The sequence below is a fragment of the Eucalyptus grandis genome, chromosome 8, assembly GCF_016545825.1.
Source record: "Eucalyptus grandis isolate ANBG69807.140 chromosome 8, ASM1654582v1, whole genome shotgun sequence".
Lineage (NCBI taxonomy): Eukaryota > Viridiplantae > Streptophyta > Magnoliopsida > Myrtales > Myrtaceae > Eucalyptus > Eucalyptus grandis.
In genome coordinates, this window is record NC_052619.1 from 41628426 (window position 1) to 41771781 (window position 143356).

Consider the following 143356-nt stretch of genomic DNA (forward strand, 5'->3'; position numbering starts at 1 on the left):
TGTATTTATTCGTTACTGATTTCGTGAGTCGGCTTAGAATTCTTAATTTTCCAAATCTTGCATGTGATTTTCACATCTTAAGATAGACAAAACATATGATGATGTAGTTGACTAGATGACTGAACCACGTTAATTCCTTACTAGGGTAAGCGCGGAAGACCGAGGTCCGATTTGCCTTTTTACTTAATTACTTCTAGAATTTTGGAAGCATGTTGAGTCCTTCCCGGCAAATGATTTTTTTTTTTTTTTTTTTTTTTTTTTTTTTTTTTTGCGTTCACCTTTGGACTTTCCGGTCGCGTGGAACATAATCCGCGTGTGGATAGAATTCAGAATATTCTTGGTCTGCAAACGAAAAGAAAAATAAGTTTAAACTTGTACAATACGAATCCCTCATTTATTAATGGTTGTCGACTAGAGTCGATAAGAAGTACTCATAAAACTGTTGGCATATTAAATCAATCATATTTCATTGACGTGTCTTGACTATAAACTTAAAGTCACTTTTTTTCGACAAAAAAAATAACAAAATACATTTTCAACTTATCATAATTGTGTTCATAAATTAAATTAATAATTTTTTATCAATGTGTCTCAATAATAAATGTTATGTACTTTTTTTCTGACATGACTAGTTACAAAATAAATTTTACGCTATTTTCACTCTATCATGCACATGATTCCTTTAAACATTTGGAATGGATTTTCACTGCTAATCGATATTAGGCAATAGTCAAGCTTTTCTTGAGCTACCCCGAATTCAACTGCTAGATAATCAAACTTGGTTTGGTTCGATTAATCTTTTTAATTCAAGTAGTTCGATTACTTAGCCGGTCAAACTTATTAACTAACGAATTCTATGGTATTTTAAAAACTCAAATTCGAGCGCGGGCGGATCTCGAACTTGACAAATCAAGCTCAATCGTGTATTCAGCTGGGTGGAATTGAGTGGATTCGAGCTCAAGTATTAGAAAAACTCTGTCAACTCAATTCAGATTATATCCTCTACTTTTTTTAAAAGAACTTACAAGGCTGAATTTTCTGCGCAGCTTTGCATGACTTTCCCATGTGAATCTGATAGGTACTAGTTGGGATACATTACAAGGCCACGGCTATAGGTTTTCACGTGGACACACTTCGATGGCAATGTGGAGCACACGCACCGTGAGATGGACGGCGAATGTGACAACGAAGGTCTGGCAATGGCCGAGATGGGTGTCTGCAAAGTGCACGCCAAGGATGACCGTGATCCAAATGATTCCGACCCAGTTGGTGACAACATTGGCTGCCTTGACCATGCCTTAATGAAGCTTGTAAGGGAAACAAATTCTTAAAAATCGATCCGATACTCAGACGATCGAATACCAAAAACGAACGCGAAAACATGCCCAGAAACATGTAATACTGATCGAAGGCATATTACGGAGTTAGACATATCTTGATTGTCACAGATTAAATACCATCACAGTTATGAGCAATTCTTTGAAACCCCGAAGTCTGTTTGTTGAGAGAGCGTGTACTGTTTCAAGGGGCAGAAAAACGTATATCTCTTTCTAAAAACACCACTGTTCTCATATCTCCTTTTTACATTTTATTTATTTATTTTATATATTACAATAACTATACTTTTTTATGGGCCCTTCACTTACAAGCTGGATTTTGACCTAGCATGAGCAGACGAGCTTAAGTTGGCCCATCAAATATAAAAACACATCAAAGCTTCTTGGTCATATAGAGGACAAGGTTGGATGATTCCATGATACGTGATCCTCTCAAAGGGTTGCATTTAGAAGAGCATTTGGAGAAAATGTAGGGTTTGTTTGTTTGATGAGAAAACTGTTTTCAGAAATTATTTTCCAACTTTCTAATATTTGGATGGCAGAAACAAACACATCCTAACCTAAAGGGTCTATTTTTATTTTTAACTTCAAATAGTGCTTAATAAAATGTAATTGAAATGTGCACGTGAAAGCAACTTGGATTTAAATGCTATTTAAAAAAAGAAAGAAAAAAATTATACTTGTAAAAGACTTCATATGTGTGTGTGTGTGTGTGTGTGAGAGAGAGAGAGAGAGAGAGAGAGAGAGATTCTGAAAGAAGATCAGCAATTGGTGGCACTTAGGTGAGGGGTTTAGGAGGCGAATGGACGTGGGCAAGCCAAATCTAGAACCCAACAAAGAGTAAGAATAACATTGGATCGATATTCACTCAATATGATTGGCTTTGTTAAACCGAATGAGATATAGCTTTATTTATTTTATTGGTCAAATGCATTTGAACATACTTCCTTCCAAATCTAATGGTAATTGGGGTTTGAGGCTGACAAATCACTTAGCTAATGTTGATCGATCAAAGCAAAAGTGCGAACATTCTATAAGTTCTTACTTGTATTCAGCCCAACGAAGGAACGAATCCCAGACTTCAAATATGTATAATCGAAAGGAGGAAGATGTTCTTGTGAGCAGTCATTTGTTCCAAAAATTTATGCTATTCGGGAATGATGTTGTGTTGCCGGGCAAAGATCGCACTTGCCGTGAAATTGGACTTCAGACAATGGGAAAGCAAGTGAAAGCTTCCTCTCTGGTTTTAATTCGACCACATAGATCAAAAAAATTCACGGAAAACTGAGATGAAGAATGCACGAAAGAAAATGACAAGGAAAGTAAATGTTCCCGAACATTAAAGGGAAACTAAACTGCAGGACTGAGATTAAAACAGAATACTGGAATTGGATTTGGAAGCAAATGAATATTACAACGTACCTGAAATTCTAGCTACGCTTGAAGGTACAACACTGAAAACACGGGTTTGATATCCACGACACCTTAAATGAGGAACAGCTTTGGTTCTGAGAACTAAAAGACATTTGATACAGGTTTCGTGCTGGTCTTTACTTAGAATTCAATAGGGTTTGCCAAAAATGGTCATTTCTTCTTCGCCCTTTGTTTTAACTTTAACATGCTATTCTTTTTTGATTCTTTAACATGCTATTCTTTATTAAACGTCTTGTTGACCATCTAGAAACTGTGTCACTGTCAGACTTTATTTTCAAAACCAACGTTGCTGTCGTGAATCGTAGAGGATTTATGTCATTCTAGTTCATATTTCAGAGATATTATTGCCAAATCATTATCCAAGTGATGAACAGGTTCACGATGTGTCTGACTTGGGCAAGACCCCAAAAGGAGTGTTCAAAGTATCTACCCAATGATCCAGCGCATTTTACATTAGCCAAAACAATCAAATCAGTATATATGGAGAATTTTAATGGTAGATCGTACTAATGAATAACGATGTGCATTACCATCCTACTTGGGATTGATATGATATGTTATGTTCTAGATTACCTCAAAGAAGCATCCAAGGGACAACTTGATAGATTTTACTCAAGGAAAGCTACCAATTAAGTTGGAAATTCGAGACATAAGACATTGATCTAACGATGATCTATTATGCTTAATGTTCACCACTATATTTATTTGCTCATGACAATTTCGATCCGCCAAAGTAGTTGACCATGATAGCAACCATTATATTATAGAGTGTTAAGACGCACCTATGAGTTGTGCTAGAAAAGCCTCACATCTAAGAATTGATGTGGTGTGAAATAATTAATATATTATAGCTGTCTCATATCTCATTGTATTAAGTTTTTTTGGCAAAGATGGATTCAACTAAATATATCAACAACTTGAATTGGGTTCCTTCCTAATGATCTCCCCAAACGAAGGTATCACCATCTTGGATAGCATCCCTTAGGAAACAAAAGAAAAACAAAAACAAAAAACAAACTCGAAGCTAGGGCAAGGAGAGAAAGAAGACAAAAGCAAAGTCACTATGTCGATGGCATGGAAATTATAATCTTCTAGATGCCTCCGTGCGTCTATAAAAAGTCTTTTGGGTTTGAACTTCCATTGTTCAACACTCCTACAAACTCTCAGTTACATATCATATAAACAAAATGTCACTGGTGGAAGGAGGAGTTGATGATTACACCCAAGATGGAACCGTCGATCTCCAAGGAAACCCTGTCTCTCGATCCAAGCGCGGCGGATGGACCGCCTGCACCTTCATCCTTGGTACTGTCTCTCTCTCTCTCTCTCTCTCTCTCTCTCTCTCTGTTTTGAAGAGAAATTTGGTAAATTGCGGGAAGATATCAAACGGACCGGCGACATACAAAATTACATATACAACACAGAATGTATCATCCAACCTTTTTTTTTTCCTTTTTTACCTTTCTTGATGATTTAGTTTTGAAATCTCAATGTCTGAACGACTCATGTTGGGTTTTGAGGGTAACTGGGAAAATTAACCTTCCATCATTTTATCATAGACATGTTTGGCGGTTGTGCCTGACTTGGGCGCTCTCGTGGCACGGCGTTTAATACTTCAGTCGGGTTATGAATATCACAAATTTGAACTTAATTTCCTTGAGAGGGATGGATGTCTAGGCAGAAGGCATAATTAGATACTGGTGGCCATTATTTTCGCACAAAAAGCAAAAAAAAAAATGCCCCATAAATAGTTGGTTGGCTAGCAAATTCTGATATTCTATCTCGTAAATTTAATATTTCAACAAACTGAAAGTACTTTTGCATCTATAAGTCTTCTTAAATCCCATTAGAATCAGAAGTAATCTGATGTGCGGTTGATGATGATAATCAGAATGTCACCAACACGGGCTGGCCAGTATTTTATCCGCTGCATTAAAAGTCAATAAAAATGAGATTTTTTTTTTTTTTTGCTTTGAATTATATTTGTTTAAAGAAAGCACAAGACTCGCACCTAAAAATGACTCTGTCATGATAAAATTCTACATTAGATAGATTTTTAATTAGTCGAGATCTTTATAAATAGTTGATAAAAAGAGAGCTAATAGTAATAGTATCTTCTCCCGACATAATTATCAACCATATGTTGCGATTTGTTACGTTATTTATGTCCCTCATTAAGGCTTAAGTATGATCCAGAGCTTGGGAGAGCTTGCTCCTTAACATGAACTCCAAAAATAAAGGCCAAATTAGAAGCATATATTTGACCCATTTATTCCATTCCTCTAATGATGCATTTTCAATTGAAAAGGAAAAGTTGGTCACGCAAACCGGTGTGTACGTACAACTTTCGTCCCGTGGTCTTTTTCCATGATCTTATGGGTCAATATTCAATTTGCTTTACTTCACTTCAATTTCAGGCATGATGTATTAAGAAATCATAAATCTCTATGCACTTAATATTGGGAAAAAGTTACAAAAACCTCAAACTTTACCCTATCACCTTAAATTCTTTTTTGTAATACCAAAAGCTCCAAACTTATTAATGTATAATATACAAGTTTAGAGTCAATGTGTTACTATGCACATAATTTACGATTTTTTTATGACTTTTGCCCCTTAATATATTGAATAAGTCCGCTTTGTGCATTTTTTTCCCATTAGCACCATTTTTTTTTAAATAAAGAAACTTAACTGAGATCTCATTTTTATTTTTGAAAAAGAGAGAGAGAAGAGTGGAAGCATGCCAGTTAACGAAAATCATTCTCGCGTTGACCTGTTGACTAATGGTTGCGCAGTATTCGAGGTCTTCAGGACCATGGCATACAGCGGTTTTCTGTCCAACCTAGTCCTCTATCTCACCGAGAATCTCCACGAAGGCACGGTGACGTCGGCTAACGATGTCACCAATTGGGTCGGCACGGCTTACATCACCGCCGTCCTTGGCTTGTACGTGGCAGACGCCCATCTCGGCCGTTACTGGACCTCCGTCGTCGCATTGGCCGTCTATCTCACGGTACGTGTCGTCCACATCACCACGCCATCGCCGTACTTCTCCGCTTTCCTCCCAAAAGACATCCTAAAGTCGAACCAAAAAGTCAATATGGAAAAGCTGTTGAGATCCAATATTTCCGCCTTTCGAGAAAAGCTATTGGTTTCGCCTCGTACAAAAGATGCAATTGTTCCGTCATGGGCAAGACAATTAAAGCATACATGTCTTCGCGCAGGGCATGTCGATCTGGACCCTGGCCGTCTCGCTCCCCGGCCTCCAACCGCCTCGCTGCCCGGAGGCCGACGGCGGCAACTACGAGAAGGCCTCGATGCTGCAGCTCGCCGTCTTCTACGGCGCGCTGTACACGCTGGCGGTGGGGAGCGGCGGGGCCGAGGCCAACGTCTCAACGATCGACGCGGACCAGTTCGACGACTTCGACCCGAGGGAGAAGGCCCACAAGCTCGCCTTCTCCAACTGGCGGACGGTCGGCATCTTCTTTGGGAGCCTCTTTGCCAACTTCGTGCTTGCGTATATTCAGGACAATGTAGGCTCGGCCCTCGGGTACGGGTTCCCGACCCTAGGGCTCGCGATCTCTGTGGTGATCTTCCTCGCCGGGACCCCTTTCTACCGCCACCGGGTGCCTGCAGGCAGCCCGCTCACGAGTACGGCCCGGGTCATCGTGGCTGCCGTGAGGAAGTGGAGGGTGCCGGTCCCGAGTGATCGAAGGAGCTTTATGAGCTTGACCCGCAAGAGGATGTCAAGAAGGCGAAATTCAGGATCGACTCAACACCAACTTTGAGGTACTAATTTGCATCAACTTCCACCTCTTCTGTGTTCCGATCTGAAATATTGATACATCAGCTGTGGAGTCGACCCTTTGATAAACTGTGTGGCTCCCTCTCTATGCAGATTCTTGAACAAAGCATGTGTCCGAACCGGCCCGACCTCTCTGTGGAGGCTATGCTCAGTCACCCAAGTCGAGGAGACGAAACAAATGCTGCTTATGATCCCGATCCTGATCGCGACTTTCGTCCCGAGCTGCATGGTGGCTCAAGTCAATACCCTCTTCATCAAGCAAGGAACTACCTTAGATAGCAGCATCGGCAGCTTCAAGATCCCCCAGCGAGTCTAGCCCGATTCGTGACCATATCGGAGCTCGTGTGTTCTGTGATGTATGATCGCTTCTTCGTCAAGCTTATGCGAAGATGTACCAAGAATCCGAGAGGCATCAGTATTCTTTGCAGGATGGGGATCGGCCTCGTTCTCCACATCGTGATCATGACTGTGGCTTCCTTCACCGAGAGATGGAGGCTCCGAGTGGTAAGGGAACACTATTTGGTCGAAGCGAAAGGACAAATCCCACTGACAATCTTCATTCTGCTTCCTCAATTCGTGCTAATGGGAACAGCCAACGCGTTCCTGGAAGGAGCAAAAATCGACTTCTTCTACAACCAAGCGCCGGAGAGCATGAAGAGCCTGGGGACGTCTTATTTAATGATCACGCTGGGGGTCGGGAACTTCCTCAGCAGCTTCCTCCTATCCACGGTCTCGCACATCACCAAGAGGCAAGGCCACCGCGGGTGGATCCTAGACAACCTGAATGCTTCGCACCTCGACTATTACTACGCCTTCTTTGCAGTTTTCAACATCCTGAATTTTGCGTTCTTCCTGTTCGCGGCAAAACTTTATGCTTATCGTGCCGAGGTATCGGGATTAGATGGTGGTGCTCGAGGAAGAGATGAAAGGGCCAGTGCCACAGGAGGAGGAGGAAGTGCTGGTGACATAGCCCTGGTATAGGTAAGATGCCACGGATCGCATTTGTGTGGAAAAGATGATTGTGAAGCGATCTTATGTCCTAAACACTACTTGTTGAATAATATTCAGCGCTTGTACAGCTCTTGGCGTCACTGCTACATGCGTGCCTTTTGCATTTATGTACAGATGATTGTTATTGCGAAAAATAAGTGAGAACAACGTCGGATAGGTATTCACTTAATATGGCTGGCTTTGTTAAACTGAGTAAGATATATACAAATAAATCCTTGCATGACTAATTTACTCTATGTTTAGAAACAAGTTAGCTTTACATCATCATCCATCACCCAGAACAGAAAATCTGCCTTCGAAGAGATCTTCTTTCCAACCTAGCTTGACTTTCAAATGCACCTGATTAATTTCACGACTTGTGAACTTTGTCCCAAGAAAAGTCAATCTTCTTAGTCAAATTTCATATGCAAAGCCTAGATGGCTTTAATTTTTTTTTTTTTATCTTGTGTTAACATATATACTAGGGGAATTGGAAATTTTGTGAATCTTTTATGCTTCGTTTATTTCACAAAAAAATGTAACATTTATGGCAAAATGTTTTCCAAAAAATGCAGCATTTTTCAGTATTTGACTGAAACCTAAAAAAAACCTAGAAATTTTTTTCCGTTGATTAGTGTGAAGAATCTATTTTCTTGGAGAAAATTGCCAAAAATTCGATCTTTAAATTTGTTTATTTTTATTTTTCTTTCTTTTCTTTTTCGTTTTTTTTTTTTTTCTTCTCCCTCTCTCCGATGCAACCACCCCTCGACATGTTGAAGAAGAGGACAAGAGGAGGAGAGCATGCACAAGAAAGGTGGGAACATAAATCATTTTCCACAACTTTAGAAAGGGATTTTCCAACGACCAGAACACGTTTTCTTTGACCACTTTTTCCACACCCCAAGCACCGGAAAGTAAGAAAAAAATTTCTCGAAAGATATTTTCCACGAGCAAACGGAACATGGGTACAAAAATGACACCTGAATTTCTAGATGGCCATCAAAAGAGCACATACATCGTCGTCCCTTAGTTTAATCAAGAATATCATGTTAAACCAAAACAAAGAAGGAAGAAGAGACGACCAATTTTGTCAAACCCTACTAAAAGTTTACGTAACGACCAACACCAAACCCTATTAAATATTCGTCTGAAGTTTATTATTTTAAATATCATTCAGTCTAAAATTTAAAAACCAAAGCTTTTCCTTATCAAAGTTTATCATTTCAAGTATGTCGTAATTTTCATTTGCTTGCCTCCAGGATTCTGTTTTAATCTCAGTAATGCAGTTTAATTTTCCCTTTAATGTTTCGGAACATTTAGTTTCCTTGTCATTTTCTTTCATTCGTCCATTCTTCATTGCAGTTTTCCCTGAATCTTTTACTATGGAGAGAAACCAAGTGCGATCTTCGCCCGGCAATATCACGTCATTCCTGAATAGCATAGACTTTTTAAACAAATGACTGCCGTGAAATTTGACTTCAGACGATGGGAAAGCAAATGGAAGCTCTGCCGTGAAATTTGACTTCAGACGATGGGAAAGCAAATGAAAGCTTCCTCTATGGTTTTAATTCGACCACATAGTGACCCCCATATGGTCATGAATCGGGCAAAAAAATCTTTCAATTTCACAAAAAAATTTCATAATGCTTTTAACGTAAGGCTTATTAACTTCAAAACAGTGCAATTTTGTTAAGGATATAATTGATAAGCACGCCACACAATTTATTGTAGTGGCCAAAAGCTACTGCACTCTTAACTAGGCAAAAACCAATACACACCTCTTGCATATTCAATATTTGGATCCAAAATAGGAGATGCCAATTAGTTGACCTAGACTTAAAAGCTTACTGAAATTCGGAATTCAACTCGAATTTAGAAAGTATTTGAACAATTCCTTGCTCGGTTAAACCAACTAGTCATATTGAGTGAATATTTATCTAATGTGGTTTTGACTCTTTGACGGGTTGTTGGATAGGTGGGATATTTCCTTGTGTGAAACCTAAATTAAGTAATTACATTTTCAGTTCCATCAACTCAAATCCAGTACTTGCATTAATATTGTTTTGGGAGAAAGGAACGTAACATTATCGTTATGTTTTGGGAGAATTGATTGATGCTTTATGTTGCGACCACCATTGACATCTATAAAGTGACTCAATCTGATTTACAAAGTGTGAAATATGGCTAGGGTATTTCTATGTCTCGTGTGATTCGAGTTTTACTGAGATGTTTTACTCTTTTTGGTTCGATTAGGGTTATCTCGGCGTGTTGTGTTTTTGCATTAACATTCTGTGCCACGATAATTATGTGAACTATTAAAAGTCTACATGTGAACCGAATTTGTGGCAATTGGTTTTAAAAAATTGATCTAAAAGTTACCAACTTGACTAGGTTTTATCAAATGAGTCCCAGAAACAATCGTTGTTAGGCTGGATTGTGCTTATTATGCAAAAGCAGAGGGTAAATCACGCTGTTATTATATATTTTCTTAGAAACTTCTATATTGTCATTTATATGGCAACTTGCTATTGGCTTATAATTGAATATAATTGAGTTTCAACATCAACTATTCTTACAACTCTCTGAATAACCATGTATGAACACGAGAAATTGTCACACTTACTCCACGTTGCTGTCATGAAGTCGTAGAAGAATTTTGGTGCTTTAATTCAGATTTCAGAGAGATTATTGCAACAGATTATAAATTAAAATAAAAATAAAAAGAGGAAAAAAACCTATACTGTTTCTTTTCAGGAAATAATATGACTCAACTCATTTATTCTTGAGATGGAAGTCCACAACAGATGTTGCTAAAGTGATGTGCTGCAAGCTTGGGACTATGATTATTGGAAAAGAAAATAACGAAAAATGTAAATTTACATTTGAATTATTTTGTTTACTCACAGAACAAAAGATAAAGATCAAATATATGGGAAAAAAAATTGTATTAATATCCCGAAAAACCCCAAACCGGTATATTTGCGACAAATTTACCCCAAACTATTTTTTGACCACCAAAAACCCCAAATTGGTATACCTTTGACAAATTTACCCCAAACCGGTATACTTGTGACAAATTTACCCTCTGTTAGTTTTCGTTAAATTTTATTCTCAAACTATTAAGTTAAATGACACGCGACAGTTGACTGGTGTACTAATTTAGGATTTTACGTTCCGTTTGTCACAGTTTACAATTTTTGTGATTTTTTTGGCATTAATCCAATTTAGCATATGGTATATTTATCACAAATTTACTAATTTGGGGTTTTTTGCAGTCAAATAAATTAGTTTGGGGTAAATTTGTCATAAATATACCAGTTTAAGGGTTTTTTATAGTCCATCGGGATAAATTTATTCTGAGATATACCCGGTTGAGATTTTTCATGGTTAAAAAAATAGTTTGGGATAAATTTATCACGAGTGTCAATTTGGGGTTTTTCAGGGTATTAACTCAAAAAAATTCATTAAAGTGCTTTTTTTTTTTGGGTCAAAGCATACAGCTGAAAACTATTAGAGAACACGGAAGAAGTGGAAGTTGATGCAAAATTCTATCTCAAGGTTGGTGTTGAGTCGATCTTGAATTTCCCCTTCTTGGCATCCTCTTGCGGGCCGAGCTCATGAATCTCCTTCGGATCACTCGGGGCCGGCACCCTCCACTTCCTCGCAGGGGCCCCGATGACCCGCGCCATCCTCGCGAGCAGGCTGCCCGCAGGCACCCGGTGGCAGTAGAAAGGGGTCCCTGCGAGGAAGACCGCTATCAAGATCGCGAGCCCGAGGGTCAGGAGCCCGCACCAGAGGGCCCAGCACAGTGTCCTGAATTTACAGGGCGGTGTTGGCAAGAAGGGTTCCCATGAAGATGCTGAACATCAACCACTTGAAGGAGTGCTCGTGGGCCTTCTCCCTCGGGCCGAAGTTGTCGAACTGGTCCGTGCCAATCATTGGGATGTTGGGCTTGGTCCCGCTGGTCCCGATCGCCAGCACGTACAGCGCACCGCAGAAGACGGCGAGTTGCAATGTGGAGGGCTTCTTACAAGTGTCGATGTCGGCTTCTAAGCAGTGAGGTTGTTTGAGGCCGGGAAGCGAGATGGCAGGGGTCAACAGAGACATGCCCTATGTGAAGAAAGCTATACATGCTAGTCAGATCGCTTTTCAATTGTCTCGTCCAAACGAAAAAAAAGTATGTTTTGGACGAGGAGCCAGTCAATCGCTTTTCAATAAAGTAATATATAATACAATAAAGAAAGCAACATGCCTATCTTGATTGGTAGTGGGGGGTATACATATCGTATAAGACAAATTTCTCCACATTCTTGTGTCTAGAGCGTGTTTCTTTGTAATTTATCATAGACTAATTAGAAAGATGATAATTAAAAACATTGATTTCATGGCAGTTCGGACAAAAATTCACTAAGAATTAGATTCAATCTAGGATCAATTTCTCCTCCAAAAAGAAATTCATCAAAATTGACTTATCCCTAACAATAATCAATCAATACAACCTCGCAATAAGGAAATATAACGCCAAAATGATGAGGAGACAAATGCCTTAAATTTTAGCCAATTTCGTTTATACTTGGTCTTTGAATCATGATCGCAAAGAATATTTTTTTTTTCTCTTCTCTGTACTCTCAGGTGGGCAATCTATTTTTCTCGTCTCTCCACTGTCTCGCACGAAACAGCCCCACTTCTTTCTTTCTTTTCCGCTTTAACTTTTTGGCCACCTTTTTCTATTCCTTTTCTTTTGTTTTCCTCATGTGTTAGCTTACGCCACACAGCCACCTTTCTCTATTGATTTGATTGTTGGAATTTTGGAAGGATGTTGAGTCCTTCACGGCAAATGATTTTTTATTTAGTTATTTCACCTTTGGACTTTTCGGTCGCGTGGATGATAAGTAGTTGATGGATGGAATTCAGAATATTCTACATCGGCAAACAAAAGCGAAAAAAAGAATTACTAACTTGTACAAAACGAATCCCTCATGTATTAGAAGTTGTCGACTAGTACGGAATCAATAAGTACTCATAAATCTGTTGGTAAATTAAATTAATCATATGCCACTAACGTGTCATGACAATAAATTTAATGTCTCCTCATTCGACATAGACAAATGAGAAAATACATTGTAGATTTTTTTATAAACGTGTTCATAAACTAAATTAGTTATATTAAAGCATCTTGACAATAAATGTGATGTGCTTTTTTTTCCAACAAAGACTAGTTGCAAATTACATTTATGCCCTTTTTGCACTCAATCATGCATGTGCTTCCTGTAAACTTTTTTGGAATGGATTTTCGCCACTAATCAATCTTGAGAAATAGTCAAGCTTTTCTTGAGCTATACCCCTAAATTAACTACTAGATTAGTCAAACATGGTTGGCTTCGGTTAATTTTTTGAATTCAAGTAGTTCGGTTACTTAGCCGGATCAAAATTATATCTTTTTTAACTACCAAATTCTATTGTATTTTTAAAAAAGTCAAATTCAAGCTCGGACCGATCTCGAACTTGATAAAATTATGCTCCGATCGTGTATCAAGCTGGGCGGAATTGAGTGGATTCGAGCTCAAGTATTAGAAAAACTCTGTCAACTCAGTTCAGATTATATCCTCTACTTATTTTAAGAACTTATCAGGCTGAATTTTCTGCCCAGGTTAGCATATTTTTCACATGTCAATCTGATTTATTTGGGATACACCAAAGCTCATGGCTATAAGTTTCCACGTTGACACACTTCGATGGCAATGTGCAGGACACGCACCGTGAGATAGATGGTGGATGCAACGACGATGGTCTGATAACGGCCGAGCTGGGCGTCTCCGAGGTGCACGCCAAGGATTGGCATGATCCAAACGATGCCGACCCAGTTGGTGACGTTGTTGGCCGCCTTGTCTGTGCCGCCTTGGTGAAGCTTCTTGGTCATACAGAGGGCAAGGTTGGACGAGATTCCATGATACATCATCCTTTCGAATGTTTGCGTTTTAAAGAGCATTTGGGGAAAATGTAGGGTTTGTTGATGAGAAAACTGTTTTTTAGAAATTATTTTTCAACTTTCTAATATTTGGATGGTGGAAAAACTAATTAATATACATAAAACGTTTTTAAAACAACAATCTTAGATTGTGAGAAAACAATATCTTCTTCTAGTAAGAAGGAATCACTTTCTTTAAACCACCAAACAAATGAAAACTCCTTAGAAAATATTTTCCTTGTGAAACGGGCCATAAAAGTGTATTTGTATGAAAATAAATAATTTTTTTTTAAAAAAGTCATGATAAAAGAAATTTTTTTTCGAGAAATCATTTGTAATGAAAATATTTTCCATGTTTCTTGTTAAGAAAGTCATTTTCCTAATTTTAAGTATACATAATTTCTTTGATTGTAAATGGTATTCCATTGACTGATCAATTTCAACAAACCAAACACATTCTTTCACAGAAACAAACACACCCTAAGCTAAAGGGTTTATAATTCTGAAAGAAGCTCAACAACTAGCAGCACTTAGGTGAAGGTTTTAGGCGGTGAGCCAAATTTACCACCCGACAAAGAGTAAGAATAACATTGGATAGATATTCACTCAAAACGACTGGCTTTATTTATTTTATTGGTCAGATGCATTTTAACATACTTCCTTCCAAATTTAACAGGGAAGGGTTTGAGGCTGACAAATCACTAAACTAATGTTGATCGGTCAAAGTAAAAGAGCGAACATTCTATCAGTTCTTGTTTTTATTAGGTATAATCAAAAGGAGGAGGATGTTCTTGTGAGCAGTTTTTTGTTCCAAAAATTAATGCTATTCGAGAATGACATGGCATTGCTAGGCGAAGATCGCACTTGCGTTGAAATTTGACTTCAGATGACATGAAAATAAATGAAAGCTTCCTCTCTGGTTTAAGGGAAAACATCTTGACTAAGAGTATCGACTTTTCTTGGGACAAAGTTTACAAGTTGTGGAATTAATCAGGTGCATTTGAAAGAGTTAAGCTAGGTTGGAAAAAATCCGTGTTGCGTAGGAGAAGCACACGACTGAAGATGATGTAATGGGGGGAAAGGAAAGAAGATCTCTTCGAAGGCAAATTTTTTGTTTTGGGTAATGGATGATGTTAAGCTAACTCGTTTCTAAACACAGAGTAAATTAATTATGTAATGATGATCTTACTCGGTTTACCAAAGCCAACCGTATTGAGTGAATATCTATCCGACATTATTCTTACTCTTTGTCGGGTGGGCAGATAAGTGGGGTAATTTCTTACGTAAAATCAAAATCAATTAATTACGTGTTAAATTCCCTTGACCTAGATCTGTTACTTTTATCATTACAGTCCATGCCCAAGTTGTGAGTAATTTTTGTGAAGAGTTGTCTTGCATGGAATTGTGATGACTAAACACTACATAAATTATGGATGTAATTTGGACATTCGGAAAAACATCAAAAATATTTGAATAACTCCAGTGAAATTGTGATACTCTTTATATCACTTGCTATAATGGAATCCTATGATACTCCACCTATAAAGTAAATTACTTATATTGCATTTTGACCAAATCATATAAATGTAATGTCCGATTACTTTATTTTTCACAACAACAATCATCTGTACATAAATGTAAAGGCATGCATGTAGCAGTAACGGCAAGAGCTGTACAAGTGCCGAAAATTATTCACCAAGTAGAGTTTAGGATATAAGATAGTTTCACAATCATCTTTTCCACACAAATCCGATCCATGGCATTTTACCTATACCAGAGCTATGTCACCAGCACTTCCTCCTCCTTCTGCGGCACCGACTCTTTCTTCTCCTCCTCGAGCACCACCATCCAATCCTGATACCTTGGTGCGAGACGCATAGAGTTTTGCCACGGACAGGAAGAAAGCAAAATTCAGGATGTTGAGCACTGCGAGGAAGAAATAGTAATAGTCGAGGTGCGAAGCATTTAGGTTGTCTAGGATCCACCCGTGGTGGGCGTGCCTCTTGGTGATGTGCGAGACCGTGGATAGTAGGAAGCTGCTGAGGAAGTTGCCGACCGCCATGGTGATCATTAAATAAGACGTGCCCAGGGTCTTCATGCTCTCCGGCGCTTGGTCATAGAAGAACTCGGCTTTCGCTACTTCCAGGAAAGCGTTGGCTGTTCCCATGAGCACGTATTGAGGAAGCAGAATGAAGATCGTCAGTGGGATTTGTCCTTCCGATTCAACCAAATTGTGTTCCCTAGCCACTCGGAGCCTCCATCTCTCGGCGAAGGACGCCACAGTCATGATCACGATGTGGAGGACAAGGCCGATCCCCATCCTATGGAGAAGACCGATGCCTTTCGGGTTCTTGGTCCATCTTTGCATGATCTTGACGAAGATGCGGTCATACGCCACAACACACACAAGCTTCGATATGGTCACGAATTTGGCTAGACTCGCGGGGGGGATCTTGAAGCTGCCAATGCTTCTATCTAAGGTAGTTCCTTGCATGACAAAGAGGGTATTGGTTTGGGCCACCACGCAGCTCGGAATGAAAGTCACGATCAGGATTGGAATCATCCACAGCATTTGTTTTGACTCCTCGACTTGGGTCACCGAGCATAGCTTCCACGGAGAAGTAGAGCTGGTTTGGACGCATGCTTTGTTCAAGAATCTGCATTTGAGAGTGAGTGTCAAATCATGTGCTATTATAACCCTTATCATGAACAGGTTTAACTCCCGAAACAATGTTCAAATGCTGCACATCCTCGTTCCATCAAGTGTCCATGGATAACTTCTTTTTGCTAGCAATACTTCGTGAATTTTGTTTCATGTATGCACAATTATGAAACTAAGGCATCTACTTATGATTTAATCAATGATTTCTATTTGAAAATACATAACATGTGATAGTGATTTGCAATTGCTTTTGGAAAACTCATATTTCAGACGAAAATGAATAGAATAGAGTAAAAATGCGTGAATCAATACATAATGAAAGACATAAATTTTATATATAGCACACGATCGCCCATTTTGCTGAACTATTCCGATGGACGGTTGATGTATAAATATTTCACATTGGAACACAGATTAATTAGAAGTTGATGCAAATTACTACCTCAACGTTGGTGTTGAGTCGATCTTGAATTTCCCCTTGTTGGCATACTCTGGCGGGTCAAACTCATAAAGCTCCTTCGGATCACTCGGGACCCGCACCCTCCACTTCCTCCCGGCAGCCACGATGACCTGCGCCATCCTTGTCAACGGGCTACCTGCAGGCACCCGGTGCCGGTAGAAAGGGGTGCCTGCCAGGAAGATCGCAACTGAGATAGCGAGCGCGAGGGTCGGGAGCAAAAAACCAAGAGCCCAGCTCACATTTTCTTGAATGTAGACGAGGACGGTTCTGGCAAAGAGTGTCCCAACGAAGATGCTGAACATCCTCAACTTGAAGAAGGAGAGCTTGTGGGCCTTCTCCTTCGAGTCAAAGTCGTCGAACTGGTCCGCGCCGATGGTTGAGATGTTGGGCTTGGTCCCGCTGGTCCCAACCGCCAGCATGTACAGTGCGCCGTAGAAGACGGTGAGCAGCAATGTGGAGGCCTTCTTGCAATTGTCTACGTTGGCTTCCGAGCAGTGAGAAGGGTTGAGGCCCGGAAGCGAGACGGCCAGGGTCAACCCCAACATGCCCTATGTGAAGCAAGATAGATATGCTTAATCGTCTCATCTAAACGGAAAAAAGTATATTTTTTGCGTGTGAGCCACGTCAATCGCTTTTCAATTAAGTGATTATATAATATGTTGATAAAATAATATACCTGTCGTGATCGGTAATAGGTGGTATACTGATTATATAAGACTTTCTCCACATTACATGTGTCTAATTAGAAACATTGATTTCATGGTAGTGCCTATTGATTTGGCAGTTTAGTAATCTTTCACAATGTCGCAAAGTAGTATCGACGACTCTTTGATTGAACTCCGCTTACATAGTACGAGCAATTTATTAAGTGTTTGATGACGATACATGGCTTCTTTCCTGTTATTGAGAAGTGGTTCTTATATTCAAGTGCCCTTTTAGACTTTTCATAAAGGTGTATTGACAAATTAATTAATCATACAACCTTAATGAGTCTGGACTATAAATTTAATGTACTTTTTCGACAGACAAACTGATACATTTTAGACTTTTGTGCACCATATAATTTAAGTGCTTCCTCTTAACTTTTGGGATGGATTTTCGCCGCTAGTGAGAAATAGTCAAGCTTCTCTTGAGCTACCCCGAATTCAACTACTAGATTAGTCCATCTAGGTTCCGTTCGACGGTCAAACTCATATATTTTTAACTACACATGCATGCACATATGTATACTATAAATAGCTAAAATATATAGTTCAACAAATTGTATTTTAAGAACTTGAATTCGAGCACAGTCCAATCTCAAACTTGAGATATAAAGCTCTAATCATGTATCCTAGGCACTCGAGCTTGAGTATTGATCAAATTGTGTCAATTGGATTCACATCCTTTACTTTTGTGGGATAATTATACAATGATCCATAAACTTTAACCCAATATATAATGTTGTATTAAACTTTTAATTTATTCAATATAGCTCGGGAACATTTGACACATATTCTATTTAGTCATTGGACTATATAAAATTTTCAATATTATCTTTAAATTTGAATTAATGGAAGAATAACATTAGATAATTTTAAATTTTCTAAAAACCATTTGAACAAATTAAAAATTTAAAGACAATATTGTAAATTGAGTCAAAACTCATGAATTCTTTATATTATTTTCCCTTCAAAGAATATATTAGGTTGAACTTTTAGGCCAACTTAACTTGATTTTAACATGTTACTCTTGGATGCCAACAGGCATGCGCCCTGCTGAAGAGTACTAGGTCTGAGGTTCGATTCCTATGAACAGCACACACACATGTACATAATAGAAAGGAGAGAGACAAAAAACAAAACACATCAGAGTCTCCGAATTGACACACTTGGATGGCGATGCGGGCGACCCTTACCATGAGATAGATGGCGGATGCGATGAGGAAGGTCCAGTAACAGCCGAGATGGGAGTCTGCCAAGTATGCGCCGAGGACGGCAGTGGCTCGAACGGTGCCGACCCAGTTGGTCACATTGTTGGCTGACTGAACCGTACCTTCTTGAAGCTTCCTGGTCAAATAGAGGACGAGATTGGACGAAATTCCATAGTACGCTACCCTCTCGAGAACTTGAAACGCTGCACCAATTTAGTCAAAGAGTCAATATGTAAATGATTATCGGGAATTTGACATTACTAGATAGTCTTCTACCGTTGTTTTTTCCTTTTTACAAAGACTAGATTTCGCTCATGTTTATCTAGTAAAAGAAAATCCTGCCACTAAATGAAATGTATAACTAGCAAATGTCGTAAAAATTTATCTAAAATCATGCGAAGCCAACTTATTTTATATGGCAAGAGTGTACTAGCAGATTTATGATTTCTCAATATGCCGTGCCTTTCGAACAAAAAAAAAATGCTGTGTTGAAAATCTAAGTAATATATATATATGAGAGAGAGAGAGAGAGATACTGACATCATGGAAAATGAAGGAGGGAAAGTGAAGAGTACCCAAGTTCGCGTGATGTATGGACAAAATGACAATAAACAAAATCTTCTTATTTTTTCTTGACTTTTAAGACGGTATATAAAATAGGCGTGGCCATTGGCACCTGTGAACTTACTAGCAATTTGCTTTCAACGTACCATAAACTAAATACACGTCATGATTCTAATGGGATTTAAGGAAGACTTATTAATGTCAAAGCACCTTCAATGGGTTTAAATGTTAAATTGGAAATGAATATCAAGATTTGCTAGCCAAACCTCCAATATAACAAGTTGAAGAAAGAAACTTCAGCTGTTTATCATCTCATGTCGTTTTTCAAATTTCTACGATGAGAATGGAGGTTGTCAGTTAGGTTAACAATCAAACATTGTGAGTTCTAAACAGCATCATCAAGATATCAAAAAAAGAAAAGGAAGAACCAAGAGGCTGCTCCAAAGTATGTAGGAGAGCATGCATCCATTCAAGTCCTAGTCCAACCACTTAACACCACCAGCAAAATGTTCTGCGACCCACGAACGCAGACTTCCCATCATTCACGTGTAATATGCGCACAGAGAGAGAGAGAGAGAGAGAGAGAGAGAGAGAGAGAGTACCAACGACGAAGGAGCAAGCGGTCCATCCGCCGCGCTTCGATCGACGGACAGGATTTCCTCGGAGATCAACGGTCCCATCTTGGGTGTAATCATCAGCTCCTTCTTCCACCAGTGACATTTTCTATGTGTATAAAGATATGAGTTTGTGTTTCTCTGGGTGTTGCACGATACAAGCTCTTCTGCACTAAAAGCTATCCTCTGCCAAGAGCTTCGCAACGCTAAAGCGACCCTTTTATAGTATAGATCCGTCTCCAGAATGGCCCGCAAATGGTGTCCCGATTGGAAATGACATGAACGCCCTTCCCACGCCTTCTACTTTTGTCGTCTTCTTGCAATTTGCTTTTCCTCTGTTCTTTAAGAGATGCCACCTCATACGTGAGTCTTGAATATGTGATAATGGCCATTTTTATTATGGACGAGTTTAGCGGATCTGACTGTCACACGGGTGGCCGAGGATAAACCCATAAACTAGTCATTGTCAAGGAAAGATCATCTTATGCCTAAAATTTCCAACATAGATGGTAAGCATGCGGTCAATAAGGAAAATATATCGATCTGGCAATGTAATGTTATTCATAAGTAAGATTCGTCATGCAAGTCCTCATGAATACTCATGTTGATTGTTTCGGCTTATGTAAAATGCACACGAGCATTTTAAAATTGTACATATACTTTGAACACTACCTTCTAGACTTTGCCCAAATCGAACATATTGCTGGCCTATTCATCACTTGGATAATGATTTTATAGGGGTTTGTTGTAAAGCTATTCGAACTTAGCATGTCAAGGCAAGATTACATGACCTAACTTCTTGGCAAGCTAAGAGGATATTTTATCATCGGTCACATGACTGATATGGCATTACTAACCAATTACATTAAAAAAGTGATATTTGTCACAAATTATTTTTATGTTTGAATTTTGAAGGGACCATCTTTTATTGGTCGATTTCTCCACGTGGCCTGTCATATATGAAATGCATTCTCCCTCCACGCTTAATAGTTTTCAAATGTGTGCTTTGACAAAATTTCACTGAAACACAATGACAGTAAATAACCTACCACTACTGTTCGTCTTACCATTTCTCTCTGTCTCTCTCTCTCTCTCTCTCTCTCTAGTTTTTCTCTATCTAATTTATTAACTTTTCTCTCCCTAGCTTATCTCTCTCTAGTTTTTCTCTCTCTAGGATTTCTCTCCCTATTATTGACTTTTTTCTCTTTAGCTTATCTCTCTCTTTTTCTCTCTCTAACTTATTCACTTTTCTCTCTCTCTTTCCAGTTAAGTTGATTTCCCCATCTCTCACCTCACACGTATTGTGATAATCAAAGGCACCCCGATCCTTTTCTCATCTCTCACGTCGCACGGATTGGAATAATCAAAGGCACCAACTCTTTTTCTCTCTCTTTCCAATTGAGTTGATTTCCCCATCTCTCACTTCGCACGTATTGGAATAATCAAAGGCACCCCGATCCTTTTCTCTCTCTTTCCAGTTGAGTTGATTTCCCCATCTCTCACCTCGCGCGGATTGTAATAATCGAAGGCACCCCGATCCTTTTCTCTCTCTCTTTCCAGTTGAGTTGATTTCCCCATCTCTCACCTTGAACGTATTGTAATAATCAAAGGCACCCGATCGGGAAATGACACAAAATCCTCCCCATGTCGACTCTCTACTTTTGTCTTCTTCTTGCGATTTGCTTTCTTTTTAGCATTTCCTCTGTTCTTTAAGAGGTCTCACCTCGTACGCAAGTCTTAACACATGATTATGGCCATTTTTATCATGGACGAGATTCAGCGGATCTAACTGTCACGTGATTGGCCGAAAATACACCAATAAACTACTCACTAGCAAATACATGTAGGCAGGGGTGAGCTATAGAATCACCTGAATTGGGAAGTACCCAAATTGGATTGAACCGACTAATTCAAGCCAATACCCAAGAGCGCCGGTCCAGTTCCTGGTACCTTAAATTTGGGATTGGGAATTTCCTATCTAGTTCAATTTCAAGGTTGGACTAGACCACCCGAACTAGATCGATTTATTTATTTTTATTTTTATTTTTAAAGAAATGCAGTGAAGTGTAAACCCTAATTTTCATGCCTCCTCTTTCCCTCTGGGCTTCACGCCTCTTTCCCTCTCGCCTCTCATGTCTCGCTCTCTCCTTCTCTCGGCATCCCTCTTGCTCGACTCTCAGACGACGACACGACACCACCTTCTCTCACCTGAGTTGTGTCCCTTTTGCTCGAGCTTGACACCTGCCTCTCGCAATCTCATCAAGACAATATCCAATGCTCTGTTTTCTAGCTGTGTGTCGTGTGTCCTTTCATTGTCGTCTGCCGTTGTGCTAATTTCCTAAACCTCTGCGCTTTTGCTCAGTAAAGTCTTTTCGTGAGGTGTTTGTCGAATTTGGGTTGCGAGCATCACATACTAATTCTTGACAATATCCAATGCTCTATTTTCTAGTTGTGTGTTGTGCGTGCTTTCATTGTCGTCTGCCGTTGTGGTAATTTTATAAACCTCTGCGCTTTTGCTCGGTAGTAGCCATTTCGTGAGGTGTTCCTCGAATTTGGGTTGCGAGCTTCACGTGCATCTCAATTAATTGTTATTGGCTTCAATATGCATTTTGCTTGATTCAAGTGATCTATCATATGTGAATGGAAGTGGACAAATCCAATATGTGATGACTCCGATAATGGGCTCACTAGAACTAGAACATGATGGTGAAGAAGACCTCAAAGAGGCATTAAACAAAAGCAAGGTATCTCCAAATTGTCCTTCCAATAAACAAAAATCAGCAATTTAGCTTCATTTTCGTATAGGCACAATTGAGAAGGAGTGAGACCAACATTTCAAATTGCAATTGAAAAATTGAGAGCAGTTTTGTCTTTCTAATGTAAATGGGAGTGGATATAGTTATCTAGGGATGGAAAAAGCGTCGCCCGAAATTTAATATTAATTTTCCAAATTAATCAGTCTCACACCATAAATTTCCACTTTAATGGGTCGAAAGACGATGCGTGCCTCGCTGTATTCAACTCTCCGTTCACTCTCTCCTCAATGTGCTCATCCAAAATTGTTTATTATTACATCCGCTTTCCATAACATCACGTCGCTTTTCTTGCAAGCATTATCGTGCAATTCTTCATGTTGGGGATGGTCCGGTCTTATGTGTACTTTCCTGGAAACTTTGCCGTATGTTCATATGCTCTCGTATGAATATTATAATGTCCCTCGACCAGCGGCAGAAATCAACATTCTTGCATGAGTCACAATGTTGCAACGTGCAGGCATCTCAGTCCAGGTGATTTGATAACTTCCTGAAACCTAGAATTAAACCAATATTTATTGAATCCAAATTTTAAGAACTCGGAACTGGATCAGTTCCAGCGGGAAGCATCCAAAACCGATCGATTTGGTATGATTCAAGTACTCACCCCTAAGGTATCCATATTTGGAGGAGTAGGTGAATGTACCTGTGAAGGAAATGATCTTTCTATGAAAATAAAAAAATCTAAAGTAATTAATGAATAAAATATTGTAGAATCTAAAATGGCTCTAGTCTACGGTCAGATGAATGAACCCCTATCTAATATGACCATCATACACAAAATGCTTACTCTCTCCGCGCTCGCCCATTATCTTTTCCTCTAATAGTTTTCAGCTGCACGCTTTTACCAAAAAATCACTAAAAAAAGAAAGTTCTTTTCTATATTTTCCATTTTTCCTTCTTAATCTGTAAGCAAAACAAAATAATTAGATGATTTCTTTTCCTACTCATTATCTTCCTATCATACAATTGAATATTTTCCTTTAAAATCTTTTTCTACCTCTTCCACTCGCATTTCTTTCCATGAGTTTTTAGTATTATTTCCTTTACATTTTGGTCGATTATTGTTGTTTTATAAAATTTATAATCAGTAAAGGAAAAAAAAAAAGTAAACAATGGCATAGCCGCATAACTCTTTAGTCTATCATCTTGAGTCTATTCGCATATGTACAATTGATGACATGACATTTTCTATTTGAATGCTTGCATTCTCAATTGAAGGTTTTACTTCTATGAAGCCTCCAGTGCATCACCTTAGCAACGTCTCTTGTTGACTACCTGGTTTACGATTATTAAATCGGGTCATGCAATTTCATGGAAATCGAAATTATGGGAGTTTTTTTCCTCCTTTCTTTTCGATGCTTTCGCAATAATGTTTCCGAAATCTGAATTAAAACAACACGGACCTCTCCGGCTTCATGAAAGCAACGTTTAGTGAGTGGGACGGACAATCTCTCATGTTCACACATGGTTTTTATTTTTATTTTTTGGTCGGCACGCATGGTTGAAATTTTATATTCAAATAGTAACGAGTTTGGTGTTGACCGTTTATCTTATCCGTAGTTTGGTTTGAGAGAAATGGGGATTGAAACTTTATATTCTAATAGCAAGTTAATATAGATTTGTCAAAGAATATATTTCATAAACGCGTGATTGACCTTCTGCTTTTGCTTAATTCGCAAACTCCAGCTAAACAAGGGCCGTTTCTAGAACTCTTTAAACAAAAACTAATCAAGTTGATTATTTCAAGCGAAACTTTGGACTAATTGTCCCAAAGGCAGTCCACAATAAACTTCTAATACTTCACATAATTGTTGTTGTCCACAACGGAAATGCAAGAACCCGGCAAGACAAGATAACCCTAGTCGAACAAAAGAGAGTACGTTATCGGAGGAAAACTCAAATTGCGCGAGATATAGATATTCATTAGAGAGTTTTGTGCACTTTGTAGATAGGATCGAGTCATCTTACCAATTTTGTCCATGGGGGTTGCAACATAGAGCATCTAAGACTGCGTTCCTTTCTCTCAAGACAACTTTAGTAACAGATCTAAGTCACTGAGAACTAAACATGTGATTACTTAATTTTGATTTCACATAAGGAAAAACTCCACCTGTCTACCCATTGGACAAAGAGTAAAAATTACATCGGATGGATATTCGGTGAATATGATTGGCTCGTTAAACTGAGTAAGCAATTTACATACATATACACACATTAGTAATTTACTTTCTATGGTTTAGTAACGAGTAGCTTTACGTCATGTTGTATAAATATAATGGCTGTCGAAAAAATCTGTCTACCTTTCCCCCCACATATAGTTTTCAGTCGTGTGCTTCTTCTAGGCGTAGACGGATTTTCTTCCAACCTTGCTTGACTCTTTCAAATACACTTGATTAATTCCACAACTGGTGAAATTGGAGCCAAGAAAACTCAAGGTTACACAGTCAATTCTTATATTTGTACATGCAACGCCTAGATGGCTTTAGCTGATGACTATTATAACCAACATCAGAATAGCAAGATTCGAGTCCCTTTAATTTCAAATAGGTTAAAAATCAATCTCACTTTCTAGATGATTGTCAGAAGACCCCACAAGTATCATCATCCCTTGACGATATGTGATGTGAGGATATAATTATTTTCTTCGGTAACACAATACACAGAATATATTCCGGTGCACCGAGACTGCTGTTGATGCTAAATTTGGTGAATGGTTCTCTCAATACAAGACAATGCAGTGGTCAAATTTGATGTCATCTATGCCTTGATTAAACTTTTCCTCCAATCTTGGTAAATGGGGCACTTCACCCACTCTTCTTGTTTTATATATATATACATTGAATGTAGATATGATAATTTTAATTATGATAAGGTGCAGTCTTCCTTAAAGCACGAGGAAGGAATGGAGCTGAATTCAGGCTTGCTCATGTCAAGCACCAGTTTGTCATCCTCCTTCCAAATGAAATTTCGAAAAAAAAAAATTCCAATTGAGATTTTAGGGTTTATTATACGGCAATTTTTTGAGAAGATAAGATATTTCGTATATAGAATTTTTTTAAAAAAAAACTATGTTTGAGTAGAGAGATTTCAAGACAAAAAAATTGAGGAGGAGAAAATGATAGATAATTTATTGTCTTTTTCCTTTTTATGAAGCATGAGGTGAATTGAGGGACTTTTCACCCCTTATATCACTTTCTAAATGGTTTTGCTTTATGGTTGGGGAGGGACTTGTTTGGCATTGGTACCAAGGGCCATGAAGTTGAATTTTTGCCGCCCATCACCCGTTCGGGGGATGTCCTCTCTTTAAGAGCATAATCAGTTTTTTTTTTTTTTATTCCATCCCCACAATAGCACCTGAATTGATTAAACAAAGTGGGATCCCCATCACTATTTCGTGATTCCTACTCTAATACCAAGGACCATTTTTCCCTCTGAGCCAAGCCCTAACTTTTGCCCTTTGTGCCCTAATTTGACCATCATAACCCTAAACTTTTCCACCCAATTGAGCAAGGGTAGAAGATGACAAACTTGAGTGAGTGAGAGGAAGATGGCCGGCAAACAATGGTGAAACTACAATAGTGAGCAAGCGATGGCAGGTGAGGGAAGGTGGTCGAGCAAGCAAGCAAGCCTGCTTTGTATACAAAATAGAAGATCAACAACCCCAATTTTCATCCATCTTCTGCAACGTAGTTTTGGCCAGGGAGGCTATGCAACGTCATTTTTTTTTTTAGTGCAATCCACGTGGATGGAAAAATGATGTAACACATTTACATTAAACTATTTTTTGTGATATCAAAAATCACAAACTTATACTTGTGTGACATATTTATTTCAATTTTTTTCCATGACACCAAAAACCCCAAAATTTATTCTATGACACCAAAATTTTGGGATAATGTGTCATACAAATATAAATTAGGGGTTTTTGTAGCAAATTTGTCACATTGTAGAAGCTTTGAATAAATATATCACATATATATAAGTTTGAGATTTTTCATTTCACAAAGAAAAGTTTAGAGTAAAAATGTCACAATGCATATGATTTAGGATTTTGGTGATTATTTTAGGGCAAACGCTAGTCGTGCATTTTTCTTTTTTCCAGTGGCACCATTTTCTTTAAATAAAGAAATTTAACTGAGATCTAATTTAGAGAGAAAGATGAGTGGAAGACCATCAATACGCTAGACCCGAAACTTCTACGTTTTCCTTCCAAAAAGTCAATATCGAAAAGCTGTTGAGATGCAATTTTTCCGCCTTTCGAGAAAAACGATTGACTTCGCCTCGTACAAAAAGATGCAATTTTTCCGGCATGGGCGAGACAATTAAAACATACATGTCTTCGCGCAGGGCATGTCGATCTGGACCCTGGCCGTCTCGCTCCCCGGCCTCCAACCGCCTCGCTGCCTGGAGGCCGACGGCGGCAACTGCGAGAAGGCCTCCAAGCTGCAGCTGGCTACGGCACGCTGTACGAGCTGGCTACGGCGCGCTGTACGCGCTGGCTGTCGGGAGCGGCGGGGCCGAGGCCAACGTCTGGACAATTGGCGCGGACCAGTTCGATGACTTCGACCTGAAGGAGAAGGCCCACGAGCTCGCCTTCTCCAACTGGCGGACGGTCGGCATCTTCTTTGGGAGCCTCTTTGCCAACTTCGTGCTTGCGTATATTCAGGACAACGTAGTCTCGGCCCTCGGGTACGGGTTCCCCACCCTCGGGCTTGCGATCTCTGTGGCGATCTTCCTCGCGGGGGCCCCTTTCTACCGCCACCGGGTGCCTGCAGGCAGCCCGCTCACGAGCACGGCCCGGGTCATCGTCGCTGCCGTGAGGAAGTGGAGGGTGCCGGTCCCGAGAGATCCGAAGGAGCTTTATGAGCTTGACCCGCAAGAGGATGCCAAGAAGGCGAAATTCAGGATCGACTCAACACCAACTTTAAGGTAATAATCTGCATCAACTTCCACCTCTTCTGTGTTCCAATCTGAAATATTGATACATCAGATATGGAGTCAACCCTTTGATAAACTGTGTGGCTCCCTCTCTATGCAGATTCTTGAACAAAGCATGTGTCCAAACCGGCCCGACCTCTCTGTGGAAGCTATGCTCAGTCACCCAAGTCGAGGAGACGAAACAAATGCTGCCTATGATCCCAATCCTGATCGCGACTTTCGTCCCGAGCTGCATGGTGGCTCAAGTCAATACCCTCTTTGTCAAGCAAGGAACTACCTTCGATAGCAGCATCGGCAGCTTCAAGATCGCCCCAGCGAGTCTAGCCCGATTCGTGACCATATCGGAGCTTGTGTGTTCTGTGATGTATGACCGCTTCTTCGTCAAGCTTATGCGAGATGTACCAAGAATCCGAGAGGCATCAGTCTTCTTTGCAGGATGGGGATCGGCCTCGTTCTCCACATCGTGATCATGACTGTGGCGTCCTTCACCGAGAGATGGAGGCTCCTAGTGGTGAGGGAACACTATTTGGTCGAATCGGAAGGACAAATCCCACTGACAATCTTCATTCTGCTTCCTCAATTCGTGCTTATGGGAACAGCCAACGCGTTCCTGGAAGAAGCAAAAATCGAGTTCTTCTACAGCCAAGCGCCGGAGAGCATGAAGAGCCTGGGCACGTCTTATTTAATGATCACCACGGCGGTCGGGAACTTCCTCAGCAGCCTCCTCCTATCCACGGTCTCGCACATCACCAAGAGGCATGGCCACCATGGGTGGATCCTAGACAACCTGAATGCTTCGCACCTCAACTATTACTATGCCTTCTTCGCAGTGCTCAACATCCTGAATTTTGCGTTCTTTCTGTTCGTGGCGAAACTCTATGCTTATCGTGCCGAGGTCTCGGGATTAGATGGTGATGCTCAAGGAAGAGATGAAAGGGTCGGTGCCGCAGGAGGAGGAAGTGCTGGTGACATAGCTCTGGTATAGGTAAGATGCCACGGATCGCATTTGTCTGGAAAAGATGATTGTGAAGCTATCTTATGTCCTAAACTCTACTTGTTGAATAATATTCAGCACATGTACAGCTCTTGGCGTCACTGCTATATGCGTGCCTTTTGCATTTATGTACAGATGATTGTTGTTGCGAAAAATAAGTGAGAACGACGTCGGATAGGTATTCACTTAATATGGCTGGCTTTGTTAAACCGAGTAAGATATATACAAATAAATCCTTACATGACTAATTTACTCTATGTTTAGAAACGAGTTAGCTTTACATCATCATCCATCACCCAAAACAAAAAATTTGCCTTGGAAGAGATCTTCTTTCCAACCTAGCTTGACTCTTTCAAATGCACCTAATTAATTTCACAACTTGTGAACTTTGTCCCAAGAAAAGTCAATCTTCTTAGTCAAATTTCATATGCAAAGCCTAGATGGCTTTAATTTGTTAATCTTCCGTTAACATGGAAATTTTGTGAATTTTTTATAATTCGTTTATTTCACAAAAAATGTAACATTTATGGCAAAATGTTTTCCAAAAAAATTATTTTCCAAAAGACGACAACATTTTTCAGTATTTGACTGAAACCTGAAAAAAAAAAAAAAAAAAAAAAAAAAAGCCTAGAAAATTTTTTCCTTTGATTAGTGTGAAGAATCTATTTTCTCGGAGAAAATTGCCAAAAAAATTCAATCTTTATATTTTTTTAAAATTAATTTTATTTTCTTTGAGAATCTATTTTCTTTCTTTTCTTTTTCTTTTTTTCTTTTTTCTTCTCCTTCTCTATGATGCAACCACCCTTCGACATGTCGAAGAAGAGGACAAGAGGAGGAGAGCATGTGCAAGAAAGGTGGGAACGGAAATCATTTTCCACAACTTTAGAAGGGGATTCCGGCGACCAGAACACGTTTTCTTTGACCACTTTTTTCCACAAGCACCGGAAATTAAGGAAAATTTTTCTCGAAAGATACTTTCCACGAGCAAACGGAACATAGGTATAAAAATGACACCGCAGTTTCTAGATGGCCATCAAAAGAGCACATACACATCATCGTCCCTTAGTTTAATCAAGAATATCATGTTAGAGCCAAAATAAAAGAGGAAGAAGAAAACCCACCCCATTGGTCACGTGGTTTGCGGGAGCGAGTTCAAATCCCCGCATTCATTTGTGCGACTAAATTGCAGTCTGTGGGAGGTGGGTTCCGCGGGTCGCTCCGTTTGCGTCGGCTGGTTGCCAACTGGCAGTATAGCGGTTCTCGGGTCAAAAAAAAAAAAAAGGAAGAAGAGACGACCAATTTTGTCAAACCCTACTAAAAGTTTACGTAACGACCAACACCAAACCCTATATATTCGTCTGAAGTTTATTATTTTCAATATCATTCAGTCTAAAATCTAAAAACCAAAGCTTTTCCTCATCAAAGTTTATCATTTCAAGTACATTGTAATTTTCATTTGCTTGCCGTTCAACTCCAGGATTCTGTTTTAATCTCAGTCATGCAGTTTAATTTTCCCTTTTATGTTTCGGAACATTTAGTTTCCTTGTCATTTTCTTTCATTCGTGCATTCTTCATTTCAGTTTTCCGTTTCGGAACATTTAGTTTCCTTGTCATTTTCTTTCATTCGTGCATTCTTCATTTCAGTTTTCCGTGAATCTTTTACGATGGAAGGAAACCAAGTGCGATCTTCGCCCGGCAATACCACGTCGTTCCTGAAAAGCACAGATTTCTAAACAAATGACTGCCGTGAAATTTGACTTCAGACGATGAAAAGCAAATGAAAGCTTCCTCTCTGGTTTTAATTCCACCACATAGTGACCCCATATGGTCACGAATCAGGCGAAAAAAATCTTTCAATTTCACAAAAAAAAATTTACAGTGTTTCTAACATAAGGTTTATTAACTTCAAAACGCGTGCAAGTGACCCCATATGGTCACGAATCGGGCGAAAAAATCTTTCAATTTCGCAAAAAAAATTCACAGTGTTTTTAACATAAGGTTTATTAACTTCAAAACACGTGCAATTTTTTTAAGGATGTAATTGACAAGCACGCCATAATTTATTGTTGTGGCCAAAAGCTACTCCACTCTTAACTAGGCAAAAGCCAATACACACCTCTTGCATATTCAATATTTGGATCCAAAATAGGAGATGCCAATTAGTTGACCTAGACTAAGAAACTCACTCAAATTCGGAATTCAACTCGAATTTAGAAAGTATTTCAATAATTCCTTGCTTGGTTTAACCAACTAGTCATATTGAGTGAATATTTATCTGATGTGATTTTGACTCTTTGACGGGTTGTTGGATAGGTGGAATATTTCCATGTGTGAAACCTAAATTAAGTAATTACATTTTCAGTTCCATCAACTCAAATCCAGTACTTGCATTAATATTGCTTTGGGAGAAAGGAACGTAACATTATCAATATGTTTTGGGAGAAGTGATTGATGCTTTATGTTGCAACCACCATTGACAACATCTATAAAGTGACTCAATCTGATTTACAATTCGACCAAAAAAAAAAAAATCTGATTTACAAAGCGTGAAATATGGCTAGGGTATTTCTATGTCTCGTGTGATTCGAGTTTTACTCAGATAGTTTACTCTTTTTGGTTCGATTATGGTTATCTCGGCATGTTGTGTTTTTGCATTAACATTCCGTGCCACGATAATTATGTGAACTATTAAAAGTCTATATGTGAACCGAATTTGTGACAATTGGTTTTAAAATTGATCTAAAAGTTACCAACTTGACTAGGTTTTATCAAATGAGTCCCAGAAACAGTCGTTGTTAGGCTGGATTTTGCTTATTATGCAAAAGCAGCGGGTAAATCACGCTGTTATTATATACTTTCTTAGAAACTTCCATATTGTCATTTATATGGCAACTTGCTATTAGCATATAATTGAATATAATTGAGTTTCAACATCAACTATTCTTACAACTCTCTGAACAACCATGTATGAACACGAGAAATTGTCACACTTACTCCACGTTGCTGTCATGAAGTCGTAGAAGATATTTGGTGCTTTAATTCAGATTTCGGAGAGATTATCGCAAAAGCATATAGAGAGAGAGAGAGAGAGAGAGAGAGGAAAATAACCTATACTGTTTCTTTTCAGGAAATAATATGACTCAACTCATTTATTCTTGAGTGATATGCTGCAGGCTTGGGACGATGATTATTAGGAAAAGAAAATAAGGAAAAATGTATGTTTACATTTTAAATATTTTGTTTACTCACAGAACAAAAGATAAAGATCAGATATATAGGAAAAAAAATTCATTAAAGTGCTTTTTTTTTCGTCAAAGCATACTGCTGAAAACTATTGGAGAAAGAAAAAATGGGCCGAGGGTGGAGAGAGAAACGCGAGCTTTTCAAAATTCACGTCCTTGCGCGATCTCGAGGAGACCCTAAAGATCGTAATGCAGATGATGGACGAAACATGCGCCGAACGACCCATCTTCGACAGCCACGGGAAGCTTCAGATAATGCCTCTCCGCTGCCCCTATTTCAACAATCACCTTGAACTAGAACATCAATGACTCAATTTCTGATTTTTTAACAAAAAAAAAAAGAAAAAGAATAGAGACCAGTATGAACTTCAGTGTCTTAGGTTTTTTTAGCGTCTATAAAGATTCCTGCAAAATCATCCTCACTTGGAGGAAGATTTTATCACCCAATCACACTTGCCCTCATCTTCCCTCCTTGCATCATCTTGCTCGCCCGCTCAAGTCTCGCGACGCCTCTTCTTCAATGATTGGGGCTCTCACTCACTCTCTTGTAATTAATCATTTGCAATTTTACTAGTAATTTTAATGGATAATAATGCCACATCGAATTTCCAACATTCCAAATGAAAATTGGTACTCATGTAATTATTATTATTTTTTTATCAAAATGGCACTGAAGTATGTTTCATCCAAAAATTATGATGTCTGTAATGTCTTTTAAACTTAAAACTTGTATATGAGTTGTGGTCTCTTAAAGAATAGGAAAACAGAAAACTAAAAGCAAGTTGAACAAGGAAAAAGAAAACGAAGAAGACAAAAGTAGAAAGTCCATAAGGCGACGGTGTTTGTGTCATTATGCAATTGCAAGCTGTGTGAGGTGAGAATGTAAAAGTCAACTCAACTGCAGCGATAGAGAGACTCGAATCTGTGCAGCACTATAAAAGAGTGGTTTTTGGGTCGCGAAGTTCTTCGCTCAAGTTAGCTTTTAGAGCCAAAGAACTTGTGGGGTTCAACATAAGGAGTTGGTGATTATACACAAGATGGAACGATCGATCTCCGAGGAAACCCTGTCCGTCGATCCAAGCGCGCCCGATGGACTGCCTGCTACGCTCTCTCTCTCTCTCTCTCTCTCTCTCTCTGCTTTACATATGAATGGGAAGTTTGCGTTAATGGGTTGAAGAGAGCTTCTGTTTTGTTGTGCTTATTGATGTGCCTTTTGCTGGTGATATTAAGTGGCTGGACTTGAATGGGATGCATGCTTTTCCACATACTTTGGAGTAGCCTCTGTCTTCCTTCTTTCTTTCTTTTTTTTTTAGCTTTCTTGATGATTTTGTCATGAACTCCCCTTGTGTGAATGACTCGTGTTGGGTGTTGAGTGTAGTTGCGAAGTTATCCTAACTGACAACATCCCATTAACATCGTAGAGACGTGAAATCAAACATGAAATGGTAAATAGCTGAAGTAATAATTTCTTTCTTTGACCTGTTGCTTTAGAGGTTGTGCCTTGAGCTTGTTTATTTATCTCTGTGTCCATCCTTACTGGGTGCTCTTGTGCCATGGGGTTGAATATTTCATTTGGGTTGGTAACATTTCGATATAAACTGAATTTCATGGAGGAGAACTATGGACAGAGACGAATCTAGGCAGGAATAGTAAGAAAAAGAAAAGAAAAAGACTGATGTGGAAAGTATGATGATTGCTAACATGATACAAATTCAATCGCAGTCGCAAAATATGTGTTGTGTTTGGACCATGCGCACTCTTTACTTGCCACAATGTGCACCCAACAGAATTATGATTGACATAATGTGCTCATTCCAAAGTCTGTGTAAGGATTGACTGAAAGCAATTATATATCCAAAGTCTCTTCTACATACTATGGCCATTAGTATTCGCATGGAAAGAAAACAAAAGATGCCCCAAAAATAGTTACTTGGCTAGCATATCTTGACATTCAATTGCCAATTACATATTTCAACCTACTGCCAAAAAAAAAGAAAGTAATTTGCCATTTATAAGTCTTAAATCCCATTAAAATTAAGGATGAGCATAATTGCAAAATAGAATCTAGAATTGAAGAACCCAACAGGTGAGAATTTGTCCAGTTTCATATTCCAAGGTATATAGGATAAGTTCCAAGCTTCAGATATTGAGAAATTTATTTCGATGGGTAAATTTCAAATTCTAAATAGGTGGAACTTGGAACAAGTTTTTATGTTATTCTTGTTTGTACTTTAATGATGAGTATAATTTGAAACTAATAATTTAAGTTTTCATTTTTTACTAAAACCTTTACTTTGTTAATTTTTTTATTGTATATAAATTTAAGTTATGGTCAGTAAATTATAGTAACAAGTGGTGATAATTAAAGATAATGATTCACTATAATCATTCAATTATTAATATAGGTGAAACCTAGATAAATCCTGGAACTTGTGACAAAATAGGTTTCTGATTCCAAAGTATGCATGATAGGTTTTAAATTCCAAAAGATAAGGAACTTATTCCAATAGGTAAATTTCATGTGGAACCGGTATGGAACCCGAAACCGTTCACCCTTAATTAGAATCATTAGAATCATGATGTGCATTTAACATATAGTACTTTCCACAATTAATGATAAAAATGATCAGAATGATCCCACCGCAAATTGGCTAGGGTTTTTACCCACTGTCTTAAAAGTCAAGGGAAATGAGAAGCTTTCCCTTGCTTTAAACCGTAATTCTAAAAAAAGTACAAAACTCGCACCTAAACCTTGACTTCCTCGTGGGGAAATTCGATCAGAATGATCCCACCGCAAATTGGCTAGGGTTTTACCCACTGTCTTAAAAGTCAAGGGAAATGAGAAGCTTTCCCTTGCTTTAAACCGTAATTCTAAAGAAAGTACAAAACTCACACCTAAACTTTGACTTCCTCGTGGGGAAATTCGATCTTACCTGGTCGAGATATACTCTGGAAATACGAAAGAGGACCAATAATATCTTCTCCAAATAGAATAGTCAATTCTACGCTGTCATTTCTCACATCATTCATGTCCCTAATTTCGGCTTTAGTCTAATCCTAAAGATTGAAAAGATTCGAAATTTGACTTATTTCTCCAAGCTTCCTCTCTTAATTCATCTTTAATTGGAAAAAAACTAAACAGAGGACTTTTGAATCACGCCAACCCGCGTGTACCTTTCATTTTCCCTGATCTTATAGTCATATATATTTTACTTCACTTTAGTATTAAACTCATATATTAAGAAACCAGATTTCCAACTACTCTCTTAAGATGTTAAATGAGTTGTTTTTGCATGATTTGACAAAAAATATTACAACTTTTGTTAGTCATACATTTTTTTATCAGCTTTAATTAACATAAGTCGTTTTCATATTGCATCGTTTGAATCTGTATTAATAATTTTTTTCATGAAAAATACAAAATCATATGGATATCATCCATAAGAATTTGAATGGTCGTGCTAGAATTAATCTAGATCAGATAGAACCTAGCCGCTACTATTCATGTGGCTTGTCACGTTATTTGTTTCTTGTGCTGTTTTTCATTGCTCTGACTTGTTGACACTTGACGCAATGCATGCATTTGGTCTGGTTTTGAAAATGGACTTTTGGCAAATTCTAAAATGATTTGTAGCTCTTTTTGCGAGCATTTCCAAAGTCCTCTAAAGACAACAAAGTTCCGTAAGTGTGACAATTCCTCTTGTTCTCACATGGTTGTTCAGAGGGGATGCAATATTAATGAATTTGATGTTGATCCCTTATCTAATCCCAATTTTGGTTAGAAAGAAATGGGCGTGAAATTTTGTAGGATCACTCCGATGTTTAAAAAGTCTAAGTTATTGTATGAAGCCGTAATTTAATATTTTAATATTCTACCACCCCCTCACACTTAGTCTATTCTTTTTGCCTAATGCTAAAATTTGAACTCATGACCTTCTACTTTGATATCACGTGAGATTTTGTGCGATTACTGTCATCTCGTCTAACAATTTAAGCTATTAGATAAAAGCATGTTTAGTATTTTAATATTCAATCAATAGAGATTGAAACTTTATACTTGAATAGCAAGTTGATAGGGAATTGTCTAAGAATATATCTAATAAACACGTGATTGTACCTCTGCTTTTGCATAATACGCAAACTCCATCTAAACAGGGGCTGTTTCTAGAACTCATTAAACAAAAACTGATCAAGTTGATAATTTCAGATAAAACTTTAGACCAATTGTCCCAAAGTCGGTCCTCATATAAACTTCTAATAGTTCACAATTGCCGCACAGAATGGAAATGCAAGAACCCGACAAGACAAGATAACCCTGGTCAAACAAAACAGAGTAAGCTATGGGAGGAAAACTCGAATTGCACGAGATACAGAAATGCACTAGCCAAATTTGCGCGTTTTGTAAATAGGATCGAGTCATCTTACCAATTTCGTCCATGGGGGTTGCGACATAAAGCATCGAGTACTTGTGGAGCAATTAGTGCAAACCGTAACAATAACAAGGCCTTCCTCTCTCAAAACAACATCAATAAGAGTAACAGATCTAAGTTAATGAAATTTAACGTGTAATTACTTAATTTTGATTTCACATGAGGAAATACTACACCGGTCCACCTACCAGACAAAAATTAAAAATTACATCGGATAGATATTCACTCCATATGCTTCTTCCAGGGTAGACGGATTTTCTTGCAGCCTTGCTTGATTCTTTCAAATACATTTGATTAATTCCACAACTAGTGAAGTTGGAAATAAAAAAAAAAACCCAAAATTACAGAGTCGATTTTTATCTTTGTATATGCAAACCCTAGATGGCTTTAGCCTTTGACTATTATAACCAGCATATATGCAATCGGAATAGCAAGATTCGTGTCGCTTTAACTTTTAAAATAGATCAAAAATCGACCTCGCACTTTCTAGATAGTCGTCGGAAGACCCATGTTTCTACATCCATTAGTTTGAAAAAGAAAAATCATGTTACTGCCAAGAGTCTTTCGTTAGGGGGGCCAGTCCATACTTGTTGCTTCACGGGTAGGACTTGCTGGATATCGAAACCAAGGGCCTCAAAGTTGAATTTTTGCGGCCCATCGCCCAATCGGGGTTGTCCTCTCATCAAGCGCATAATCTGGTTTCCTTATTTCTTTCTTATCCATATGCATTCAATTCACATGCTTAAGCGCATAATCTCTCGCACCACATACAAGTTGGATCTTCGAAGAGGTTATAGAACTGGCCAATTTTAGTATGTCGGCGGCGAGGTTGAAGAGCACAGCTTCTGCCATTTTTGATAGAGCCCACCTTCTTTCTCGCTTGTGTGGTTAACGTTAATGGTTTCCGATGAGGAAAGCAAATTCTTTCTTGCAAGTGGGAATGGAATTGACCGACAAGAAGATAAGCATGGCCACATGTTAGGTATTGCCCAAGACTTTGGGTCCAGAAAAAAAGGGACTCAAGAAAGGAAGAGGAAAAGACCCCGAAGGCCTCGGGATCGAAAAAGGATGTGGCAAAAGCAAAGCTGGTTGCTCTGTTCGTTTAAAGAAAATTTGCCATTTTTTAAACTTCATTTTCCATCTGAACATGAAAAATGTACTTGAAAAAGCGCTTGGCAACACGTTGAGTACAGCTTCCAAACGAAAACAATTTCCAAGATTGTTGAAGCAATTGAAGAATTAATTAATGAGTAGAAAGATTGTCGATGAAATGCTCTCTAGTGTTAGTATGGTCAAGAGGTTTTTCACAAATTTAAAGACGTGCTAAAGTGACGTACATTAGGTGGTGGGTTAATACACCCATGTTTACACAAATAGAAATACGGATTTTTACTAGTCACATCACCGCACTTATATCCCTTTTACACAAACAGACCTGCTTTTACCTCTCCAGCTGTTGGACCCTGATTTTGATCTCTATCTCAAATTACTAGTCTCTGTGTTACATCCTATGCTGAACTGTTATCTCACAACTTCCTCTCTCACTCCTTAGATAATAGGGAGGATTTCATCTCTTCCAAGGTAACCTCAATACGCTTCTATAACAGCAACTTAGTAAAGTGCTCTCACGACTTTAGTAGAGATACTAAAAACATCATGCTATGTTCTTCATTGTCTAGAATTTTATCAGTGATCTTTAAATCTATCAAGAGTTTGTTAAACTTATCTGGGTGGGATTTGATAGATGCTCAGTTTATCAAAGATGTATAATGGCTGACTTACATAGTGATAGAAGACATTTAATGGAAGTTTATTTCATGTTTTTCTCACGCACTAAATACAACAGCAACAATCCAAAATTTCCCAATTAATATTGGGTCGTGTATTTTTTAACAGCCCAAATTCGAGACATAATTTTACAGTGGTTCTGCCATTTTCATGGGTTAAATGGCTAGCTTTAGCATTTCCACCAGTACTCAGACAAGACGTTTGATATTGATCTTGATAAAGGGGGATTGGATGCTTTAATGAAGCCAAAGCATGGGTATAAGCTTGGAGATCAATATTTATCAATGGTGTTGATACAGTTTCAATGACTGTTTTGATATAAATATTCCCGGATGCTTTTAAGGAATTTAGCTTAGAATGTCCAATAAAGTATACAGCTCAGTAGATGAATTTTTTCGCTTATCACCAGGTGAAGAGTTCTAACATCAGGGGGAAAATTTATATGTCTCGCCATGGCAGAATGACATGTTCGACTAATGTCTCTTTTCTTTCAATTATGTTGTTGACTAGAGTGGCTACTCTGCATAGTTGATTTTTCTGAAAAGCAAATCTTAAGTAGTTTCTTGATGTAGGAATCAGATGCAAGATGAGCATGAAATCTCTCACTTATTTATCATGTTGTGATGTTTCAATTCAATACCTTCTTTTCCATTTTCCTATTTCCAGAGTTGCTTTTCTCTAAGTTGAGATTTGGATGGATAACGAGTATCCATGCCTTCAGACCTTTATGGTGATTGCTGTCAAAGAGAGTCCTGCCGTGTTGCAGCTGATAACATCATCCTTTAATTGCTCGTCACTTGACTGTAACAGTAACCAGGTGAGGGAACTGATTGAAGCGTTTTTGAGGCACACACTTGTTTTATGTCGACATAAGTAGTTGTTCTGTGGTAGCACAAGAATACTCAACAAGTTGCTTTTCCTACTTGGTTGACATCGCAGTTCTCTTTTCTCCTGCTAGTTGGCAGTAATTATGTTTTACTAGATTTTAAGACAGTATGCTGCTTCTGCAGAAGCTTGAAACTGCTTGTTGAATTTTCAGATTTCCAGGATGTATAAAGAACTTGAGAATGAGAACAGGATTCGTGAAGGGTACCTCACTGGTTCTGATGTGTTGCACTCTCTCAAGGATCTTCGACTGGGAGCTAAAGGTGCCCAGAATAAACTCAATCCTGGACGTCGTGTCCAGCTTATTCTAAGCGATCAAAACTCACGATATGGTTATAAAGCCGTACTTCTTGATGCACAAGAGCAATCCGTAACCTTTTTGCGCCATTGTGGTGTCATAATTGTGCCTAAGTTCTTCAATTTGCTTACCGAATGTATGACTACATAAAGACTTTCCCATTCCCATCCGCATGTGGTCCTGGCTGTATGAAATCCAAGTACACACCTTTTTGAAACCTAAACATTAACCACAGCATCGGTTAAGGCATAACTCCTACTCAACCAGTATTTGTTCTGTGTCGGCATAGTTATGTATGGGGATATGTCATACATGGATATGGGAATCTCATCAATGAGGGATTGTAATACTGCAATCAAGAGGGAATATATATATGGGGATTTGTCGACTACAACTACACGATACAAATGGGGCCAAAAGATTCCGGCAAAACCATCAAAATCAGAGAGCATGAGCAAAGACATAGTAAGGAGCGGATTCAGATCCGTCGGTCCAACTGTAATTCACTCCTTCATGCAAGCTGCTGGTCTCACCAATGACCACTTGATCACTCGCCATCGCCCCCTTCAGTGCCTGGCATTAGCAGACCAGACCACCGGTCGATCCGTCCTCCCATGGGAACCGCAAGAAAGTGGAACCCATTTGTTACCTACTTGTGATTTCCTTGTCTACCTTTTCAGGTGACTGAATTTGATTGAGATTGGTAGTGTGGATAGAGTAGCTATAGTTAGAGAGAGAGAGAGGAGAAGATGAGCTGTTTTGGATATATCGATAGTGATGTAACTAATAGGTAAGCGATTACGTACAGAGATGGGAGATGGATAAGATCTGGACAGGTGGAAAGAATAAGCGCATATGTGCAATTATAGCTGCAATTTGGGAGGAGTGACCATCACGCCTGCATTATTTGGGTGTGTAAGGGCATGGAAATGCATATATGGAAGAGTAGGGCCACAAGCCTCGCCAGTCGCCGCTCTCTTCATCTATCTCTTTGAACATTTTTGCATTTGGCTATTGTGGAGTGAGTTCGAGTAGGGGCGGACAAAAGCCAAAAAAGATTGAAATGGAAAATGATATAAATGGTCTCTGAACTTTAGTCCAATAGGCAATGCAATCAAATTCATTTAATGTGATTTTTTAATTTGTTTAATATATTCCTAGAACATTTTATACATGTTCAATTTAGATCATGAATTATATGAAATTATTCAACATTGTTTCTGAACTTAAATTAATTAAAAAGAAACATTGAACATTTTTTAATAGTCCAAGAAATAGTTCGAACATGTACCACAAATTCGGGATCACATTAAACCAATTAAAAAATTCATTGACAACATTGAACATTGGGTTAAAGATTATGGACCACATTGAAAAAATTGAAAGTTGAAGGATCATGTTGTACGTTAAATCAGAGTTCAATAACTATTTATGTCATTATTCCAATCAAAAACCTCACCCGCTATGACCTGAACTGGATTACGGGTTGCATTTGGTTCAAAGCAAACGCACATGACCCTACTGGTTCGGTTCAACCACACCCTATCATTAAGGCTTTGGATTTTATGCCTCGGATACCATGTGCAAGTCGGATATTCGAAGTGGGAATAGAACTGGCCAATATAAGTATTTCGGTGGCGAAGATGAAGAGCATTTCTTCTGCTATTTTTAACTTCTCTTTTGTTTACTTTAGATTTAACGGTCTCCGATCTCTTTCGTCATTATGTTTATTGAGGATATCAGGCTCTGGCAAGTGGGAATGGAATTGACCAACAAGAAAAATTTTATACAACGGAAGATATATATAGACAGTTATGATATTAGAATCTCTCTTCTATTGATTAAATAAATTATTCTACCAAAATTAAAATATGTACATGTATCAAAGTCTTAGCCAGCCCTGCTTGTATAATAATTTTTACACAAAAAAAAAAAAGAACATTTAAGAGGCTTTTACTTTGTCTTTTCTTTTTGCCTGGAAAGCAGACTCAGTCATCAACAGGATTACATTAACATGGTTGTGGTAGACTGTATTACTTTGGTCCGCTACTCAGAAACTGAATGAAATTTGATGATCATGTCCAACTCGCTTACACTATAAGCATTGCAACTACTCATGATAATTTTTTTTATCAAAATAATTATAAACCTATTGTGATTATGCCAATTCAATCGTAAACTCTTCTTTTTATTTATTTATTAATTAATTAATTGAGTCATAAATATTTTATATTTGTGCAAATTTAGTCATCCGACCAATTTTGATCGATTACCAATGACATGAATATCACACTCTTATGTGACACAACCAATACTAACATAAAATTTTTAATGATATTTTTTGAAATTTTTATTTTTTCCCTTTTTTAATATTACATTTCTTTCTTCTTCTTCTTTTTCCCTTCCTCTTCATACTCTGGCCAATCATTGAAACTCAACAATCTGCCAAAGGCCCACTGAGGTCAAGCTCACTATTAAACTCGCCAAATCTAGCTAGCCTCACCCTCGCCCAACCACTAGCGTTAGCCTCACCAAATTTGGCAAGGTCGAGCCTTGCCATGCCGAGGCGAGGCTCAAACTCGTCAGCCACTAGCGAGGTTGAGGCTCGCCCTCACTAGCCCTTGCCTCTAGCCGGTTGTTGCCGAGGTCTAATGACCAACTAGGGGATGAAAAAAAATTTTAAAAAAAGTAAATAAATAATTTGAAAAAAAAAATTAAAATATTATTAAAAATTATTTATATAAGCGTCAGTCTCATCACGTAAAAATTGGCAAATGGACTAAATTGACACAAATGTTTTGTTAATTAGCACAATTGATAAAAAGAAAAATATTTAAAACTGAATTAGTACAATTACAATAAGTTTAAGATTACTTTGTTAATTCTTCCAAAATAAATCAAATTTTTAAGTGACCACAAAATGGGAACTAGATTGTAAACAAAGTGATGAACTTACTTATGTGTTAAAAATTAACTTAATAAAAAAATCGAGATAAGATAAATAAAGTGATGAAAAACTAGAAAGAAAATACTCAAACTTAGATGCATCATACCAAAAATATTATCTGAAGAATTTTTTTTTTAAAAATCGGGATTAAGTCCATAAATAATAGAAAAAGCAAAGCCCCCTCGGAATAGTTCTACACTCCCACGGCTCTCCCTCCCAATCCCATACATCCAAGAAAATCTTCCTTTTCGCGACCGACAGCTTCTGGGTTGTTTTCATCTTAGCAAGAGCCTTTACATAAGCATCTGGCTTTCCAGTCGTAGCCGCCCTGCGCAGTTATCTGAGGGAGGGAGATGGAGGCGAGCAGTAGCAAAGCGACCGTGATGGGCCGGCTGCAGGCGGCGAAGCACAAATCCGGCAAGTCCTTCAATCAGATAGCGCAGGAGACCGGCCTCACCAACGTCTACGTGGCTCAGCTGCTGAGACGACAGGCCCAGCTGAAGCCCGACACCGCCCCGAAGATCCGGACCGCCCTGCCTGACCTGCCCGAGGACCTCGTCCAGGAGATGCTGAAGCCCCCCATGAGGTCCTACGACCCCAAATTGATCCAAGAACCTACTATTTACAGGTACCCTTTTCATCATAAATAGTTCCTGTGCTTGAAAATCTTTTTTTTTTTTCCTCTGTGAGTAATGTTTTTCTTTTTTGAGTTATGTTAGTTAATAATCTATGTGGCCTTGTGCTTTGAGGGATATGGGTATTCGATTCATTAAATTTCAGATGATGGGTCATTCGGTAGTATCGTTTTGTTCCTAGCATATGGTAGAATTTTTGTGAGGACATGTCCATGCCTTAAGATCTGCATGGATTGTTGTTTATCTGATGTGAAGTGTAGATGAATCGGTTTGTAGTGTAAGGCTTATCGCGGTGTTGATCGATTTGGAGTGGAGGACAAAAGTGCAATAGCTATCAACTGAAGTGGTAGTCCCATTTATATGGTGTTGAGAGTTGATTTAATTCATGACTTGCTCTTTCTTGGGAGACTGCTCTGTTTAAGCTTTCTCTGTGTCTGGTGGCTGAGTTGAGCTCGACAAAACAATCTTGATTCTCGAACTACAAGCAAACTTCGTGTTTTTCTCTTATTAAAGATGTTCTTCAATGATCCTTCGTGATGAAAGGCTGCCTGTGTAGGCTGTAAAATTTCATAGAACACCATATGAGGTTCTTTCAACTTTTCTCTTGTCTGAAGCTGCGGTTTCAAGAGATATGACCTGAAAACACGACAATCCAAAGCTTTTGTTTTTCGCCTTTAGGTCAATTCTAGTTCTAGCTTGTAGGATTTTCTGTTATTTTTGTACTGATCGATTATGGTACAAATAGTCTGTGATGCTGATCAGAATCTTGGAAATGGCTAGTGCTTTAATTTCAACTTCCTTGGCTATTGATTTCCCAGGTTGAATGAAGCAGTGATGCATTTTGGAGAAAGCATCAAGGAAATTATAAATGAAGAGTTTGGTGATGGCATGTGAGTCTACATTCCTAACTGCATCATTCTCTTTTTGGAAACCTCCATCTTTGTCCATGCACAAATCATTTGTTCAAGTACGATGAAATTTGACCGTGGTGTCTGCATAGTATGATATTGGCATGACTTTAGCCCCTCTATTAGGTCTCGTGATGAAAGAGCCTGCAAGTAGCTCATTTTGGGTGTATACAATTCATTTGTGGTTATAAAAAAAAAGAGGAAGTGGGTCGGTTGAAACGATGCACGTTCCAAGCAATGATAATGGTCATTGGCTTGGAATAGGACTGTTCTATTATTGACCTGCCATTGTCTTATGATGGGTGCCCACTTCAGTGAAAATTATGTAAATTAGATTCGTGAAATTGATATGTGATTCTGTGTAGAACATTCAAATGATACAAAATACCTTCCCATGATTTGCTTGGTTGAGTTGACCAGTAAGATGGTCTAGGAAGCGGCCTAGCTGCTGGTCTCATGCGATGATTATTCCTCATCGATGGGCTGAAGAATAGCATATTAGGAACTGGGATGTCTGTCTATTTCAGCTTTGTTCAATTGATACTCATTAAATTTATTTCCATTAACATTCTTTTGCAGAATGTCAGCCATTGATTTCTACTGCTCAGTTGACAAAGTCAAAGGTGTGGATGGGAAGGACCGTGCTGTTGTGACATTTGACGGGAAGTATCTGCCTTACACTGAACAGGTTAGTTGGCGTCAATTCCGTGGCCTAATGATGAGATGATGGAAGTAGTATCTGGGCTTTCATAGCAATTGATGTGATATGATGCTTTCTGCAAGCAATGGAACAGTACAGTACCTTCATTTCACTACTTTATGACAATGCCTATGGAAATATTCTGTCTTCTGTGGAATCCAAATTCCGCATGTAAGTACTTATTTAGTCTGGCACAAACTGTTGACATACAGCAAAAGGAAATTCAAAAGGTCCTTTTTTTCCTTCACCTTTTGACTAACAAGGATAGAACTAGTGACTGCCCGGCCACCTAACTCCCATTAGTTAGTTACCTTTGCCATGAGCTAGGCTGGTTGGTAAATATTGTTATCCTTCAAAGAGTTTTACTGATTGGAATGTTTTCTTAGATGTGTCCCACTTTTGAATTGGATAGGGTTTGCTGCAATATGCACCTTCTCTTATCCTAAAGGTATCATCTCTCTTAAAGAAGCAGACATGCTGACGAGTTTGATTCAGACAAAGAACCAGACATGGTTCTCCAACATAAACATGCACATGCTCTTTCAGAGCAGGTTCAATAACCAAATTATAGGCATTCAAAAGAAAAACTGAGGTGGTCCCTGTCTCATTGTAACATGATTCATGAGGTGTCTGCTGATAGGTTTCTAGATATCTGATGAAGGTAGTGAATGATTCACTACTGGCTTTTAACATCAGCACTTGAGGCACAATAAGTTAAGCAATGGCCATGTTGTGCTGATTGGCATTATCTAAACATGTTTGCTGTTGCATTTATACTATGATCAGGTCACATGTTGACAATTGTCTTTCTCGCAGAAAGTGGAGCATATGGTTTCCAAACTAAACTTGCATGAAGAAAAATGAATATGTGAGCACCGAATCTGGCTGATGTGAAGCTCTTTAAGGAAAAATGAAGGTTTTCATGTCTACATGGTTGGGAATTGCCCTTTGGCTTTGTTGTTTATGTAATCATATGCTCTATCAATGTTGTGCTGTGCATTTAAGCTGCAATAAAAGTAAAACATTTTGATTGGATGACACCCTTTAGCTGATACATATGGAATCAGTGGATTGATCCTTGAGGCGATTTTTTCGTGGCATTGCTCGGTATCTATTCTTGTTCAGCTAGTCTTTTTATTCTGTTAGTAATTGCAGGTCAAGTTATCGCAACAGTCTGTTGAACTTACCATGAAAAGAATTGCGGAGGTTTCATGCCTCCAGGAAATGTTACAGTGATAATGCTAAAACAGCAGTGAACGAATTTACACTTCTTGTGTTGGTAAAATGAAGCTCTCTTAATTGGAGTTTTGACAATCTATAATCCGGTTTGCGTTTTTCTTGTTCTTCACCTAGAAGTTACAGTTTTTAATTTTCCACATTGAAAAGGTAGGGTATCGAATTGTTATTCACAGGGAAATGAAATTCATTCTTGCCATTCGATATGCGAGGTGCGTGCAATGTCTATACAAAAATACTTATGCATCTGTGATGCCCAGAATGCCATTGCCATAGAAGCTTATGATCTTTGAGCCTTTTTCTTTTAACCAAAAAAGAACTTGTCTCGTATATTCTCTCATTTCACAGTATCTGTCAGCCAATACATTTTACCTAACTTATTGTACAAACCCAATCGAGGGAGGACTGGAAAATTAAGAGCAGAAAGCCTAAGAACACCACCTCATTGAATAAGCTGGAGAGCCAAAGAGTCAACTTATTGCCTTACCCGAGAAGGAGATTTGAAGAGGAAATGAATGAATTGAATTTGGATATACTCTGCGAAAAGGAAAAGGGATAACTATATAAATGATACCTGAATTTTGACTTATTGTGCAATTTGACTTTTGAACTTTTAATTTCTTCAGTGTTGTTCCTAAATTTGGCCTAATGTGCAATCTCGTTCTTGAATTTTTAATTTGTTCAATGTAAATCTTTGGACTTATGATGTGTATTCTATTTTGTCCTTAGACTATACAAAATAACACTATTGAACATTTTCTTATAGACCAAAGAGTAAATTAAACATCTACTAAAAGTCCAAATACTATATTGAATAAATAAAAATTTCATGACAATATTGCACATTAAGCTAAAGTTCAAGAATTATATTGAATAAATTAAAAACTCTGAGATCACGTTACACATTGGACCAAAATTGAAAGACTATTCATGCCATTTCCTTAAAGGAAGAAAAATGCCCTTCAATCTTCATATTAGAGGAATGCAAATTGATCCTTTTTTTGGCTTATTTAGATAAGCTACGACCAATTGTCCATAAATATGCTCTTCACTTGCTACTTTGTTAATACTATAAATCAGAAAGTTTCCGAGAACAAGATCCTTTAAAAAGATTGAAAGATAGGGTTACGTGCGGGATAACATACGTGCCTCATATGTCCATTACTTCCTACCATAACCCATTCATGCTCTCTTCTTATTCTCGAATGTAGGACACTCTCGAGGTAATATCTAATCGCACACGATTTCAAAGAGAGCGGTGACCGGAGCAAGATCTCACGGCGAGGAAAGGGACGCAACGTCGGAGTTTTAAAGCTAAAATATATGAGATCATCCGTCCATGTTTTGGTAGTAAATACTAAATTTGTTACATGTGTTTTGTCGATGTTTCTGAACGGTAACAATTTTACTTTTGGTTCTTCTTTTGTTCCGCTTTGTTATCACCAAACAAGTCAGCACATCATTCGTTACAGCTATTAGAATTACATCCGGCAATTATCAAAATACATCACTCAGATTTCGAATTTTTTATGATGATTTTAAAGAAAGAAAAAGGAATTAAAAATAAAGCCTTCTTTTGGTTTTGGTAAAGGCCTCCTTTTGGTTTTTGTCCGTCACATAAATAAGATTTTCTAAGCCTTGCAAAAAAAAAAAAAAATTGACATCAATAATTTATTAACTTTAACTTAACATGCAATGCGGTCATTGAATTTTTTAATTCATAAAATTTAATATAATATACAATATCATCTTTTGAACTTTTAATTTATTTATTACAGTCCTTGAATTTAAGTATATATTCAATTTAATCCATGAAATATATATAAATGTCAAATATTATTTTTGAACGTAAATAATGGAAAATGACATTGAATTTTTTATATTTATGTATTATATTAAATATTTTCTAAAAGTTCAGAAGTCACATCACACATTGAGTGATTGAGTTAAGGTTTAAGGATAACATTACATATTAAGCTAAATTTTAGAAACCGTTTGATAATTATGCCAAAAATATATAATGAAATATTTATCTTCTTTTCTTTTTTCTAAAAAAAAGGATAATGTTTTCTCCATTTTTTTTTATCCATCGCCGTTTCGGTCCCACCATGGCACAAACCCAGGCGCGTGGCCCATCTCCTCCGTCGCCACGCGCCACGCGCCACCGCCACCCACCCTCTCCATCCAACTCGGCCTCTTCTCCACCGAAACCTCCTCTCTCCATCGCCTCCACCGCCCGCCCTCTCCTCTTCCGCCGCTTCTCTCCGTCGCGCCTCTCTCCATCGCGCCCGCGCCTACCTCCGCCGGCCTCAAAAGGAACGTGGGTCGCTTCGGTCCGGCGCTGCGCGTGCCCGTCCCGTACCTCCACTCGCTCGCCGGCGAACTCCGGCTCGACCTCCCGCGAGCGATTTCCTCCGGCGACGGCGCCACTGTTCCCGGCCGCGATCACCGGGATTGGCTCGTCGTCATGATTAAGCCTGGTGGCGATGGAGCTACGAAGCAGCGGATGATCGACTGTCACGTTGAAACCCTGGCCAGAGTTGCTGGCAGGCTATATGGTCCGTGTTGTTTCCTAGTTCTTATGATGCCGTATTGAATGGATCTTCAATTTTGGTTCCTGAGGTGGTTAGGCTTTGTTAAAAGCATCAGGAGGAGTTGCTGAATTCTCTGTATGGCGGATGATTGCTAATTGCTATGAATGTTTTTTTTTTTTTTTTTCCTGTGGGTACTTCTGTCTGTGCTAATCTTATGCAAATGAATATTTTGAAGCTTACGGCAGTTGTAAGCTTTTTTCCCTCGGTGGTTTTCTGTGATGATGGCAAAATGCTCGACAATTTTCCCTGTTTGGTTTTTGTTTGGAAGATTTTCTTGACTGTCCACGCTGCTTTGTTTGAAAATGGCTACAGCGAAGAGGAAGCAGATAAGAAGATCTACTATGTCTGCTTTGAGAGATGCTTTGTTTTTGGGTGTGAGATCGAGCAGGAGATGGTCCAACAAGCTCGGAGGTTGCTTCACTTGTTGTTCCCTTCCATTTCTCTCTTAATGTCTTTTCTAACTTGGGCTACTTATTGTTTATCTCCTGAAAGCTATGAATAATTTCTGCCAACAGGGTTGCCTTGGATGTTGTTTGTGATTCCGGAGTCATATGTCAATCCTGAATACAAGGATTGTGGAGGTAAGGGTCATAGCTTTTAGCGTTTGTTCTGCTTTTATGCATGAGTCGAAAGTTCACTCATATAGGCACCTTACAGGCTATCTTACGTCACCTTTTACTTGCAATTGCAATGCAAACTCAAAACTTTGTTCAGCTTATGATACTAGCTTGTGCATTAATAGGTTTCAGTAGTTTTGGCAGGTACCTGTTTATCTTTTATGAATGACTTGAGGTGTACAGCATAACATCCCACTTTAAGGAATGCTCTGTGGACTCTTTTTAATTATCAAGAACTTGATAGCATGTCTTATTTTTCCAAACACAAGCATGGATAATGTTATCCCTATTATTATGTTTTTGCTAAACAAATAATGTTATTGTATTTCTATTAAAATGGAGAGAGGTTTAGGCCCACAAACATCTCAGCATACGTATTAGTCCACCTTGGCTAAGCTAAAAATTTAATGGCAATATTTAGCTTTGTATTCGATTAAATGTCTCTCTCAAGTGCTCTATGCTTTATCTTTCCACTGGAGCTTTAGATTGGTGAAGGTGAAACTTATATGCTTCAACCGTTCTTAGGTCTAGGTTAATCCACTACATTTGTTGACTCTTTGGCTAATCTAGCGATTCTGTGAGAAGTCTCATTCTGAATGGGTATGAAATTTGCGATTCATACACTATGTTATCTGATGGTCATTTTTGAGATGCAATTTAGCAGTAGTTTTGGGGGCAGAAATATCTCTGGTTTTACATAATTAGTATTGAAGTTCATGTCTCATCTTAAGCAAAACTTTAGCTTAAATCCAGAGGCCTTAGATTTGCTTTTTAACCGTAAATTAGGTTGTATAAAAGCGGGTGCTTACAGATTGGCTGAGACTATGGGTGTAAATATTGGTAGTAAAGCAGCTCAGCTACATTATATATACAGAGACAGGTGTGTACACTCGCACAAACATTGCGACATGCTTCCCTTTGAATGATTTTGTCATTTGCATGCGTGCTCATCACTTGTTTATGTGAATATAAAGGAGTTGAAGTCATATACACTGAAGAAATTTGGACAATTGATGGATGGTCGCTAGTGTGCGAATTTCCGCAGCTGTGCAGTCCATCTTGGCAAAGCTAATAGTCTCAAATGGGCCATGTCTAGCTTTGAACGCTAATGGACTCACGTTAAAATTCGTTCATTACCTGTTCTGCACTTCATTGTGAATGGAGCCGCAGAATCATTGGAATGAAACATCCAGAACTACATTGTGGGTTCTTTTGTTTGAGTGTGCGAGCTTCCCCATGTAATCAGAAAATTTTATTTATCTTCATCGTGGTTGTCTAAAGCAAATTCTATAGAGCTTTTTTTCATGCTTCTAGAATTTTATTTTATTTTATTTTATTTACTTGTACAGATTTATTTGTGAAGTGGCTGAATTTATAGATGGAATAAACATGATACGTGTGTGCATTGCCAAGGAAAAAATGGAGAGAGCGATTTCCTTTTTGCTCGTTTATTTCCTGTTCATCTTTTGTACACTGATGGCTTACTTGATTTGCTGCAACAATGACGTTACATTTTACAATTGTGATTTGCGTTATGTTGCAGGTGAGTTGTTTGTGAATGGGAAGATTGTTCAAAGATCACCGGAGAGACAAAGAGACTTGAGCCACAACCTCAGGTAGTCATAGACAGAGACTAGCCAAAATCTGATGAAGAGCACGTGACACTCATTGGTTGGAGAAAATGGATGGAGGTACTAAGTAATGAACAAACCTGTGTAGCCAGTTCTCAGGAGTAAAAAGGAAGGTTCTATGGGTTATTGGAGAATGCAATTCCTTGTCCAAGTTATTGCAGTGCTCGAGTTCCTTGCGTTCAGTTTGTAAATTTGCACCAGGCCTGATCTTTCCAGGATCCTTTCTTGTGTGGTTGAAAAAGATGTACATATGGCATGTGGTTTCGGTGGTGCTTACTCATTGAGCCAGACTCCAGGGAAGGTATGGCATAGGATTGGCTACTGGATGGTCTGATTACATGTTCACTTCAATGCATTTCAACCCCAGATGAAGGTTGGTCTTATGTGGAAGCCATCCTATTCGAGGTTTGAGATGGAAATCATTTTGCCGGGAAGATCACGAGATGCCGTTGAGCAGCCTCGAATTGGGATGCCTAATTCGATGTGATTCCACAAATCTATCCAATCAACGTTAAAAGGATGAGAAATTGGCATGCCTCATTCGATGTGATTCCACAGAACAATTCAATTGAAGTTACAAGGATCAGAAAGTTATGGAGTGAACGGAAAATCTGCCTTGTTCGTTTCTTCTCTCATCTTATAAGCGATTTATTAGATAATCGAAAACAGAGGATCTTGAATACTATTCGAAATTCAGAAGAATTACGCGGCGGGGCCATTGAATAGCTGGAAAAAGCCCGGGCCTGTTTACGGAAAGTGGAAATGGAAGCGGAGCAGTTTCGAGTGAATGGATATTCTGAGATAGAACAAGAAAAGTTGAATTCGATTAATTCAACTTATAAGACCTTGGAACAATTAGAAAATTACAAAAAAACGAAACTATTCATTTTGAACAGCAAAAAGAGCGATTAATCAAGTCCGACAACGGGTTTTCCAACAAGCCTTACAAGGAGCTCTAGGAACTCTGAATAGTTGTTTGAACAACGAGTTACATTTACGTACTATCAGTGCTAATATTGACATGTTTGGGGCGATGAAAGAAATAGTCTTTTGTATATTTTCCTTTTAATTATAGACACCTAATAAAAAAATGATATAAATATTATCACATGCTCTTTGATTTCAAAATTTTGTTTATAGTGAGAATTTATCTAAGAAACATGTCAGCCTATGCATCTCTAAATAATAATAAATAAATAAAAAAGGAGAGAAAGAGAGAGAGATCCGTTCACAAGAATGGAGCATAAGCATTCTCCAAATTATCAAATTACGTCAATTATTATTATTATTATTATTATTATTATTATTATTATTAGAATGCGTAAAATTTTAATTTTGAGTTGAGTTTCGAAGTACTTTGCTCTTCCTAAAAGATTCCTGTAACTTCATTTTCATCCTTTCTCCTAATGTTTCGTCTGAAGATATTTTTCGAATAAATATTTCGCGATAAAACGAAAAATAAATAAATAAACGCAGCGATAAATCTTACCTCCTTCCTCTATCCCCTCGTAAAACCCTCACTTCGCTCTCGCAGTCGCTCTCGATCCCTCTCTCCCTCCGCCCGCCATGGCCCAAACCCTAGCACGCGCCGCCGCGGGCCGCCTCACCGTGTTCTCCCTCGTCACCAGACGCCTCCACTCGACCACGACCTTCGTCACCTCCCCTCCCGCGCTCCCGTCCCTCCTCTTCCGCCGCCGCGCCCTCGGCCCTCTCTCCCACGCCGCCGGCTCGACTCCCTTCGGCGCCGCCGGGGCTCGGTTCGCGCCCATACGGTGCCGCGTGAACCGGTCCGGGGGCTCCGCGTACTCCCCGCTGAACTCCGGCTCGAACTTCAGCGACCGGCCGCCCACGGAAATGGCGCCGCTGTTCCCGGGGTGCGACTACCAGCACTGGCTCATCGTCATGGATAAGCCTGGGGGTGAGAACGCCACGAAGCAGCAGATGATCGATTGCTACATCGAAACCCTAGCCAAAGTTATCGGCAGGTAGGGGGTCTTTCTTGATTTTGTTTTCGTCGTGGTTTGGAAGATGCGAGAAAGGATAAGTTGCATTGGCGTAAGATGCCTACTTTGGATATGTTCATGGAAAATGTTTCCGTAACACTCCTGGCATGATGAATTACGTAGGAGCCCCTGTAGAAAACGCAAGAAGTGAGGAGCTTTGGCATACTTTTACTAGAGTTCTGATTGTTAATAGAAATGTTGGTGCAGTTAATGATGTTGGTTCTGTTAGGAACTGTATTAGTCACTGAGTTGAGGAGTCTGAATTGTTTCTTATGCCTCGTGTAGTGGTTACTCCACAAGCTGATTGGAGGTCCTTCTTTGTAGTTTTTGGGCTATGCCTTTTGGATTGATAATCCCCGTGTTTGATTGTGTTTGAATTTTGAAAGTTAAGTAATCTTGATGAACAATTTCGCCTCAGAAGTGCCAATGATTTAGACGATAATGTTGGGGCTTTTGATTGATTTTAGTGTCGCTTGTGTTTGCTAATGTCCATCAGTGAGGAGGAAGCAAAGAATAAGATATACAACGTCTCCTGTGAGAGATATTTTGGGTTTGGCTGTGAGATTGATGAGGAGACATCAAACAAGCTTGAAGGTTAGTTGTCTTTCTCTCTTTATCTGGTTTCATTAAGCTGGTTTGTTCCTCAGCTTAATTTGTATTTTTGAACAGGTTTGCCTGGGGTATTGTTTGTGCTTCCCGACTCCTATGTTGATCCTGAGTACAAGGACTATGGGGGTAAGGCTGCTGCCTTTAAGATGAATCATGATCTATCCTCTTTTTATTAATGTGGCATGTAGTTTGGTAATGACGTATTGACGGTTAAAATGTGGATGTTTTATTTTGGTTGGATCTTGGATATATTTCAGGGGTGAATAATGGTTTCGATATTTTTCTCTTTAGTTTCTGAAAGCCTGGCTCACCTATTAAATTGGATGTGATTGCTGAACTTGTTTCGACTAGTCAAGAATTTTGGTTTATTGCACATTGCATGTTGTCATGCCCTAGAGACATTGACGTGAATGTTTGATGAAAGATTAGATGTGGAGAGCATAGCAAAACACATTCATGCATGTAGAGCTTAAATTAGAGAATTTCATAGGATATCCTGATCAGACAAAGTTATGGCTTTTTCAATGTGCTATAGCTTTTAGTGCAGGCATGGATTACTCGCATTTTGCATTTAATAAACTGAAATGAGAAATTGCTCACTTCTAAAAGCTGGTTTCTCTCCACCCTTTATGTTTGAGTATAAATATATTTGTAAGTTTGTTCAATCAGTCATAACCTTTGTGCTTGTAGCTAACAATGAGAAGTGCAAGGCTGTGTTTCTGCTGGGACTCTATTCATTCTTAATAGTGGAATCACTCATGTGGAGTCTACATAGGATGGTTTTAGTGAATGACAGGTTATGCATATGCTCCGTTGCCCTAAAAAGAATGAGTGTCTTGTGGGTGATGAATAACTAAAATTTGTCTGTTAAGAACATCTATGCGCATGATAGTCCATCTTGGCAAAGCTGAAGAGTCTGTTGACAATGTTCAGCTTTGAATGCTAATGGACTAATATCAAACATCTCTCTTAACTATTCTCAGCTTTCTAATTCCATGTAGCTGCAGTTCAGTGGAGATGAAACAGAAGCACTTCATCATTACACCAACTTGTGTTTTATCATGAGTCTGATTAGGTATCTTATTGCATGGGTGAATGTTGTTAGAATAACTAAAATGTGTCAATTAAGAACATCTGTCTGAGTGAGAGTCCATCTTGGCAAAGTTTAGGAGTCTGTTGACAATGTTTAGCTTTGAATGCTAATTGACTTATATCAAATGTCTCTTTTAACTATTGTCAGCTATCGAAATTTCATGGATCTGCAGATGAGTGATGAAAGAGAAACACTTCATCATTACAGTGTATTTTGAGTTTGTCATGTGGTTTGATTATGAATCTTACAGTGACTAGTGTATCACTAATTCTAGGGGTGCTTTAATGAGTATGCTTATCTTGCTGGCTGCAAACTGATTGACATGCTGAGACATGGACCTTAGTATCTGTAAATAGTATAACTGATTTATACGCTGTTGAGAATGCTTTCACATGGTGCATCGCAAGTCTCAGATGATAATATTGACTTCTTTGATGGGGTTGAGTATGTCCTTTTCTGGTCAGGGTGATTGGATGCCATTGGGAAATGTGAATGGAGTCTACTTCTATGAATTTTGCAGGGTAGAGAAACCGACTTTATTTCTCGTAGATGATACTGAAAAAATGAATTTTACATGGATAAGGAGGCCTCTGTGCATGAGATTCTGAAAAGTTGTTTCCTTATTACTACAGATGTTTACGAACTTGTTTGATGTTGTTGTTGAAGTGACTGCAGTACCACTTGCATGGGAAATTCTTTGGCCTTGTTTTGGCAATGCTTTAAGATACTGTTTAGAGCTCTCCATTTTGAAAAATATTTAATATTATGGACTTGTTTGGCAAACTATACGAATTAACTGTTTTTTACAATGTTCTTGTCTTTGCTTCAAAATGATTTTTGGTTGTTTTTGCTTTTGTTCAAAGAGACAAATGCAAAAAGATGAATGTGGAAACCATCATCTGACATATATTCTATAAATGTTTCTTCTCCACTTAAAAACGCTAAAACGGTTCTTGTTTTTGGTTCTGAAAAATCATTTGCTAAAGAGAAATTTCCAAGTCCACCTTTTGGTAAAGCACTATCTTCTTGGTTTGTCATGGGCTTGTTGAGAAAGTAGATCAAAGTAAAAGCATTTGGTTTAGAAAACCTTTTGTGGAGTCTCAGCAAAAATGCGGTGAAGGGTAGATTGTGGTAGATGCTTGGCCAATTGATTATACCCTGTAGTGCAGATGATAAAAATGGTCACTTTACCCCTTTCACTTAATTTCCATGTATAGAATGGTCCCTTTTTCTTTAATAGTGCCACTTGGGCATCCTTTGACTTAGATGCCCCTGGACTTGCTTTGTAACTGGGGTAAGTTTTGCAATGCTCCATGTATGATGAGTTGTGAAAACATTGGAAATGGGAATATTAAAGGCTTTATGAGCATGTTTATTGTAATCCTAAGGCATGTTACTAATCCGGGGCTATTAAGATGTGGCAGCGTTTCAGTGTGCCATCTCTAAATATGGAGCACATATTTCATAAATCCAATTCAACTTCTTGTCTGAACTTACTGGTGAATTAGTTTCTAGCTGATCTTGATGTCATAGAAGGGTATTAACTTATACTTTGGCCTTGCTATATGTTGTAGCTGAGTTGTTTGTGAATGGAGAGATTGTTCAAAGATCACCTGAGAGGCAGAGGAGAGTGGAGCCGCAACCTCAGAGAGCTAAGGACAGGCCAAGATACAATGACAGAACCAGATATGTTCGCCGCAGAGAAAACTAGGTTGATGTGAGAAATTGGTGAACAGTATGTAAATTGGTTCTGTTAAGAGTATGCCGGGAGGGGTTACAAGTCTTTATCTGGCAATGCTCAGTTGACTTTGGACTGGGGTGCATGTATTTGTTTTGTGCTGCTCTTTCAGATCTGTATGAACTCCTTTTATTGTTAAGATGATGCATGCAAGTCCTGTCTTGGATTTCCATAGCTGAAGGAAAATCATATAAAGCTGTTATTTTCTTTATAATCCGAAAATTGGCGGTGGTCTTGGTCCAGACAGTGAGAACTGAATTGCTGGCTTTGTCGAGTTTCAGAGATGGATTCCTATGGAATAATCGATGTCAACGCATATCTGTGTGTGCCCTTTAGTCGTAAATTAAGGATGATGTTCCTTAGAAAGTCATTGCCAACGTGCTGGGTAACTTGTTCGGAAGGGGCTCTTGATTCTCTGGTGTTTGAACTCTTGAGGGCGTCGGTTCCAGGACTTAATGTTGTGTTAGCTTGTGAGTTTTTTACATTAGATCCTCGCCTGTCTCTTAAACTCGATGCCGAGGTCATGACAAACATCAAATCGGATTGTCCATGCGGTGCAGTCCACGTTCTAAGTCTACAGTGTGTCGCAACCGTATCCCAACTTGCTTTTGGAAGTGGGTGCACCCTAGGTTCCTATATATATATATATATGTACATTTTATGGAATCTGATCAGGAAAGGCGGTCACTAAAATTGTTTATATTCCACTTTCGGAACACCGAAATCAATCCATTTAAACTAAAGTTCAACGGACGCATTTACATTCAAATGATGATGTCACAATCTTACGCGTGAACACAAATGGAAGTAAATCCTCAACTGGGGGCATGTTACCATGCTTGCAAGAGCACTTAATTCATGAAACAGGTGTACACCGAATTATCCAATCCTCTCAAACCAATTGGATAACATGACTTGGCCGTGCCATCTCTTAAAATGGCCAGCTCCATCCATTTCTTCAATTTTAAATTTATCATAGGAGTCAGTCTATGGTCATTATCACTCGTCACCGACTACAAAAATTGTCCCTAGAACAAGAGCATGTTACCATAGACCAAGATCATGAACAAGTCATTCATCCATGTAGATGTACGAGTCTCATCAGAGGAGTCAGCGAGGCTGAGAACAGGAAATAAAGTGGATATCCACGGTCAAGTGGCAGATTGAGGATGTCGAAGGCCAGATCGGCAATGAGCCATGCTAAGCCTTTGCAATGGTCGTAATGAGCAAAAAGTGCTCAACTGCTGTCGATTGTGAGAGCCCTATTTATCGTGTTCAATGGTAGGGGTGTGTAACAAGACTAGGTATACCCGGGAATCAAATTGGCCCACTTGGAAAACATGGTCGGGAATCGATTCCATTGAAACCGATCCGGAAACCGGTTCTCGTTGAAACCTATTTGGGAACCGGTTCCTAAAATTCGGAATCGGTTTAAACTGGTCCGGGAATAGGTTAAGAGTGATTACCCACCCGAAAATCGGTTCCCGGACCGGTTTTGTAAGTAGAGGTCCAAAACCTTTTTTTTTTCCCCCGATTTCTATTTTTACTCTTACAATCACACGACATTTTTTCTCTTGACTCTCTCAAATATGCACGACACTCCTCATTTGTCATTCCTTTTCCTCACTTGCTTCCCTCCCTCATTGGCTTCCTCTCGCACCGCACTGTCTGATGGACGAATGGTGTTCGTCACCGCCAAATTCTTGTGTATCACATGGATTGGCTTGTCTAATTTCTCTTTTGTAGGATGAGTTATGCTTGCATAAATAAGTAGCTTCATGTAGTAGTTGTGGGAATAAAACTAGACCCATGTTTGTTGCTAATTCTTTGTCTTATGATTTTATTTATTATAATTAGCTCTATGGATTCTTAAATTTTCGTTTAGTCAAAAAGTTAATACATTTTTTTTATTACAAGTGATTAATGTTTCAATACAAATTAGGAGGATTGTGTTATTTTTTCGCATATTAATATAAAATTCGAAATAGTATAGAATATCGGGAGATTGCAAAATAAGTTTCAATAGAAATATGGTTGACCTTGGAACCGGACCGGAAAAAGAGGTGGGTTGGATACAAGGTTCAATATAAATAGGGTCATTGGAACCAGACCGGAAAAATAGGATGGGTTGGATACAAGATTCAATATAAATAAGGTCGGGTATATGGTCCAGAAAATGAGAATCAATTATAACAGAGTTGGGTATAGAATCCAGGTTTATACGCTACCCACCCTGGACTTGATCATCCCTATTCAATGGAGCTCTTCCAATGCGAAAATGGAAGGAAATATCTCTTTAAATGAAGATGGAATATTCTAGATAGGACAAAATATTCTCTCAAACTTAAAAAGATGGAAGGAAAATTAATACATCAACATTCCAAAAATGCTAAAACCTCAAAAACTCAATGACCATTGTAATGAAGTTTGTCTATATAAATCAGCCAATTGAGATTAGGGTAGTCTTGAATATGTTCATTTAAAACATCGCGCAGGCTCTCTCTTCCTTTCCCCCTCTTGCCTCCACCCCGCCTCCGCCTGTCTCCGCGGCCTGGCGACGGCCTTGGACCTCAAAAAGGCCAACCCACGCGGATTGCCGGACCCCGATCGACCTCGATCTGGCATCCAACGTGCTCCAGTGACCCTGGTAGATCGAAATCTCCCGTTTCCATCGGCGAAAGGTCAGGTCAACCCTCGTCTCGTTCTGTGCTGAGTAAGCTTCTTTGAGCCGGTGTCGTTCTTGGCTTGACTTTGACTGTACACTTCGTTGCATAAGCCTTTGCTAGGCCAAACACTATTGAATTGCGAAAAAAAAAAAAAAAAAAAACTACGTTTCAGGAGAAATAACAGCAGCCCGATGAAGAGACCATTTCCCGAAGCACTGGTGGAACCTTTCCCGGAGGACATCGTCATCGAGATCCTCCTGAGGGTGCCCTTCAAGTCGCTGATGCGGTTCAAATGCGTCTGCAAACGGTGGCGGTCCCTAATCTCCGGTCCGGGCTTCGCCAGGTCACACCTGCAGAGGCTGAAGGCAGGGGACATGGTTGCTAGCCAGAGGATCTTCAAGACCAGCCCCCTCGAGACCATAGACTACGAGGCCCTCGACGGTGGCATTGGCGGTGGCGATCACGCAGTGGTGGTGCGGGCTCACGAGCTGAGCTTGGACGATGCTTGTTGGGAGCCGTTACTCGTGGGGTCTTGCGATGGGTTGGTGTGTTTACATGACCCCGGCAGATTCCTGCTGTATAACCCGAGCACCAGGGAATGCAGGGACTTGCCCGGTCTAGATCTTTTCGAACTGGATGAGATGTTCATTGGGTTCGGATACGACCCTCGATCTCATGACTACAAAATAGTACAAGGCGATGATACTGGAAATGGGCAAGTGGTGATATTTTCGCTCAGGTCCGGTTCTTGGAGAATGACTCCGGTCCAACAAGAAAACCACCTTGCCGTTTCCGAGCAAGGAGTCTATTGGAACGGGGCCTTGCACTGGTGCGTCCCGGCCGAGAGGAGAAACAAGAGCGAGACTGTAATTATGTCCTTCGATCTGTCGGAAGAGAAATTCCACCAGGTACTCCGGGCCCCTGAGGTCAATGGGGACGTGGTTTTCGAGGGGCTCGGGGTTCACGGGGCCAGTCTGTTGTTATACCATTGCACCGTCATAAATGACCTCTTCGAGGCATGGGTAACAAACGACTACAAGAGAGGAGGATCGTGGATGAAATTGTTCAGTGTGTTGACTGATGGCGTATCAGTCCATAAATTTGTGAAGATTCCAGCGTACACAAGGAGCGGAAAAATCGTTTTCCAGATTGATACAAACCAGATGACATTGCTCAATCCGGAGGATGATACTTACAGGATTATCCCATCCAAAGCGACGGTGAAATTGAATCTGTTATCTATTTGGAAACTCTTGTTTCTCCATATCTTGACTAGAATCTAAAGCCTTTAAGAGCCTTTAAGACCTATTCCGATGCATTTGGTTAACCATTTTGATTTGAATTTTACTTTCTTGGGGAGATCTAGCCATCTTGCGCTGTTAAATGATCTTGTGGATTTTGAAGAAGAAATAAAGAGCGTTAAGAGTCTATTTTGAGATCTTGTCATTCATTACCGTTGTGCTTTTAGTTGTTCGATGATGTGTGGACCCCTGGAGTGAGTGCTATAACTTAGTATAAATGAGCATTTAAGGTGACACTCAAGTATCAAAATTGGAACAAAATGAATCGACGATTTTTGGCAAAGCAAGTGCAAAATGGCATCGTTTTGGTGCTGACGTGGTAAAAAATAATATAAAAATTAATTAAATTAAAATATTTTAAAATAAAATTTTAAATATTAAAAAAAATTAAAAAAAAACTAAAAAAAAAAAAAAAAAAAGAAAAGAAAAGGGGGAGGCGGGCGGTGAGCCCTCGGCCTATAGCCCTCGCCATTGGGAAGGGCCAGCAATGGAGATGAGAGGGTTAGTCGGGTCGCGAGTCCTAGCCGGGGCGCGACCCGGGATCGGCGGTGAGGGCTTGCGACCCTCGCCCGGATCCAACGAAAGGTCGGCGGCCCTTGCCCCGGCCGAGCCAAGGGCCGCCGACCCTCACTTGGATATGGGCAAGGGCCGCGACCCTCGTCGCCGGTCGGCTGGGGTCGCCGGCCCTAGCTAGGGCCCGACGACCCACCGACCCTCCCCCTCCATCGCCAACCCTTCCCGATAGGGAGGCGGCGGCGGCGAGGGCGAGTCCTCGGCTGCCTCCCCACCTTTTAAAAAAAATTTTAATATTAAAATTTTTATTTTTAAATATTTTAAATAAATTTAATTATTTTTTATATATTTTTTTTAATCATGTTAGCATCAAAACGACGCCATTTGTGTATTATTTGGCCATATTAGCGTGCAAAACGACGTTGTTTTGTACTTATTTCGCCGGAAATTGCGCACGTCAGCATTTTGGCTAGAGTGATATTTAAGTGATCAATTTTTCTTCGAATGTGGCACTTAAGTGCCACTTTTGTAAGTTATGACGCTTTTAAGTGTTTCTTTGTGCCAAGTTATGGCACTTAAAGCTTTCTTTTGCTGTTGTCCGATATGATTTCGTGTAATTTCACCAACAATTTTTTGGTCTTGTTACGGAGTGAACATGCGACTATAATCAGGTGAATGTTAAAGCAAGCACATGGTAATTCGGTTGCCGTAGAATGAGAGAGAATCGTAACAAGAGAACTGAAAAACTAGCTTTCCATAAAGCCTTAACCATAAGTTGACGAAAGCACAAGGTCCACGCAGCTAAATCTGCTTATTGACTGAGGGACAAAGCAGGACCCATTCAATAAATGTCGGAGAACCTGTTATTTTTTCCACTTCCCCTTGAAAGTTGGACACTCTGGTTAAACGCAAGCTTCGACGGCGAGTGAGACACATCAATTACAAACTGAACGCAAGCGACCTCTCTGATTGTGAAAAGACTGGTAGCCCAGGGCTCATGCGTGAATAGTGAGGGCCGGTAAACAGAAGTAAACCCAGTATACAGAATCAATCTCCATCGAGTTTGAGACTTATGACAGCACTGTGATGGTCGATCTCCAGCAGCAGTATAATCCGTGGCTATGAAGATGTGGCAGCAAGTTATGCGTGCCATCTCTAAATATGGAGCGCATTTTTGATAAATCCAATGCCCCTTTTCGTTTGGACTTACTAGTGTATTAGTTTCTAGCTGATCTTGATGTCATAGAAGGATAATAACTTATAGTGTGGTCTTGCCATTTGTTGTAGCTGAGTTGTTTGTGAATGGGGAGATTGTTTAAAGATCACTTGAGAGGCAAAGGAGAGTGGAGCCGCAACCTCGGAGAGCGAGGGACAGGCCAAGATGCAAGGACAGAAAACATGGGTTGATGTGACAAATCGGTGAATCGCATGTATAGAAGTTCGGTTGAGAGTATGCCATGAGGGGTTGCAAATCTTTATCCATGTTCCTGCAATGCTAGTTGACTTTAGACTGGGGTAAATGAATTTGATTTTTGCTGCTCTTTCGGACTTATATGAGCACCGTCTATTGTTAACCTGATGCCTGTGCTTGAATTTCCATTGCCAAACGAAAATTATGTAAAGCTGTTATCTTATAACTGGTACCAAAATTTGGTGTTGTCCTTGGTCCCTATAGTGTGAATGAACCGAATTGCTGCCTTTGTTGAGTTCCGGAGATGCATTCCTACGGAAGAATTGATATTGATGGATTCTCAGACCGCTCTTTTGTCATTAATTTATGTAATATTATTTAGATAATCATCGCCAAGGCGCTGGCTAGTGTCTCGGATGCGGGAGGCATTGGTTCCTATGGGGCTCAGCAAATAGAGTGTTAGCTGTGAGTTCATTTGCTAGATCTAAAAGACAAAGGCGAGGAAGTTTGTTATGTCCCTTAAACTTGACACGAATGATGGTCATGACAAGATTGAATGGAATTCTCCACGCGAATCAATGTGCCTCCATATTTTAAGATGTGATGCAACTGTGTTCCAACTTCATCTAGGTAGAGGGGCACTTTCAGCTGAGATGAAGTCTTATCATGATCTGAGATGAGATCTACTATTGCCATTAGAAATAATTGTATCTATGTATCAATTTTCGAAGTTAAAGTGATTGATAATGGTTATCCACTCATGATGACACTTCGAATACCTTTTCATAGAATTTGATAAAAAAAAAAGACTCAATTTAGACCACTCATAACTTCTCCATCCAACGTCCAATTCACTCAATTTTTATGTCTATAGAAAACTTATTAGTTGAACTTTCAATGTATATTATTCCAAATGGTGTATATTACAAGTGGTGTAAGCTATGTAGGGAACACCATCAAATTCACAACATTGCTAAATTATCGATACATTATCATTTGAGTCTCTTTTTCTTTCAATGTGTACTTAGTATTTCCTAAAACAAAATTTATTCTTTGCAATTAATTAGTTTGATCTTCAATGAAGTATCTCCACAAGAAGTTATTTTTATAATAAGTTGTTCGAACAATATAAATATTGGAGTGAAGATAATTTAATTACTTAATTTCCTTTTACTTTATCTTTCTTTTTCTATATGTATGATTACATTTATTTTGGAAGAACTAGTTGTTCCTATCTAAGAATTAGTTGATGGTTAGACAAACCTAGTTAATTTTTGACCGCTCATAAAAAATTTTGTCTGATGTCCAAATGATACAAAATTTGCACTTAAGGAAAGGTCATTAATTGGATTTTCATTTTGTGATATAATTAGGATAAAAATTTAATAAATAAATATAAAATCTATTTAGCCCTAAAGTAAAAACAAAATAAAATTATATAATGGAAATCATGCCACGTTTGAAAAATCCTATTTTCCCATTAAAACCAATTACAATTGTCATTATTTGTACTTTGTCTTGACAAATGTCTTGCACTTCGTGCTTTTACCTTTAAATATTCAAGCATTTCATTGAAACTGTTTTTCACTCTCGCCTTTAATTCGTGGGCTACTTAGTCATATTGTGTTATGACCATGATTGTCTTGTAATTACAGGTCTCAGGATGGACGATTTCTTGTGAATCCACTCAACCAAGTCCTCGTCTCATCCATGCACTTAATGACTTTTCTTGGAGTTTCTCCCGTCCCAAAATATAATCTTTCCCTTATCTTGTGATATGGACAAATAAAGAAGCTACTGCTTTAAAATGTCCGTAAAATGAGTGAGTACGATTTTTCTTTAATCTTGGCCACCGTAAAAATTGCCATCTCCCACTAAACCGACAATTCAAGGCATAAATAACTTTCAAGCTTTAAGATGAGATGATAATTTTGAAACAGCCATTTAACCGCTTTTGAGCAAGCAGACTATGCAAGTGAAGATCAAGAGCACCACACAAGCAGAAAAATAATTATATCTATATACCAATTTTCGAAGTTAGAGCAATTGATAATGGTTATCCACTCGCACTTCAAATACTTTTTCATAAATTTGACCAAAAAATACTCAATTTTGACCAGTCATGCCTTTTTTCGTCTGGTGTCAAATTTGCTCAATTTTTATGTTTACGAAAAGCTCATTAGTCGAACTTTTAATGTATATTATTCCAAATAGTGTATATTAGAGAAGCTATGTAGGAACACCATAAAATAGTCTTATAAAGATAGCATAATATAAAAGAACGATATGATAAAATTAATTTCTTACACCAATATAAAATTGTATAAAGACTTTTGTCTACAAAAATCTCCTCACTCCAATTGCAAGCTCCATTCTCTCAAACTCCTTCAATGTCATTAAGACTCCGAGATAATATTAAGACTCCAGTAGTGAGATAATATTTTTCTTTGGTCCATACATGATAAATTATTTGCATGTTTTCCTCTTTAGTGTAATAAGTAGACGAATAAGTAAGACTTAGTTTTGACAAGCCATGCCTTTTTCATCCGACATCCAATTCGCTTGATTTTTATGTCTACGGAAAGCTCATTAGTCGAACTTTCAATGCATATTATTCCAAATAGTTTATATTAGAGAAGCTATGTAGGAACACCATAAAATAGTTATATAGAGATTGTATAATATAAAAGCAACGATATGATAAAATTAACTTCTTACACCAATATGAAGTTGTATAAAGTCTTTTGTTTATAAAAAACACTCACTCCAATCACAAGCTCCATTTTCTCGGACTCACTCCAATATTTTTCTTTGGTCCATAAATGATAAATTCTTTGCATGGCTTCATAACTAGGGGTGTAAATGGTTTGGTTCAGTTTTTTTTTTTTTTTTAAAACAAACCGAATTGAACCGATAAGGAAATTTAATGAACCGAACTGAAATCCAATTTGAAACGAACTGAAATCCGGTTCAATTCTGTTTTTCGGTTTTATTTTTGTTTTTTTCTTTACATACACCACTTTCAAAATTTTATTTTTAAAAAATTGATTTTTTTAATTATTTTTTTATTCTTTTCCTTTTCTCGGTTGTTGGCCACAGTAGCGACCAACAATCGGCCATGGTCGGCGACCAGCCAAAGGTGAGCTAAAGCCTCGCCACAAGCCGGTGAGGCCAAGCTTGAAGCCCGCTAGATTCGATGAGTGGGCAAGGCTTGAATCTCACCGAAAGTTGCTAGAGCCTCACCAATGTCTGGCAACCTTCGACTAGGCTCGAGCCTCGCCCAGGTGGCCAGATTGACCTAGGCTCCGCCTCACCTGGTCGGGCGAGTTGGTCGCCAGCCGCCACTATGATCGGCGACTAGCCAATGAAGAAGAAGAAAAAAAAAAAAGGAAAGAAAAAATAAAAACGAATTTAAAAAAAATTAAAATGAAAATTATAAATTTTAATGGTTTAACGGTTTGGTTTAGTTAATTGAATCGGTTAAAAAAGTTTCAATTTTCAATGAAAGTCGAACTGAAAAAAAAAACAAACCGAATTTTTTGATTCGGTTCAGTTCGATTTTCAGTTCGGTTTTTGACATCCCTAGTGATAAGTAGACAAATAAATGAGACTCAATTTTAAACACCCATGCCTTTTCCGTCCAACGTTCAATTCGCTCGATTTTTATTCCCATGAAAAGCTCATTAGCCAACTTCCAGAAGTATATTATTCAAAATAGTGTATATTAAAGAAGTTATGTAACAACATCATAAAATAGTTATACAAAGATAGCATAATATAAAATCAACAATTTGATAAAATTAACTTCTTACACCAATATAAAGTGGTATAAAAGCTTCTATCTACAAAAATTCCTCACTCTAAATACAAGCTCCATTCTCTCAAACTCTTTCGACGTGATTAAAATTGTAGCAATGAGATAATATTTTTCTTTGGTCTGATAAGTTCTGACTTCCTCTTTATTATAATAAGTAAACAAATAAATAAGACAGTGACTACCCACGTGATACAATTACACTTTTTCTAATCCTAAATGCAATGAAATGACTGTAAAATAGTCGGTGTGAATGTGAGGATCACGAGCAGCAATAGAATTCTGTAGACTCATGTTCCTACCAAAAGGATGAGTAGATATGCACCATAAAATTAAAAAGGATAGATCCAATGATGAACAGTTTTGTGATATAATTATGATAACAATTTAAAAAGGATAGATCAAGAGCACCACACAAGCAGAAAAATAATTATATCTATAAACCAATTTAAAGCCGACTATGCAGTGAAGATCAAGAGGGCCATACAAGCAGAAAAATAATTATATCTACATAACAATTTTCGAAGTTAGAGCGATTGATAATGGTTATCCACTCATGATTGCACTTCAAATACTTTTTCATAAATTTGACCAAAAAAAGACTCAATTTTGACCAACCATGCCTTTTACATCTAATGTCAAATTTGCTCGATTTTTATGTTTACGAAATGCTCATTAGTCGAACTTTTAATGTATATTATTCCAATTAGTGTATATTAGAGAAGTTACGTAAAAACACCATTAATTAGTCTTATAGGGATAGCATAATATAAAAAAACGATATGATAAAACTAACTTCTTACACCGATATAAAGTTGCATAAAGGCATTTTGTCTACAAATACCTCCTCACTCCAATTGCAAGCTCCAATTCCTCTATGACCCCAATGGGTTGAGTGTCAATGGCCAAAATATAACCAACCATCAAAGCAAGCTTAGATATATTTTTTGTTCGCCCTTTTAATTTTGAATTTTCAGTTTAATTCATGATCTGTACATTATATTCAAGCCTCTGGTTTGCCGTAATTTTTTTGGTCGAAGATTCACAAATGCTGTGAAAGAAATCGCGCAAGTATTGACAGCGGTTCCCACCCTTTCACCCTTTCTCTCCCCATTCTACTTCCACACCTGCTCTCTCCTCTTCCCCCTCTTTTCTTTCATCGTGACACTCTCCCACCCAGAGCTCATAGTTCCACCCACATTCCCAGCCTTGGCAGCTCCTCCTTCGCGACTGCAAAAGATGGCAAGCCCGAGCCACTCCCAAGGATGTGGTTCATTTTTTTTTTTTTTTTGGATGGAAGATGTGGTCCTACTTATATGCCCGTCTTCAGCAGAAGGTGGCATCTGCCACATCTATATGGTGGGCGTGACGCATATGAGCTGGGTTAGTGTGTGAAAGTCTAAATTCGTGAAGATATAATTAAGACTCCAGCAGTTAAATAATATTTTTCTTTGGTCCAACCCCAAAAAAAAGGGAAAAAAAAGAGCAAACAATCTGAGTGAACTTAAAGACACTACCAAAGAACCCAAAAAAATGGGGAAAAAAAGAAAAGGAAACAATGCAAAGTTGTGGCGACGGATCGAAAGAGCAAACCAGCGAAGCACAAAATAGCTCCGAACCAGAGCAACACTAGAACAGCATTTCGAAAACCGGTCAAAAGGCCCACCAAAAAGGACAACCGACAGGAAAAAAAAATCGACCACAACAAAACACCCATGCCCCGACCACAGCAAGCGAGCATTATGCAAGACCGAAGGCGGAAGACGACGGCGAGAGGATAAATTCTTTGCATGGCTTCCTCTTTACTGTAATAAGTAGACGAATAAGTAAGACTTAGTTTTGACAAGCCGTGCCTTTTTCATCCAACATCCAATTTGCTCGATTTTTATGTCTACGAAAAGCTCATTAGTCAAACATATTATTCCAAATAGTGTATATTAGAGAAGCTATGTAGGAACACCATCCATTGAGTGGATCTGCTGAAATTGAACTTTGGTTCTAAGTATTGTTCCACATTTACATACTTCAATTTGCAGGAGCCGTCATAGACAACAAAGTCTGTCATCCTCGGAACAATAACTTCTATCTTTGTGCGCATGTAGGGATGATAGTAAGTTCCTGCATTAACTTCGGAGTAATTCAATTCCTGATGACAATGCCTTGCACTATCTGTGGTAGTTTTGTTTGGGGACTGGCACAATAAAATGTAGGTGAACACAAAAGTGCCTGATTAGTTGCAATGAGACATACTTTATAGGATTTACTTTACACTAATTCGGAGTGATTGTCCTCTCTTGTTTCCCTACCTTACCTACTTAACTCTTCATGTTCTATAGTCAGCTCTCTTGAATGAAATGATATCTCAAATACTCAAAAATTCATGCCAATGTCTCGTTATGAATGAAATTGGCAGACAGGATTTTCTATACAGCTGTAAGTGACTTAATAAAATATATAAGAACCAACAATTAATGGGTTCTTTTTTACGGATCGGTTGGAGTTAAAGCTTAAATATTGACGGCCCGATTGCTATGCTGAAGTTTCCCAAATTGTAGTTATCTCTTATTGATTATTTCAGCTTATTTCCAAATGTTAGATGCATTTCAAGAATGAAACAATTTGGCAATTTTTACTCTTTGTTTCTTATCTTCTGTATTTTGTTTGATACTTTGCAGGGAACCACTAGGCCTACACACTTATATGACGAGGTTGGTTATTCAGCAGATGATTTGCAGGAACTTGTGCACGCTCTATCGTATGGGTAAGCGCCTTTTCGAATCTCAATTGACTTCTCTCAAATAAATCACTGGAACTTTACTTTTGTCGCGCATCTTCTCTAGGAGGTCACGTGTGACGCCCAAAATTTCATTAGTAGATTAAGCGTATTTAAGACCTTATATACATACATATATATATATATATATATATATGTAAATAATAAAATAAAATAGTAATAACCCAGAAAAGTAAATCAAAACTCAAGAAGAAATATTTAGTAAAAAAAAAAAAATTATCAAAAGACTTTTCCCCACCACTTCTCCCCCACGTGATAGTAGAAATTAAAAAAAAGGTGGGGAGAAATAAAAAAAAAATTAAGAGAAACATTTGTTATGCTTCCCCATGTTGCGTCCAGATGTTGTCGAAGAAGGGGGGAGGCTACACGTATTCCGTTTCCTTCTCTCTCTCTCTCTCTCTCTCTCTCTCTCTCTCTCTCTCTCTCTCTCTTGCGAAGAACCCACACTCTTCTGCGTTTTCTCTACCGAAACACACCGCTTTCCTCTCCTCTTTCAGCCCCTCACGACCAGCGCCTTCATCCAGTAGCAGAATCGTTGTTGCTCAATTCTGATCAAAGCTTCGACGCCGGCTGTGAAGCTTAGTCGCCCGATGCCTCATTTCCCTTCCATTGAGGAAGGATCCAGGCAAGTGGGCTGTTCTTGTAGTCTCGCGTCCCTGATTTTGCTTGCTTGGTGCTGCATGTTGGTTTAGGGTTGGGTAGTTGCGATTGGGGGATGGCTAGTAAAGCCCTGTCCATGGTTGGGATCGGTAGATGGGGACGCTGGTTGCTGTCCGATGGGTAAACCAGAGGGAGCCATTTGTGCGTGCGTTCTCTATTCTTGTTTTTGTTACACGATTTCTTCAACTCCGTCTTCTGGGTTTGACCTTCCTCGAGCGGCGGGTCGCTGTATCCAAAGACTTACGATGTTTCTGGGGCTGTTATTTTGTTATCGTTGAGGAGTTTTGGGTCGTTGGACTCAAAATTAAGTAATGTAACGCCGTTCTTGATTAGAGTTGGTTAAAATAAATTCTGGTTTTTGTGTTCAGCCATTGCCGGGAGGATATGGTGTTGGGTTCTAACCAGGTCGGCAACCCACGAACCCCAAGCGCTGTGAGTGGCACCATTGGGCTAAGTTTTGGTCACGAGTATTGAGGAATGAGGTGATTGAGGGGTAGTAGTATCAAAAGGGAAATTGCCAAGTGTTAGATTATTTCATTTTTCTTTTGGGTGCGGGGGAGGGCTGGTTTAGTCCCATCAAATTTAATTGAAAATGAAGCTAGTATGTAGTCTAGAACTTGTGATTTTAATGTGTTCTTGAGTTAAGATTCACACGTGGTTGGAGTATTGCAATTTAGTTTGCAATTCAGTATAGATTCCTAGAACTAGATTTACTGGACTCTCTTTGTTTGTAAATGTTATGACTTTTGCCGTGGAAGAATTCTAAGTGAGTGGAAATGTACTATGACTACTCCTAGATGCTGTGTAAGTGTGCTGAGATGCTACATGATGAATTTGTAGTAAAACAAATGGTTTGGTTGTGCTGAAAATGAAGAGAAAAGCATTGGATGTTTTCTATCTTAGAGAAACATGGATAGAAATTAGTTTATATTGTGTCACTTTAATTTCTAGAGATGAAGATGAGGAAAAAAACCATTTGACTTAAGATAACATCCGTTAGATTCAATTTAACTCATAGTTATAATTATATGAATACAAGAACATGTATATAGAAGCAATTCATTTTAAAACAGAGAAACTGTTCTGTAGAAAACGGCCTGACCTTTGATGGTTCTTCGAATTTTCTGTAATTATCTATCCGAAATTTGACTTTGTGTCATTGTTGAAAGTTGTAAATGACATCTTTAGGAGTAACATATTAAAATTTGAGAAGAAACGGACAAGTGTTGGCTGGTGAAACGAATTTCTTCTGTAGATACTAAATCTGAGAGTTGCTGCAGAATTTTGAGGAGAAGACAACAAATTACTGCTCTTAATACACTGAGATTTAGGCTTAAGTTTCTTCACGAAAAATGTTAATCTAGGTCCCTTTTATAACGTACTGAAATTTAGTAATATTTTGATGAGAGGTGATATACTTTCTATGTCTGTGAACAAAACTGCTCATTTTGTCCATAACCTGTTGATCCGAGAATATATATTAGTTGTTGTCTCTTGTATTGGATTCTTAATTGGCTGAGATTGTTGGTGCTGCAACAAGGTGGAACTATGAATGTATGATTGGCTAATGAGCCAATGTGAGACCCCGGGTGTCGGGATGCCTAGAGAGGGGTGAAAAGAAGTAACAGTATTCTCTCCAGAGGTCTGAGAATGGTTGAACAACTTCTCAGGGGACCTCGTGATACCAGGTTGGATGCGAGGGGTTCAGGGTGGAGTGTCGTCTCCCCCTGGGTGATTGTTGCAGCTAGGTTTCTGTGGATTCAATAACTTTATGATTTTGTTTACTTATTTGCCATGTTTTTTGCCAATCCAAGTTAGGACTAACTGCCTACTTGCTGAGTTTTTATTTTAAAAACTCACATTTGTTATTATGTTATTTCTTCAAAGTAGAAGATGTCGACTGCACCGCCTACCCCGCCCGCTACCACAACGACCATCTTCTATGGCTCCCCCGCCGACTTTGTGTGGCGGCAAGAGGACTTCCTGGACTGATATTTCCCGGGAGTAATCTTTGTCAAATACACCTCTTGTTTGACAATAGATACAGGGGCGCCTACGGGATTGGCTTATATGGTCTTCGTTGCGCTTTACGCTCGGGTAGATGGACGGCTGGTGGGACCCTTGATGTTATATGATGATGGACCGGGGCAGGGTGGTAGTCCTGCGGAGTAGGAGGTAGCAGAGAAGTGCTAGACGTGTGGGAAGATTTTTGTTTTTGTTGTTTAACAACATGTACATACCAAGGAGAGGCGGGATAATTTGTGTTCGTGGTTTAGAGTGTTTTTTGTGGAAATCCCCTCTCAGTAACATTTTCCCCATGTGTAAAGAAATCAAGTTTATAATAATAAAGCCAAGTAACTCAGTTTCTTATGACTCCGCTTGATAGGAATTTATTTTTTTTAATTCTTGAAGTAAAATTAAGATGAGTGAAATCAAGATATATGCGATCTAGGGGCTGTCACAATTGAGTGGTATCAGAGCTTGGTTTTAATTGGAGTGATAAGGTTTAGGATTTTAGATGAATGCTAGTGTACCTGAGTGTTTAGACATGATTGTCCATGTAAATTGGGACAATTATTGCTTTGAGCGGTTAGTTTTATGATCGTGTGGTTTGAGTAATGTGGGAATATTACGTTACTTTTAACTAACAGCATAAATTTCTAACTCCTGATATGGGTAATGTGCAGAAAATTTAGGAGAAAGATGGTGCGATCAAGGAGCTCATCTCCGCCGAGGAGAGAAGCGACTGAGTCGGGGGCGGCTTCATCAGGGGCAGGGCCGAGGATGGAGGATGTGTTGCAAGCCTTGGTTTCTTTGGGGAATTTGGTGGAGAGACAGGCCCAAATTCCACTGCAACCACCACCTCTGCCGCCACCCCAACAGCCACTTCCGGCGGAGCATCGCACCCAAGGATTGGTAGAGCAGTTCCTGAAATTAAAACCACAAAAATTCTCGGGAATGGGACGTCCCGAGGAAGCGGAGCAGTGGATTGATAGTATGAGAAGAATTTTCAAATTGCTTGGTTGCAATGACCAAGATAAGATAACACTTGCTAAATATCAATTGGAAGGGAATGCCATGTATTGGTGGAGAGCATCGAAGGATATCATATTTCCAACAGGTACGGAAATGGTATGGGATGGGTTCGTGAAAGCTTTCTACAAGAAACATTTTTCTGAGTGTACGAAGGATCGAAAGATTATTGAGTTTGTTCAACTAAGTTAAAGGGAACTAACTGTGGATCAATACGAGGCAAAATTTTCAGAACTTTCTAGGTATGCTCCTAAGTTGATTGAGGATCCCGAGGATAAAGCAAAGAGGTTTCTGAATGGCCTAAAGACTAATATTAGGAAACAATTAGTGCCTTTAGGTATAAGAGACTATAATGAAGGGTATGCTCGAGCTCAATGGGTCGAGCAAGAACTCATTAGAGAGCAGATGGAGGATAGGGAAAAGGTCAAATCGGGGCTGCAAGGAGCCACAAGGGATGTGCATAGCGGCAAGCGACCTTTTCCATCTCGGGATACACCTTGGAGTTCCAAGAAGAGGCCCGCTTATGGAAGTTCAAGAGGGACAAGTAAGGGACAATACGTGAATCGGGCTATATTTCAGAACGACTTATGTCCACGATGTAACCGGCGACATGGACCAGGGCCTTACCTTAATCCCTTGAGATGTTATAAGTGTGGAAAGGAGGGTCATTTCAAAAGAGAATGTCCCCAAGGGAGACAACAAGCCAACAATAATCAATCGCATCATGCACTACCACGCCCGAAGGGAACACTTCCACCAGGAAAGATGCAAAGACCGCCAGCAAAAGGAAAAGTGTATGCAATGACTCAAGAGGAAGCGGAAGCTTCCAAGACCGTTATCACAGGTACGATTTCCTTGAATGATCAAAAGGCTTATGCATTATTTGATCCGGGCGCGACCCATTCCTTTATTGCTGAAAGATATAAGCGATTACATAATCTAGAAGTGACACCTCTCATAACCCCTCTCAGTGTTTCCATACCATTAAGGGATGAAGTATTATCTACATTAGTTTGTGAAAATTGTGAAATCTCAATAGGGGGAATGACACATTCTATTGATTTGGTAGAAATAGGTATGTATGACTATGACACCATTATAGGCATGGACTGGCTTAGTAAGCAGCGAGCCATTGTAGATTGTTATAGAAAAAGGATTCAATTTAACCCCTCTGATGAACCTAATTATGAGTTCTTGGGAAATAAACTGACACTCTCCATGAACCTTATTTCGGCAATGGAAGCACATAGACTCTTAGATAGGGGATGTCAAGGATATTTAGCGATGGTTAAGGATCAGGAAATGAAAGAGGCGAAGCTAGAGGAAATTAGTATAATACGTGAATTTCCTGATCCAGACCGAGAGGTTGAGTTTGCTATAGAAATACTTCCAGGGACGGAACCTGTATCAAAAGCTCCATATCGGATGTCTTTGGCAGAATTGAAGGAGCTAAAAATCCAGCTGCAAGAATTATTGGATAAAGGATTTATAGGACCGAGTGTATCTCCGTGGGGGGCACCAGTCCTGTTTGTGAAAAAAAAAAGGATGGATCAATGCGTCTTTGCATTGATTATAGAAAATTGAACCAAGTTACAGTTAAGAATAAATACCCCCTACTAAGGATTGATGATCTATTTGATCAACTAGCTGGTAGCTCGGTCTTTTCAAAAATTGACTTGAGGTCTGGGTACCATCAATTAAGAGTTAAAGAGGAAGATGTTCCCAAAACAGTTTTTAGGACTCGGTATGGGCACTATGAATTTCTAGTCATGCCCTTTGGTTTGACCAATGTGCCTGCTGCTTCCATGGATCTGATGAATAGGATATTTATATCTTATCTGGATCAATTTGTGATTGTTTTTATAGATGACATTTTGGTATATTCAAAAGGGTCAGAAGAGCACAAGGAACACCTATGCATCATGTTACAGACCCTTAGAGAAAACTAATTATATGCCAAATTTAGTAAATGTGAGTTCTGGTTAAACCAAGTAACATTTTTGGGTCATGTAGTGTCAGAAAAAGGATTAACAGTGGACCCAGCAAAGATTGAGACCGTAATTGAATGGCCAAGACCCATTACACCGACGGAGATTCGGAGTTTCTTAGGGCTTGCAGGGTATTATCGAATGTTCATAGAAGGATTCGCACGACTTGCAAGTCCCTTGACCCATTTGACTAAGAAGAGTGTGAAATTTGAATGGAATGATAAATGTGAACAAAGTTTTCAGGAACTTAAAAGAAGATTGACCTCGGCACCAATTTTAACCCTACCTTTAGGATCTGGTGGATTCACAGTGTATAGTGATGCTTCCCACCAAGGACTCGGTTGTGTCTTGATGCAACATGGAAAGGTCATAACTTATGCATCGAGACAACTGAAACCTTATGAAAAGAACTATCCTACCCATGATTTAGAGTTGGCTGCAATTATTCATGCATTAAAAATCTTGAGACATTATTTATATGGGGAAAAATTTGAAATTTACACCGATCATAAAAGTTTGAAATATTTATTTTTGCAAAAGGAGTTAAATATGAGGCAAAGAAGATGGATGGAGTTATTTAAGGATTATGATTGTGAGATAGTGTACCATCCAAGAAAAGCTAATAAAGTGGCAGATGCCTTTAGTCGTAAGTCGGATGTGAGTATGAAAAATTTGAGAGTGAAAGAATGGGATCTTTTGAAAACCATTGCCAACTCTGAATTTAGATTAGAGGTAGATCACCTTTCAGGTGTGTTGGCAACTTTGAGGATTGAACCGCGGGTGATCAAAAAAATACAGATCCTACAACAGTCAGACCCGAGACTGTTAAAAATTCGAGATGAAGTGCAAAGTGGAGGTAGGGAGGAATTTCAGTTGTCTGAGGACGGAATTGTCAGATATCGAGGATGTCTTTATGTGCCAAAAGATAAGGAACTTAGGAGGGAGATATTGTCAGAGGCACATAAAAGTGCTTATAGCATTCACCCCGGAGGTACAAAAATGTACCGAAATTTGCGGCAACACTACTGGTGGAATGGTATGAAAAAATGACATCGCTAGATTTGTTTCTCAGTGCTTGACTTGTCAACAAGTGAAAGCTGAACACCAAAAGCCTGCTGAGCTATTGAAACCCCTAGATATTCCAGAATGGAAATGGAAGCATGTTACTATGGACTTTGTGCAGGGACTCCCAAGGACTTCTAGTGGACATAATTCGATATGGGTAGTAGTGGATCATTTGACCAAATCTGCTCACTTTATAGCAGTTCGAACATATTATTCAATTGATAAGTACGCAGAAATATATGTGAGACAAATTGTCCGTCTACACGATGTTCCCGTCACTATCACTTCTGATCGAGACCCAAGATTTACTTCAAAACTTTGGCGGAGCTTACAAGTTGCTTTAGGGACTAAGCTCCAGTTTAGTACAGCCTTTCATCCTCAGACTGACGGACAATCTGAAAGAGTAATCCAAATTTTGGAAGATATGCTAAGAGCCTATGTGTTGGATTTTAAAGGAAACTGGGATGAAAAATTACCTTTGGTGGAATTTGCATATAATAATAGTTTTCAACAAAGTATTGGAGCTGCCCCATTTGAAGCACTGTACGGGAGAGCCTGTAGAACCCCAGTATGCTGGAATGAGGTAGGCGAGCGAAGATTAACCGGACCCGAATTAGTCCAAGTTACAGTAGATGCTGTGAAAACTATTAAGGAGTGACTAAGGACTGCCCAAAGTCGACAGAAAAGTTATGCAGACAAACGCAGAAGGCCTTTGGAATTTGTTGTGGGAGATAAAGTTTTTCTCAAAGTCTCACCGGTTAAAGGCGTATCAAGATTTGGTAAAAAGGGCAAGTTGAGTCAACGTTTTATTGGACCATTTGAAATACTTGATAGGATTGGGGAAGTAGCCTATAGATTAGCATTACCCCCAAAGTTAGCAAGCATACATGACGTGTTTTATGTTTCCATGCTAAGAAAATATCATCCCGACCCTACTCACGTATTGGACTACGAGACTATTGAGGTGGATCAAAACGTGAATTATACAGAAGAACCTGTGCAAATTTTGAGACGAAGAGAGCAAGTGTTGAGGACAAAAGTGATTCCATTAGTTAAGGTGTTATGGCGACATCATGGCCTTGAAGAAGCGACATGGGAAAGAGAAGAAGAAATCCGTCAACGATACCCACATTTGTTTAGTTAGTGTATAATTTTGAGGACGAAATTTCCTAAGAGGGGAATAATTTGTGACGCCCAAAATTTCATTAATTTCATTAGTAGATTAAGCGTATTTAAGACCTTATATATATACATATATATGTATATGTATATATGTGAATAATAAAATAAAATAGTAATAACCTAGAAAAATAAATCAAAACTCAAGAAGAAATAGTTAGTCAAAAAAAAAAAAAAAAAGATTGTCAAAAGACTTTTCTCCGTAAAGCAAGAATATACGAAACCCCACCACTTCTCCCCACGTGATAGTAGAAATTTTAAAAAAAAAGGGGAGAAATTAAAAAAAAAAATTAAGAGAAACATTTGTTCTGCTTCCCCACGTTGCGTCCAGATGTTGTCGAAGAAGGGGGGAGGCTACACGTATTCCGTTTTCTTTTCTCTCTCCCTCTCTCTCTCTCTCTCTCTCTCTCTCTTTTGCGAAGAACCCACACTCTTCTGCGTTTTCTCTACCGAAACACACCGCTTTCCTCTCCTCTTACTTCTGTTCGTCTCCACCGAGCCCAACCCATCTCAGCCCCTCACGACCGGTGCCTTCATCCAGTAGCAGAATCGTTGCTGCTCAGTTCTGATCAAAGCTTCGACGCCGGTTGTGAAGCTTAGCTGCCCGACGCCTCATTTCCCTTCCATTGACGAAGGATCCAGGCAAGTGGGTTGTTCTTGTAGTCTCGCGTCCCTGATTTTGCTCGCTTGGTGCTGCATGTTGGTTTAGGGTTGGGTAGTTGCGATTGGGGGTGCAGGGGATGGCTAGTAAAGCCCTGTCCATGGTTGGGACCGGTAGATGGGGAAGCTAGTTGCTGTCGATGGGTAAACCAGAGAGAGCCATTTGTGCGTGCGTTCTCTATTCTTGTTTTTGTTACACGATTTCTTCAACTCCGTCTTCTGAGTTCGACCTTCCTCGAGCGGCGGGTCACTGTATCCAGAGAGTTATGATGTTTCTGGGGCTGTTATTTTGTTATCGTTGAGGAGCTTTGGGTCGTTGGACTCAAAATTAAGTAATATAACGCCGTTCTTGATTAGAGTTGGTTAAAATAGATTCTGGTTTTTGTGTTCAGCCATTGCCGGGGGGATATGGTGTTGGGTTCTAACCAGGTCGGCAACCCACAGACCCCAAGCGCTGTGAGTGGCACCATTGGGCTAAGTTTTGGTCACGAGTATTGAGGAATGAGGTGATTGAGGGGTAATAGTATCAAAAGGGAAATTGCCAAGTGTTAGATTATTTCATTTTTCTTTTGGGTGCAAAGGAGGGCTGGTTTAGTCCCATCAAATTTAATTGAAAATGAAGTTAGTATGTAGTCTAGAACTTGTGATTTTAATGTGTTCTTGAGTTAAGATTCGCACGTGGTTGAAGTATTGCAATTTAGTTTGCAATTCAGTATAGATTCCTAGAACTAGATTTACTGGACTCTCTTTGTTTGTAAATGTTATGACTTTTGCTGTGGAAGAATTCTAAGTGAGTGGAAATGTATTATGACTACTCCTAGATGTTGTGTAAGTGTGCTGAAATGCTACATGATGAATTTGTAGTAAAACAAATGGTTTGATTGTGCTGAAAATGAAGAGAAAAGCATTGGATGTTTTCTGTCTTAGAGAAACATGGATAGAAATTAGTTTATATTGTGTCACTTTAATTTCTAGAGATAAAGATGAGGAAAATAACCATTTGACTTAAGATAACATCCGTTAAATTCAGTTTAACTCATAATTATAGTTATATGAATACAAGAACATGTATATAGAAGCAATTCATTTTAAAACAGAGAAACTGTTCTGTAGAAAACGGCCTGACCTTTGATGGTTCTTCGAATTTTCTGTAATTATCTATCCGAAATTTGACTTTGTGTCATTGTTGAAAGTTGTAAATGACATCTTTAGGAGTAACATATTAAAATTTGAGAAGAAACGGACAAGTTTTGGCTGGTGAAACGAATTTCTTCTGTAGATACTAAATCTGAGAGTTGCTGCAGAATTTTGAGGAAAAGACAACAAATTACTGCTCTTAATACACTGAGATTTAGGCTTAAGTTTCTTCACAAAAAATGTTAATCTAGGTCCCTTTTATAACGTACTGAAGTTTAGTAATATTTTGATGAGGGTTGATATACTTTCTATGTCTGTGAACAAAACTGCTCATTTTGTCCATAACCTGTTGATCCGAGAATATATATTAGTTGTTGTCTCTTGTATTGGATTCTTAACTGGCTGAGATTGTTGGTGCTGCAACAAGGTGGAACTATGAATGTATGATTGGCTAATGAGCCAATGTGAGACCCCGGGTGTCGGGATGCCTGGAGAGGGGTGAAAAGAAGTAAGAGAGGTCTGAGAATGGTTGAACAACTTCTCAGGGGACCTCGTGATACCAGGTTGGATGCGAGGGGTTCAGGGTGGAGTGTCGTCTCCCCCTGGGTGATTGTTGCAGCTAGGTTTCTGTGGATTCAATAACTTGATGATTTTGTTTACTTATTTGCCATGTTTTTGGCCAATCCACGTTAGGACTAACCGCCCATTTGCTGAGTTTTTATTTTAAAAATTCACACTTGTTATTATGTTGTTTCTTCATAGTAGAAGATGTCGACTACACCGCCTACTCCGCCCACGCCGACTTTGTGTGGCGGCAAGAGGACTTCCTGGACCGACATTTCCCGGGAGTAATCTTTGTCAAATACACCTCTTGTTTGACAATAGATATAGGGGCGCCTACGGGACCGGCTTATATGGTCTTCGTTACCCTTTACGCTCGGGTAGATGGACGGCTGGTGGGACCCTTGATGCTATATGATGATGGACCGGGGCAGGGTGGTAGTCCTGCGGAGTAGGAGGTAGCAGAGAAGTGCTGGACGTGTGGGAAGATTTTTGTTTTTGGTTGTTTAACAACATGTACATACCAAGGAGAGGCGGGATAATTTGTGTTTGTGGTTTAGAGTGTTTTTTTGTAGAAATCCCCCTCTCAGTAACATCTTCCCCATGTGTAAAGAAATCAAGTTTATGATAATAGAGCCGAGTAGTTCAGTTTCTTATGACTCCGCTTGATTGGAAATTTTTTTTTTTTAATTCTTGAAGTAAAATTAAGATGAGTGAAATCAAGATATATGGATTCAGGGGATGTCACATCACGGCTCCAAAAGGTTCTTTTAGCATCCATTCTCGAAATGTTTTCTATGACAATTTGTTCATCCACCTTTGGGAAAGGAGGCTCAGTTTCCTCCAGTTTCCTCCATGGTCACAAGTAGTATTGTGAGATGATGGGCTAATCATGGATGGTGTCATCACAGAGATGATATAATATAAAAGCAACAATATGATAAAATTAACTTTTTACTTGTATAAAGTCTTTTGTTTACAGAAAACCCCTCACTCCAATCGCAAGCTCCATTCTCTCGGACTTACTCCAGCTATGGGTGTAAATGGTTCGGTTCGATTCGATTTGATTTTCCAAAAAAAAAAAAATCGAATTGAACTGATAAGGAAATTAAATGAACTAAACTGAAATCTGATCTAAATAGAAATCGAACCGAACTGAAATTCGGTTCGGTTTGGTTTTTCGGTTTTTACCCTTGTTTTTGTTTTGTTTTTTTCCTACCTGCACCACTTTCAATAATTTTTTAATCGATTTTTTAAATTTTATTTTATTTTTTTCTTCTTCATTGGCCGGTCGCTGGTTGCCACCGTGGCCGGTGACGGACCAATAAACAAGAAGAAGAAAGAAAAAGAAAATAAAAGAAAGGAAAGAAAAAAAAATCAATTTTTTTTAAAAAAAATGAAAATATTGTAGATTTTAACGATTTGGTTCGGTTAATTGAACTGATAAAAACCGAATCGGTTAAAAAAAATTCGATTTTTAATGAGAACCAAATTGATTGAGAACTAAACTAAAAAAATTGATTTTTTTGGTTCGATTTTTTGATACCCTAGTAATAAATAGACAAATAAATAAGATTCAATTTTGACCACCCATGCCTTTTTTGTCCAACGTTCAATTCGCTCGATTTTTATGCCTACGAAAAGCTTATTAGTCAAACTTACAATTTATATTATTCAAAATAGTGTATATTAGAGAAGTTATGTAAGAAGACCATAAAATAGTCATACAAACGTAGCATAATATAAAATCAGTGATATGATAAAATTAACTTCTTACATCGATATAAAGTTGTATAAAAGCTTTTGTCTACAAAAATCATTCTCACTCTAAATACAAGCTCCATTCTCTCAAACTCTTCAACGTCATTAAGACTGTAGCAGTGAGATAATATTTTTCTTTGGTCCATATATGATAAGTTCTTTGCATGGCTTCCTCTTTATTATAACAAGTAAACAAATAAATAAGACAATGACTATCTATATAATATAATTTCACTTATTCCTAATCCTAAATGGAATGAAATGACCATAAAATAATAAGCAAGAATGCAAGGATCACGAGTAGGATTCTGCAGACTCATGTTCCTACCAAAAGGATGAGTAAATATGCACCATAAAATTAAAAAAGGATAGATCCAATGATGAACATTTTTGTGATATAATTATGATAAAAGTTTAATAGAGAATTATAAAATCTAATAAGCCCAAAAACAAAAACAAAATGAAATTATATAATGGAAATCATGTCAAGTAAGGAAAATCCTATTTTCCCATTAAAACCAATTACAATTGTCATTTTATGTACTTTCTCTAGGCAAATTTTATCTAGAATTGTTCTTGCACTTCGTATTCTTGCATTTAAATATTCAAGGTTTTCATTGAAACTATTTTTAAAAAACTAATCTCGGTCTTTGGTTCTATTTATCCATATTGTGTTATGACCATGAATGTTTTGTAAACATAGGTCTCAGGATGGACAATTTTTTGTGAATCCGCTCAAACCAAGTCATCATCTCGTCCACACACTTATGATTTTTCCTTTGGAGTTTCTTCGGTCCAAAAATATAGTTCCATTTGCTTCTGATATGGACAAATAAAGAAGCTCTTCCTTGAAAAATATACGTAAAATGAGCGAGTATGTTTTCCTTTAATCTCAGGCACGGGGAAAATTGACATCTCCCACTAGAATGGACAATTCAAGGCACACATAATTTTCAAACTTTAGGATGAGATCAGCAATCTTGAAACAACCACCGATTACTTTTGAGCAGTTAGATTATGTAGCAAAGATCAAGAGCACCCACAAGCAGAGAAATAATTGTATCATGTTCTTGCCAAGCTATAAGAGATGCGCGGATGAGCGCCATCATGAGTGAATAACCATTATTAATTGCTTTAACTTTGAAAATTGGTAAATCTTGAATAATGATATCTCAACTTGAAGCCTTGAGGTTTAAGAAAGAAAAAAAATTAAATATTGAATTTGGTCAAGATAGGAAAATAACAGACTAACAGCCATAAATCTTCAAATTGCCTAAAAAAGATATTTTAATTGGTTGTTTCCTATAAATTTTGGTGCTCTTCCAATTTTCAATAACAAATTCGTGGTACTCATAATAATAATTATTTTTTTTTTTGTAAAATTTGAATAAAAGAACTCAATTTTGACCTCCCATAACTTTTTCGTAGGACATCAAATTGACTCAAATTTTATGTCTATGGAAAGCTCATTAGTCAAACTTTTAATGTATATTATTCCAAGTGGTAGAAGATCGCTTCAAGTGCCATAACTTGGTTCAAAGAGACACTTAAGTGTCATAACTTATGAAAGTGACATTTAAGTGCCACATTCGAAGAGAAATTGATCACTTATGGTGCACATGACAAAATTTCTAGAACAAAAATTGATTTATGGTAAGAAATTAAGAAGTTAAAAATTTTAGTTTCTGATTTTTTATTTTGATAAAGTTTTGATTTCTTTTTCAAATCTATTTCTAGAATAAAATTTGTTCCAAAATAGAAAAATCAAATTGTGTTATTTCTGTTCCAAACTTGTTCTGGAGAACAAGAAATAAAGAAATATAGAAGTAAAAATGTTATCATGCACGCCCTTAAGTGTCACTTTGGCCAAAATCCAGCCAAAATACTAACGTGCGCAATTTCCGGCGAAGTAAGTGCAAAACGATGCCGTTTTGCAAGTTGATGTCGCCAAATAATGCAAAAATGACGTCGCTTTAGTGCTGACGTGGTACAAAAATAATATAAAATTAATTAAATTTATTTAAAATATTTAAAAATAAAAAAATTTAATATTATTTTTTTTTTTAAAAGTACTTAAAAAAAAAAGGGGAGAGGCGGCTGACTGCTGAGCCGCCTCCTGCCACCGCTAGGAAGGACCGGCGATGGTGGGGGGAGGGTCAGCTAGGGGCTAGCGACCTCGGCCGATCGGTAGCTAGGGCTCACGAGCCCTTGCTCCAGATCGGGGCGAGGATCATAGTCTGTGGCAAGGGCTCGTGGCTCTCGCCAAGATTTGGTGAGGGTCAGCAGCCCTTGCTCGGCCGAGCTAAGGGCCGCTGCCTGCTGGCGATGAAGTTGGGTTTAAAGTTTCTTGGAGAAAGAGCAAAGATTGGCTCCTTCTGGTGGCCCTACATCAGCAATATTCCTAAGACTTACAGTGTACCTATTTTCTTTCCGGGAGAGGACTCAGCCATGGTCTTTACAGCCACCTCTTTTCCATCTTTCATTCTTCCATAGTACAATGACCCGAAGCTTCCTTGTCATGCCCCATACCTCGACCAGCAGTTCCCCTCACTCACATGTTTATTGTCGTTCCTTGCCCTACGCTTCCCCAATAGTGTATATCATAGAAGCTGTACAGGGGATACCATCATATTCGCCACATTGCTAAAATATTAATACATTGTTATTTGAGTATTTTTTTTTTTTTGTAATCTGAGAACCCCCGTATAGCTGGCAACCGGCGAGGTAAACTTGGGGTAACGCTAGTGCATGACCCACCACCATGACGTCACACTTAAGAATCCCTAACGACAACGCTAAGGTTCGAACTTCTCCCCTTCATGAGGGGGAGAGAACCCGAAGCCAACACTGCCGTTACGGGTGGTAGTTATTTGAGTATGTTTTTGCTTCTCTTTTTCTTAAAAAATGTCTACGTTAACGCTCATCATATTGCGTAAAATGGCTGATTGCGACTATGATCTCTTCACTTGTTTTACTACCGCAAGCACTGCGGCTCCCACGTCACTAGTTCTCTCTATCTTTTGTACTTGGTATTCCCTATGCTTTAAGTTTGTTGGGGAACTGAATTACATTCGTTTGAAAGATAGCTTGTTGCAAAAAACACCGAAAAGGATGGTACGAACGGTAACGCAAATAGGCCTGGAGATAAGCGAGAACAGATTGTTGGATGTCATGATGTCAAAGCTGAAAGGGACAATTAGAGAATTGACATGAAGAATGAGAAGTACCTTAATGATTTCTAGTCAAAATTAATTATATGAACTTAATTGGCAAAATGTGAAATAATTTAAGACTTAATTGAAAAAATTAAAATATTTAAGGCTGAATTGATAAAACCGCAATAGATTGCACAATTTTCTCGGAAAGAAAGGAGTTGCCAATTATATAACAAAAATGGTTTTAAGGTAGCTTTATTTTCATTTAAAATGCGTTTGATCACTCCCAAACTTGCAAAAAGTGCATTTAAGTCCTAAAACTTGTCAAATTGTTTCAAACGAGTCCTAAGATCGACGCCGTTAGCTTTTCGTTAAAAATGCTGACGTGGCATTTTAAATAATTTTTATTTTCCACGTGAATTTTTTTAATTATTTTTTTAATTATTTAAAAAATAGATTTAAAAAACTAAAAAAATCAAATTTATTCATTTTATCTTATTTTCACCAAAAAATTAAAAAATATATATATTTATTAAAAAACATTTTAATTAAAAATAATTTTTTTAGTTAAAATATTTATAAAAAACATATTTAAAAAGTTAATATTATTTTTTAATTTATTTAAAAAAAAATTTAAGAATAAAATTTTTAACTTTTCTTTTTAGTTTTTGTTGAAAATAAGAGACGAATTAATTTAATTTTTTTAGTTTTTAAATCTTTTTTAAATCGATAAAAATTAATTAAAAATAAACCTGGAAAATAAAAAAATTATTTAAAATGCCACATCAGCGTTTTTAACGGAAAAGGCTAACAAATCGATCTTAGGACTCATTTGAAATAATTTGACAAGTTTTAGGACTTAAATGTACTTTTGCAAGTTTTAGACCGAAATGCATTTTCGTGACAAACAGGACTTCTGTAATACTTATCCCAAATGGTTTTAAGGTAGCTTTATTTTCATTTATTTATACTAAAAACCGCTTTTTATGTTGATAGACCAAATTAGCTTTATTATGCATGTATTAACAGTTATTAAAATCTTATTTAGGTAAATTGATGATTATGATTGATATTTTCCTATCTCATCATGATTCAACATTTTCATTTTTATTCTTCTTAAACCTCACTTAAAAAAAACCCATTTACTTACTCTTCTAAAATAGCATAAAAGATAAAATATGTATTAAGTTGGAAACTTGATTGAGGATGTTAATTTGTTCTTTCCTAAAAAATTTGGTACTCGTCTAATTTTTTATAACAAATTCCAAGGAAATATTTAATAGAATGAGTTAAAAGAAATGATTAATACATTAAAAAACCCCAAAACCGATACAAGTGCGACAAATTTACCATAAACTAATTTTTGACCATGAAAAACTCCAAACCTGTCACAAATTCATCTCAACTGACCATAAAAAAATCTAAACTAGTGGACTTGTAAGAAATTTACCCCAAATTAATTTATTCGACCGCAAAAAACCCTAAGACAAGTGTATCCTTTATTAAATTGGATTAATATCACAAAAAATTACAAAAATTGTATAACTGTGATAAATGAAGAGTAAAATCCCAAATTAGTATACTAGTCAATTGTCATGTATCATTCAACTTAGTAATTTAACAGTAAAATTTAACAAAAGCTAATATAGAGTAAATTTATCATAAGTGTACCGGTTTGAGATTTTTCAGGGCATTAATCCTAAAGGAAATGTTAAAATGCTCGATAGAAGATTGTATTAGTACTCATTAAAGCTAATATTTTTTTATTCAACAAAAGCTCATGGTGCCGAATGAAGCAAGCATACATCTAAATGGGAAGCAATACGAGTAGAAATCGCAAGAACAAAAGAAAACTCCTTACAGAAAAAAGAAAAAGAAAAGAAAGACCAATGCCTTGCGAGTTAGAGTCTCATATAGAGTGTAATGATATAATTATACAGAAATTTTTGGCTTGGACGCTTAATCATCTCTAGTCATGTTTAAAGCCAAGTCGGCCCCCTTTCTTTTCCTTTACAGACCATCAACTTTTCCTATCAATTTTCACGAACGACCAAATTAAAGACAAAAGAAAAGAAAATAGAAAAATCTTCTTCTTTTTTTTCATCATCAGGAAAAGTGAAAAAAAAAAAAATCTTGTTGAGCATACAACATTTTCTTTCAAAGAGAAATTTTATAAATTAGATAGAATATATAGAACTCCATATAGCAGCCCAGCACTGTTCCATCCTATCATAAAAAAAAAAAGAGAAGAGCATGTGACTTCGCTCTCCGCTTCAGCCATCCTTAGGTTTTCTTCAACCTCCTGCCTCGCCACTTCACTCTAACCGCGACAGATTTGCTTTTCCGGCGAAACCCAGAAGCTCGCCGGCGGCTTTTCTCCCCAAAGGTTCGGCCTTTAACTCCTCTTCGTTTCTTCCCGCAGGGGCGGAATCGCTTGTTTTCACTGAAGGGTCTGCGTTTGATTTCGTTTTCCTTGGTTTTTTTTCCCCCATTTTTTGGGTGAGAGATGGGTGTGGAATGTCTTGGCAATACGTTGACCTTAGCTTGTCTTTCGGCGGCAGTAGTTGAAAGTGTGGTTGCTTGCTTGCTTGCGCGTGTTTAGTTTTGAATTCCATCCCTTCGTGATGAGGGATGTTGTGAGGTTAGTTTTAATGGCTGGTTATTCATGGGGGCTTAATTTGTCCCTTGCACTCACGTTCATGGAGCAGCTTGACAAATTTCTTCTGTTTTCGATATGGTAACCAACGCATTCTGTGAACCTGTGAGGCGGGTTTGCCTGTAATTGGAGTATACAAATCGATTTTGTGGTTAGCTGTCACTAGTAGATTTTATAGAGCAAGACAATGGTAGTTGAATGTACTACTTGGTTGCGGGAGTTGATGCTTTAGCCGTGATTCTAGAAGAGGCTTTTTCAGCGTACCCTTTTGGATTGGTCAGAACAGCACCATGGAAAGGGGCTCTTTTGAAAGCATCTTTGTGACCGCTTTCTGTTCTGACGAGAAGAGTTGAGTAAAATTTTGTTCTGCAAAGTGTATTCTTTGAAGCACCATGTCCTAAACCATTGAAAGTGGGGAATTCTTTGTTGTATATGTTTGCGAAGGTATTCATGGAGACTTAATAGAAGACTGCGCTTTCCTAAACTACTGAAACTGATTATAAGAAAAGATTTCCTCAGCTTGTTTGCAGAAGACAGATTCTTGTAACTACTTTTGCAGACTGCTTCCACATGGCTATTGAAACAGTACTCTCTAGTAGTTGTCTAGTGCTAGTACGTTTTGAGTGCACAAGTGAGCCTTTATCTATCTGACAAGATTAGTGCTCTTATGTTGTTAATCATGTCAAAATATCGTAAGCTTCTTTTTGTGGCCATACAGCTGGAGTCCCTTGTTTCTTTAATAGGACCCAATTCTTGCACCACCAAAATGATCCAACTTTATGAAAGGAGAGAAAATCTTTGCACTTTTTTTTTGTCCAAATCTGTTTATGAAAGTACCACATGGCTATTAAAATCGTTTGGAGAAAAGTGCAAGAGGGCTTCTGATTTTCGTTCCATTTGAAACTTGATCATCTTACTTGCTGGATCTTCCAAACTTGTAAAGACGAGTTAATTTTTTCAGATCTGTCATCCAAAAAAATAGTCTTGATTCTTTGTCCCTTTTTCATTCATTGAGTCTCCCATTGTTTCGAACAAACTTTTTTCTAGGGCATTTGAGACATTAGGGTTAAATACCATAGCAATTGTATGATGGATTGCCAGTGCAATTGCAGTGTCACCCCAATATTTGGAGAACATTGCACGCATTGGACTGTAGATTACTATATCTCTGCTGAAGCAATGCCAAATTTACTCCATGATCATATCCTCTTGTTTCCTGTGGACACTAAGAAAGGGATCAATTGATTGAGGGTTTGATTTAGTGTCTGCAAGTTCTTTAGTCTTTACAAAAGCACTATTGTTTTCTACTCTGTTCAAACCTGCCCTTGTTCTTTGGGGAACCTTTTTATCAATATGAAAACCATCTTTTGCTTTTCATGTCATGCTATTAGTTGGCTAACTCGTCTAAATTAACAATCAGGGTCTGGAAAATATTTGTTTATTTTTCTTTTCGGACAATGCTTCTACTTTAATCTTGAATGCTTATATTAAGTCTTCTTATTTCTTACATTTTTTTCTTGGTTTATTTAGTATGTAGATGTTATTGAAGAGTGCAATAATCATGATTTGAGCATGGCTCTAGAATTTGCCATGGCTGCATGTATCAAATGCCCAATTGTCATTTGCAATCACTTCTCCATTGGAATGCTTGGTGTAATTTTCTGTGTTACATATTTATCTCAATTGCAGTGGCAAGCTGTTTTCAGTTTCTGTAGGACTTTTTTCTTTTTTTTCCTTTTCAGCGGATTATTATGGATGAATTTTTGGCAGATTTTTAATTGTAGATAGTTGATCTTGGTATTAAATGCTTCTTGTAAGTAAATCTAGAGGCTGATATTAGATTCAGGAGCTAATATGCTCTTTACCTTTTTTTCTGTCTGTTTAATAGGCTTAAGATCTACAGCACAAGTGCTATCATCAGGATTAACCTCTGTGGTTTTCTTTGAGCCCAAATGAGCAGATCCAGTAGACAAAAGGAAAGGCATGTCGAAAAAGAGCCAGCACATGATGGCGAGGATGATGGTACTGCTGCTCGGACTAGGCCTTTATGCTTTGAAGATATAATGAAGATGAGGAGAATCAAGGAATCATCTCAAACTATGAAACACAAAGATGCAGAAGAGGATAAAAATTCAAGAAGGGAGATTGAGAATGTGCCGATTCGGCACGAATCTGAAAGAACTTTCAAGGATACTGAACGTTCCTCCCTGCGTAATGAAAAACAAATATCAGTGGATCTTGCAAGGTCAAGGTTTAGAGGTAAAGAGGAGCCAACTTCCCATTACTCAAGGGAAGATAGTTACACGAGAAGCAAAGACAAAGGCACCCATGAAGTGGAGCTTTTACCTAGAGCAAGATCCAGAAATAAAGAAGAGCGTGCTTCTGTTAAGGAAGACATTCTCACGAAAGGGAATGATAGGGGAAGTCGCCAGTTAGAAGGAAAATTGAAGAGTAGACTAAGCAGTGAAGTCAGATTCAAGGATGACAGGGAGGTGAATTATAAGATAATGCATGATAGAAGCAGACCTGTTGAATGGGCAAGAAATGATCTTGAAGACAAAGCTGGAAAGGGGCATCCAAGAGAGCCACATGTCAATGAACGGTATACTGAAAGAAGTAGAGGAAAATCTGAGAGAGAAAGTAAGAGAAAGCTCCGAGATATAGATAGGAACATGTCAAAGAAACTTGATTCGAGAAGATTGCGTGGTTCAGAAATTTTCGATAGAAAGGAACGGAAAGAACTAACAAAGTCCCGTGATGATGAAGTAAATATCAGAAGGAAAAGATCAAGGAGTAGAGAGCGTGGAAGGGACAGAAAATCAATTTCACTCTCGCCGAAGGGGCATAGACGTCAAATGCACAATGGTAGGAAACATGGGGAGTCGTCTTCTGGTTCTTTCAAAGATAGATCTGAAAGACACCACGTTGATCCTGACAGGACCAGATTTCCTGGTAATGGGTCAAACAATCAGTCCCAAGGACATGGAGAGCCTACTAGTGGGCTCGGTGGTTATTCCCCAAGGAAGAGGAAAAGTGAGAAAGCCATTAAGACTCCTTCCCCTGCTAAACGATCTCCAGAGAGGAAAAATGCTGGATGGGATATTCCTCCAACGAGTGTAAAAGATGGCTTTACTGCATCTGTTTTGCATAGTTTTCAATCTACAAATCAAGCCATGCCATCAAGTGTGCATCAGTCGGCCAGTGCTGTTTCTGCTGCTTTAAGTATGATGAAACCTCTGCCTGGTGTTTCTCCAAATGTTCCTCCTGCGAAGACCACTGCCTCCATTGACTCGATTCAACTGACAGAGTCCACACGGCCGCTGAGGAGGCTTTATGTAGAAAACATACCAGCTTCAGCCTCTGAGAAAGCCATCATGGCATGTCTCAATAATTATTTGCTGTCTTCAGGTGTTAATTATATCCAGGGAACTGAACCATGCATCAGCTGTATTGTAAGCTTCCAAACAGAAAATGACTTGGTATTTTATATCATTGAGGATCTGTGCTGCTTAACACGTAAAAACTGCAGATACACAAGGAGAAGGGTCAAGCTTTAGTTGAGTTTCTCACCCCTGAGGATGCTTCAGCTGCTCTTTCATTTGATGGAGCTTCCTTTTCTAGCTCCGCTTTAAAAATCAGACGTCCCAAAGATTTTGTTGATGTGGCTGTAAGAATCCTCTTTTTCCCTTCTTATCTTTGAATACGTTCTTATGGTTACATGTCTGTCCATATAGTGGTATATCATTCCATCTCAATTAAAGTTTTCATGTATTGGGCATGTGCAAGAGGTGATCATCGGAATCTTTATTATTTTGGTATTGAGGGCATTAACTTATCTAAGAGAAATGAAAGGGAAAAAGCCTAGGCTAATCTGTTAGTTAGATTAGTTTTGGAAGTCTTGGGCTTCACAAAGTTGAGTGTCCTCGAATATGAAGTTTCATGCAGTCTCCTGTCCCACATTCGTATGTGGGATATGCAACTATATTGTAAGAAAAATGCTTCAGTTTGCAGGGTTGGCATGTACTAGATAATTGCAACTTTGGGGTCTCATAAAGTGTTGTAATCCGATTATGAAGTTCATCTAGTTTCTTTTCTTACATGCTGTGATTTTTCTGATCGGGAGTTAGAACCATGAAGTCAACAAAACTCTGGCAGACATATACTGCATACCACCAAATGCGGTATCACAAGTGAGTGGACTTGTATATGGTGTTTACGATTTTTGTTGACTCATTAGCATTAGGTAAGGGGTTTATCAGAAGATGTTGAAGGGCACAACAATTGCTTCCTCAGCAAGTTTATTTTGGGATTTATCGAATGGGTTATATTATGTAGATTATCAAGAGCTAAAGGCAATTCTTTATGTGCTCATATATGGCCATATGCGATCGTTAATTCAGAGATTTGCTAATTGGCCTAATAAAATAAGAAATTCACTGAGAGACTATGTCTATGTGGCATTTTCTCCTGCATTATCCTTGGGTAAGACACCCATATGCTAAAGGTTGTTTAGTCGATAGTATATCTTTCGATATGCTGTATTATTCAACTGCAGTATAAGGGAAATGTTAATTAGGCCTTTAATGCATATGAAATGGGATCTGCAAGAGAACGTATCTTAATCCAGACTGGACTTATATAGTATAGAGGATGACCCTTGGCATGTGAGGATTTTTTTTTTTCATTGGGAATAGAGGTGAAATATGTTCAAGAGACACAATTATGCATTGATGCTTTATCCCAGCTGTTTGATATAATTATTTACAATGGTTTTAGCCGTGAAATGGTGGTTTTCTTCTTGTCTAAAGTATTTAGCAACACCTAAGCTGCAGTATCTTATTGCAACTCTTAGGGAGTTGCCCATCTAGCTTGAAGATGCTGCAACTTTGAAGCATTCATGAATTACCAAATATACAGGTTAAACACAGCCATAGTACAATGACTACAAAACACAGCTATAGAACAACCACAATTGCATTGAATGAACTTTAACTGATTTTATATATTATGCCCCTCCCTAAGAGCCAATTGGAAATTTACTTTCTCTTGGAGAATACCCATGGTGAGGATGCTTTACCATGTTGGTTTCTGTTAGAAAGTCCTACCCAAAACTTAAGCTATTAGGTGGAGGGAGACAACATGCATATAAGGCACAATCAAATCCAGCAATCTAGTGATGTAAGATCATATACTTCAACAGAAAACAAGCTCCTTTTGGACTAAAAATATCCAGGAGAATTAGCTACAGATTTACCTAATGCTGGAGAAGATGCCTTTGAGAGTAAGTGAAGGCAGCATCCGGTTTGTTTCTAGTATGGATTGCGTTTAGCAGTTAAGTTTTATCCCTTGTGGTGGGTATTCGTTGCTCTGGGATTTTGTAGCATCAGTTGACATTTTTTGCATATGGGTAATCAAATGACAGAAAGCATGCAAATTGTTTGTTGCTTGAGTTAATAGAGACATATATGAATCCCCTCCCCCTCCTTCTCTTTCCCCGGGGGAAAAAAAAAACATACAGAAAAACCTTTCTCCTCTCTGCCTTCCTGTTCTGGTTTCTCTAGGGTGCATGAAGTGTACTGACTGCCAACTATCCAACTGAATTACATTTCCTCTGTAAGTTGTTTGCAGTCTTTGCTTGTATAGTGAGAAAATGTGCATGTCTGGAGAACCTTAGTTTTGGGGGATGGAATCTTAGGGAAATTTTATCAGTCTGTTGGAGATTGATTGCCATTGTTTATGATTACTAGGAATTGTGGCTTTCATTTCAGTATTCTATACATGCTTTCTTGAATATCTGATGAGTGTTCTGACTGAAAGCTGGAATCTCTTAAATAGGGTGTCTATCTTGGTTCTTTCATAAGTCACATTCTGGCTGGTGATGGTGAAGCTGACTCCTAGTAAGAAGATTTCCAGGTGTAGTGACCAGTTGATGTGCTTGAGGTTTCTTATCAGTTTTGGCTTTGGGTCTCTCATCTGGTCAGAAGATAGCTATGTCATTTGTTTGGTGTTTGTTGATTGGATAGTGAAGATAGTTTTTGGGGCTATCTTCCTTGTAACAAAGTAATTTTATCCACTAGAGAAGGGGGTGGGGAAGAAGTTTCATCCATCAAAAGTTTCATTACTAGTCCATCTTTTGAAATTTTTTTCCAACGGATTAGGTTTTCTGATTGTGGAAATAATTGTCCGTTTTTTGAGTTCTTAGGAGTCAGCTGCATTATTTGTTATTAGAAATTGCGACAAATTGCAATTGTTTAAACATGTCAATGGGTTCCGGTATTGATGAGCAACGGAACCCTGCTGCTCAAATATGATCTCTCCTTTTCTAAGCAAACATTTTAATACTACAGTTTGACCTGTTGTCCTCCATTAAAAATTAGCAAGAGATATATGTATTCTCTTTGGGGAAATTTCTCTAGTAAAACCAGTGAAGTATTTAGTCATTTTAAAACATTTTGCTGTTCAAAATTCTCTATGTTTTCATTTAGTTGATCACATAACCTTTATTCCATTTCATGCTTGGCTGTTAAGGAGAGGTTAACTTCTATTTTCTCAGGTGAGGTTTCCATAACACTTCTCTGCGTGAACATCATGGCCATCTTTTTGTAGCAATATCTTGCGATTTCATGTTCCTATTGAGGCCACATATTCCTGCGGGAAGTTTACATAATTCCTCCTCCCCGCACCTTGTTAGACCTTTTTGCTCTCCACCCTCTATAAGTTGGTCTGATAAAGTACTATCATCTTTGAAAATTTTTCCATTATGGTCCCATGTTAATTGTGTTGCAATTACTGGAACAGGGATTACTTAATCTTTATTCAGTTATTTGTAAGGTTTTCAATGATTTCAACCTTCTGAGATTTAGGTAAGGATGATAGTAAAGCAATATCTATCTGAGTAATAGAATCGTTCATGGTTGGAATTCAGATGTATACTTGGGTATCTGCTGCATAGGGCTGGGAGATTATTGTTTTTAATCTTCGTGAGATGTTTGATTAGGCATCGAAAAGCCATGAAATTCCAGTTGACTTTTGGATATTGAATGGCAAGTGTAAAATATAAACACATCTTGTGATTCCTGAAAAAAATTGCAGCCATTCAAGTTTTGAGCAGGTCTCATGAAGTCTGATATTTTGAATAGAAGTGAGAGAGGCCATGCTCGTAGGATGGTTTTCATAAAAGGTGCTTTTGGGCTACCTTTTACAGCTTAAAGTGGGCATTTTTCCCAACTTCAAATCTTTAAGGCATAGTATAATAGAATCAATCTTTCAGAAATGTGTTTATTCGTTTGTATCCTTCCTGTAAAGTTGCATGACACTGACTAAAATGCGAGAGAAACCAAAACTTTGGCAGCATAAGGTTTTTGTACAACTTCTGAATAGGTGATGCTCATGATTCTTGGATGAGTTTGTCCACTAAAGCATGCTATTGTGGAGATTTCTGTGACTTTTGGATTTGGTGATTTGACTTTCAGAGGCTTGTGTGCTTATAGCACTAGAATTTACTGTGTCGTGTCATCAACTTCTGTCTATGGGATTATTCTCTTCTTGTATTGGTATCTCCTTTCTTAGCTTATTAGTTCAGTCCATGTAGCAAACATACGAGGATGTATTGTTATCTCCTTTCTTTTCTTGAGCTGTTTTCCTGTAAACTTGAAGGTTCATCCTTATTTTTTCTTTTTAGCTCTACAGGGCTACTACAATGGGATTTATTTGCTTATAATTGCTGCAAATATATTCTCCATTTGAGTAATGTCAGAGAACTCTGGTAGGACTAGTGTCAAAACTTATGAGACCATCAAATATTGATATCTGTCTAGGGATGTTAAACTGGCAAATGCAGGCTAACATTGTTGATTTGGTTTTTACTTCCCAGTGAGCAATGAATCATGCTGGTTTCAGTGGTGCACAAATTGCTGTCACAAAATAAGTAGTTGTAAAACTTTTTGTGTAATTTAAATCTTGACATGAATGTTGCCACTGGTAGTGATGGTGATGTGATCCTGGATATGAGCTTGATGTAGTGAACCTTCCAAAAGCATAACTGAGAATGCCTAAGTTCTTAGATATACGGTTGCAATGCTTGGTTATGTTTCTACCAAAACATATGCAATGTTTCTGAGGGCACTACAATCCTCTCTTCTGCCTTAATCTTTGTTTGTTAGTGTTTGTGCATGTTTTTGTGCTTGACTGTGCTCATACTATATCTGTGTATCTCCAATGTTTATTTTTTAGAGCACTGGCCCTTTCTTAAGTTTGGAACTTGTGAGTGTTTGTGAATGTTATGCTGTTTATAGATGTAATTGCTTGACTCGCAGTTCAAATTTACCTGTGGTTTCTGAGGTAGATTTCTGTTACTATCCATGTTGTAGGTTTTCAGACAGTTCCTATTTTCATGCAGACTGGTGACCCTGGCGAAACAGCAAGATCAGGTGTTGCAGCATATTCGATGAGTGATGTAGTCGATGATTCACCACATAAGGTAATTTCTTGGATATCTTATTGTAGTCATCAGGATAGTGAGATTTTTTGTGAGTTCCTGGTTAAACTAGCATTTTTTTGTAGAACCTCAATCCCAAGAAGTGCTATTGTTTAGTTTGAGGCTTTGAAATTTGTGGTCTTACATGGGTAATGGGCCAGTGCAAGCATAATGTGAGAACTGGCATATCTGTAATACATTTGCATTTGTACTTATGTTGAATATATAAAGTACAGCTGGTGGCTCTTGCCATGGCTGTGTCTGCTGTCAAATAGATGTTGGTAATATCTGATTGTGGTGAATTTCATTCCAATTTTGGCTTGTTATGGATATGAAGATTATTGGGATTCCGGAAGTGTTATTGGAGTTAATTTTCCTTGGAAGGATGTTGTAGTGGTACATGAGTTGGACCTAGGAGTGTTGATCTCTGGTTACCTTTTTAAGCTGCTACAACTTTTTATCATTTGGTTTTGGTACTGATAAACTAATTTTACTTATTAGCGTGGAAAGCTTGGTCATGAATACTGGATATCTTTGGATGTAAAATCTGCATGATTCATTTTCTTAATAGACGAATCTGAAGATTGTAATGGAAGAGTTAATGGGGAAAATATAAGCATCTTACCTGATTGAAGAGTTCATCTCATAAATTAGTTTAATAATCTTGATTTTTTTGGATATTTGGTTTTAGTTTCCTCTGATTTGTTTGAACGGGGGATCTTTTTTTCAACAATTCGGTCATTTAATGGAACACAAAAGAAATTTGTGGTTGTGTCATTAATTGACTACAACTACCAATGCTGTAAGTCATTGAGTGAGTGTCAGACTAAGAGAAAATACCCATCATTTGTAGTTCAAAATTGAAGTTGAACCAGAGAAACCCAAGGGCTGAAATAATGCTGCAATGGAAATTAAGGATGGCAAACCCTGGTTCTTGTCTTACCAGTCCTGATCGGTCCAGCTATATTCGCAGAAGAGGGGGATGCTATAAGGAATATAGTGAGCGTCTTAAGTATATTAAGGCAGGCAATCCTATATGTGCTAGACTAAAGGTGTTTGATTGGTTCACTGCTATTCTTTGTTTTCATAGATTGTCTCTCCTTTGCTTCTTTTTCTTTTTTATTCCCTGATAGTTAGGAGTTTGCCCAATAGTGACAGGATGGAGCTGGTTGCTGTTAACTTTAAGAATTTGTTTGTCAAATAATGTATCTTTGCATCATTGTGGCTGCAGATCTTTATTGGAGGAATTTCCAAGGTTCTGTCATCAGAAATGGTATCACGCTCTTCTTTTCTTGAATGTGATTAAATTCAAGTGTTCACTCTGTGCTTAGATATTTGCTACTCCGATTGCTATTGCTTCTCTCTATCCTCCGCTTTTCCCATTTTTCTGTCTGTGAGGACCTTACTAGGAATACCCTGGCCAAAAAGGGTAAGTAGGTAAACCTCACATAGATAGTATGTACAGAGCTGATGGTGATGCCTAATCTGAGTGTAATAGTGTTGCATTCAATCCCCTTCAATTGGTAATTGTTTTTGGCTATAAAAGAATAAGTTGTCAAATTTTGACTGTCTTTCAGCTCAGGGAAATTGCTAGTGTATTTGGACCATTGAAAGCTTTCCACTTCCAGATTAATGATGATGCGACGGATCGGTATGCTTTCCTGGAGGTAAGTTGCATATGTTTTTTCCCCTAATGTGTTTCTTTCCTCTTCAAGATAAAATTTTTCCAGCACTTTAACCTGGATTAGATTTTTGGCTGTTTTGTCTGCTGTTATTCATTGCGTAGTACCATTGTCTTTGATCTTTGTAGTATTGCACTTTTAAGAACTCTTAAACAAGATCAAACTTAGTGTTCCATACCTTGGGTGTTTTTGGCTGGGTGGCATGTCTGAATGGAACATAATATATGTTGAATAGGTGCAGTTTTTTATTCCCAAAAATCTGTGAAAAGGAAGGTGCCTAATTCGAATGCACTTTGTCATCTTGACTTTGTAAATGAGTGGTCTGTCTCTTAACTTTGCAGGCTCTGATCAGAACTTGCACCGTTGTGCTCTTTAATGTTGATAATATTCATAGAATATGAGAGTCTTTGCTAATGAAAAGTTCTATTATAATGAAGACATCTTTCTTTAAGCAAAACAATACTTGAGATAATGAGTTTCTTGACAATTTTGTTGATGGTTAGGCAATAAGCATTTGTCTGATATGACAGTTTTCTTGTGGTGAAATTAGATATAAATCAAAAGGGTGTTTGTGGCAAAAATAATTAAGGCGGTGTTTAATGGATGTGAAACGTGAGTACGGCGGTCCTTAATTTGCTAGGATCCCTCTTTAAACAGAATGCATGTCAATCCAGTTAGACAGACAATGGGATGGAGCAATTTCTCTGCCAGACTCTTTTTCCATATCATAATAGCCTCCTTCAATATCATTGGTTGCTTATCTATGGGAAGCAGAATAAGAGTAAATTGATGATGTCTATCCTTATTCCCACCCACCAAGTGAAAAGCACAAAACAAAAATTGGATTGAATGTATATGCAGAAATGACGTTTACACTTATTCAAAAAGTAAAGATCTTGGCAACCCATTATGGTGTCTCCACCCTCTGTTGATCAAAAGAATCCGTATGTGCTCTCTTAGAGAAATTCTGCAACGCCTTGCAATCGCGGCATGTTAACTGCTTATCGTGAAAATGTCATTGGGCACAAGACTCATGTCTATTGAAAATTTTTCTGTGATTGGTTTTCATCTTCTCTTTCTCAGATTGAATTTTCCATGTGATCTCTTTCTTAGTCGACGTTAAGTAATTTGACTCTCACTTTCAGTATGTAGACCAATCAGTGACTCTGAAAGCCTGTGCTGGTTTGAATGGTATTAAGTTAGGAGGCCAATTCCTAACTGTAGTTCAAGCTGTCCCCGATCCAGAATCAATGGTACTCATTTACCATATTAAATGCATTATGTTTCTTGTTTCCTACTGATTCAATTTGGTATGTACTGACAATGGAAATGGTATATTTTAGGGAAAAAGTGAAAACCAGTCCCTCCGTGCAATCCCTGACCATGCAAGGCCTCTTCTTGAGAAGCCAACAGAAGTTCTGAAGCTAAAAAACGTGGTATGGAACTGATTATCCTCATGGATACCCTGTATGTGTCATCAGTCAACTTCTTCGAATGAAGAAAAAGGGTTGATCTGTATTTTTTTTCTTATGGGTACTGCCAATTTTGTCCTCAACCTTTCTAGATATAATTGAGTTCGCAATGATACAAGTTTTGTGTTCCTCCATATACCGTTTTATGTCTGAAGGTATATTGATTGTATGTTCTATTTACGTGAGTCAGTTCGCTCCTGAAGGCTTTTTGTCTCTCACCGAGTTGGAACTGGATGAAATACTAGAAGATATACGTCTGGAGTGTGCCAGGTCTGGCAAAGGATTTTCCTACTCTGAGTTTGTGTCTTCATCTGTCAGGTTTAGCATATGTATATGACGGTGGTGCATCTGCGTCCTGCAGGTTTGGTGCCATTAAATCTGTGAATGTTGTGAAGCATGATACTGGTCCTTGCCCTTCAACCATCTCAGAACCTTGTGTAGTATCTGATGACACTGGACAAAGAATGGAAAGTGATGACAACAGGATAGAGACTTCAGAAGAAGTTGCTGTCCAAGAAGCTGGAGTAGTCAATGAAATTGAGATCCCTAGTGATGTAAATCAACTTAAAGAAGATGGTGTTCTGGCAGCTAATAGCAATGAGACCAATGAAAGCAATCTTGTGGATGATGCGGCTGATAATGATTCTACTCAGATGGCTCTGCCTGATGCGCAAGTGGTGTGTAGTGACCTAAACTCTCAAAGAACTACAAATATGCGGACTTCAGAAAACCCTGAACAGCTGAACATTGTGAATGGTGACTCAGATAATCAAGAGAACGAATATGCTGACATTGCTCAGATGGAGGATAATCATTTGGAAAAGAAATCACTTGTTGAAGAAGAGTTGCTTCCAGAGGAAAGCGATTGGTCAAGGAGAGAAACTCTTGAAGTACCTAAGGGGAACATGAATATGGAATCAGATATCATTCAGAACGGTGATGCGAAGGGTGAGGATCTCGACATTGAAAGGGTTTTTGAGCCAGGTTGTGTTTTCGTGGAGTTTAAAAGAGTTGAGTGTTCTAGCGTGGCGGCACATTGTTTGCATGGACGTTTATTTGACGAGCGGACCGTGACAGTGGAATATGTTTCTCTTGATCTCTACAGGAGAAAGTTTGGGGGATGAATATTGCAGAATGGCAAGTAGCTAAAGTACGACTGTCTCAGATGGTCTAATACCCCATAGTATTAGACACATGAAGATGCATCACAGACCTCTGTCTGACTTATGAGTGGGTGAACTCGATTGCTGTTGTGACCATTTACATCAATCTCCTGGCAGGTTGTGAGGGTTTGGTTTCACCTTATTTAAACACAGCATTCTGAAGCGGTATTGGACTTCCTTTGAATTTTGGCATTGCCGTTTCACATTTTGACATTGTAACATGCTGACTCGTGCCGTGATAGAATTGGGGGGTTTTGCAGCCTGTTTTTCTCCTTGCGGAGGTTGGTGACTAAAGGATGGATACCTCAAAACTGCATAAGTTGCCATGATAGAATTGGGGGCTTAAAAAGAGTAGGCAAGATTTTAGGAGGGATAGGGTCTACAAAAAGGTTTAATGTGTACCACATACATTAGGAATGACATTTCGGCTTCGGCCTGTGCCTTTTGTTCCTCTATACTTCTCTCTCAAAGAAAAATTTAAGGCGTTATGGAATGTTACCTGCACTTGTGTTCGTTCCAGGCTGAGGACCACCACATCATTTGCATGACCTATACTTTTTCTGTTTGTTTCAGGAACACACTGATGTGATTTAGCATGCCAATATGTTGGTTTGGGTTCATTTTTGCTTAAGTTCCCTTCTCATTAAGGGAAGGTGATCTAGCTTGTGAGCGGTCCGTGTATGTAAATAATTACCGGTATCCATTAAATTACCACTGAACTGTGACATTCGCTAAAAAGGGATGCGTTTTCTCTGTATGTATCTTTGTAGCAGAGATTTTCTCCCACCGAAAGGTCTGCAGCTCGGTTTCTTTTAATTCGATGTCGGGCACACGACAATTTTACGGTTTTTGCAGTTACAAAGCATCAATATGCCAGGGTTCGACAGTTGCAGGTTCTGGCTTCTGCTGTGCCGAAAGGTATCCTAGTGTTGACGGGCAACTTCGTTTCCACTGTTGGCGGTAGTCCTGGCCTTGCGTAATAAGCAAGAGAGGTGAGAAGAGATCCTAGTAGGTCCCCTGATGCTCTCCGTTGTCCATTGAATCGCTAATTGGAAGAGAACAGAGAAGTAGAGTAAGGTGTGAGTACACGCTTGAGTGGGGGCAGAAGCTTCTCCTTCACCGGGAGCAGGGAGCAGGCTTTCTCCTTCACGATCAGTAGAAGAGACTGAGCGGGCTACTGTGGCAACTACAATGAATGCGGTTGCTTAGACCTTTTCCTTTTGTCGTGCCTTGATCCTCTATGAAAATACCACTTCGCTCCCTCAAACCCATGAGGTTTGTCTCGTCGATATCTTTGGATTTTATGCTTAATGTCCGTCGCTAATCGAAGACAATGCCGTTCGAATACCGAACCATTTCCCTTAGGCTCGAGTTCGGCTTCTTCGGGTTTGGACTTAGTTTTTCTAGGCCTATCATCACTAATTCCCCAACCCCTTTGATGAATCCATTGTGCAATGGCAATTCAGGGGGTTGTTCGGCCATTTTGTTGTAGGTGTCCCTTCATTCTCCAACACTCACTTCTTATGTTTTCCATCTACCTCCTCCTTCTGCTCTGCTGGTTTCTCAAAGCCCTAAAGTATAGAGCAGTGCTTTCCCTTGAGCCCTTTGGCCCAATGTGTATGATGTTTCTATTTGGTCTTGGTGGCTTGTGTTTTATTCCTATATGCGCTGCAATCATGTGATTTTGTATTGTGACCGAACGTCTGATTCATTCTTTTCGTTTTGACCTTTGCTATTAAATTGTTGAATTCCGAACAATTTGCACTTCCTCTCAATGAACTTTCATTTACGATGAAACTACAGGTTATGACTATGACCGATCAAGATGATACTATTATGTGTGTGATCTATGCAGTTGATTGGAGCACTTTGTTATGAAAGAGACCAAGTATGCTTGAGGACTTAATTGGAAAAAATGTTAGAGGATGAACTACAATATAAAATCAATTACACTATCAAATTGGAATTTTTCGTGATAATTATCTACACATGTATGATATATAACGACGACAAGATAGAAACTCCATACAAATTAAATTTGACTCGAAGTCAACAATACTTGTTACAAGGTTATTCATCTTTCTTTATTCGGATTGATGTTTTTTTACCTTTAGTCATTTTAGAAAATCGAACGAGTTAGATTCATAAAATACAATGACAATGCATGAATTGCCATCTCAAGATTAGGATTGATCCAATTGTAAGATAGATCCTCTTGCATGGCATGGACTCCAGCTTTTATCAAGATCCTAAGTTCATTTGTATAATATAATCCTAAACCTTTAAATAGACGCAGAGCAGTTTGTTTATTCATTTCATCGCCATCCTCGATTTTCCCATTTGCCAACATTTGAAGCCCCCAAGTCTACATATACAAGTTGCCATGTAGGTAAATTCCACGAATAGAAAAAGAAAAAGCTAGCATAATATGACATAAATTCAGAAGGGTGTATGGAAACTTCATTGCCTTACATTATGTAAGAAGGTTGGGGCAAGTGCTTTGAAAGATAATAAGGATCACAATTCTATCTAATAGACCAAAAATTTTGCAATTGAGCCCCCATGGTCCTACTTAAATTTCAACCCAAAATTCTTCTGGTTTTCCAATTCTTGGCCCAAACAGTTTTTAACTCTTCTTCGCCCTTCTCAGCTTCACAAACAGCACAACCGAAGCAGAGCAAAAGCTTCGGAAAAGATAACGTTACAACGTTATCCAGATCGAACTCCCTCTTCCTCCGCCTTCTTGAAGAAGAAGACGCTCGACGTGCATCGGCGGCGATGGCGACCGTGGCTCCGGGAGCGTCGTTGGGGAACGCTTGCTCTCTCCATTTCCGCAATACCCACTTCAGTCGGACCGCCCTCGCGCCTCCGAGGGCCAGAGCTTCGTCCGAGATTGGATTCCTCGCTTCCCAGCTGAGCGGGCTCAGAGTGTCCTACGACGACTCCCGCCGCTTCGCCGGACCCGTGGCCGCTCCGGCGACGGCCGTACAACCCGTTGCTCGTACGCCCCCGTCTTTCCCTTTTTCCATCTAGTTTTCTGGGTTCTTGTTCTTGTCTTTGCTTTCTTGCTGCGTTCGCTTCATTATGGGCTTGGTTCATGTTCGATGCTTGGGGTAATTTCGGGGTTGAGTTCTCTTTTCTATGTCTTTTGGATATTGGGATGCTGTTTCGGTTAGTGCTTTCAGGCTCTTATCGTGTTTGATTGCTTTGAGCCGCTTACGTTGCCATTCGTGGTGATTAGGGAACAGAATAGACTTTTGAAGTAGAACTAATCTTCTTGTAGGCCGAGGTTAAAGATACTTCAATTCTGTTTGCCTCTGGCAAGTTTGGACCTTGTGCAGTTCTAACATGCTGCATCTGGATGTCTGTAAATGTTCTCTGACTTCTCATTGCAGTCTTGGGATCGACATTGATGGGCTAAATGGTAATCAGGTGGTCATTCCATCCTAACATTGCCTGTTGATATGTGGGAAAAGGCTTTGCTTTTCTTGGTTTTTTGTTTTCGTTTTAGTTTTGAAGTTGGAACTTAAGAGGAAACGATTGCTTGGGCGAAATTCTCATATTGTGTAGGTTTCATTGTTAACAACCGCGACTTGCCTCTGTCTTGTTAAAAGAATTCAATCCCCTTACCAAGCCTTCAGATTTGGGTGGTCTCTTTTCATGCCTTTCAGATAAGTGTGTGCTTGCGCAAACCTTTGAAGCTGAAAGTAATTTGATTTTGAACATTGTGCAAACTCACATTCTTGAGGAATTCCATTGTTTATCTTCTAAGCCATTACCACATATATGCAAAGGACTTTGGCACAATTTTGGAGAAAGTTGTGGCTTTGGCATGATTATAAGGATGAACAAGTCATTTTTAGTCTTATCTTATCCTAAAGTTTCCTGTCCTATGATGCAGGCGCTCCCTCTTTGGTGCTTTGCACTTGAGATGCAGTAGTAAGATGAATAAGTGTTTCTCATTGTTTGTAGAACTTACGTAGGTCAGGTTATCAATTAGAATAGTTGTATATGTTGGTTCTTTGAATGGACATTCATTCATAACTGATGTCTTGGGGATATAAAGGGGGTTGTCTTCCTCATAATATCTAAAATAATGTGCACGTCTGTGCATTTATATATATTTTCTATCATATCTATATGGTTGCTTGGCCTAGTTCCTATGTCCAATGTGGAATTCTTTGCCCTTGGCTGAAAGATTCACTGCTATGCTTGGTTCAGATGGCACCTAAGCGTCAGCATGAAAATAAATAAGCTGCTTTGTTAACACTTATCTCATAAGTTGGCGAGGGTCTCATGGATTTAGTTTTAATTCACTTTCAGGCAGAATATGTCCCTTCACGGGGAAAAAGGCAAACAGGGCAAACAAGGTCTCCTTCTCAAACCACAAGACGAAGAAGTTGCAGTTTGTAAACCTGCAGTACAAGAGGATCTGGTGGGAAGCCGGCAAGCGCTACGTTAAGCTGCGTTTGTCAACAAAAGCGTTGAAAACCATTGAGAAAAACGGACTCGATGCTGTTGCCAAGAAGGCAGGGATAGATTTAAGGAAAGAATGACAATTTGACCTTTTAACTGTTATTAAAAACAAGCCAATGCACGACTTCTTTTAACTTATTTCAGTTTAGTGTTATAGCCCTATCTGGTTGAATTTTTTCATATTCATATGAGCATAATTTTCATTTCAGCTGCTTGCACTTTTATATTTACCTCGTGGGCTGCTTGAATCTTGACATGTTTTTCCCTACGCACCTGCTTTTACATGATCACTACATTCTAATGGTAGCTTCAGCACACTGCTCGTTGTGCTCAGTTTTGATGCTGGACATTTGAAGAAAGTAGATAAATTATAGTTCTATTACAAGTCTTTTGCACATTGTAGCTTTGTCGAATGTCTACTAAAGACCATGGGAAGTCTGTCTTACTATGAAGAAGAGTTTTTTTTTTTGGTAAAGGTAATAAATATATAAATAAAGCTAAGGCAATATACAAAAGATTGGCACCAAAAACCTACACTCAATCCTCAGAAGGAGACAAAGTGTGGGGGAGCCAATGTAAGAGGCCACAAAGGCAAACAAGAAAGCGACAAGGGCACAGCAACAAAACAAACAAGCGGGAAAGAGAAACAACAAGGCTGACCAACCCTCAGCCCCCAAGGAAGCGGCTAAGAACAGCGAGCCAAGAAAGATAAGAGCAACTCGCGCAAAGCAGCAACTAAGGAGCACTAGTCAGACGAGAGAACACCGCAGGGTCGAACCCCCAACCACGCTAAAGCCTCTTATTCCTCGGGGTAGGAGGAACATCTTTGAATGTTATAGCTTTATCCCTCACAACCTTAATAAGGTGGTTTTTTAGAGCCGAGACCACTAAGGATTCACCCCGAAATATAATCGCATTCCTCTTTTTCCAAATAAGGTGACACATAGCTCCAAACGAGAACCGCGCAATGCAATGGAAGAAGTCCTTACCAGATAAGAACTTTAAGGCCCAACTAAGGATATCTTTCCAATATCTATTCCGCCACAAGAGGTTACACCTGGCGGCCCAAAAGTAGGCCAGAGAAGCCGAGGTGCGACACCAAAGAATAAATGTTCGATGAACTGAATATCATTGCGAGAAGACACAAACATTATAGTCGATCCTTCCATGAGAAAGAAGCAAGATTGGGTCGGCGGGCGATTTTTGGTTATAAGCCATAAATTAAACTGGAACCGTGGGGCTACAAAAGATTGTCCCAAACAAAAGACGCCCAATCAACACGATTCTTCTTGACTCTAATGGAATTCCATGCCGAAGTTACTGAGAATGATCCGAGCGTCACGGCACCGTAAAAAAACCCGTCACGAGCCGAAGAGAGGACCGGAGAGAGATCCCCCATCTTTCCAAAAAGGATTTAAATAAACAACCCATAGAGGTAAACAGATCCGCAACAACGGCATTGTCAGGAAGACATAAGCCTTCACGGAATGAGCAGGGGATAAAGGCATCAAGCGGGCCACAAGAAAGCCAGTGATCATGCCAAAGAGACACTGATAGGCCATTTCCAATCTTCCACACAAAGGATAAGCGAAAGTAATTCCTCAGTTGAAGGATTTTTTTCCATGCCCAAGAACAACAACGAGGCTAGGAAGAAATCCAAAAGTTTCTTTTCTTTAAGAAGTTAGAGTGTACCCACCGACACCACAACGATTCTTTATCAGTGAAAAGAATCCAAATAAATTTAAGCATGGAGGCTTTGTTGCAATCTTTAAGTCTCCGAATGCCTAGACCGCCCTCAACCTTTGGGAGACAGATATCGTCCCAGGAAACTTTGGCCCCACCCCGGCCTAGGGTCGTGCCCTTCCATAAAAATTGTCTGAAAATGCGCTCAATATTATCTATCACCGAGGACGGAAGGTTGAAGACACTAGTCCAATATGTTTGAATTGAAAGGAGTACTGACCTTATAAGTTGCAGCCTCCCAGCAAAGGACAGAAAGCGTTGCGCCCAAGATTGAACCCTGGCAGTAATACGATCACCAATGCAACACGCCCCTTTGCCCAATCTAGTAGTAATAATCGGAACACCCAAATAGCGAACCGGCAGTTTCCCTTCCTGAAAACCGAAGGCCCTTAGCATCATATTACGAAGAGATGAATCCTCTCCTGAGATGAAGATCTCACTTTTGTTTTTATTTGGGTAGAGGCCGCTCCAAGAGGAGAAAATGTCCAAACCCTTTTTTAACAACGTCACCGACGCCCAATCAGCTCGACAGAAAAGGAATACTATGAAGAAGAGTTCATCCTCAGATTACTGCAGAATCTGAGAGATTCAATCTGCTTTCCTAGTCAATGCAATGCCAGGTTTCAACCAATTTCTAGATCATCTTCTAGCGAAAGTTATTGACCTTATAACTCAGTTCAATCTACGAAAATATGCAAGAAAGTGAGGTGGGTGAAAAGCCCATCTTTTACGGTTGCTAGATATTCCGTAAGAAAGAGACAGTTTCATTCTCTTATTTTGTTGAAAGATTTTATTAAGAAGAACCACCTAACACTGGTTTAAAAGCTACCTAAGTAAATTTGCAGTTTTCCATACACTAATTTTTCCTCATAGCGTGTATAATCATCGCTTGAAAATTGGATTCTTCCATAAGTATATGCTTGACAAGTCCCACGCGTGCACTAGTTGACAAAACCCTCATTGAATCATTATTATTGATAAGCATCTCATCTGCAATCTTGACATTTAAACTTTCAAACTGCTGAATCCCAAAATTACAATATCAACCAACAAAAAACTGTGAATGTCCCACAAACCACTGTCAATTTCAGCTTCAATTAACTACTCTGTCGTAGAAAGCAAAATGATATTCCAAAAAAAATTCCCAAAGCTTTTACTCTATATATTGATTTCCCCATCTACTTTACATTTATCTTAATGTGAGTTCGTGTATAAGGAATGAGTAGAATCTACAATTGATCCTCAACCATTTACATCTCTACAGAGAGGTTATTTATCTAAATGGCTCGACTGGAGCAGTCTCCTGCAGAAGAGCAGCAGCCTCGAAGCACTCGGCCACCTCAAGTGCTGATGCTGCTGGGTCAGATTTATAGACCAGCCCAAGATTGAACCAAGCCGATGGGTTTGTTCTGTCAAGTCGAAGTGCATCGGTGAGGAGGCTCCGGATGACTGGCAAAGCTCCACTTCCAAGCTGTCTAAGGACGCAAGCAGTGGAAATCAAGCTTGGCACATGATTGGGCTCGACGTTTAGTGCTTCCTTAAATGATTTCAGGGCATCTTGGTGGAGACCTTTTGCTTCGTACAGTAAACCTGCCAGAATCAAATCAATAACACTTGGTGCACGATAACAGCCAGAACTTGATTTTCAGTGAAAATGCTATAAAGAATTACAACACAACATCCATGAAGACTCAGAGAGGAGCCATTGGTCAAGAATTGAAACTTAGGATTGATAAATAAAGTTTCTTATTGGAAGAAACGTTGCTTCAGTATGCTCTTTTTTTATCGGACCAGATGGAAGCAAGTTTAACTGTTTTAAGTACAGTGAAGAACTTAAGGAGCTGCTATGGAATTTTGTTTTCCTTTTGGCAGAAAAAATTGAAATGCCCTTGCATGGAACATAAAGTTGGCAAAAACAAGCCACTTTTAGAAGATGCCCTGATGATGCCTAGATGGTGAAAATTTCCACGTGAAGTCCATGCAAACAACTATTGCAGAAGGCAATGGTTATTAATAATTACAGTGTTATTTTTTTCAAGTGAGAATACAATTGATGACAGGAACAAATTGTTATGTAAATCGGAAAAGAAGAAAAATGAAAACTACGATCTTTTTGTCAAGTGGAAATTATTCTCTAACTAATGACCCATGGACACATTTTAGTGAAAGATGTTTCCACTTTCATTCTTGGAATCATCATTTTTAGAACAATTAGCTATATGTGCAAAAGCTAAGTTCATAAACTCAGTTAGCTTGGTGATATATGGATTTTTCCAGAAAGCAAGAGAAGAATCACCATCTGGAGAGAGAGAGAGAGAGAGAGAGAGAGAGAGAGAGAGAGATGAACTTGACATACCGTTAGAGTGATATCTGGAAGCAGAGAAGGGGCTGATAGCTTCTGACTTTGAAAGACATACCTCAGCATCACGCCACTGTGACAAACTGGTGTACACGTTAGCTAGATCGTTCCATGTATCCAATTCCAAACTCTTGTAATGCTGCCCTCTACTCTGTCAGTTGCAAAACATGAAAAGTAGATATTATTAAACACCATTCCGGATAGATTAATCACCTGATGATCCAATCTTAATAACGAACATAGACATACTGTTCTCTTTATACTATTCTAATCAGTAAAAGGGAAGAGATTAACTTCATGCCAAAAGAGATTTACAAGAACTAAACAGAGCAAAAAGGGTTATTCCCATCTCAGCACATTTCAGAAGATCTAAATCACCAGGTTATCAATTTCCTCCCTAGAAAGGTCTTGGGAAATATATCATGCGAAGGCGGATCAAAACAATACCTTGCGATTCTTATTTCCAACTCTTGCAGATTTAGTCTGCACTTGAAGAACGGCCAGAAGCTGACTATATGTCTCAATGGCGTTATTTAGCTGGTCTTGTGCAACCTGAAGTTTTGCTTTAGTTCTCAGTAATTCTCCTTGATCCCACTTCCCAGTCTGATCCAGAGCAGCATTAATAACAGTCTCGGCATCAACAAACCGTTTTTGAGCTGACAAAATTCGAGCCAAGAGGATATATCCTTTTACACTAGCCCCCGCCTCCAGTTTCAGCAGTTGTTTTGCATGATAAAGTGCTATGTCCAACTTCCTCTGCTCAGCATTTTCAAGACATAGCTGATGCACAACAAAGGGGTCTCTATCTTTCATCATTCTCCCAGAAGCTTCAAGAGCTGCAAGAGCTTTCGATTGCTCCAAAGTTCTTTCGCTATCAGAAGATACTGATCTCGACTTAGCAGACAACAAAGTCCCAAGCAAGCAATTTGAGATGCTGGCCTTCTGGCTGCACCTCCTTTGTGATTCCTTAAGTGCTTTGCAAGTGTAACCTATGCCTTCTTCAATACAAACTTCATTTTTTGCACAAATTTTTGAAGCAAGCATTAATTCCAGTATACAATCTGGATGCTCTCTGTTTCTAAACAAGTTCCTCAGCAAATTCAATGCAACCATGTCCTCCCCTTCCCCGAGGTAACAAAGAGACAAAATGCAGTACCTGTCATTTCTTTCAAGAGTTCCCGGGAGCAACTCTTCAACCTGATGAGCAAGGGCCTTCAATCCACCAGAGACAGATAGGGCAAAAGAAAGGTGATCCATGATAGATGGATCCCATTTTATCATTCCAAGTGCACGTTTTCTAAGTAAGATTAGCAACAGAAGCACTGCCTCTTCTATGTTGTTTCTTGGCACAAAAGAACTATCGATCTGTGAACGCAGGTTTGGAGGACTTGCCTCGACACCACTATAGAGAAGAAAAATTGCAAATTCCTTCTGTATCTTTGATGCAGTTTCTACCTCAAGGTTCCAGTGATAAAGCAGGGCGCGGCGGTATGACAATATAGCCTCTTGGAAATCTCCAGCAAGTTTCAATAATTCTGGAAGTAATTCAACAACCTTATTGAGAGTTTCTTGTATTTTACAATCGGTCTTGAAGCTTTCAGGCAAGCCATCTGGAAGTGCAGATTCAACAGTGTCTAGAATAATTTTGCATGATTGAGCAGCGTCTGCAAAATAAGTCAATCCCTTGTAAAATTGTATAAAGAATACAAAAAGAAAAAGGTTTAGCGCTGTCTAATGATAATATGCATAAAAAATATTTATCATATATTTTTGGGTCATAAAAAAGATCTAATGAATTTATCCAAGCTCCATAGTGTGACCTTAGGGAAAACATCAAATTATAGGTGCAGATGTTGGCTGTAAAAAAAGTGAAACATATTTTGTTTAGGAAAGAAATTACCATCAAACCTTCCAAGATGCTCCAAGGATTTTGCTTTGAGAAAAATAGCTTCAAAGAGCAAGCTAACAGCATGCATGGACATGGTTGGTGCAGCATCACTTTGCGAGTGACGTCTATTATAATCGCCTCTTCTAGAAATGGAGACTCTCATTTTGGGAGTAACAGCAGCTATATCGATTCCTTCAAACACGTGAAGTGCAGCTTCTATATTACCTTTCTGATACTCAAGCCTTCCCAATAATGCTCTTGCTTCCTAAAATTTACAAGAACTGTTAACTTTTAATAGATCATGAATGACCACGGGATCAGGCAGTATTAAGACCACGAGCCTAAAATAATCCATTGTCTGACTTGGTGAAGAAATCCTGACATTTCATTTGTTTGTGTTCAAGTGGAAAAAAAATGTGGATCAGGACAGAACTGATGATTCACTCCTACGTAAGAGACCCAATGATATATTTACAAAAGAAAATTCTTATAGCAAGTTAAAAGAATCTAGATGAAACAGGCTTAGGTCCTTCTACATGGTCATGGATAACATCAACGATTCAAACCCAGTGAAGGAAATTCAAAGCCATATCTCCAAGGGATGTATTGTGCCAATACATGTTAGAAGCAGCAATAGTATGACATGGCTCTGCCCAGACAACATCAGATTCTGATCCACATATTGCGAAAACATAAGGCATAGTTCTCTGACAGAACCAAACTTCTTCTGGACATCTAAAGCCATGATCAAATTTTCTCAGTTCAGCCATTCTTAGATACAATCATAAAATTTTCAGCAGTCATCTGTGCAATCCTAATTCCCATGATGCCTCATAGCATTATCCAAGAGTCCTCCACATTTAAAAAAAGGCAACTCAGTTTATGACCGTAAAGGGGCCTATCACCCTGGCACTCTCACAACAATGAGAGACTTGTCTGTACATATCATGAGATGCTTAAGGGCCCCAATATCACTATCTGGATGAAATACCAAAACAAAGAAGCTACTCAACTAACTATAAAAAAGAAAGCGCAATATTCTGCAATTTAGCACCAAAAACGGAATTGATTAGAGGTTACTAGTAGACATTGGAAGTTCATTTTTAGAAGTTGTTATCACAAAAAACAAGAAAAATAAAATAACTTAAGAAAAGAAACTGACCTCATAGTTTAGATAACCGCTTTCCCGGAGAGATGACTCGGCTTCTTCAATATTGCTCTTATCCACCTTTGGCTCTGGTTCACCAGCTCGAGATGAATACCCACTGGCTGAGTAATCTCGAGTGGCCAAGGACTCTGAAGAGTCTATCATTTCATCCACCCGTACCTGCTCTCCCGAAAAGATGCATTTCAACATCTTCTTTAACCTCCCTCGAATGCTGAATCTCCGCCTTTTCATCCAATTCCTAGATGTCATTATGTTTCATCGCACTTGAGGTGCCACTAAAAGAAGCAACATGAACAAAACAGAGAAGATCAACATCCAAACATCATAAGATCCATTCATATCAATCGGAAGCAAAGGAAGAAGCAAGCTTCTATATTCATCATATCCCAATTCTCATCACAAGCCCCCCTCACAAATGTAGCATGAACGGCATCGACGATCTGATAGAGCTCAATACAAGAACCCAACCAATATAAAACTCAATGACATTATCTACCCGGAAAACCTGCCTGTCCTACAACAATCGAGAATCCATAGACAAATAACTTCCGTGATCATCAAACATACACGCTAAAATCGAAAGAAAGCTTCGTAAAAGATTACGACTAATGGCAATCCCAAACAGCACTTCACCAATTCCCCCTGAAGTCGTCCAATTATTCAACTTCAATCACCAAAAGAGCATGACAACAAGGAGAATGAACCAAAACCCAGAACCCACAGCCCCACGAACTAAGATAAGGCCTAACCACAACCCAGTAAAGTCCTGCCAAAGTTGAGAGACAAAGATTCAAGAATCGACAAGACCCATCACAGTATGATACAGGAAAGAAATAATCATGCAAAAGATCAAGACAGGCCTAACCAAAAAAGACACCTTTCGATAGCCAGAAAGCATTGACTGAGCCCACAAGAAATCAAATCCCCAGCTCATCTCCACAGTTCATCAGGGGGAGAGAAACCCAAAAAAGGTGGGTAATTTTCCCCTCTGTCGACCCAAGAATCCAAAGCTCTCTCCCTCCCTCCCTCCCTCCCTTTCTCTCTCTCTCTTCAAGCTCTTCACTACCCTTTTCTCTCTCCAGACTTTCAGTAACATCCCGAGACCCTTTACCCGCGTGTGAACAGAGTCCCCTGCTCCCGCAGTCGCGCACACGCTCAACTGGCAGAGAAGTCAAAGGACAGGGTGTGCGCATTAAAAAACGAAATCCAACGCTCGGAATTCAGAGCGTGTGAACGCGGAGACTTCTTCAGGCATCACCCCAGTGAATATAAAAATTCGTTCTTTTTCACGAAGCCATTAAAGAATGGATCGAAAGTAACGATTTTTTAAACGGGAAAGTCATGATGTGGAATGAGTGCGAATCGGAATGGAGGGAACGTCTGGGGCCCAGATTGAATTCCGACTCGGCCCCCCACCCACCACTTCGGTCAATCGCCGGCCAACCCACGAAAGGATTCGGCGCATCCGATCGCCGGAATTCGAAGGAGCATCGATCTGGGTTGGGGGTCGATTCGAGGATCGAGGAGAAGAACGGAATGAACGGATGAGAAAGGAAGGAACTCTAGACTTAGCCATTTATGGTTTGAGAGATCTTTTTTTTGAAGAGCATGATCATCTGCCTTCGCCGCTCATTGATCCTTAGAATCTTCGAAGGTAATTGCCATGATATTCATTACCATATTAAATTGGGAAGACAATAAAATTCCTAAACTTTTTATTTACGGGTGTTGCTTGTATATGTTATTTTCGAATAATTGAGAAATTAAAGATTTAAACATTGTCAAACTGGGATGAAATGAAAATTATATTATATAAAATACAGAGTTCAATACACATGATCTTGAGTTTTTTTTTTTTTTTTCTGGTCAGAAGATCATGAGTTTAGCTTAGCTAAAAATACTTGAATTAAACAAAGTAGTGGAGAAAAATGGAGGTTCCTATAATTCATCTATACTTAGCCTTTTTGCGTCATACTATGATAATCGAGTGGTTGTCATCATCGTGGTCCTCCTCCTATTTTGATACGATTTTCACATAGGTTAGTAGGCCTTCATTTGCTCTTCTTTTTCATTTAACGTCTTATATTTTTCTTTTTGAATAATGTTTAAAGATCCGTGCGTAGCTCTAACACGTGTCTATAGTATTATTTTGTACATGCTCTTAGCTTAAATGTGTGGCTGATTTTCTAACATAATTTCATCGATTTGTGCTTTTTATGACTTGGCAATCATGCGTGCTTTGAGAAGATATGACGTTGAGAAACAATGCATTCGACATCGTTCAACTTGGATCTGGACACTACAAGTGGAGGTAATATGAGCATCGTGATTTTCATATATTATTTGGATATTTTCACTCTTGTTTTCCACCTACATAAATTTTACTCTGCATAGTGATAATTGGTAGGAGGCAGCAATGTTCACCCAAATTCACCCGTTTCCTAACGTTTTGCAAATTTAGCATTTGCATTTATTGTTGCTCATGCAGGTAAATGCTTCATGAGTTATCTTATATTAGATCAAATAAATGGGAATTGAAAATTACGTGGCAAAGTGAATAGGTTAATGAAGCTCGAGATAGTAAAGTTATTGATTTGATTTTAAATTATTTCTCTTTCAACTAGAATATTGGAAAAACGTAAAAATATAATTTATCTAAGTATGTATTAAAAAATGACATAGATTACTACGGATATAAATCATGAAAGTACAGTTATCCATTCAATTTTAATCCAAGGTAAAATTAGAAATATATCATTATCTCATTAATCCTTAATTAATTTATGATAGCAAACAACATATAATTGAGTAAAATCATATAATATAACGGCCTACGATAGCAATTTTATTTAACTTATTGATCGTAATTGACCAACTTTTCTCTCTTTTTATTGAAATTAATTGATAATGATAAATTTAGGGAAAAATACCTTGACAAATAAGTTTATATATGTGTGTGTGTGTGTGTTTTAATAAAACTGATGATAGTGAAATCACCCCATTCATTATAAATTAACAAAGCTTAAGCTAATAAAATTGGCAGTTTGAGTTTAATACATTTCTCTTTTGATTAACAATTTGAGAAAAAAAAAGTCATAAAGTTAGAATATCTCAACATATATTTATAAACAACACATGTTATTCTGAATATAAATCATAAGAGTGCCATTATCCCTGTGATTTAAATTCATCGTAGAATTGGAAATAAGTCACATGTCAACTATATAAATATTTAGGTCATCCTATATTGGTTGATAATAGTAAAACCATACCTGACTAAGTAAATAACATAATTATCTATGCAACATAGTATAAGTTATAATGATATAATGCATCTGCTGGTTTTAGTCTTCAATTTCTACATTCACCATTGTCGTCTCTCTTCTATCTTGGTTACTATCCCACAATTCAAATACTTTGTAACCAACTTATTCTTGATAGTTAGAATTCTCATTTTTCTTCCACAGCATTTGCATTTTTTGCACTTATCGCCAATTTACAGCTGACATTACCTGCACCACAAACATTAATATTGATTTAGATTTGCTATGAAAAAGTATTTGTAACTATTAAAACGAACATGCCCATGCAAAGCGCGTGCCTAGTAACTACTCACTGATGTCCAAAGTAAAGACAACACATGGGAGTGCTGTATTAAAGAGTCCTTGTCTGCTAGGCACGAGCCCAACAACCCCCTCCTTCATCATGGCAAAAGAGCATTTATTTTCTCATTGATTTTGATCATCTTTTTATTGTGCCACCTTTTTAATGTGCCTATTCTGCTGGCATGTCGGTCCACCCACCCTTCCTTTGGCCAGTTGGTCCACCTGCTATCAATTACACAACACTAGCAATTAATCTTTTCGAGAAGTTTTCCACCTTATTGCTCAAACTAAAGACACTTAAAGACTCCATTTAATTTGCGAAAAATAAATATTTTACATAAATATTTTAAAAAATAATCATTTATACCGCTCATAATAATAAACAAATAGAAAATATTTTCATTATCTATAAAAATATTTAAACATGAATTATTATTGGTAATGAAAGTATTTTTCATTGACTAATTATTTGAAATGGACACAAGTCATCATTTTAAGAAAAAATTATTTTTTAAATTATTTTTCGCAAAACAAGCATAGCCTCCATGAAATGCATCAAAGTCCTTATTTCAAAGGAGGAAAGTGCTAATTTGATGCTTTTCAATGACCTTGCAGACACAATTGTACATTCTCCGAAAAGCCTTCTAGCCTCCTAGAAAGCCTTGACTGACAAAAGCCTTTCTAAAGAAATCCTGGGGGCGAAGGCAGTCCCTTCTGAGGAGTACTGACATCATTGCCTGTTTACGAAGGTTCACCAAATTTTGTCTCGTTTAGACAAGGAGACATTAAATGCTATTTCGCTGGAATGCTTTCGGGACGCTGATTTTTCTAAGTAATAGCTGGAAATTGCTGTCTTTTACAAACAATGAAGTAGGGGTGATCGGTCCGGTTCTGGTCTCATAGGATCCGTCACTTTTTTCTACCCACTACTTTTTCTTCTCATTTTCTTCTCACTACTTAGAACCAGATGAAGATAATATTTAACTTTTTTAAAGAAATTAAAAAAATATATGTAATTGATTTGTTCTGATCCGATTTTCTCTTAAAACCAAGAACCCAACTGACACTCAATTATCTTTTTTGAAACCATCCCGAAACACTTTGATTTGTGATGTTCTCGAGCCCTCTACCTTTTCTTAAAGGAGTTTTCTATAAGTAAAATAGCTGAAATTCTAGATTATCAATAAGTTCATCACAAAAACGCAAGTCTATTCACAATAAAGAAAATGTTTATGTTTAATAGTACCATACTACTAAGACATAATAAGAAGTAAATTACTTAGTATAAATATTGTTCCTTCTACACATTTAAACATGAATGATCTACAAAAAAACTAAAAACAAAGTCATAAACGGCTCGGTACATATCTATTTACTCGAATATTCTACAACGCACCCTTTACACGGGATAGAGTATAGGTGTCTTGCCCATAACGCATTATCCATCGTCGGTTGGTCAAGCGTGTATTAACATAGTGTAGGGGTATTTTAGACATTTCCTATTCTCTTTCTTTCTTTTTTTGGTTTTTTCTAGATGGTCCTATCGCAATTGCTTCTATTTTGGACATTTCAAATCAAACTCTCCTATCACGGTGGTCCCCCGATGTAAGTTGCTTCCACCTTGGATGGTACAACTGGGCAAAACATTTTCTCACTACCCACTTTCATCGTTTCTTTCTTGGATTGCATGTACGCCTTAGAATTGAAGCATTACGCGCTTGAGTTGGCTAGTGTGCTACTCACAGCCAAGTTAGAATAAAAGACTTCACAATCATGGTCGATACCCAAATGATTGAAGATCGAAAATGGATTAAAGATTTAGAGACTCAGGTGAATGCCCTAGGTAACCTGGAGGCATCATTCACAAGACTCGAAGAGTGGATCGAGTTCATCAAGTGATTGCATTATGCTATGAGTGATCGATATGTACAGGATAGCGCAGTTGACTGCTCAATTAGTTGTCCAGGATGCTGAGTAGCTTGAGAACGTTCGGTTTTACATGGAGCAATGCTTTCGAGCCATGCATTCGAACTCAAGAATAGAAAAAGGTAGCGATGGCTTCAATATATTTAGAGCGATGCAAAGCTATGGTGGCAAATCAAGTATGACAAGGTCCAACAAAAGTGCCGACAGTTCTGAGAATCTGGGATATAATGTTTGGAGGTGTTACGTGAGCTAAAACACGGTGACGACATATGAAAGTATGCCCGCGATTTCTTGGTGCTAATAGAAATTGTTAAAATAAAGCTGCATGAGATATTGCGACGTTGTTAATCTGCACCGCGAAAAAGACTTCACTCAGTGACAATTTTTTTTTTCCTTTTAAACGAATCATTTGAGAATCGATCGAAGTAACAAATTTTAAATGAAAAAGCTAATGATGAGCGAGTTGGAGTGTAATGTCTGGGGCCCAAATTGAATTCCGACTCGCCCCCACTTCAGTCAATTGCCGTGACATTCATTATGGCCTCGCTTTCGATGAATTTAAAAAAAAAAAAGGATTTAATAAACGATAGTCCCACCACTTAACTAAGTACATTTAATATGAAATAATCCAATCTTTAAAGAATTTATTATACATGTTACGAAATAAACAACTCTTTTTAATTGTAAAATTTATTTTAAACAGCTTTCTCAATATGAATCATTAAAAAACCAGACGGCATATCTTGCAATATTTTAAGGGGAAAAGAAATTTATGCATGAACCTTGGACAAATTTTGGAAATTTCAGTAAACTTTCAGAAACAAGTGTCAAATCGTCAACAAATGCGATAAAAATATGAAATTCTCATTACATGGATCTGAATAAGGCGATATGGAAATTTTTATGGCATTGCATGTAGTTGAAGCTCGAACTGAGAGAATGCCTGCTCTTGTACTCGACCCACAACACTTCTCGTTGGTGTTAGGGCGCATGTAGTTGCTTGCGGCGCATACTGATGGTTTAATCAATTCGTGAAATCCTAACTGACCATTCACTAATTCCTAATTAATCTATCGATCACTATATGTTTGGTATATAGGGTAATGAGTATTGGTGAGCCTTGGAACCTGAAGATTCGCCACTGTTATCCTTGCATATTCTATAATGAAATTTCGGCCGATCGCACTATGGATTTTCTTTTTTGTTGCAGGCATTTTGTGGTGATCCGTGCCGGACTATATTATATGTATTAGTCCAGCGCAAACTTGAAAAATCCATTCACCGACATGTTGGAAAAGTTAAAATATTGGTTACAGGGACCACGGGTAAGTATTTAAAAACTCGAATGCATTGACATCAATGCTCGTACGCACTGACAAAAAGATCCTAGAATCCTCTTCACTGAGGAAACGCTCGAGCAACTTCCTATCGTGGCCTTATTCTGCTTCCGTGCATGAAATTCTGGAGTCTTCTTCATGAAGAAACTGGAAGTTTATTCCGCAAGCTTTCGAATTTTTCAACCAGGTGGGTCCTAACAACAAAGTTAAATACGCGCAATGGACCTGGAAGAAGCAGTTGAAATCCGCTGTCATCTCGAGCTTACAGTAGTTTGCCTTCTTAAACAAGGCTAAAGAAAATTACTTGCTCTCTGGGTTTATGAAGTGGCCCTACTTGGACTTGTTTGGAACTCTCAGCCAAAGCCAAGCGAAGCTTCTCTACTCTTTTCTTCTCTTTTTCTATGGCAGAATTGTCTGTGTGATCAGAAAGCATGCAAGACTCAACTCAGACGTGGCCAGTGGGACTTGGAATTGAATGGATCGGGCCAAGTTGTTACGGACTAGCCAAAGGACGAGTAATTATCCAGACTTTAGCCAATAAATCCTCCTCTCATACGAGGACGGATGTCGCATTATTACCAGAATCCACATCACATATGACGGATGAGAACAGAACGCAAGAATCTAGTAGTTGACCCTTAAACTGGGCAATAAGCTCTTGAAAGTAAGCACGGTCTGCCGAGTAGGCGCATAATGAGCTCTTTAGTTATATGGAATAAATGGAAATGAATGGATTATGAGTTGTTCAGTCAATTTGTTTGGAGAAGAGACTCGCTAGAAGGTATTGTATGAGAGTTGGCGGGTTGCGTTATATGAGTGCACTAAAAATTTCCATTGCTTCTCCCATAGGAGTGGATCCGAAAGCTCTCCAACCAAAGTTCAGAAACTTCGTCTCTGCTGTGTTTCAGACACCGAGAACATCAGATGGAAAACCTTACGGTAAAGTTGTGGAGTCTTCGCCAAAGAGGTCCGGAGTCGGAGCCTGCTATGGAAGAACTTGTTGATCATTACTTGAAATTGAAAGGAAGAGCTATGCGTCGACTCCAGCCCCTCGTCTCTCCTTAGTTAAACAAGTCATATGTTAAAACCTCCTTAAATATTAAGACCAATAAAAAGTAAACCTATTAAAGAATTGAACCATGATAATATCTTACTAATTTTTTTTTGTGGTATCTATTACAATGAAAGAAGGGAATAATGGATACGCAAAAAAAAAAAAAAAAATGACAATGAAATTCGATTCCGTGATATTGAATAATATTTGATATTTGTTGAGGTAAAGAATAATCTATATAATTGATTAGAAAAGTGAAAGGGATGGCAATGAGTACATAGTATGAGGTGAAAGGGTTGACAAAGGGATACATTTTATGATTTTAGAACATTTGGGATAACTCCAAATATATCTAATAAAAAGAATATAAAGAAACAAGTATATAGCATGACCATTTTTTATAACATTCAAGATAATTCCAAATATATAAAATTAAAAAAATACAATAAAAAAGTCAAAAAAATCCTTTGTGCGTGTCATCCTTGCCCAGGGGCCATGCTAATCTTCTCTGTATCGTTCCAATTTTATCGGATGTCTCCTAAGAGACAACCTCTCTTGACTCGTCTGGGAATATAAACTGAGTTCCATGCGTGTTCCTGATCGATGTGGGACTCGTCCTAGCTTCTATATGTAATATAAGCTAAGTATTGTGGCTTTCCTGAGTTTCTTATTCATATAGGGCCCACATTAATACGCCCAAAGTTAGTTATGTGGTCCAAGCAGCTTTCGCATGTAAAAAAAGATTTGACTTTGGCGTTGGGCTAAGCCCAACAAATAATCAACTTAAAAAATAGGGAGATCCTTAGCTATCGACTTAAATTGGTCGGACAATACCAACCAAAATAATAATAATAATAATAATAATAATAATAATAATAATAATAATAATAATAATAATAATAATAATAAAGTGCCAGCAAGGATTCTGTGCTTGCAAAGAGAGATATGTAATTGCTTGGTTAACTATATCTTTCTAGTACACTTGGATTTTAAGTGTTTGATTTATTGACATAAATGCATGGACACTCAAGACTTGCTTTTGAGGAAATATACTTAACTGGAAGGGTGCATAAACAGCTGTCTTTCAAGAAAAAGAGATTGTTTTTAATTGAGCATAATCAAATCTTCGAACCAAATTATATGATTTATAGGGCAAAGTACTCAATTAAGTATCCTCATGACTCTTGCTTATTCTCAAAATTCCTATTTATTATTTGCTATCTTAGAATGTGGGCACTGATCATGAATTGATTTAATCTAATGGGATATTTCTAGAAAAACAAATTAAACTCAAATTGAGAATTTTTTAAAAAAAAGAGGAAGATTAATTTATTTTGATATTACATTCTAGTTTTGTATTTATTGGCCAACCAATTATGATTTTTTTGAAATTATCATAATTGTGAATAAATATATTACAATTAAAAGAGATCAAGAGAGATATAGATGTGAATGATCGATTTAGGGTACTATATACCGAATCTATTCAATATTGAAACATCATATTTGAGCTGTTTTATATTCTTAATAGATGTATGGCAATGAACTCTTAAAGTATGAATAATATTTGATATTTGTTGAAGCAAAGAATAATCTAGAGAATTGATTAGAGAAGTGAAAGGGATGGCAACGAGTACATAGTATGAGGTGAAAGGATTGACAAAGAGATACACTTAAGAAAATTTGGGATAATTTAAAATATATCTCATAAAAAAAATAAAGAAACAAGTACATAGAATGAGGTGAAAGGGATGGCAAATAGGTAAATCTTATAAAATTCAGCATAATTCCAAATATATATATAAATAAAAATACACTGAAAAAGTACAAAAAAATTTGGACCATTTCTCGATTTGTGCGTGTCATCCTTGCGCAGGGGCCATGCTAATCTTCTCTGTATCGTTCCAATTTTATCAGATGTCTCCGAAGAGACGACCTCTCTTGACTCGTATGGGAATATAAACTGAGTTGCATGCATGTTTCTAAGCGATGTGGGATTCGTCCTAGCTTCTATATATAAAAAGCTAGGCATTGTGACTTTCCTGAATTTCTTATTCATATAGGGCCCACATTTAATACGCCCAAAGTTTAGACATGTGGTCCAAGCAGCTTTCGCATTTTAAAAAAAGAAAATTGACTTTGGCGTTGGGCTTAGCCCAACAAATAATCAACTTAAAAAAATAGGGAGATCCTTTGTTATCAACTTAAATTGGTTGGAGAATACCAACCAAAAATAAATAAATAAAATTGGACAATAAAATGCCAGCAAGGATTCTTTTATTGCAAAGAGAGATATGTAATAGCTTGGTTAACTATATCTTTCTGGTACACTCGGATTTTAAGTGTTTGATTTATTGACATAAATGCATGGACACTTAGACTTGCTTTTGAGGAAATACACTCAAGTGGAAGGGTGCGTAAATAGCTGTCTTTCAAGAAAAAGAGATGGTTTTTAATTGAGCGTAATCAAATTTCGAACTCAATTATATGATTTATAGGGAAAAGTACTTAATATAGTATCTTCACGACTGTTATTTATTCTCAAAATTCGTATTTATTATTTGCTATCTTAGAATGTGGCCAATGATCATAAATTGATTTGATTTAATGGGATATTTTTAGAAAAGCAAATTGAATTGAAATTGAGAATTTAAGATATGAGGAAGATCGATTTATTTTGATATTATATTCAAGTTTTGTATTCATTGGCCGACCAATTATGATTAGTTTAGAATGATCATAATTGTGAATAAATATATCACAATTAAAAGAGATCAAGAGAGATATAAATGTGAATGACCAATTTAGGATACTGTATACTGAATCTATTCAATATTGAAACACTATAAGTTGTTTTATATTCTTAATAGATGTATGTCAATGAACTATTAAAGTACGCTGGTCATGTGGATTATTTGCTAGTATGAATATTGCAGAGAAAAGAGAAAGTTATATTTAGCCCACCATGGATGAATGAAAGATTATGAGTTTTTTAGTTGTTAGGCTGCCCATGTTGAGTTAACCAAACCCGTAACTAAAATGGCTTCCAACTAAAGGAAAATAAATAATTGTCATAAGGCAGTTGTTGTAAGTTACTAGATCTTTCTCTTACTCATTAAAGAAATCGCTCTCACTCAACAAACTAGAAGGGAGTATTCTCTCTCACCATGCTACAATAAGGGTGTATTTAATCCGTGAAAACAAGCTATGTCCCTTTGGTGATGTGCTTTTCCGTCGATAATTCAAATTTTCTTGGGCACGTTTCTCGTATGTGGTTTTTGTTTTTCTCAATAGTTTGACTTATGCAATTAGGAATTCGTTTCCATCAGTTCGTAACTTGGCAATCCGGCAGAACCTTAACTTGACATTGCAGACATGGCAATGTCACAGTGTCTGCAATGTTGTAGGCATAGAACATCCCGACACCCGTCATAATCTCAACTCGACAATCCAGTCCAAATCGTGGTTGGTAAAACGAATAACATCCTCCAAGCAGAAAGCACCCTCCATGGGACTTTGAGCAAATAGCAAGCCACAGAAGAGAAGGTGGAGAAGCCTCCTCACATCCTACATCCATCGAAATGGAAGTTGCCTACTTCTAGAGTCGATCGGGTGAGGACAAGTTTGTGATTCATCTTTCTTCTCCTGCTCACTCTATTATCGGACACAATCTAAACCTTTTGGGAAAAGGCCATCAAAAACCTTAAACTTTATCCAATGTGACTAATTTATCTTGAACTTTTTTTGTGTGACACAAAAAATTCCAAACTTTACTAATTATGACATATTTACCCTAACTCTATGGTTGAAGGGCATTTTCATCTTTTAATTTTCTTATTTTTTTTTTACATTTTCTATTTTTCTTCTCCTCTCTTCCCTTTGTTGTCGGCAGAGGGAAGCTAGCTCAAGCGAGGGCCACCCTCACTGATGTCAAGTGAGGTGGGCCCTTGCCTAGGTTGGGCGAGGGTTGCCCTCACCGGGTGTGGGGCAAGGGCGGCCCTCCCAGGTGGGGCGAGGACAACCTTCACTAGATCCAGCAAGGGCAACCCTTGCTCGACGCAAACGAGGGCATTCCTTGCTAGATTCGGCCTAGGTGAAGGCTACCTTGCTTGCGTCAAGCAATGGTCGCCCTCACCGGATCTGGTGAGGGTTGTCCTCACTTGACCCACGAGAAGGCCGCCCTTGCTAGCCTAAGCAAGGGCAGCCTAAGCGAGGGTAGCCCTCGCTCGATGCTTTGACGAGGGTGGCCTCACCTAACTCGGCTCCCGCCCCCGCCACCTTCTCCTCGACTGGGGAGGAAAGAGATGTAAAGAAAAAAAGAAAAAAAATTAAAAAGTAAAACGAAAATGCCATATAGTTTGGAGTAAATATGTTACGTAAGTATATGTTTAGGGTTTTTTGTGCCATGAAAAAAAATTATGATAAATATGTCACGGTTGGCAAAATTTGAGGTTTTTTGTATCACAAAAAAGGTTTAGGGTAAATTTATCATATTGAGTAAAGTTTAAGGTTTTTGGTGACATTTTCCCGAACTCTTTTTACTTAGATGCAGCTGATGCAATGGCTTGACCACGTATCTTGTGCACAAAGAAAAGGCTCATATGCAACCCCAGCTCCATGCTGGACTTCAAACAAGACATTGTTTAAACATGGTGGTGGGCAAAGCAATGTCTTATTAGATCAATGTAACCATGTACCACATAGGCACTAAGATCATAACATCTCACACTAATATCGGGAACATCAAGTTTTCAAATATGTAATCTGAAAGTGAACTCGATCCATCGAGCCAAGAATTGGATGCTCCGAAGTCTATAAGCGTTATCCTTTAGCTAGGCCCCGAACATGAGGGATGGGAGTGTCGATCCCATTAGAGGAAGTTAAACACCAATAAATTTCCTTCAGTGAAATAAAATTGTTCATGAGGAGAAAAGATGTAGTGTTTTCAAATGCTGAATGATCTTCTAAAGAGCACCAAATCGGCTATTTTCACCATCATCAGTGTGGCGTTCGTGAGCAGACTAAAGTTTCAAAGCCACCTTGTAGACATAGAAGACAAAAACAGACATGTCAATTCGATTAGCATCCATAATTTTCTTCAGGACCGAATCACAATTTCGTCAGGTGGGTCAACACTAAACACCCTTTGAAGTCATATAGTGACGTCTCTTCTAATAAGCGAAGTCATCTCGAGCATATCCTTACTAAAACCATTCACCCTGACACAAACGAAATAAGCAAATATCATCCTCCACTCTCTTTTTCTCATGCTAACTGCCACAACAAAGCACGTGAACTATATAAAAATAAAAAAGAATATATATATATTTTAAATCACATTTTCGAATGTCAATCTGTAAATATATGAGAGGAAAATAAACGACCTCCCTCGATCTCTAGTTAGTAGAATCGAAGTTTCTTTAGCAGGTCAACTCCAATTCCTCGTCACTCCTCATTTAAACAAGTCATATCTTACAACCTCCTTAAATACTAAGACTAATAAAAATAAATCTATAAAAGAATTAAACCATGATAATATCTTCTAATATCTTTTGGCGGTATCTATCAAGATCAAGCAAGGGAAACAATGGATATGCAAACAATTTAAAAGAAAAACAATGAAATTCGATTCCATGATTTTGAATAATCTTTTATATTCATTGAAGCAAAGAATAATTTGTTGAATTGATTAGAAAAGTGAAAAGGATGGCATTGAGTACATAGCATGAGGTGAAAGGGATGACAAAGAAGTAAATTTTATAAAAATTTGGGATGACTCCAAATATATAAAATAAAAATACACCAAGAAATGAGTACATAGCATGGTGAAAGGGATGACAAAGAGATAAATTTGATAAACTTTGGGATAACTCTAAATATATAAAATAAAAATAATCCGCTAAAAAAGCACAAAAAAATTTGGACCATTTCTCGATTTGTGCGTGTCATCCTTGCGCAGGGGCCATGCTAATCTTCTCTGTATCGTTCCAATTTTATCAGATGTCTCCGAAGAGACCACCTCTCTTGCCTCGCCTGGGAATATAAATCGAGATGCATGTGTGTTCCTGAGCGATGTGGGATTCGTCCTAGCTTCTATATGTAAAAAGTTAGGCACCGTGACTTTACTAAATTTCTTATTCATATAGGGCCCACATTTAATACGCCAAAAGTCAGGACATGTGGTCCAAGTAGCTTTCGCTTTTGAAAGATTTGACCTTGGCGTTGGGCTCAGCCCCACAAATCAACTTAAAAGAATAGGAAGATTGATTGCTATCGACTTAAATGGGACAATAAAATGCTAGCAAGCATTCTTTGCCTGCAAAGAGAGATATGAAATCGCTGGGAGAAATTTATCATTTTGGGTACACTTGGATTTTAAGTATTTGATTTATTGCCATAAATGCATGGACACTTAGATTTTCATGTTAGGAAATAAAGTCAATAGGGGTGGACGCACAAATAGTTTTGGTCTTTAATTGAGTGTAATCAAGTTTTTGAACTCAATTATTTGATTTATAGGAGAAAATACTAAAAAAGATTTATGATTGAATTAGTACTAATATAATAGAATACATACTTTTTTTCACTTTTCCCTCAGTTTGTAAAAGAAAGGCTACTCTTACGTCTTAGTTGGCTCATAACCAACTTAGCATTGGTGAAATAATTAATGAATGAGAGGGACGATCATCTCAAATGTGATGGAAACCCATTGACCACCGATTTCCAATGTATGAACCTAAAGAAGATGACTAGGTAATGACTACTGAAGTGAACGTTTGATATATAGAATACTAACATTAATATAATATGTCAGCTAAAGACATAACTAGAAGAAGTGCAAAGCTGAAATACAAATGCAATGCATTACCTATACTTTTGATTAAAGGTCTCCAAGTTCCAACTAAGGTGATAATTTATGTTCAATATTCAAATTTCCAATGTGCAATTCAAATTTGAAACTCACTTGATGATTATTTAAATTATTAACAAGAGTTTAAACTTTGTTCTCAGCACTTCATTGCTCCATTTGTTTCACGAAAAATATATGATTTGAAAAATAGTTTTTGAAAATCAATTGTCTCAATTGCTTAAAAAAATGAATGACCTCAAAAGTGTTTAGAAATAAATTGTTATAAATTATAAACACTTTTTTTCTTAGATTAGTTATTTCAAGACGATATGAGTAATTATTTAAAAAAAAAAATCTTTTCAAATCATTCATATTTTGCAAAATAAAAGTACCATATGCGCATCTTTTTTTCCTTTCTATATCTTTGCTTTGTTTTTCTTGACCAGACTCAGCTCTCACTTCGCTCTATGTATTCCTTGATCTTCACTCACAATTTTTTGAACCCAAGCTCTCTTCCGTTTTTTTATATTATATTATATTGCACTCTTCGATTTTTTATGCAAAACTCATGCCTTCTCACTGTCTTCTCGTCAAACTTCGATACCCTCTTGGGCCTCTCGCCCGCTCTCCTTTCAAGGCACTCATTCTCTTTTCCAAAACCCTAGAACCTTTTGTTCACGTGGACAATGGATGTCCATCAGAAAATTCATGGACGTCGTACCACAACACCAGTCTGTCCAATTGAATTTTCCACGTTTAAGAATACCTCTAGAACATTTATGAAGCAACCGAAGACACAAGTGATGATTAAACAATTTATTTTATTTTATTTTACGTTTCGTCGTTAATTTCTAATGTCTCTTTTATTTTTCATTTGTAACTCTAAAGCATGACCATAATTAATCAGCTATCTAGAAGGGAACCGATATAGCAACTCACCATCATGGCCCTTAATTTAAAATTGAGTTTCCTACCTGCGAATTGAACTCACAAACATGAGCTCCTGAATGAAAAGCATGAAAAGAACTCTTGCAATTGGGTCAATCCTAAGGTGGGTACTTCGCATAATCCCTCTTAATTTTGAAGAGGTCATGCAAAAGGAAAAAAAAATGAGAAATGTTTCTTTTTTCTATTTTTTTTTCCTTCTCTTCTCCCTTCTACGCCCTCGCTGCTCCACGCTCTTCGCGTGCAAGGAGTACTCGGCCACCCTTTTCACGTGCCAACTCATGTAGGGTGTCATATCGTGTGGTCAAACAAGCTTTACCCTGAGATGTTCATGCCCGCAACTAATTAGTAAGGAAACGTTAAATAAAAAAAATTAATGATTTGTTAATCTCCCTTAATTTCATGAAAAATAAATCATTTGGATGATAACTTATATAATTTATAAAAAGGAATGAACAAAATATATATTTTTCACTTGTTTACAAAAATATTTAGATATAAATTATTATCGATAATAATAACATTTTTCATTGACAAAATATTTTAAGTAATACAAACCATTGCTTTTTAATTTTTTTTTCGAATCATCTATTTTCCACAAAATAAATAGAGTCTTAATTGCTAAAAGTGATATTATGATCATTATAATACCTATAACTGTGAAATTTTCCAAGAGTCATAGTTGAGAACACAACTCTACTAGGGCACGAGAATAAATTCCGATTTAATTAAATTCAGTAGCCAATTAATTATTCCGCCGCTTAATTAAATTTCTTGGCCGAGTCATAATAGGGGATGACGAATTTGTGCTAAATGCGACACTAACGTTTGCAGAGACCGTACGACTTGGGAGCCCGCCGAGTGCTGGTTACGCGACCGGGGCCTTCGGGCCGTGCTCCAGCTGAGTTTGCCTCGCAAGGAAGCCGGAACAGCGAGCGCGCGCCGGAGCCCCGACGAGCTGCTGCCGTATTCAACCCGGCACTCGTTCGGATGCTCCAAGGACCGAATCAGGAGCTCGGATCCGACTTCTTTGTGATTGCTAATTTTAAGTTTTGGATTAGGTTTTGTTGCATCGACAACGCGCGTGATGTGGACGAGGGGCTTGCAACGGGCCGAGACATGTCATGTCCCCTTGAGCTCGTGTCCCGACTGGAACGTGTAAACATGTTCTGGGACCTCGTTCCACCCGATCGAGTGTGCGCACTGACTTCTCGTCGAACTTATCACGACTAGTTCGACCGATTACTCAGGACGTGTGAACCGGAGCACCGTCATGGCCTTGGACTCACTCCAAGATCTGATTAACTGAAGCCTTTCAACTAGCAAAATTACTTAAGTTCGGAGCAAGATCTCAACCTCTCTTTATAACGAGTGATTATATATTTTGCTTTGTATTCGTAACCATATAGTTGTCCATTAATAATATACAATGTCCAATTAATGCGTGATTATTCAGCTTCCGTATGATATCCGAGGAGCAAAGCCTACAAATTTGCTAGTTAGGGATGTACAACGGAAATTGCCTGAATCGGAAATCACCTAGAGTGAATCAAACTAGTCGATTTTGGGCGGTTTCCAAAGAGGGCAGTCCAATTCTCGGTTCCCACTTTTGAAACCAGTGGCTGGTCGGCTCGATTCCTGATTCTAAGGTGGGAATTGGACTAACCAGACCGGTTTGGTTAATTATATGTATAATATATATTTTAAAATTTTTTGAGAAACAAATCCTAATCCCTCCAAATTTCTCCCATTTTTATTTTATTTTTGGCCAAAAATAATAAATTTACTTATTTCAATCGGTCCAGTTTCCGATTGCAAGACTGGTGACTTCAATTCCCTATATCGGAATCTGGGAATTAGTTCTTTTGATCCGATTCCTGGTTGTACCTCGAAATCTGGGAATTAGTGTTACTACTAGCTTTAATTTTGGGGAGGAGTGAGATTGTAGCGCGTCAAAATCCCACCCTCTTCACCGGGCGACGCGTGTCGTCCGGGGCCCACGGCGCCAAAACCCCTTTGACTCCCTCATCTTCTCGCCTCTTTCTTCTCTCTCTTCATTTTGTCCTTCAATTTTTCTTCTCCTTCCTTTCACTCCAACGGGGACTCTGTTCTTTCCCTGTTTTCTCTTCTTCTTCGGTGAAGAAGAAGAAGAAGAGAGCGTCATACAAACAAATGGGATCTCTCTTTGAAGATGTTCTCTTCGCCACCGACCAAGAAAAATAGCAAAAAGTTTCGAGCTTTACTTAGTTCATGGTCTCTGGTACACAAAAGTTTCAGGCTGAAATTTGGTCGTGTTTAAAAAAAAAAAAAGAAAGTGTTTTTGACCAAATGTTACGAAATGTGTATAGGAGGATCGATCTTCCTTCACACCCGGACCCGCCTTCGATCACGAAAACCAAGGAGACTAACTAGTAACTACCGTGGAGTCGAGTTACAGGAAGTATGCAACCATTCGCGCGCTGGCGCTTTTGATTTACGAGAAATCTGGTCTGTTGGTTTCTCGTGTCTTTCACCGATGGTGTTTTTTCCTTTTCAACTGGCCTGTCTGTTTTACGAGTTCCCCCCTGATTTTCTTTGAGCAGGCCAAAATGGAAGAGCTTGTCGTGCCTTTATTTGGGTTTTATTAGAGAGCATCTTTTGGATAAGTTATTGGTCAGAAGAAGATATTGAAGAAGTAATGTTTGTCTTCCATGATCGTTTTGATTCGTTCGTTCTACTTGTTGGGAAATTAGTTGCCAAGATGAAGCAGCAGAGGCTGCATTGCGCCCGTCCTTCGATGGGAAACTAGGCGAAAGAATGTCGGGTATATTTCCTGCAGGTCTTTCCTTTTCTTTCTCAGATATTTTTCTTGTCAAACGTGAAGTTTTGAAGCTGAGAATATGAGCCCAAGAGAGGCTTCGATGCATTATTCATAATGGTACATATTGGCCTTCCATTAAAACTCTTTTTCTTGGCAGTATTTATTTTCTGCAATATGTTTCTTTGTTAACCCCAGGTTATGCGTTGAAATTTCTCAATTGCGAGGGGCAAACTGATGCTTCCACGTCCAAGTTCTCAAAACTATATTGGCTGTGTGAATGTTTTGGCACCCTACATGATGTAATTTTCTATAGAATTGCGTTGATGATATGATAGTATTACCTTTCTTATATAATGGGATATGCTGCCTACTTCTCATTCAGAGTCTGTACTGTGATGTATAACGAAATTGTTTTCCAGTGGAAGTGAGAAACTGTGTATTTGTTGTATGATGTGGCCGGTGGGACTTGGAATTGAATGGATCGGGCCAGGTTGTTAAAGAGTAGCCAAAGGACGAGTAATTATCCAGACTTTAGCCTATAAATCCTCCTCTCATATGAGGACGGATGTCGCATTACCGGAATCCACTTCACATATGACGGACGAGAACAGAACACGAGAATCTAGTAATTGACCCTTAAACTGGGCAATGAGCTTTGGAAAGTAAGCACAGTCTGCAGAGTAGGCGCATAATGATCTCTTTAGTTATATGGAATAAATGGAAATGAATGGATTATGAATTGTTCAGTCAATTTCGTTGGAGGAGAGACTCACTAGAAGGTATTGTATGAGAGTTGGTGGGGTTGTGCTATGTGAGTGCAGTAGAAATTTCCATCTCTTATCCCATAGGAGTGGATCCAAAAGCTCTCCAACCAAAGTTCAGAAACTCCGTCTCTACTGTGTTTCAGACACTGAGAACATGAGATGGAAAACCTCACGGCAAAGTTGTGGAGTCTTCACCATCAGGGTCTGGAGTCGGAGCCCGCTATGGAAGAACCTGTCAATCATTACTTGAAATTGAAAGGAAGAGCTATGCGTCGGTGCCCCGATCACTCCTGGTGTTTCATGGAAACATGTGGGCACTGGTCATGCATGAATATCACCTAAAGCCCGTCGTCTGTATTGTGCCTGAGGAGGCCAGATAATCATTTTCTTTTTCTTCATCATTTTTTATTCTGTTTTTGTACAGGTACAGCACATCTCTGTTTGCCATCATTGAATTGTTCAGCTCCCAATGAGGAGATTAGATTCTTGATTCTTCACTACCTGAGCTTTACTGGGTGGAAAAAACATTAGTTGTCAGCGATTGGTGTTTATGAGTGTTCCCATTCGATGGTTAACAATAGCGACAGCAGAATAACTTTATTTCTATGCCTTTCCTGGCCTTGTAGGCCAAGGTATGGACTTTGAGTTCGTGATGAACAGATATTGCACTCTGTTGACCCTATTTTGATTAAGATACAGTCAATGTGCATCTCAATTCTGCGAGGAATTATTTGTTGCTGCCTTTTGCTACTGTTTCATAATAATGTGGGGTTCTCCTTAAATCCTGAACAGAAAATTTGTTCTTGGCTGCTGAAAAAAATGCAAGATGAGAAGGTTGATAACTGTGCCTATGATGCCTCAACCGAGGCAGTTCTAAAAATGTCAAGATGTTTCAAAGGAGTTGATCCATGTATCTCTAATTTGTGATTGAAGATATAGGCGATCCATGTACCAGAGACACTGGCATATGCTATTTTGCTTTTCATATGCTTATTGGGGAGACAATGAGCTTTTCTGATAGAGTTGGAAAAAACCATCTTTCTTGTCAAGAAGGCATTTTTCATCCAAGTACCAGAGACGTTGGGATATGCTACTTACTTTCATATGCTTATTGGGGAGCTCAATGAGCTTTCTGATGGATCGAAAGAACCTTCTTTCTTGTCAAGAAGGCATTTTTCCCCTTTTTATTTACCTTTCCTTTTTATCGCTTGTTAGTTATCAACCTGAATTACAACATATCCCCGACACAATAAGTACGGATAGACAACAGTATATTTGCCTACAATATGCTAAACAATGTTCCGTTGCCTCCAAGGATATTAGAAAGAAAGCATATACAAATCACTGGTTTCTAAGCTCTAACATTGATAGATGAAGACCCTTCTGAGAAAGCACAGAATACATCATATGTTCGTGGATGCTCATCTTTATTACCACAGTATGCCATGTACCATCTTTTCACCCACAGTATGCAATTTTGTAGGCATAGAGCACCTTGACATCCATAATAACCTCAACTCGACAATCCAGTCCAAATCGTGGTCGGTCAAAGGTAGTAATATCATCCAAGCAGAGAGCGCCCTCCATGGGACTTTGAGCGAATAGTAAGCCACAGAAGAGAAGGCGGAGCAACCTCCTAACATCCTGCATCCGTCGAAATGGAAGTTGGCTACTTCTAGAGTCGATCGGGTGAGAGTGAGTTTATGATTCCTCTTTCTTCTTCTGCTTACTGTATAATCGGATGTAATCTAAACCTTGTTTACTTGGATGCTGCTGATGCAATGGCTTGACGACGTATCTTGCGCACAAAGAAAAGGCTCATATGCAACCCAGCTTCAGGCTGGTTTTAAGCAAGACATTGTTTAAACATGGTCGTGGGCAAAGCAATGTCTAATTAGATCGTTGTAACCATGTACCACCTAGGCACTAAAGATCATAACATCTCACACTAATTCTGGGAACATCCAGCAAATACTCTCCCATCGATATGCACTTGTCGCGCTCCGAACCAACATCAGGCTTCCAAATGTGTAATCTGAAAGCAAACTCAATCCATTGAGCCGAGAATCGGACGTTCCAAAGTTTATAAGCGTCATCCTTTAGCTAGGCCCCGGCCATGAGGGATGGGAGTGTCGATCCCATTGAAGGAAACTTGGACACAGATAAATTTCCTTCAATGAAATAGATTTGTTCTTGAGAAGAAAAGATGAAGTGTTTTCAAACGCTGAATGAGCTTTTGAAGAGCTCTAATTGGATTAGAGATTAGAAATTTATTGAAACGAAATATAAAATAAAGATTTTTCTTTATTAAAATCACATTTTCGAAAATGTCAATCTATAAGGATATGACAAGAAAATAAACGACTGCCCTGAATCTCTACTTAGTGGAATTGAAGTTTCTTCAGAGGGTCGACTCCAACCCCTCGTCTCTCCTTAGTTAAACAAGTCATATGTTAAAACCTCCTTAAATATTAAGACCAATAAAAAGTAAACCTATTAAAGAATTGAACCATGATAATATCTTACTAATAAAAAGTAAATCTATTACAATGAAAGAAGGGAAAAATGGATACGCAAACAAAAATAAAAAAAAGACAACGACAATGAAATTTGATTCCGTGATATTGAATAATATTTGATATTTGTTGAGGCAAAGAATAATCTATAGAATTGATTAGAAAAGTGAATGGGATGGCAATGAGTACATAGTATGAGGTGAAGTGGTTGACAAAGGGATACGTTTTAGAAAATTTGGGATAACTCCAAATATATCCGATAAAAAGAATATAAAGAAACGAGTACATAGCATGTGATGGCAAATATGTAAATTTTATAAAATTCAGGATAATTCCAAATATATAAAATAAAATAAAAAATACACTAAGAAAGTATAAAAAAATTTGGACCATTTCTCGATTTGTGCGTGTCATCCTTGCGCAGGGGCCATGCTAATCTTCTCTGTATCGTTCCAATTTTATCGGATGTCTCCTAAGAGACAACCTCTCTTGACTTGTCTGGGAATATAAACTGAGTTGCATGTGTGTTCATGATCGATGTGGGTCTCGTCCGAACTTTTATATGTAATATAAGCTAAGTATTTTGTCTTTCCTGAGTTTCTTATTCATATAGGGCCCACATTAATACGCCAAAGTTAGGACATGTGGTCCAGGCAGCTTTCGCATTTAAAAAAAGATTTGACTTTGGCGTTGGGCTAAGCCCAACAAATAATCAACTTAAAAAATAGGGAGATCCTTTGCTATCAACTTAAATTGGTTGGACAATCCCAACCAATAATAAAAAATAAAAATAAATTGGACAATAAAATGCCAGCAAGGATTCTGTGCTTGCAAAGAGAGATATGTAATCGCTTGGTTAACTATATCTTTCTGGTAGTTTCAAAAAAAAAAAAAAAAAAAAAAACTATATCTTTCTGGTACACTTGGATTTTAAGTGTTTGATTTATTGACATAAATGCATGGACACTCAAGACTTGCTTTTGAGGAAATATACTCAACTGGAAGTGCGCATAAATAGCTGTCTTTCAAGAAAAAGAGATGGTTTTTAATTGAGCATAATCAAATCTTCGAACCCAATTATATGATTTAAGGGCAAAGTACTCAATTAAGTATCCTCACTACTCTTGCTTATTCTCATAATTCCTATTTATTATTTGCTATCTTAGAATGTGGGCACTGATCATGAATTGATTTAATCTAATGGGATATTTCTAGAAAAGCAAATTAAATTGAAATTGAGAATTTCAAAAAAAGAGGAAGATTGATTTATCTTGCTATTACATTTGAGTTTTGTATTCATTGGCCGACCAATTATGATTAGTTTGGAATTATCATAATTGTGAATAAATATATCACAATTAAAAAAGTTAAGAGACATATAAATGTGAATGATCGATTTAGGGTACTATTTATTGAATCTATTCAATATTGAAACATCATATTTGAGGTGTCTTATATTCTTAATAGATGTATGGCAATGAACTCTTAAAGTATGAGTAATATTTGATATTTGTTGAAGCAAAGAATAATCTGGAGAATTGATTAGAACAGTGAAAGGGATGGCAACGAGTACATAGTATGAGGTGAAAGGATTGACAAAGAGATACACTTAAGAAAATTCGGGATAACTCAAATATATCTCATAAAAAATTATAAAGAAATGAGTACATAGCATGAGATGAAAGGGATGACAAATAGGTAAATTTTATAAAATTCAGCATAATTCCAAATATATACAAAAAAAAAAAAAAAATACACCGAAAAAGTACAAAAAATTTGGACCATTTCTCGATTTGTGCGTGTCATCCTTGCGCAGGGGCCATGCTAATCTTCTCTGTATCGTTCCAATTTTATCAGATGTCTCCGAAGAGACGACCTCTCTTGACTCGTATGGGAATATAAACTGAGTTGCATGCATGTTTCTAAGCGATGTGGGATTCGTCCTAGCTTCTATATATAAAAAGCTAGGCATTGTGACTTTCCTGAATTTCTTATTCATATAGGGCCCACATTTAATACGCCCAAAGTTTAGACATGTGGTCCAAGCAGCTTTCGCTTTTAAAAGATTTGACCTTGGCGTTGGGCTCAGCCCCACAAATAATCAACTTAAAAATAGGGAGATCCTTTGTTATCAACTTAAATTGGTTGGACAATACCAACCGAAAAAAATAAATTAAAATGGACAATAAAATGCCAGCAAGGATTCTGTGCTTGCAAAGAGAGATATGTAATCGCTTGGTTAACTATATCTTTCTGGTAGTTTCAAAAAAAAAAAAACTATATCTTTCTGGTACACTTGGATTTTAAGTGTTTGATTTATTGACATAAATGCATGGACACTCAAGACTTGCTTTTGAGGAAATATACTCAACTGGAAGGGCGCATAAATAGCTGTCTTTCAAGAAAAAGAGATGGTTTTTAATTGAGCATAATCAAATCTTCGAACCCAATTATATGATTTAAGGGCAAAGTACTCAATTAAGTATCCTCATGACTCTTGCTTATTCTCATAATTCCTATTTATTATTTGCTATCTTAGAATGTGGGCACTGATCATGAATTGATTTAATCTAACGGGATATTTCTAGAAAAGCAAATTAAATTGAAATGAGAATTTCAAAAAAAGAGGAAGATTGATTTATCTTGCTATTACATTTGAGTTTTGTATTCATTGGCCGACCAATTATGATTAGTTTGGAATTATCATAATTGTGAATAAATATATCACAATTAAAAAAGTTAAGAGACATATAAATGTGAATGATCGATTTAGGGTACTATTTATTGAATCTATTCAATATTGAAACATCATATTTGAGGTGTCTTATATTCTTAATAGATGTATGGCAATGAACTCTTAAAGTATGAGTAATATTTGATATTTGTTGAAGCAAAGAATAATCTAGAGAATTGATTAGAAAAGTGAAAAGGATGGCAACGAGTACATAGTATGAGGTGAAAGGATTGACAAAGAGATACACTTAAGAAAATTCAGGATAATTCCAAATATATCTCATAAAAAAATATAAAGAAACGAGTACATAGCATGAGGTGAAAGAGATGGCAAATAGGTAAATCTTATTAAAGTTCAGCGTAATTCCAAATATATACAAAAAAAAAAAAAAACACCGAAAAAGTACAAAAAAATTTGGACCATTTCTCGATTTGTGCGTGTCATCCTTGCGCAGGGGCCATGCTAATCTTCTCTGTATCGTTCCAATTTTATCAGATGTCTCCGAAGAGACGACCTCTCTTGACTCGTATGGGAATATAAACTGAGTTGCATGCATGTTTCTAAGCAATGTGGGATTCGTCCTAGCTTCTATATATAAAAAGCTAGGCATTGTGACTTTCCTGAATTTCTTATTCATATAGGGCCCACATTTAATACGCCCAAAGTTTAGACATGTGGTCCAAGCAGCTTTCGCTTTTAAAAGATTTGACCTTGGCGTTGGGCTCAGCCCCACAAATAATCAACTTAAAAAATAGGGAGATCCTTTGTTATCAACTTAAATTGGTTGGACAATACCAACCGAAAAAAATAAATTAAAATGGACAATAAAATACCAGCAAGGATTCTTTGCTTGCAAAGAGAGATATGTAATAGCTTGGTTAACTATATCTTTCGGTACACTCGGATTTTAAGTGTTTGATTTATTGACATAAATTGATGGACACTTAGACTTGCTTTTGAGGAAATATACTCAAGTGGGAGGGTGCGTAAATAGCTGTCTTTCAAGAAAAAGAGATGGTTTTTAATTTAGTGTAATCAAATTTTTGAACTCAATTATATGATTTATAGGGAAAAGTATTTAATATAGTATCTTCGCGACTTTTACTTATTCTCAAAATTCCTATTTATTATTTGCTATCTTAGACAGTGGCCAATGATCATAAATTGATTTGATCTAATAGGACATTTTTAGAAAAGCAAATTGAATTGAAATTGAGAATTTAAGAAGAGAGGAAGATCGATTTATTTTGATATTACATTCTAGTTTTGTATCCACTAGCCGACCAATTATAATTAGTTTGGAATTTAAAAGAGATCAAGAAAGATATAATTGTGAATGATCGATTTATGGTAGTTTATACTGAATCTATTCATTATTGAAACACTATATTTGAGCTATTTTAGGGCGTGTTTGGTAACGTTTCTGTTCTTTTTTTGTTCCGAGGAAACAAAAAAAAAAGTATTTCTGTTTCGAGAACAATTTTTGAACAAAAGAACGCGTTTGGTAACGTTTGTTCCGGGAATAAAAAATGAATAGAAACACGTTTGGTAAATTTTATTCTTTTTTTGTTTCTTTTTAATTTTTAAACATTTTTATTTTATTTTCATTTTTTCCTTTATTTTTTATTTTTTATTTTTCGGCCGGTCACCGGCCTCCGGCGACCGGCCGACGGGGCAGCAGCCTCACCTTGGTTGGGCGAGCTCGGCCTCGCCGGATCTGGCGAGCTCGAGCTCGCCCGGCCAAGGCGAGCTCGGCCTCGCCGGGCCGGCGAAAGAAAAAAGAAGAAAAAAAAAAGAAGAAAAAGAAGAAGAGAAGAAGAAGAGAGAGAAGAGAAACGTTTCTTCATTTTTGTTTTCTGGAACAAGAAACAACAATTTGTTGTTTCTTTTTTGTTCTTATTTTGTTCCGGGAACAAAAAAACAAAAAGAACTGAAACGCAACCAAACGCGTTTCTGTTCTTTTTTTGTTCCCGGGAACAAAATTAAATGCGAAGTGTTCCCGAAACGTTTCTTTGGAACGTTTCCATGCACGCCCTTATATTCTTAACAGATGTATGGTAATGGATTCTTAAAGTATGCTAGTCGTGCGGATTATTTGTTAGTATGAATATTGCAGAGAAAAGAGAGTTATTTTTGGCCCCACCATGGATGAATGAAATATTATGGGTTTTATAATTGTTGGGCTGCCCATGTTGAGTTAACCCAACTCGTAATTAAAATGGGCTTCCAACTAAAGGAAAATAAATAATTGTCATAAGGCAGTTGTTGTAAGTTACTTCTTAAAGGGAAATAACATTTTCTTTTTAAGTGAAATTTGTGTTCTTAAAAAGTGAGAAAGAACGTAGAAAGATCTTTCTCTTACTCATGAAAGAAATCGCTCTCACTCAACAAACTAGAAGGGGAAGAAATTGACATTTCAAGTTTTTCGCAAATGCGGAACAAAAAATGTTCTCTCTCGTCTTTGAGAGCTCTTCCCTACCCATGGTGGTAGAAACCCTAACTCTCATGGAGTTTCCCCTTTACCAAAAATCCCGATTCTTGCTAGTGAATCAATGAACCACTAAGCAATCCTCAGGAACCCTTAATACTGCCTTTACTCGCAGATTCGTGAAGCCCGGAGCAATGGAACAGGACCGCCACCTACCTGCGGGGATTTCAATAAAGGCTTGAAGACTTGCAGCTTTGGCCGAATACAAGGTGGGATGTTTCCATTTCTTTCTCTGAAGTCTCTCGATCCGTCTGAATCTTCAGTAGTGGAATGGGTGTAGGCGGGGTCTTGTGGAATGAAGCTTGCCCTTGTTGAGTGGTGGAATGTTGCCATTTTTCTTCATGGAGGGTTTCGGGTCTGTAAGTTTCTATCGTAGTGGGATGGGTGTCGGCTGGATCCCGTAGAATGGAGCTCGCCCTGTTTTGATCGGTTTTGGGGTTCTGCTTCTTACGAAGTGTTACACTGAATCTCTGTTCTCTCCTTGCTGAGATAATAGGCTGAATCGAGGGTGAAATACCATAGTTCTTTGTCAAACCTGCAATTTCAACTACAGAGCCCCCTTCAATCTGTCATAAAAACATCTAGTAAATTAAACCCAGTCAAAATCATTACCTGTAGATCTGGAAAATGGAAGGTGCAGAAGAGAATGAATTGCGTCTGGCAGCTTTATGTAAAAGCCTGGGTCATTTGTGGTCGGAGAATGATATAGTGGAAGTGATTAAAGATATTTCCCTTGAAAAAAGAGCAGAATGTAATCAGACCCTCTTCGGAAAGCTATATTCCAAACCTAATATCAACTTCCCAGCGTTATGTCAAACCATGAAGAAAGCGTGGAGAGTAGACTCAGTGATATGCACACAAAAGGAACCAGGTTTGTTCTCTTTCCTTTTTCAATCAGAGGAGGAAAAAGAGAGAGTATTGAAGTCAGGGCCATGGTCCTTTAACAGTAACCTACTAGTCCTCAAACAATGCGAACCTGACATCCCAGAGCACTATTATGATTATACTTGCTCCGCCTTTTGGGTGCGCATTGGAGGGATTCCCCCTGGGTGGTTATTAGAAGATGTCTTTAACGATCTAGCAAAAAAAGTGGGCAAAGTTCTGGAGATTCAGATTGACTCTCTAGGGAAGTGGACTACAGAAAAGTGGAAGAGTACAAGTGGAAGTGGACCTATCAGTTCCTCTAAAAGCAGGGGCTATTCTGGATATCGGAAACAAGAAGTTATGGGTGGAATTCAAATATGAACGATTGCCCCACTATTGCTATTCGTGTGGAAAAATGGGCCACTATGCTACAAATTGTGAAGAAATCCCATATGAACAAACTGCCTGGGCTGAAAACAAAGTTGGAAAATATGGACCATGGCTTAAGGCGGAAGTGCGAGATCACAGCCCCTACTGGAACACATTCTATGGAAAATTAGAAGATGAGCTTACTGTGGAAGAAACGGCACTAGAAGTCCCTCCTATAACTTATGAAATGAACCAAGTGGCCGGAGCTGTAACTGAAAACACAGTAGCCCCAAATTGTAACAAGAAGAGAGCAGAAAACTCTAAAGTGGGGGAACCACCAGAAAAATCAGCAGACACAACACTGAAAACCACAGATCATGGCAAACAGATTATATTTTTCGAAGCAAACAAGCCGATCCTATCGAGGGTGGGGAAAAGCAGCAAAAAAAGCATGAAAGTGCAGAAGGTGAAAAATAGAAATGTATAGCAGAACAAAATCCCTTTATGATTGATGATACGAGCTCTTGGAGACCCCAATCCAGTTGATTAAAGATGGCAATGAGTGGGCTATGGTGGCTAGCCCTAATAAGCCACTGACGACGACATGAAAATCATAAGCTGGAATTGTCAGGGGCTGGGCAATCCCTTGACATTCCAGGAGCTAAGAGCCCTTGTGGCTCTTGAAAGGCCCAACTTGGTCTTTTTAATGGAAACAAAGAACAAATCAACGATGGTGGAGGGTATAAAAAGGAGATTGAATTTCCAAAATCTGTTCTTAGAAAATTCGGAAGGAATTGCGGGAGGTTTAGCGGTTTTATGGAGTGAAGAAGTGGTGTTAAAGGTAAATGACAGTTCTAAAGAGTATAATGATGTGGACTGCAGAGATCTAGCTAGTGGCTATCAAATGAGGATAACTTTCCTCCATGCGACGCACTTTGGGGAGAGACTAAAACTATGGAAAAAGTTAAAGGAGTCCCAGTTTTCAAATATTCTACCGTGGATATGTATGAGAGACTTTAATGAAATTTTATACGTTTGGGAGAAAGTGGGGAAAAGAGAGGCTGATAACCATAGAATCGCAGCGTTTTGAGATTTCTTAAATGAGTGTTCCCTAATGGATATGGACAGTAAATGGTGTGCCTACACTTGGTCCAATAACAGAGAGGGGGAGGCCCATGTTAAAAAACATTTAGATCGAGCCTTATGTACAATGGAATGGAGAATTACCTTCCCTGCTGCTGAAGTACAGGCTCTACCAGCAATCGGCTCAGACCATAGCCCTCTCCTCTTGGTGTTGCATCCTGAAAACAAGAGAAAACATAGAGATTTCAGATTTGAAGCCTACTGGTCAGAAGATCCAGAGTGTGGAGAGATAATGCAGAGCACATGGAACAAAACTCCACTAAGCCAGACAAGTTTCTCAAAGAAGGTTAACGATATCTCTATGGAGCTTGTTAAGTGGAGTAAGGAAAAATTCGCCAATGCGCCACGTCGTATTAAGGAGCTTAACAGAGAATTAACAGAGATAACAAACAAGAACTCTGTAAATTTCAGCAAGCAGGAAGCACATCATGTTATTGATGAGATAGAAAAACTTTGGAAACAAGAGGAAAAATATTGGGGGATGAGAGCATGCATCAACTGGCTGCAATGGGGAGATAAAAATACGAAGTTCTTCCATGCCACCACGGTACAAAGAAGACAAAAAAACAGAATTATAATGCTGCAAATGGAAGATCACAGTTGGTGCAGGGACCCGGCGGCACTTAAACAACACATAGGGTCTTTCTACCGAAACTTATACAATTCGGTGGGCCCTAGGAACTATCAGCCAATACTAAACCAGTTTTCCAGATCAGTAAGGGAAGAAATAAATGAAAATCTGATGGCAAACGTCACGATTGAAGAGGTGAAAAAGGCGGTTTTTCAGCTGGGTTCTTTAAAGGCTCCGGGCATGATGGACTAAATGGGCTTTTTTTTATCAACTATCTTGGGAGACCGTTCAGCAGGATTTGTTCCAGTTAGTGCACGACTTCTTCGAAAGAGGTTCCTTTGATCCTCTCCTTAATAGAACGCATAGTTCCTTGATACCAAAAGTAAAAAACCCAGAAAATATAGGCCAATTCAGACCTATTAGTCTGTGTAATGTCAACTACAAAGTTATCTCAAAAGTTATGGCAAACAGACTAAAAGTTTGGCTTCCAGAGATAATAGAACCTGAACAGAGCGCTTTTGTTCAAGGGAGACAAATTCAAGACAATATTTTAATAGTTCAGGAAGTCTTGCATCAATTGAGAATAGCAAAAAGGAAGAAGAAGTTCTAGGCGATATTGAAACTGGATATGCAGAAAGCCTATGACAGAATCGAATGGGACTTTTTGAGGGATTGCATGCTGAAAATGGGTTTTTGTGAGCGGTGGGTATCCCTTATCATGAAATGTGTGTCAACAGTGTCTCTAAGTGTGAAGATAAATAGGGAGCCTACCCCATATTTCACTCCTTCAAGAGGAATTCGACAAGGCGACCCGCTCTCCCCATATTTATTTATCATAATGGCAAATGTTTTGACTGGGATGATGAACAAAGCCCTCAAAGATGGAAGCATTAAGGGAATAAAGCTAAACAGGTTTTGCCCTACACTATCTCATCTAGTCTTTGCTGATGATGCCGTATTTTTCTTGAACGGGACTATTGTGGAATGCCAAAATCTAGCCAATATTCTAAACCAGTATTGTTTTGCATCGGGCCAAGCAGTTAATTTAAACAAATCAGGGGTATGTTTCAGCAGCAATTGTCCATTATCTCTGAAAAGAAATCTAGCACAAAAACTCAGGGTTCCAATCATAGAAAAAACAGGAAAACATCTTGGCATACCAACAGAGTGGGGTCAGTCCAAGAAGGAGATGTTCGCTTGGATCTTAGCAAGAGTAAACTCGAAGTTAGAAGGATGGAAAGAAAAATTACTCTCAAAAGCAGGAAAGGAAATTCTAATAAAAAGCGTTGTGCAAGCTCTCCCGCACTATGCAATGTCAGTTTTTAAATTGCCAATATCCATTTGCAAAGCTATAGAAAAGAGAATTGCTTCTTTTTGGTGGCAGCAAAGTGATTCAAAAAGGGGTTTGCATTGGAAGAATTGGGAAACAATGAAAACCATAAAAGATGAGGGAGGTTTGGGGTTCAAAGATTTGAGAAATTTTAACCGAGCAATGCTCGGCAAGCAAGCTTGGCGACTAGCCAAAACACCCTCAGCTTTGTGGAGTAGAATATTGAAAGGCATTTATTTTCCAAATGGCAATTTGTGGAAGGCAAGAAAAGGGCAGCGGCCGTCTTGGGGATGGCAAAGCATTTTAACGGGGAGAGAAGCCATAGAATCAGAGGTTAAATGGTCCGTAGGGGATGGCAAATCTATCAACATCAGAGAAGATAAATGGCTAAAGTTTGGAGTACTCGGAGGCCTTCTTAACCAAAATGAACCAGTGATGGTGGCCGAACTCATCAATGAAGACTTGCGGGTATGGAAGGAAAATTTAATTCTGAATTTATTTGAAGAACAAGTAGCGAACGAGATACTTGCGACACCCATTAGCCCGACTCCAAAAGAAGACTGTTTAGTTTGGATCGGCAATAAATCAGGGACATACACTGTGAAGAGTGGGTACAACTTGAACCATTCAAATGCCACAAAAATAGAACAAAACAGAGCAATTTGTTCTTTCAAGCTGCCAAGATCCTTCTGGACAAGGATATGGAGCTTAGATATTCCCCCAAAATTGCGAATTTTTCTATGGAGTCTATGTCAAGATGCCATACCGACAAGGGAGAACCTGTACAAAAGGAAAATGCTACCCAACCCCTATTGTACACTCTGCGCCAAACATATGGAGACAACAAAACATCTCTTCCTTCTTTGCAAATGGACCAAAAAAATCTGGACAGACTCTCGACTCCAGATCAACAGTAAACCAAGCAACATAACAAGATTTGATAGGTGGCTACTGGAAGTTTTCGAAAGGAGAGATATCTTACCTGAAAAAGAACAAATTGCTGCAATGCTATGGAACATCTGGAAAGCACGGAATGATTCGATCTTTCGCGGTAAGCCCCCACAACCGACAACCATGGTAGATCTGGCACTAGCACAACAAGTAAAATTCAGCAGATGGCAGACTAAGAAAGGGCAGAAACCCACTAATCGAAACCTACCCACCAGATGGAAGCCACCGGAACAAGAAAAACTGAAGCTGAACGTTGATGCCGTGTGGTCTTCGGGCGATTTCTCAGGATCGGCTGCCGGTATACTGCGCGACTCGTTGGGGATGGTGGCCAACGGCTTTGCGGAGCAGATCTGGGCGCTCTCTCCCCAGCACGCCGAAGCCCTAGCTCTGTTGCAGGGGTTGAAGTTCTTGAACAGAAGTGAAGCTACGCACGTGGGACAGGGTTTTGTCCAAAGCAGCGGATGGATAGTTGAAAGTGAC

At 38.4% G+C, this 143356-nt stretch overlaps 8 protein-coding genes, 1 long non-coding RNA gene, 6 other non-coding genes and 3 pseudogenes across 21 annotated transcripts in view; 9 read left to right on the top strand and 9 right to left on the bottom strand.

Moving 5' to 3' along the window:
- Positions 1-3958: 3958 nt before the first annotated feature.
- Positions 3959-7557, top strand: LOC120287241 (annotated as a pseudogene).
- Positions 7558-11114: 3557 nt separating this feature from the next.
- LOC120287242 lies at positions 11115-13555 on the bottom strand (annotated as a pseudogene).
- Positions 13556-15313: 1758 nt separating this feature from the next.
- On the bottom strand, positions 15314-19888 carry LOC104417202 (protein NRT1/ PTR FAMILY 5.2). The gene is given in 5 exon segments (XM_039299968.1): positions 15314-15388; positions 15390-16191; positions 16639-17204; positions 18554-18771; positions 19735-19888. Coding segments are annotated over 5 exon segments (1779 nt in total). The 5' UTR covers positions 19853-19888.
- A 7024-nt stretch (positions 19889-26912) lies between these two features.
- LOC104417203 lies at positions 26913-39821 on the top strand (annotated as a pseudogene).
- A 2448-nt stretch (positions 39822-42269) lies between these two features.
- LOC104414448 (cyanate hydratase) lies at positions 42270-45429 on the top strand. The gene is made up of 4 exons (XM_010025569.3): positions 42270-42712; positions 43538-43609; positions 44207-44315; positions 45144-45429. The coding sequence occupies exons 1-4, from the start codon at positions 42438-42440 to the stop codon at positions 45189-45191; spliced, it is 504 nt and encodes a 167-aa protein (XP_010023871.2). The 5' UTR covers positions 42270-42437; the 3' UTR covers positions 45192-45429.
- Positions 45430-46946: 1517 nt separating this feature from the next.
- LOC104414449 (multiple organellar RNA editing factor 9, chloroplastic) lies at positions 46947-51008 on the top strand. Its single transcript, XM_039299969.1, has 5 exons — positions 46947-46959; positions 47687-48121; positions 48470-48568; positions 48673-48738; positions 50318-51008. Exons 1-5 carry the CDS (start codon positions 46947-46949, stop codon positions 50392-50394), a joined length of 690 nt encoding a protein of 229 aa, XP_039155903.1. The 3' UTR covers positions 50395-51008.
- An 885-nt stretch (positions 51009-51893) lies between these two features.
- On the top strand, positions 51894-56062 carry LOC104414450 (multiple organellar RNA editing factor 2, chloroplastic). The gene is made up of 4 exons (XM_010025571.3): positions 51894-52390; positions 52905-53002; positions 53078-53143; positions 55685-56062. Exons 1-4 carry the CDS (start codon positions 51972-51974, stop codon positions 55819-55821), a joined length of 720 nt encoding a protein of 239 aa, XP_010023873.2. The 5' UTR covers positions 51894-51971; the 3' UTR covers positions 55822-56062.
- A 29714-nt stretch (positions 56063-85776) lies between these two features.
- Positions 85777-99571, top strand: LOC104414451 (splicing factor U2af large subunit B). Of its 2 annotated transcripts, none has more exons than XM_010025572.3 (10): positions 85777-85932; positions 88091-89654; positions 89732-89869; positions 94601-94681; positions 95910-95951; positions 96256-96345; positions 97506-97613; positions 97704-97796; positions 98023-98102; positions 98194-99571. In XM_010025572.3, the coding sequence occupies exons 2-10, from the start codon at positions 88155-88157 to the stop codon at positions 98954-98956; spliced, it is 2895 nt and encodes a 964-aa protein (XP_010023874.2). In that variant the 5' UTR covers positions 85777-85932; positions 88091-88154; the 3' UTR covers positions 98957-99571. The 2 variants fall into 2 exon arrangements, with proteins under 2 accessions (XP_010023874.2, XP_010023875.2); XM_010025573.3 differs by having other exon boundaries at positions 88163-89654.
- Positions 99572-101633: 2062 nt separating this feature from the next.
- On the top strand, positions 101634-103677 carry LOC104414452 (50S ribosomal protein L28, chloroplastic). The gene is made up of 2 exons (XM_010025574.3): positions 101634-101996; positions 103319-103677. Exons 1-2 carry the CDS (start codon positions 101774-101776, stop codon positions 103549-103551), a joined length of 456 nt encoding a protein of 151 aa, XP_010023876.2. The 5' UTR covers positions 101634-101773; the 3' UTR covers positions 103552-103677.
- A 2523-nt stretch (positions 103678-106200) lies between these two features.
- LOC104414453 (protein NPGR2) lies at positions 106201-112228 on the bottom strand. 6 transcript variants are annotated; one of them, XM_010025578.3, is made up of 6 exons: positions 111495-112228; positions 110624-110904; positions 109474-109726; positions 108021-109237; positions 107571-107724; positions 106201-106804 (listed from the first exon to the last, which is right to left on the bottom strand). In XM_010025578.3, exons 2-6 carry the CDS (start codon positions 110876-110878, stop codon positions 106488-106490), a joined length of 2196 nt encoding a protein of 731 aa, XP_010023880.2. In that variant the 5' UTR covers positions 110879-110904; positions 111495-112228; the 3' UTR covers positions 106201-106487. The 6 variants fall into 6 exon arrangements, 5 of the variants coding, with proteins under 5 accessions (XP_010023880.2, XP_010023878.2, XP_010023881.2 ...); XM_010025576.3 differs by having other exon boundaries at positions 111507-112227; XM_010025579.3 differs by lacking the exon at positions 111495-112228 and adding an exon at positions 111263-111471.
- A 6770-nt stretch (positions 112229-118998) lies between these two features.
- LOC120287933 lies at positions 118999-119098 on the bottom strand. The gene has a single exon (XR_005546188.1). It is a non-coding gene; the product is annotated as a U6 spliceosomal RNA (small nuclear RNA).
- Positions 119099-120381: 1283 nt separating this feature from the next.
- On the bottom strand, positions 120382-120484 carry LOC120287926. Its single transcript, XR_005546181.1, has one exon. It is a non-coding gene; the product is annotated as a U6 spliceosomal RNA (small nuclear RNA).
- Positions 120485-124464: 3980 nt separating this feature from the next.
- Positions 124465-124567, bottom strand: LOC120287928. Its single transcript, XR_005546183.1, has one exon. It is a non-coding gene; the product is annotated as a U6 spliceosomal RNA (small nuclear RNA).
- Positions 124568-128427: 3860 nt separating this feature from the next.
- On the top strand, positions 128428-129290 carry LOC120287563. The gene is made up of 2 exons (XR_005545690.1): positions 128428-128599; positions 128695-129290. It is a non-coding gene; the product is annotated as an uncharacterized LOC120287563 (long non-coding RNA).
- Positions 129291-132804: 3514 nt separating this feature from the next.
- LOC120287931 lies at positions 132805-132907 on the bottom strand. The gene has a single exon (XR_005546186.1). It is a non-coding gene; the product is annotated as a U6 spliceosomal RNA (small nuclear RNA).
- Positions 132908-134196: 1289 nt separating this feature from the next.
- Positions 134197-134299, bottom strand: LOC120287929. Its single transcript, XR_005546184.1, has one exon. It is a non-coding gene; the product is annotated as a U6 spliceosomal RNA (small nuclear RNA).
- Positions 134300-135568: 1269 nt separating this feature from the next.
- Positions 135569-135671, bottom strand: LOC120287930. The gene has a single exon (XR_005546185.1). It is a non-coding gene; the product is annotated as a U6 spliceosomal RNA (small nuclear RNA).
- A 7526-nt stretch (positions 135672-143197) lies between these two features.
- The window catches only part of LOC120287243, a 763-nt gene continuing 604 nt past the window's right edge, over positions 143198-143356 (top strand). The window contains exon 1 of the mRNA XM_039299970.1: positions 143198-143356. This exon is cut by the window's right edge and continues 207 nt beyond it. Within this exon, the coding sequence (XP_039155904.1) occupies positions 143198-143356 (159 nt within the window).

Excerpts from the sequence above, each read along its gene's own strand:
- LOC104414448 (XM_010025569.3), top strand. The coding sequence starts at position 42,438 with ATGGAGGCGAGCAGTAGCAAAGCGACCGTGATGGGCCGGCTGCAGGCG. Across the intron at positions 42,713-43,537 it reads CAAGAACCTACTATTTACAG|GTTGAATGAAGCAGTGATGC; the intron begins GTACCCTTTTCA and ends TTGATTTCCCAG. Across the intron at positions 43,610-44,206 it reads GAAGAGTTTGGTGATGGCAT|AATGTCAGCCATTGATTTCT; the intron begins GTGAGTCTACAT and ends ATTCTTTTGCAG.
- LOC104414452 (XM_010025574.3), top strand. The coding sequence starts at position 101,774 with ATGGCGACCGTGGCTCCGGGAGCGTCGTTGGGGAACGCTTGCTCTCTC. Across the intron at positions 101,997-103,318 it reads GGCCGTACAACCCGTTGCTC|GCAGAATATGTCCCTTCACG; the intron begins GTACGCCCCCGT and ends ATTCACTTTCAG.
- LOC104414453 (XM_010025578.3), bottom strand. The coding sequence starts at position 110,878 with ATGACATCTAGGAATTGGATGAAAAGGCGGAGATTCAGCATTCGAGGG. Across the intron at positions 109,727-110,623 it reads GCGGTTATCTAAACTATGAG|GAAGCAAGAGCATTATTGGG; the intron begins GTCAGTTTCTTT and ends TGTAAATTTTAG. Across the intron at positions 106,805-107,570 it reads TTCCAGATATCACTCTAACG|GTTTACTGTACGAAGCAAAA; the intron begins GTATGTCAAGTT and ends TGATTCTGGCAG.
- LOC104414449 (XM_039299969.1), top strand. Across the intron at positions 48,569-48,672 it reads ATGGTCCAACAAGCTCGGAG|GGTTGCCTTGGATGTTGTTT; the intron begins GTTGCTTCACTT and ends TTCTGCCAACAG. Across the intron at positions 48,739-50,317 it reads TGAATACAAGGATTGTGGAG|GTGAGTTGTTTGTGAATGGG; the intron begins GTAAGGGTCATA and ends GTTATGTTGCAG.
- LOC104414450 (XM_010025571.3), top strand. The coding sequence starts at position 51,972 with ATGGCCCAAACCCTAGCACGCGCCGCCGCGGGCCGCCTCACCGTGTTC. Across the intron at positions 52,391-52,904 it reads CTAGCCAAAGTTATCGGCAG|TGAGGAGGAAGCAAAGAATA; the intron begins GTAGGGGGTCTT and ends AATGTCCATCAG. Across the intron at positions 53,144-55,684 it reads TGAGTACAAGGACTATGGGG|CTGAGTTGTTTGTGAATGGA; the intron begins GTAAGGCTGCTG and ends TATATGTTGTAG.
- LOC104414451 (XM_010025572.3), top strand. The coding sequence starts at position 88,155 with ATGAGCAGATCCAGTAGACAAAAGGAAAGGCATGTCGAAAAAGAGCCA. Across the intron at positions 95,952-96,255 it reads AGGTTCTGTCATCAGAAATG|CTCAGGGAAATTGCTAGTGT; the intron begins GTATCACGCTCT and ends ACTGTCTTTCAG. Across the intron at positions 97,614-97,703 it reads TCCCCGATCCAGAATCAATG|GGAAAAAGTGAAAACCAGTC; the intron begins GTACTCATTTAC and ends GGTATATTTTAG.